General features: G+C 44.5%; 3 protein-coding genes across 7 annotated transcripts; 1 reads left to right on the forward strand and 2 right to left on the reverse strand.

The window, feature by feature from the left end:
- Positions 1 to 39,326: 39,326 nt before the first annotated feature.
- FASLG (Fas ligand) lies at positions 39,327 to 47,164 on the reverse strand. Its single transcript, XM_054981747.1, has 4 exons — positions 46,874 to 47,164; positions 46,649 to 46,685; positions 43,596 to 43,649; positions 39,327 to 39,721 (listed from the first exon to the last, which is right to left on the reverse strand). Exons 1-4 carry the CDS (start codon positions 47,162 to 47,164, stop codon positions 39,327 to 39,329), a joined length of 777 nt encoding a protein of 258 aa, XP_054837722.1.
- A 10,828-nt stretch (positions 47,165 to 57,992) lies between these two features.
- SUCO (SUN domain containing ossification factor) lies at positions 57,993 to 99,466 on the reverse strand. 3 transcript variants are annotated; one of them, XM_054980267.1, is made up of 24 exons: positions 99,123 to 99,466; positions 89,429 to 89,537; positions 84,795 to 84,902; positions 83,118 to 83,263; positions 82,773 to 82,913; positions 81,465 to 81,606; positions 80,208 to 80,319; positions 78,572 to 78,696; positions 78,186 to 78,253; positions 77,889 to 77,996; positions 76,931 to 77,036; positions 74,275 to 74,295; positions 74,001 to 74,056; positions 73,534 to 73,625; positions 72,294 to 72,359; positions 71,489 to 71,563; positions 68,360 to 68,444; positions 66,269 to 67,402; positions 65,515 to 65,602; positions 64,305 to 64,409; positions 61,333 to 61,487; positions 60,859 to 60,950; positions 60,103 to 60,158; positions 57,993 to 59,856 (listed from the first exon to the last, which is right to left on the reverse strand). In XM_054980267.1, the coding sequence occupies exons 1-24, from the start codon at positions 99,188 to 99,190 to the stop codon at positions 59,413 to 59,415; spliced, it is 3,702 nt and encodes a 1,233-aa protein (XP_054836242.1). In that variant the 5' UTR covers positions 99,191 to 99,466; the 3' UTR covers positions 57,993 to 59,412. The 3 variants fall into 3 exon arrangements, with proteins under 3 accessions (XP_054836242.1, XP_054836241.1, XP_054836246.1); XM_054980266.1 differs by having other exon boundaries at positions 57,993 to 59,859; XM_054980271.1 differs by lacking the exon at positions 74,275 to 74,295 and having other exon boundaries at positions 57,993 to 59,859.
- A 187-nt stretch (positions 99,467 to 99,653) lies between these two features.
- On the forward strand, positions 99,654 to 116,693 carry PIGC (phosphatidylinositol glycan anchor biosynthesis class C). Of its 3 annotated transcripts, XM_054980696.1 has the most exons (3): positions 99,654 to 99,697; positions 108,845 to 108,995; positions 114,231 to 116,693. In XM_054980696.1, the coding sequence occupies exon 3, from the start codon at positions 114,338 to 114,340 to the stop codon at positions 115,229 to 115,231; it is 894 nt and encodes a 297-aa protein (XP_054836671.1). In that variant the 5' UTR covers positions 99,654 to 99,697; positions 108,845 to 108,995; positions 114,231 to 114,337; the 3' UTR covers positions 115,232 to 116,693. The 3 variants fall into 3 exon arrangements, with proteins under 3 accessions (XP_054836671.1, XP_054836673.1, XP_054836672.1); XM_054980698.1 differs by lacking the exons at positions 99,654 to 99,697; positions 108,845 to 108,995 and adding an exon at positions 113,313 to 113,366; XM_054980697.1 differs by lacking the exons at positions 99,654 to 99,697; positions 108,845 to 108,995 and adding an exon at positions 113,483 to 113,822.
- Positions 116,694 to 144,179: the final 27,486 nt, after the last annotated feature.

The raw sequence follows: 144,179 nt of genomic DNA on the forward strand, positions 1-144,179 counted from the left end.
CAATCATGGATTCGGTCAATATTGAGACTCTCGCTAATAAGTTTGCCCATGTCACGACTAGCATCTCCGACTTAGGTAAACCGGTGGTGCAGTCCCTAAATTCCATCTCAAATGGGCAACACGAGATCAGCTTCATTTTAGTTAACTGGGAGAGTCAAATTGAAAGAGACTTTTCTCTGCTGCTCAAAGGAACACAGTCTTTTGAACGCAACGTGTCAATAGCCATGGCATGTATGCAAGCCCAACAATTAAATCAGGCTGTGGCCATGGGGCTAATTCGGCAAGCCACGGACAGGCACTTGCCCCTGGAAATTAAAAGATTGATTATGCCCAAATTGTCACCCATTGAACTGGAGCTTGAATCCTGGTGGTCTCTTGTAAATTCCTCATTCTCACCGACCACCCAGGAACTTAAATTATTTTTGTTAACGGCCAGTGCGCACGAGTCATTCCATGTGTATCCAGTCGTGCCTCTGGGACTCCAAGTCAGCGACACCGAAGTTCTCTATGCCCGACACCCCGACCATTGGGCCCGCTTCACTCCGACCGGATGGCAGCTCGTCAGCCTCCAAGGGTGCCAGCATCGAGACCAGACCGGCTTCATCTGCCAAGACCAAGCCTTTGCACCTCATCACCCCTGTGTAGCCCCGCAAGTCGACGCCCTCAACGAGTGCTCCTTTGAGGTCGTCCGGGAGAACAGCTCCGCTGTGGTCTACCTTGGGAAAGGATGTGCCTGCGTGCGAACGGCCTGCGACTTTGTGATCCTGAACTCGTTCCAGCTCAAGCCCGTGATCCCGGGAGTCAACCGCTGCTTCTGCAACCTGTCTTCGGTGGCAGCCTGCGACTTCACCTACACGGTACCGGTCTGGACCCAAGAAGAGATCCTGGTGGCACCCTCCATCTATCTTTATGTGAAGCCCATCTCCCTTGGCATCGGTCTGGAGCTGATCCACGAGCTCCTGACCCACCCGCAGCTCCACCGCACCTTCCAGAGCATCCAGAGGGATGGGGATACCACTGCTTTGGTTGTGTCCCACAACGGAAAGGAGATCCTGGACCTGGTCCAACGAATCAAGACCACCGGTGAGCATTCATGGTGGGAGACCCTGTTTGGCTGGAGCCCCACTGCCACTGGAATTTACAATTTGGCTTTGCACCCGATCGTTGTTATTTTGGCCTTTCAAGTTTTGTTATGTGCCTCACTACTTTATTTGGGCTGTTGGAGCCGCCGACAGCTCCAGCAACTCCAGCTGTCTTACCGCTTGGATCACTATAACCCCGACCTTCTTCTGCCTTAATGGTTGTTCTTGGCGCCCTATTTTTATCCCTTGCTTATTTTATTGCTTATGTTATTACGAACTATGCTTGTGCATTTATGTGTAAGAACTCTGCACCGGCCCCATGGACGCTTTGCTGCCGAATTCCGCTCCGAGGCCCTCTTGTGGACTAGGGGGGGACGCATTTCTCTGCCTCCCAGCCCACGACCCGTCTCCAAACGACCGCCAGCGCCACCTCCATGAGGACTAGAACTGTGTGCCTGAAGCCCTTCTTGCCGCCCTGCTCTGCGGATTGACGCAGACAGCAAGGGGGGGTGGAAGTGTGTTTTGGAACACATGGACTAAGTTTGCTTGTTCCTGTATATATGTAACCCAGTCCAGCAGCTGTACTGCGGACTGAGCCGTCTGTGATCTTTGCCACTCCATTGTTTTAAGTCTCTATGAATTTCTTTCCATTGCCTTCCATGAATTTCACCCCTATGAATTTAACCCCGAAGTACTCCCTCACTCTATCTATTGCAAGTGCGCCCATGATCTTCCCATGAACTGGGATCTTTTAATCGTCCCCTATCAATTTCTCTTTCCTATGAATTTGTTTTTAACCTTATGAATTGCCTTTTTAACCTGACTCCCCCCGCCGAAGTGATTTTAGCCTATTTATCATCTTATGAATTTGGTTTTAACTGAGACCCCTCCGGAATGGTCTCTTTTAAAGGTTATTTAATTACTGATTTTAAACTTTATGGATTTGGTTTTAATCTGGCCGTATGAGTTGGTCTTTTAATTGCGAAGTTTATTTTTCTGACCCCCTATGAGCCCTTCCGCCGCTTACCCTCATGAATTGTTTCTCCGCACTTGCTTTTATTGCTGCTATCTCTATGAATTGGTTTTAACTCCCTAGATCATTGCTTTTATCCTATGTAGATACCCGTATTTATGTTTTTAATCACCTATGAATTGTTCCACCCTCGATGAATTGGTCTATGCCTCGCTTGCACATTTCACTTTTATCTTGTATGAACTGCTTTTAATCCTGCATTCATGAATTGACCCATGAATTGCCTTTGCTTTTAATCTTATGCCTATGAATTAATCCATGTATATGAATTGCTCCTGGTTTTTAGTGCTTTTAATCCACCATGAATTACGTATGAATTACCCCCATCCATGAGTTGATCAATGTACACAAATATGAATTATTGCTATTTATATGCATGAATTGCTCATTGCTGCCTATGAATTGCTGTTTATGTTGACTGTAGCACTTAGCACACCCCCTGGTGTGAACCCAGAGACCTGCAGCCCATTGGCTGATCTAAATTGCACTTATTCGGGTAGGTGGTTCTCCAAACTAAATTTTTGAGTGACGCTTCCCCCTCCTTCCCTTCCCACTCCTTCTTCGCTTGAAGCTCGACCACTGGACATTGCCGACCACCTCGCCTTTGAAGTCAAGTTCGGGGACCGCCGGGCCTGACGTCCCGGAGTCCCCGAGGGGGGGAATTGTTGCCAAGTAGCCCCCCTCTCCTCCTTTAAAGGCCTGCCATGAACTGTGTTAAAGTTTCCTGCATTACTGTTTCACTGCTGCTACACAAAGACTGCTTTGCACGTGTGTGTTCTGATACACGTGTCAGTTTCCTGCCTGCTGTTTAATTACCTTGCTGCTGCAATAGACTGTGTAGTTCACTGACTCCATGTTTGGTTAACTGCACAAAGGACTCTTTTTCTGGGCAGCCCTGCCCTGACCTGTATCTGGACTTCCCAGTGTGTGTTTGGAATGTGTTACAAGTGTGCCCCGTGCCTGCATTGCCATCTGCCACGGACCGTGCCTGTTCCCGGCTTTGGACTGTGTTTTATGTGCTGTTTCCCCCTGCCTCCATGGAAGCCTGCCTCATATGGGCCCAAGCCGCTGCTAGCAGCCAGGCGCCTGCCGGGGAAACCTCCAGCGAGCCTGGCTAGGCGCTCCCTGGTCAGTTCCCGTCTGGAGCCTCCCGCAAGCCGGTCGCCGAGCTTGCCCTCGCTACCGGGCAGCCTGCTAACCAGCCCCAGCTATGCCCAGCCGGCATCCATGTTCTCAGACAGCCAGAAGACCCAGAGGAAAAGACTGCTTTGGGAAGCCATTTCGGCGAAGCGGGCACACCACGTCCGCAGCGAGAGCCCCTCGCCCCGCTCTGCATATCTTAGGAGCCGCCCCGGAGAAGAACTAAGTGCCAACCATCCCAAGCACTTAGAGAATGCATCTCAAAGAAACCTCCACATTCCAGAGCTGATGACATCAGGACAAGCCCTGTCCGCTGGAACATCCTTTCAGCCCACTTGGATTTCCCCCTCCCTCTTTTGTCCCCTCTTCCTGAGGTGTCACTTATCACAATCTGATTACCAAAGTGGCCCATCTAAGCCATTCAGTAGCCCATTAGAACCTTTGTTTTAATCTGTGAGAACCACCAAGTACAGCACCAGCCCCAGGGTACGTTTTGGGGTATTTAAGCTGGTCTCTCAGACCACTCGGTGCCTCGGCCATTCCCTATCCAGAATTCCTTGCTGTCCGTCTGTGGTCCCAGTGCTGGCATTGGGCCACCCTCGCTGCCGTGTCTCTGCTTCGCTCCAGGATTGTGAGTATTTCCCTTATCATCGTTGGGAACCAGCTAATGCGAACGTCTCTGTATTTCCTACTCTGTATTTCTTAGGTCTTGTATGTTCTTTGTATGCTTGTGCAAGTTCAGGCTTACGCCACACTGAATACACGTGTTTGGAACCTATTTGTAGTCTGCCTCTTTTTCACTAGAGTGTCTGGGATCGGGACCTCCGTAGACATAGGTTAAGATCCGCGCTAATTTTAAGTTACAGACTGCTACAGCTAATTCCCCATTATAATAAAGAGCAGTTCTGGTAACATGGCATACCCGCATCTCTGCCTAGAAACTTTACCTTAGGCAATGCTGCTTCTACTTCTTTGCTGGTTGGCCTAACTGGGAGAGGAGGCTGCCAGAGAGTAGAGCATGTACAATGGCTGTTTTCACACTTCTTACCAGCCACGGAACATCGCACAAAGCTCCCGGAACAACAGCATCTTCCTTGCGCGATTGCCTGTCATAACTCCAGTTCTCATGCAAAATCACGCTAGGAAGATGCTGTCATTCCAGGAGCTTTGCTCGATGTTCCACAGCTGGTAAGAAGTGTTAAAACAGCCAATATTACAGTCTTGCCCTTGTAGGCAAAGTTCAGGCAGAGCGTTTTACTTCTGCCAGCAAATTCTCTTCCCAGAGAGAAATTATTTTCGCATCCCTCTCTACTGGTGGCAGTGCATACTTGAAAAAAGTATTGATGAGATTGTTAAAATTATAGCTGTAGTTTCTAGAGGTTGGGAGGTGGATGTAACAGAACTGTGCATCAGGAAATCAGTTTCCATCAGTTGGCATGCACTGCTGGGACCCCCAAGAGTCTGGCCTTTGGGTGTGTGTGTAGAGTGCCTTCAAGTCATAGCTGACTTATGGTGACCCCAGGTGGAGTTTTCATGACAAGAGACTAACAAAGGTAGTTTGCCATTGCCTGCCTTTGCAGCCCTGGTCTTCGTTGCTCTCCCATCCAATTATCAACCAAGCCTGACCCTGCTTAGCTTCTGGGATCTGATGAGATCAGACTCACCTGGGCCTTTGAGACATTTGAAGAAAATGGATGCTCAAGGACCTGGATGATAAAAAGCAAATCTGTTGCTTGTTGGTTTTGTTTTAAAATTTTGAGCCCACTTTTCTTCCCTATGGGAACCCAAAGCAGCTTATTTCATCATCCTCCCTTTCTCCACTCTATCCGTGCAACAACAACCCTGTGAGGTAGGTTAGACTGAGAGACAAGCTTCCATGGCAGAGTGAAGATCCTCATTCAACACTTTGGCTTCTCCACCACATGGGCTCTGACATGTTTTGGACTCTCCAGTTAGCACTTTAAACGCTTGGATTGAATGAAATTTGAACCATTGCTCCTAGATAGAGTTCTACTTTTTGTAAAGTCGCTATAGCCTTGGCGTGGAGCTAGGAGGGGGAACAAGGGAGGTGTCAGGCCTGCCAGTCTACTAAATTGACCCTCTCAGGCAGGTCCAGCACCAGGGTTTCTGGTGCCTGAGGCCGGGGGGGAGGGGGGGCAGCTTGAGGTCTGCTCCTGGCCCCTCATGCTCCTGGCCCCGCTTGCCTCAATGGAGGCACCAGCCCTGCTCTCAGGACTAATTAAGAATCACATTAGACATTCCACTGTTTTCCAACCAGGGTCCTAAGGATCCCTTGGGGTCTGTTGGACATCTCCAGTGGTTCTGCAAGAAATTGTGGTATAAATAAATATAAATTTTGAAATACCACAGAAAATTCCCAGTATCTGAATCTTGCCAACAATTCAACATTTGTGCAAAAATAAACAAGTCCATATATCGCATTGAAAGTAAACATTGTGTTGACTCTGGATATGAACCTTATTGGGATTTGATATTTTGATATTAGGGGGAAAAAGATTAGGCAATACAAAAAAAGACAGGAAAAATGCTTCAGTTTTTTCTCGCAATGGGGAAGGCAATGGCAAACCACCCCGTAACAAAAGTCTGCCAAGAAACATCGTAATGCGACATCCCCCCCATGGGTCAGTAATGACTCGGTGCTTGCACAGGGGACTACCTTTACCTTAGCTTACATATATGTGTGTGTATATATTTGTGTGTGTGTGTGAGAGAGTTTACATCATATATTCTATCTGTATAGTAGCTCTTTATAAATAAATTTTCTTGAAAATAATTTAGCAATAATTGTATTATACTCCTTGCCATCAACTTTTTCTGACGTGTAAACGTTTTCATAGGTAGAGGTTCCTCAGGATTTGAAAAATTAATTTAGGAGTTCCTCGTGGAAAAAAGGTTGGGAAACACTGTGTTAGACTGTAATAAAAGTGATACCTTGGCCATTCCCACACAGCTTACCTGAACCCGGAACGCTGCGCAGCATGCCGAACAAAACGCGGAAGATCGCATTTTCTCGCGCAAGTTTTGCGTGATGTTGCGCAACATCGTGCAAAACTCACGAGAGAAAACATGATCTTCCGCGGTTTTTTTGGCATGCTGCGCAGCCTTCCGGGTTGAGGTAAGCCGTGTGGGAATGGCCCTTGGCTTCCCGAGATGGTAGGGCTCCACCTCATGGTTTCCTTCACAAATCATTCTGCATTCTAACAAACAGTCTGACTTTTCCCAGCTCCCAGACTGCAGTGGGTTTTTTTTTAGAACATCCATGTCATCCTCCTCCAATTCTCCTTCTGCCGTCCCCCCTCCTTAGCTGCACTATTTCTGGAAACACTAGAGTCAAAGTAGGGTAGCCCGCAGGTGGGCAGAAAGGCTCATTTCCGAACCTCCCCCACCAATGCCGAGCTCTATTTCCCCTTCTCTTCCCCTTTCACCCACTCTGCCTCCCCGCTAAAGAAGCACAGCCATCCCCTTTTGATGAGTGACAGCTTGCCCTCCTCCCTCCATTGTGGTGAGAAGCCACTGACTGCCCACTTGCCCCCACACCAGGGCAAGAAGCTGCCACCCATCCTCCTTGCCCTTCCATGGTGAAGCAAAAGGCAGCAGGAAGGGGAGGCAGCACCCAGTCTCCTTGTCCCATGGCAGGGTGGTGAGCTGAGGCAAGATGGAGGGAAGGAGGAAGAGGGCGAGGTCCTCCCAATAGAAGGGGGGAAGAGCAGGCTCCCTGGGGCAGGCCACTGGGGTGGGTCCCAAGGCTGCTGCTTCCTACGGCAGACCTGGACACCACTGGTAGGGATAGGGCAATAGGGCTTGCTGGCACCGCTCTGCCTCTGGCACCCTAGCAATTACCTAGGCACACCTAGTGGATGGACAAGCTCTGACCAGAGGTCTTTTCCCCAGCTTCTTTTTTTTTTAATTGCAGTTAAGAATTTTGCTATAGCACTATATAACACTATATCCAATACCCTGTGTGGATGCTTCATTGCTCAATTGCTGCTGCGTGGAATGTGCCTAGACATTTCACTGTTACAGTCATATTGTAGTTGAGTGCTATTGTTTCTGCAGGGGGGGGGCATGCAAATTAGTCATTGGGATACAAGGTTTGGTAATGAAATGGAACATTGGGGGCAGATTGACTAGGCCCATACAGAAGCAATCCGGTTTTTCTTCGGACACATTTCATTCCTTGAACAAAAACACATTAATATGAAAGTGACCTGTAGCTGGTGGTTTTTTGGTTCAGTGGTTTTCTTGATTGCTCTGTGCAGGTTTTGACTCATTTTAGTGATTCACTCCCTGTCCTTGGAACGAAATTTCCTAATGCATTCTGGTCTGTAAAATGGGGCTTTCCCCCCTCATAAAACAGGCTTGAAAAATTTGCCTATTTTGCAAGTCCTTGGTAATATACCACATATATTTATCTTACTAGGCTGTCGATGATATCGTATGTTTGAGTTATCAGCTCTGCACCCATTTCTAGTTCTTGCTTTGTGCTTAAGGTACATGGTAATACTGTGGATTATGGTATATTGACACATTGGAGGTCTCATATCATTTATGGGGTGGGTGTATTTTTCTTGACTTATAAATACACACATGGGCATGATGGATTTTTTTTTGTAGCGTTAAGTTTTTTAAAAGACTGTCACTCTTTTTAGAACAGGGGTCCCCAACCTTTGTTGAACCTATGGGTACTTTTATATATTTTTTAAGCATGCTACAACAAAATGGCTGCTGGAGGAGGGTTCTAATCAGAAAACATCGTGGGAAGAGACAACAAAATATTAAGAGGTTGCAAGCCAAGCATCTGTCTATGATGGAAGCAGCTGTTTCCATCGCAGGTACTTTTCACACATGTACTTTACAGTGTATCCATACCTGTTTTGCAGAGGTTTCACACTTGCAAGCTAGTCATGGGACGCAGTGCCGCTCATAGTCTGTGGTATCCCCAGGTTTTCCCCCTGCAGACATACCGCAATTTTAATTTTGAAGCCGCTGCTGACTCACGGTTGACTCAGTTAATGCCAGTGTGAATACTTTTGTCCCCTTTTCGTATGTTATCGTTTTTTTGAGTTATCAGCTCTGCACCCATTTCTAGTTCTTGCTTTGTGCTTAAGGTACATGGTAATACTGTGGATTATGGTATATTGACACATTGGAGGTCTCATATCATTTATGGGGTGGGTGTATTTTTCTTGACTTATAAATACACACATGGGCATGATGGATTTTTTTTTGTAGCGTTAAGTTTTTTAAAAGACTGTCACTCTTTTTAGAACAGGGGTCCCCAACCTTTGTTGAACCTATGGGTACTTTTATATATTTTTTAAACATGCTACGACAAAATGGCTGCTGGAGGAGGGTTCTAATCACAAAACATTGTGGGAAGAGACAACAAAATATTAAGAGGTTGCAAGCCAAGCATCTGTCTATGATGGAAGCAGCTGTTTCCATCGCAGGTACTTTTCACACATGTACTTTACAGTGTATCCATACCTGTTTTGCAGAGGTTTCACACTTGCAAGCTAGTCATGGGACGCAGTGCCGCTCATAGTCTGTGGTATCCCCAGGTTTTCCCCCTGCAGACATACCGCAATTTTAATTTTGAAGCCGCTGCTGACTCACGGTTGACTCAATTAATGCCAGTGTGAATACTTTTGTCCCCTTTTCGTATGTTATCGTTTTTTTGAGTTATCAGCTCTGCACCCATTTCTAGTTCTTGCTTTGTGCTTAAGGTACATGGTAATACTGTGGATTATGGTATATTGACACATTGGAGGTCTCATATCATTTATGGGGTGGGTGTATTTTTCTTGACTTATAAATACACACATGGGCATGATGGATTTTTTTTTGTAGCGTTAAGTTTTTTAAAAGACTGTCACTCTTTTTAGAACAGGGGTCCCCAACCTTTGTTGAACCTATGGGTACTTTTATATATTTTTTAAACATGCTACAACAAAATGGCTGCTGGAGGAGGGTTCTAATCACAAAACATTGTGGGAAGAGACAACAAAATATTAAGAGGTTGCAAGCCAAGCATCTATCTATGATGGAAGCAGCTGTTTCCATCGCAGGTACTTTTCACACATGTACTTTACAGTGTATCCATACCTGTTTTGCAGAGGTTTCACACTTGCAAGCTAGTCATGGGACGCAGTGCCGCTCATAGTCTGTGGTATCCCCAGGTTTTCCCCCTGCAGACATACCGCAATTTTAATTTTGAAGCCGCTGCTGACTCACGGTTGACTCAATTAATGCCAGTGTGAATACTTTTGTCCCCTTTTTGCTTCTCCCCCCCTTCTCCTTTTCCTTGGGAGCTGATTGGGCTGTGCATGGATCTGACCACACCCACTCTCCTCAGCTCCCCGACCTCTTTGTTCGACCCTTTTTTAAACATTTCAGCGTTTGGTGGAGGTGCTGCCAAGTGTCCCTGGCCCGCCTGGCTGGCTGGCAGCAGGGAGCCGGGCACCCACTTGGCCTGGCCTGAGTGGGGAAAGCAGAGCACACAGCGGAAGGGAGGCAGGCAGGGCTGGGGTTGCAGGGTGCAAGAGTCTGTGCTCGCCTTCTGTCCGAGCAACACCCCCAAAGAACTTGAGCTTGGCTTAGCAGGCAGCTCCAGCAGGGGGGGAGAGGGCTTCGGCTGTGCGGCACTAGAGGTGTGAGGTCTGGGGCTGAGCCGACTTTATCTTAGCTCATCTGCCTCTTGCCCTTGCCAAATCCCGGCAATGACCTTGGGATTATCTGCAGCCTAGAGCGAAGGAGGGTGGAAGGCTGGGAATGAGCAAGGGCACGGGGGACTCTCCCTTGGGCAAGGCCTCCGCTCAGCCTCTCCTCTCTTCTGGCTCCCATCCTTGCACCCCCCTCCGCTCCTGATGCTGTGGCTTCCTTTTAAGCATCTTCATCACATTTGAGCTGTTTGCTCCTCTACACCGCCTTCTCCTTTTCCTTGAGCTGATTAGTCTGAGTGGATCTAATAAAACCCACCATCCTCAGCACCCCGTCCGCTTTTTCTGTAATTTTTTTTTTTGTATTTCTAAAGGACAGTAATGTTTCAGCGTTGTGCATCTTTTTTTTTTAATCAATTGATAAGAAGCAACGCTCTTACGTTACTGCTGTTTGGGGAAAAGGTGCTGCGGAAAATCACCACCGGTAGATATGCTTTCTGGCTCTGCAAAGAACCACTTCAAGTTCATTGAATGTTGGACACATTTCCTTTTCGATTTTTAATGCTCAATATAAATGATAATGACGGCCTTAAAAATGGTGTTTGAACAAGCATAGGGAGTCTACATTTTCTCCAAAAAGATCACCACACCCCACCCATTCAGGGTTCACGTGATCGTGTGAGGCCAATGGGCAGGGACAATCAGCTCTCAACACCCCTCGGCGCTATTTTCAAATGTGAAAAGTTAGCGTGCAAAAATGGTCGCACAGAGATGCGGTATTGATGTGCAGAAGGAGGGGTGGGGTTTCAAGAGGTAATGTCACAACATTACAATGCATACGCAAACTTTTTTTTTTTAAAAAAAAGAATGATGTGAATTCCAAAGCCCACAAAGCCTGCAACGAAGCTGGGTCTTCAAAGGGAGAGTGAAACAAAATGCAGGACACCCATTCGAAACTTCTCGGACAGGGTGAAATGCATGGGTGCTGAGCTGAATCTGTTGCGATCATGGCAACTCCTTCTGTGGATTATGGTAGTTGGGGTGAAAAGTTAGGGTGTGAAAATGGTCACACAGAGATGCAGTATTAATGTGCATAGGGAAGGGTGGGGTTTCAAGTGGCAACGTCACAACATTACAACGCGTGCGCAAACTTTTTTCTTTTTTTTTTAAAGAGTAACATGAATTCCAAAGCCCACATCAAAACCAGGGCTTTGAAGGGAGTGTGAAACAAAACACAGGATGGCAATTCAAAACTTCTCAGACAGTGTGAAGTGCACGGGTGCCGAGATGAATCTGTTGTGATCACGGCAACTCCTCAAAAATGGCGCATTAACCCGTGAGTGCGAAAAGTACCTCAGTCTTTCACTGCAGACACAAAGGCAATGATGTCTCCTGCTGACTTCTGAGGTGGCTGAAAGTCAAGATTGCCTCTTTGGTTTGGAGAAGTGACACATGACACATGTGGCTTTCCAGGAAATACATTAGCAGACACTATTCCAGACCATAATTTCATAAATCTCCATTATGTCCTTCATTAGTTATTTTTCCTTCAGGTTAACAGCTGCAACTCCTTTAAGGCTTCATCATAAGGAATATGTTCCTCCGGGAATAATTTTACGTGTTCTTTGATATCTAAACACGACTGCATCAAAACTTTATATTACAGATTTACAATCAAGCATGATCACTCATGATATGCAGATCAGTAAAAGTAGATGTGTCTGTATAGTCAAAAGCCACAGTGTCCCGTCCTTGTTTTTCTGGAGTTCTCTGTAAACAGCCTTGATATTTGAGAAAGTCATTAACAGTATAGACACTCATGTAACCACAAAACCACATCACTGCAACTCATTTCCCTTGTCAGAAATGAAAAGCAGCTCATACCTAATAGATAGGGGGAAATTTTAGTTAAGGTCCCTTTTGTTCAGAGTGAAGAATAGAATCGAGAGTATTATCTTAACTGTCCTTTTTACGGGCACTTCTGCTTTCTGACATCTCTGCTCCACCTTAGGGCACTTTGCTTTCCCCGGTTGTGACCTTAGGGACTTACACAGAAACAGGTACATGGACCAAAAGTTTTCCTTCCTCCTCTCATGAGTTTGGGACATTGAAGTTCTGTAGCCAAAAAAGGCTCCTCTTTCAAGTCAGAAGCCATGACATGTATGCAAACCACACTGCTTCTCATGTCCCCTATTGCAATTGCTCCAGGACAAAACAAAAATCCCCTAAATCTGCAGAGGGAAGAATTAAGTCTTGTTATACATAAACACCCATAAATAATCTCCTCTTTGGAGAGGTTGCTTTATTAATGCTTGGAACGTCAAAGGGGTCAACGTTCCTCTTCATTTTCTCCTATATCTAGCAGGAAATATACGCATACTGCTCCCATGACCTCATTTTAGTTTTCCCATTATCGGCTAAGTAACAGTGCAATCCAAAACAGAGTTACATCTTTCCAAGCCCATTGATTATAATGAACCATGAAGAATATGACTGAGGATTGCTCTACAAATGCCTGAAGCATTACAAAAGAGCATAAGACCATCAATGGTTCATCTAGTCCAGCATCCTGTCCCACACAGGAGTCCATCAGTTGTCCCAGATGGCCAACTAACAGAGCACAGAGACAAAGCCCTTCTTTGAAGTTGCCTCCTGGAATTTAGAGGTTTACTTTATGGAGGTTCCCTTTACTCACCATGGCTAGTAGCCATAGACCTATCCTCCAAGAATCTGTCTTAACTCCCTTTTAATGCCATCCAGGGCTTTTTTTCAGCAGGAACGCGGTGGAACGGAGTTCTGGCATCTCTTGAAAATGGTCACATGAGCAGTGGCCCCGCCCCCTGATCTCCAGACAGAGGGGAGTTTAGATTGCCCTCCGCGCCACGCCACGCCACGTGACCATTTTCACTGAGGGCGATTTAACTTTAAAAAACTCCCTCCTTGTTCCAGCTGACCCAAAGTGACGTCATTGTGCGGTCCTGAGTTCCACCATCTTTTCCCCCAGAAAAAAAGCCCTGATGCCATCTATGTTTTGGCCATCATAACATCCATTGGCATAGAATTACGCAATTGAATTATTCGTTAAGTAAAGAAGTCTTTTGTTCGGTCTGTCCTGTACCTATTACCCATCAATTTCTTTTTTTTTTTATAAATTTTTTTATTTTTCATAACTACAAAACACTACACCAGACTATCACAAGGAAAGGGAAGAGGGAAGGGACAAAGGGGAGTGGAAAAAGAAAAAGGGGGGGGAATGAACTACAAACACTAAACACTACACTTCAATGTTTCCCTTCATACTGTCATAATACAAAAATAGCTCCATAGAATAATGATGGAGTGGTTAATCATACAGAGAATAAACGTTTCAAATTCTGGTTAAACTTTCCTCCCCCTTCTGGGTCCCGGACGCAATTCTCTCTGTGCAACTGCTGTTGCAATGCTCTCCTCTTCCCCCCCCCCCTCCGGCTCCTCCTTTTCTTCGTTCTTGGTGCAGCAGAATTCTGGGTTTTTATTCTCAAAATCCTTTAGTTGATCTTCTGATAATATCTTATAGGCCTGATCTTTATATCTAAACCATATTCCTTCCGGGAATAACCATTTGTACTTTATTCCATGGTCCCTCAGAAGAGCTGCAAACTTTTTATATTTAAAACGCCGTTTCCGGACTAGAAATGGAACATCCTTCAAAATCTTGACTTTCAAACCCATAAAGTCCAAATCCGCATTGTATGAGTTATATAGGATGGTGTCCCGAATCTTTTTAGTTGAAAAGTCAATAATGATCTCACGAGGCAACTGTCGCTTTGTTGCATATTTTGAAGAAGCCCGACGGACCTCCAAAATGGCGCTTTTAACCTCTTCTTTAGTCGTCCTCGCGGGTGTCGCCAGTAGTTCCGAGACCAAATCCCACAGATCCTCATTTTCCTCCTCTTTCACGTTTTGGAGACGCAAAATTGTCTGCGTTCGTTCCACTTGTAGCCCGATCAGTTGGTTCTCCACCAACTTCAACTCCTTTTTTGTAGCCTTCACAAGTGACGCACTTTCCAGAGCAGACTTTTCTGCCCCCCCCGCTGCTGCCTTAATGGTTTTCACCTCGCTTTCAATTAAGCCCACCCTTTGATCAGTTTCGTTCAGCTTGTCAACAAAGGGTTTTATAGCTTCCACCACCGCCCTGCGCACCAATTCTTCGAGCGACTCCCCTTTCTGCAAGGTGGCCGAGATTGACTTACCGAGAGCGGGACTTTGCTTCTTTGCTGCCATTTTGGGGGGGGGGCGCCAACAAAATTCTGGAACTCCACGAAGGGGAAGAGCGAGTCTTCTTCAGATCAACCTCTCCTTCACAAACGCTTGTAGAACAGAAGGGATTCGCTTGTTTACAGGCTTCCGCCTGTTTCTTTTACTTGCCGTTTCTCGTTGCCCGGCGGCACTCGAGGCGCCGCGCACATCTGCCGGCCTCCATAGGGACAAACGGGCAATTCCCTCCCCGCATTGATTTCGGGGAGTTCTTCCCGCCGCGTCCCGGACCCTGGCTCCCTCCCTGGGAGTCCTGGGGGCTAATCCTTGCAGATCAGCCGCCCGGTCAGGGTGCCCGGTCGTTTCCTCCCGGACCAGCCGAGAGGAGCGTCCGGCATGGCTGAGAAAACGAAACCGACTCCATTACCCATCAATTTCATTGGGTGCCCTGAATTTCTAGTATTTGTGGAAAAGGAGAAGAGACTGGAAAAAGTACGAAAGTTGTGCTCTTCTGTACATTTTCCAGTTCCGTAATGTTCTTTTGGAGATGAAGTAACTAGAACTGTATGCAGCATTACAAATGTGGGCACACTATTGCTCTATACTGACTGTTTTATTCTCAGTCCCTTTCCTAATAATCCACAGTGTAGAGTTTGCCTTTTTCACCGCTGCTGTACACAGGATCAAGATTTTCATCAGGCTATCCACAGCAACTCCAAGATCTCTTTCAGTCTTGGTCTTAGCCAGTTTGGAATCCATCAGCATATTTTAAACTTGGATTTTTTTTGTTCCCATATGCATAACCGTGCCCCTGTTCATATTGAACTTCATTTGCCACAAGGTTGCCCACTCACCCAGTTTAGAGAGAGCCTCCTGTAACTCTTCACCATCAACGTTTGCATTTCATCATCCTGAATAATTCAGTATCATCTGAAACCAGTTTGGTGTAGTGGTTAAGAGCGCGGGACTCTAATCTGGAGAGCCAGGTTTGATTTCCCACTCCTCCACTTGAAACCAGCTGGGTGGCCTTGGGTCAGTCACAGCTCTCTCAGAGCTCTCTCAGCCCCACCCACCTCACAGGGTGTTTTGTTGTAGGGATAATAATAACATATTGTCGAAGGCTTTCACGGCCGGAGAACGATGGTTGTTGTGGGTTTTCCGGGCTGTATTGCCGTGGTCTTGGCATGGTAGTTCCTGACGTTTCGCCAGCAGCTGTGGCTGGCATCTTCTGAAGATGCCAGCCACAGCTGCTGGCGAAACGTTAGAAACTACAATGCCAAGACCACGGCAATACAGCCCAGAAAACCCACAACAACCAATAATAACATACTTTGTAAACTGCTCTGAGTGGGCGTTATGTTGTCCTGAAGGGCGGTATATAAATCGAATGTTATTATTTATTATTATTATTAACCTTGGCCGCTGCACTGCTCACTCCCAGTTCCAAGTCATTTCTGAAAAAAATTTAATTGATCCTTGTGAGACCCCTCTGTTCACTTCCCTCCATTGTGAGAACTGTCCATTATTTCTGCTTTCTGCTTCCTGTTGTTTAACCCCTGTTGGGGTTCAAATCCCCACTCTGCCACGGAAATATTGTGGGTGAACTTGGGCCAGTCACACACTCTCAGCCTGACATACCTCACATGGTTGTGAAGGTAAAATGGAGGAGATGAAAGTGAAGTACTACTTTGGGTTTACATTGGGGAGAAAGGGGGGGTATAAATGAAGTAAATAATAAGCAAAAGGACCTGCCCTTTATTTCATGACTGCTAAGTTTACTCAGTTGTCCTTGGTGAGCTAGCTTTTCAAAAGCTTTTTGGAAGTCCAAGTGCAAGTATATAATAACATCTAACAGCCACTCTTATTCATATGTTTCATAGCCAACTCAAAGAAAATGTTGGTCAAGCAGGACTTCTTTTTGCAGAAGCCACGCTGATTTTCTCTCAGCGGCCTTTGTTCCTTTGCTATAATTCTGTCTTAAATAGCAGTTTCTACTAATTGACCGGGAGCAGACTTAGGGTAGCCAAGCCGCCCCCCCCCCCCACCATGGGGCAGGGGATTCCCTACCCCCAGCTTCTGTTCCTCACAGCCACTCTGAGTGAAACTGGGAGGAAATTTTTTAAAAGGCCAGCAGCCCAATGGCACAATGTCAGTTCCAGGGAAAACCAGAAGTGCTATCAGTCCTCTCTAGGAATTGCCAGAAATTTTATGGCCTGCTGAGGGAAACAAAGCTTGCCCCATGTCTCTGAGTGCGTGCCATCTGGACTTTATAAATGTTCAGTTTGCTTAGTAGTTCTAGAACTTCATTTCTTGTCTCAGTTTGACTCGATTCTTCAGATACCCTTTCTGAAAATACTAGTTCCAGTATGGGCATGTACATGCCCCACCCTTTCCACAGTGAAGATGGAAACAAAGAATTCATTCAGTTATAGGCCACAAAATTGTGACCAGACCAGAGACCCTGGTATATTTCCTGTTGGCAAGAATAAGAAACAGTAATGAGACAGAAAAGACATGGATTAGAAATGAAAAATGAAACATTTGTACATTACAGAATTGTATGAATTGTGCAAAAAAAATTGACATAGAAATAAAAAGATAGATTGTGTAGTCTCATAAAAAACTCTGCTTTTCAGAAGTCCCCTTAGAGGGAAAACTATAGGCTTGGTTTCCAGCTATTTAAAAAGCTAGATGAAATTATTCATGACGTGCAAAACTCGCGCGAGGAAACGTGATATTTCACATTTTCCCCGTGGCGATCCAGAAGAGGGCGGCATGAAACGCCTTAAGGTTAGTCATCTGGAATCGGCCAATATTAAAGAATGAGAAATTAAACATAAAAAGCAGATTTTAAAATGCTTAGAAAACTCATGAAGGAAAGGCATACACTGGGTACTCCAGAGATCTATAAAATAACTTTTAAGAAACACTTTGCTAGAGCAATATCTCATACAGTCAACATGGTTTTCTGTGAGGTTTTTAACAATGAGTCTCTTAACACGAGACGTCTTCCACGAGAATGCTAAAGTGCAGAGAAAGACACCGTTAGCCAGGGAGCGGGAGAAGTGAAGAGTTCCAACTCTTTTTGAGCTTCTTCCGGGACTTAAAAGGCAACAGTTAAGTCACCACCACCACCACCATCTTGTGTTCTCTTCTAATATATTTCCGTACTCTGGAAATAAGCCTCCTTCCCCTTTGTGGAAGGGGAGTGACCTGATTCTCCTGAAAACACAGGGGATGGGAGTTTCAGTCTCTGAAAGGAAATTCGTGGGTCAGATGACGTCTCCGGGCAAAGGAAATGCAGGAGAAACTAACATTTATTGCAAGAGACCCTGCTGGGAGAGCCACAAGGGCAGAGGTGTTGATTCCAGCGGAACATTTTACACTCCCTTTTCAAAGCTCCACTTCAGGAAACTTCTTTCAGAGCAGAGCTATGGTGGTTGTCATTTCAGTGGGATGTGACATCAGCATCAGGGTGTGGAGAGACTCCTATATGGTCTTCCTAAGTCAGCTGCCTCAGAGTTGGGCAGAAAAGTGCCATCGAGTACAGGGAAGAACTCCCTTCATAGGTGCCCACCATTTTTTGTAAAGAAATGCCCTCCATCTTCCCTTCTGTAAGAAGTTTCCTGAAGCAGAGCTTTGAAAAAGGAGAGTAAAACGTTCAGCCAGAATCAACACCTCTACCCTCACAGTTCTTCCAGCAAGGTCTCTTGCAATAAACGTAAGTTCTTCCACATCTACTTTGCCCAGAGACTTTATCCAATCCACAGATTTCCTTCCAGTTACTGAAACTCCCATCCCCTGTGTTTTCAGGGAGAATGGGCTGCTTCCCTTCCAAAAAAATGGAAGGAGGCTTATTTCCAGAGTGTGTAAATATATTACAAGAGAACACAAGCGATGCTGGCGCCAGTGCCGGTGGTGATCAAAAAGAGTCGGAACTCTTTCCTTCTTCCGAAGAGGAGGTGAAATTGACAGAGCCTTTGGCTCTGTCTTTTTAAACTACGATTCCCAGCTAACATTGCATCTCCCTACACTTGAGTGTTCTTGTATAAGATGTCTCATGTAGAGAGACTCAGGGCCAAACTACAAGTGACGAATGACACAGGTTGGACACTTGTCAGCTTCCCTCAAGTTTTGATGGGAAATGTAGGCAGCTTGGCGGAATGTTGGACAAGTGACAGTTGAAAAGTCCATTGGACAGCAGTCGGAGAGTCAAGCTGCAAGACCAGGATGCCTACATTTCCCATCAAAACTTGAGGGAAGCTGACAAGTGTCCAACCTGTGTCAGGCATCACTTGTAGCTTGGCCCTCAGTGTTATAGAGATTAATCACAGGTGAAATATTTTACTTGACTATACATAACACAGACACCCTGTATCTAACGTCTGTGTTATCTATAAACCCTTATACCAAAAGGACTTCCTTGGGCATTATGCTATGTGACTAGATTCCCAAACGGAGACCGCACTGAAGACTTGCAGGGTGAATTGTGAATACCCAGTCCCACAACTCCCTGGAGAACACTGGCTTTCCTTATACTTGAAAACGGATGGACGTGGCAAGTTCTTTGACTCTTACGGACACCTCCAAACAGCCCTGTTTCCCCAAACCCTGTTTGAGAAGAAATGCCAGCAAGGCTGTATTCCAAGATCCAACCCAGGCAAATGACAAGCTTCCAATTCTGTGTCCTGTGGATATCACTGCATGTATTTTTTTTTCTTCTGGAGCTGCGCAGTAAGGGGCTTTCTTTTGAGCAGATTCCAGAGTTGTATTCTGATGATTTAGCACAAAATGATGTTATGGCAAAACAATTTATAAAAAACAAGAAGGGCAGGCCCAAACTTGCCCCAAGCTTCTTTGTGCAAGTCTAGCCACGTGTATCTTGCGGGGAGTTCCACAACAACAACCTTCTATTTCAATAAAAGGCCCCCTTGTGGGATTAAAATGTGCTTTTTTGGGGTCTTTTTTAAAAAACAGACACATTTAATTTTTAATTTAATTTACAGAATTACAAGTTTATCCAGGCGGGCGGTATGTTAGCTGGTTGCTTTTTAGAAGCTCTTCGCCAAAGGGCAAGTATCGCTATAATGGAGGATGGGTTATTCCCAGTGCTCCAAAGCTTGGTGATGAGTCAAGTTTCCCAAAACAAAAGATGGAACGTTCAGTTCCGCAATGGCCTTCATGAACACACGCAATGGTTAGGAAGGTCCTGGGTTTAGTAATCCCCTTCACCAAGTCTAACATATTAGAACCTTGAATATTTTCTCCTCTGTGTACTTTTCCCAGGAAGAAACGCTTTCATTTTGCCTCCGTTTTGTTTAACAGGACCTTTGCGTGGCTCTTCTATCTAGCAGGTAAGGTGTCCAGTATTTCTTGGAAGACTGCATCAGAATTTGTAGGGATTTCTACAGTCTGGATGAGTCAGAAACAGGCTCAGTTTAGATTTTCCACTTTCCCCCTGTTTCACATGAGTTAAACTTTTTTTTTTTTCAAACAGGGCATCATAAAAGCTTGGCCTTCTATCCTATTAAGTAACACATTTGGAGAATCCCCTTCATGTCATTTCAAAGGAATGTGTTGTAGAGTTCTGATCTTTTCCTCCTTAGAGAGGAGAGGAGCCCTTAATTTTTACAACTTGTGGTTAGGAATCAAGTACATTTTTGCGCAAATTCCATTAATGGCTTGTTAAAAGCTTGGTTAAGATGGCGATCGCAAAACTTAACAGAGGTGCAATACCACCCTCCCAATTGTTTCACCTGTGGCTGCTTCCTTTTTAGAAATACTCTTTTGTTACTCAGGATTTTAAACAAAGTTTCACCCGTTTCTCAGTACGTACACCTGACAAGACAATAGGGGATTTAAAGTATTGAGAGCAATTTCTGAGACAGCCAAAATCAAATCATCCGAAGTTGAACATAGAATGGCTTTCCTCTGGTGCGTGGAACCCGCGATAAGTAGTTTCAAGAGACCCAAATTTCTCTTTAGGTGGCCGGACATGTTGTTCTTTGGAAGATGCAGAGGTGGCAGAAGTTTTTGGTACGAGTGTGTAATCCGTGTCTGGGATTTGGGGGGAAAGCCAGATTTTTGCCACTCTGGCTAAATCCGTCTTTCCAGAACAAAATCCTGAATCCTGTCCAGGAACCCAGATCCAGACCCCAGATAATCAGGGTTAATCCAGATTCCTCTGCGAAATGTTGCTTCAGCCTCAGGCTGGGTCCTTCCTGGGCTTCTTATGCGTTTTTTTCTAAGAGGGGAGGAGGAGGAGGGAGGGGGAGTGGCCAGTCTGTGCAAGAGCTCTCCTGTCCGTCTGGCTTCTGGTTCACTTGGGCTAAGTTCATAGAACCATCAGATCATAGAATCATAGGATTGGAAGGTAACTTCAGGGTCAACCCCCTGCACAGTGCAGGAAATTCACAACTCCCCCCCCCCACACACACACAACTGCAACAGTGTCCCTTGCTTCAATTTGGTTTGGGTGGAATTCTCTGTTTTGACATGATTCCCTGGTTTGATGTTGGTCTTGTTTTGCTTTGGTTCAGGGAGGGGGGGATGCCATTCCATTCCATTCCCTTGCTTCAGTGTGGCTCTGTTGGGCTTTCTGTGTGTTGAGCTTGCATTTGGCAGCCTTGCCCCAGTGTGTTTCCACAGTGGGAGTCCACTTTGACTTTTTTCCACTAGAAAACAATGGATTGACAGGGGGCACTTTCATTGAGGGCCCATAAAATCAGACCCTGAAGTCCAATCTTCCTGACACTTGAGGGGGTCTTAAGAGGACAGGCAGGTTCCCTGAAAATTGGATGGATTTTTCTTCATACATGACACACACACCCCCAACCCCTTGGATTGCCCCCAGATACATTTCTCCATAGAAAATAATAACCGAATAAATTTGGGATTCTCTAATCTTACCCAGATTTCATGGAACCCAGGTTTTTTTGTTTTCCTGAAACTAGGATCTGAATTTCCTGGATTTGGGGGGGGGAAGGGGGGAGAACAGGTATACACCCTTAGTTTTAGGCTGCATATTGTTTCCTTTTGTACCCTGCAACCACTTCTCTTGTTTTTAAGATATACGCAATAGGCCATTCGGGTGGGGAAAGCCCAGTTCTTAAACTATAAGAATCTGGCATAGAGGCATTTAAATGCACAACCTCATGAGGTTTTTGTGTGGCATCCTCAATGGCTCCAGAAAGAATTGCATCTTCCCAGGGTACATTTGGTGGGCTAATGCAGCAATCTGTAACTTGGCCCTAGGGTTTTTAACCAGCACTAGATCTTTGGTATTTAAACTGATGGCTCTGTTGCTTCTTCCCCATATTCTGAACAATATAAGATGCTCAGATTTCAATGATGCGTGTATTTAGTAAAGGCTTTCACAATTTCACCGTTTTCCCAAGCAGAGCACATCAAATTTAAAAATAATTTTGCAATTTGACCCTTGGTAAGGTTCACAACTATGTGTTTGGGGTGCAATTAAACACCTTCCTTCTCTAGATCATCCCGAATGTATTTTACCTTTTCCCTCTTTTCTGTACACTAGCCAGAGTAGCCAAAAGCTTCTTTGTTTCTGGTGGAGGTGAATTTAAATGTATTCTGAAAACAGATCTTTGCTAATAGGTATAACCCTGCAGACCCTTTCTAGAGCCTTCATCTACTCCACAGTACACCAGGGCCATTTCCACACACGTTGAATAATGCACTTTCAATGCACTTTCGCAATCCTTTAGAAGTGGATTTTTTGTTCCACACATGGAAAAGCAGTTTCAAAGGTTCACTAAAGAGTATTGAAAGTGGATTATCCAACGTGTGTGGAAGCAGCCCAGATCCCTTCCAGGGCCTTTTCCTCAGCTGAATTAGTACAGCACACTCCTAGTTTACCCTCTGTGCATATATGGCACAGTGGGAACAGAAGTTGCCGTCACCTAGGACACCAAAAACCCTTTGACCAGCCCTGTTGTGGGATTCTTCTTGAGCCAAAAAGGCATCTTGGAAGAGTTTATTTAGATTAAAAATGCTCCTGCACAGTATGTAATGATGTATTGAGGGAGGCAAGGCTGAGCTCCAAAGATCAGTACATGATCCTTATTTGGAATAAGTAAACTCAGGGATTTTTTTCTGGGAAAAGAGGAGGCGGAACTCTCGAGAGAGAAATGATAAAGAAACACATGGGATTCTTTGAAATAATATTATTTCACGCACTATAGCTGAGTATTTTCAAGAGGTGCCGGAGCTCCGTTCCCCCGCATTCCCGCTGAAAAAAAACCCTGAGTGAACGTCTCCATATGACCAGCTGAGGTAAGGGTGCCATAAATCCGAGATTCAAATGGCCTAACTGGCCCACTGCTGCCATCTGGTGGTTTTATCTGGAACTCCAATGCGTTTCTTTATCTCTATGTACATATCCAGAAACCAGTAGGAGAACACTTCAATCTACCAGGACATTCCACCAAGGACTTAATGATCACCATAGTTCAACAGAAACATTTCAAAAGCAAAATCCAATGGGAAGCTGCTGAACTGGAATTTATATGTAAATTTGACTCAATCAGGCTTGGATTGAATAGAGACTTTGGATGGTTATCTCATTATCAGAAGTAACTGCCTTTCAGGCATTCCATTCAGATTCAGCAATGGAGGGGAGGGGTCACACCCAGCCTGGATTGTGCACTCCACCTCTTTCATGACTTTTGCATCTGATTTGCATTGACACTCCTTCAACTTCTCCCCACTCCCCTCACCACCTATATATCTCTGGCCAGTTTCTTCATACTCTCCTTGCATCTGACAAAGAGAGTTGTAGTTCTCGAAAGCTTATGCCTCAATAAAGTTGGTTAGTCTTAAAGGGGCTACTGGACTTTTTACTGTTTCGCAACTACAGAGTAACATGGCTAACGCCTTTGGATCTTGGTCTCTATGAACACAATCCATTTAATACACTATTTTTTATTGTGTTGTGTGTGCATGTGCATGTAAAGTGCTATCAAGTTGCAACTGGCTTATGGTGACCCCTGGTCATTCAGAGGTGACATTCAGAGGTGGTTTGCCATTGCCTGCCTCTGCATGCTAACAAAGATCTTCTCCTCTGACAAAGGGAGTTTTGACTCTCAAAAACTCATATCGTGGAAATCTGGTTGGTCTTTAAGGAGCTGCTGGACCCAAGTCTTGCTCTTCTACTGCAGACCAACATGGCTACCCACATGAAACTGGTCGTCTTTGGTGGTCTTCCAACCAGTGCCAATCCAGTTAGCTTCCAAGATTTGATGAGATCAAGCTAGCCTGGGTCATAGGAGCAACTAAATGACACATAATAGTGCATGAGCTTTTGCGTTGTCCAGAACTCTTCTTCAGGCTAGATGTTAACCCCACCACCCAAATGACAAGGGTTTTGTGGGGAGATGCTCCTTACACACTATTCTGCATCATTTGGTGGGTCATAATAAAAGGTATTATGTGAATTGTGGTTTTGGTTTTGGATTTTGCTGTTGGACCAGCACGGCCGTCAACAACTTCTTTCTACTTTCTTGATCGCCAGACTTTCATCAGTCTCACGTTTACTGCTGCCTGGAAAAAGGAAGCCAGGCTTCCTAAGGGCCGCACTACAAGTGACGAATGACACTTGCCTGGCAAGTGAACAGACTCACGTGTATTCCTCCCTGTTCACTTGCCATTCACTTGCGCTCCATTTGATCAAGTGGAGAGCAAGTGAATGGCAAGTGAACAGGGAGGAATACATGTGAGTCTGTTTACTTGCCAGGCAAGTGTCATTCGTCACTTGTAGTGTGACCCTAAGGCACAGAGGACGGCTTCCGGGAAACTCTCATTTCATATACTATGTATTTGTGATGTGTGTGGTATTGATATTACCAGAGAGACATTTCCTTCACTAATTTTGTTTATTCACCAAGCCTATGCTACTATTTTAAAATGGTGGAATTTGTGTCTTTTTTTAAAATGAAGCTGGTTTGTAATGACTGAGACCTTATCTGGAAGTGGAAAGTGAATGAAACTCCATAGCCTGCTTGCCACTGTGTTGTTAGGCTGGGGTGCCTGCAAGGAAGAAAAGAACACCAGGTTGTATTGAAAGACTCTTCCACTGACAATGAAACTGCCTGTTTGAGGGGGATTTTTTGTTCCACACACAAAAAAATCCGTTCCAAATGATCTATAAAGAGGGTTGGAAGTGCATTATCCAACATGTGCAGAATCACTCCAGGTGTCAGTGACAGAGATGATTTCAGGTGGGTACCTGTGTTGGTCTGTAATAGAAGAGCAAGATTGGTTGAGATGGGATATGAACTAACGTGGTTCTGTAAATTAAGCTCAAGGAGAGGAGGAACCCCAAAGATATCATGATAAAAACTGAAAATTCTCTAGAGGGACTGAACATTGAGGGTACCTCAGAGTCAAAAGGGAGGGAATGGATTAACCTTGTCAGGTCCCTAAGAGACAATATGGGAGGAAGGATCTTGGGAAGGTAGGATGTCCATTTGCCTTAAAAACACACACACACAATTCCTCATGGATCCCCATCTTCGGCCATCTTATAGTAAAGTGGCTGATCTATCATTGTGATCACAAAGGCAGTACAACAGTTCAGAAAGAGGGAGATTTTCTGCATAGCAGAGGGAAACACCAGTGCTCGAGACATCAGGAAGTGAAGAAATTCAGTGGTCTAGAGATATTGGTTTAAATTAAAGCACTATATAATTAACTTGGGGTTTTCTTTTGCTTTATTTTCTTTCCCTTCCTTTTAACACCCCCACCCCACCCCCCAGCTACCATTTGGCATTTTCTAAATAATGTGTTACTATCTACAAACTTGGCTACCTTGCTGTTTCATTTTATTTCCAAGATCATTTCCAAAACAAACAATTAGCAGTATTCACAGAACAAATACTTGGACCCTCTCATAATTACTTCCCTCATTTGTGAAAATTACCATAGAAACCTCCCTTCTACCACTTGATCAATAACCAGTCTCCAGTCTAAGACAGCTCTATTCATCCTTCTGTCCTAAAAATGAGAAATGTATCATCTTTCATAACTCAGAGAATTGAAACTTGAGGTGTCGGAGTTTTCCAGATGGGCTACATTTCGGCTGAAAAACAGGTGCCCCGCTTCAGGGTGCTGTTAGATAGATGTCAAGACAACTCTTAGAGCCAAGCTACAAGTGATGCCTTACACAGGTTGGACACTTGTCAGCTTACCTCAAGTTTTGATGGGAAATGTAGGCATCCTGGTTTTACAGCTTGGCTCTCCATTACAGCTGCAAGACCAGGATGCCTACATTTCCCATCAAAACTTGAGGGAAGCTGACAAGTGTCCAGCCTGTGTCAGCCATCACTTGTAGTTTGGCTCTGAGATCCTCCAGTCACCTAGAGCCATTCACAAGTAGAACTTAAAATACAAGTTGGGTTTAATTCAAGAAGGAAGGATAGGAAAATCAAAGCAGGACACACATAATTCACCAGCCTCAGCTGGTTCACCAGTTGCAACCCTTCTTAGAGAGGCAGGATTTCGCCGTGGGTGACCCTGGAACCATCACATCCAGATTAGATTACTGCAATGTACTCTCTGCAGTTTTGGAAGATGGTTTGGAAACTACAGTTGGTACAGAATGCCATGGCAAGATTGTCGGTCAATTTACACGCAACCCAGGTGTGGCATTTAATATGAAAAAGCGACAGAAGAGCCAGGTCCAGTAGTATGTTTTCTATGGAAGGAGGTCCCCGTCTGAAATGAACAAGGGAAAACTCTTCTTTCACTTTATACCCTTCAGAACACATATGCAAAAATAAAATATAAAAATAAATGTTGCATTCATTCATTCATTCATTATTGGACTTATGGTCTTGTTCTCCCTGCCAAGCAGGCTCAGAGCAGATCACATCAATTTAAAATACATAAAAACAAAAACCAGTAGCATGAAAGGAACAAATAGTTTCACACGTCCACTTTCAGCAGCGCACATTGCACAATCTCAGGGCTTTTTTTCAGCTGGAACGCGGTAGAACGGAGTTCCAGAACCTCTTGAAAATGGTCACATGGCTGGTGGCCCCGCCCCCTGATCTCCAGACAGAGGGGAGTTTAGAATACCCTCTGCGCCGCTGGAACGGCGTGGAAGGCAATCTAAACTTTCCTCTGTCTGGAGATCAGAGGTGTGGCCACCAGCTATGTGACCATTTTTGCCGAGGGCAATTCAAACTTTTAAAAACTCCCCCCACCCCCATTCCAGCTTACTCAAAGTGGTGTCATTGGCCCTGGGAGCATGTGTGTATTTTGCACGCGCACATGTGGTACCAGGGGCACCACCTCCCGCCAAGTGTTGCCCCCTGTGCTGGCAACTCACTGAGTTCCACCTCCTCTTTTCCCAGAAAAAAAGCCCTGCACAATCCCATATACGGACATTTTGGGCCTGCAGGGGCCAGGAACAGTCAACAGATGAGAAAGCAAAGACCAGGGGTGGAACGTGCACACACGTGCGTGCGCACGCGCACATGCCATCTTCTGGTAGGAGGCAGAATAGGAGACCCGCTGTATATAAAATATATTAAAAATATATTAAAATATAATAATGTCATATATAATAGAGGAAAGGCAGCATGGTACATCCCAGTCCTGTTAGATCTCGAAAGCTAAACAGGGTCAGAACTTGGATGGGAGACCACCAAGGAAGACTCTGCAGAGGAAGGCACCGGCAAAACCCCACTGCTTCTTGCTTGCCTTGAAAGCCCCTTGGTGGGCTCGCCGTAAGTCGATTGTGACTTGATGGCACACACACAGAGACACACATATATACTAACTATTATTAATAAACCTGTGAAAAGCAAATACATTAAGTATTTGCAAATGCATTAAATATCCTAGCGTGTCAGACTAGGATCTGGAAGACCCAGGTTTGAATCGCTAATCTGCCATGGAAAGTTGTTGGGTAGCCTACAGCCAGTCACACGCTCTCCGTCTAACCTACCTCACAGGGTTGTTGTGAGGATAAGATGAGGTTAGGGGAACTATGTAAGCTGCTTTGGGTCCCCATTGGGGGGAAAAAGGGGTATAAAGGAAGTAAATAAATACATTAATTAAAATTTAATAAAGATAGTGGAGAATGAGAATAGTTTGAGGTAGTGGAGAATGAGAATAATTGCAAATTCCAGGTATTGAAAGTATTCGGGAGGTGCCAGGCAAGGGGGAGAGCATTCCAAAGGTGAGGAGGCACCCCTGGAAATGCCCTGTTTCTAGTCATCTGGGATCGAACCTGGAGCTCTTTGCATGCAAAGCCAATGCCCCACCACTGAACCATGCCCCTCTTCCCTATTGCTCTGAGGAAGAGCTCAGGTAGGCAGGACCTTCATTGGACTTAGGAGTTTTCCATATTAATGACAATTTCAAACATGCTTTAGGTTTCCTTTTCTTTGTTCGTATACCACCCTCTTTGTTCTGCTTTTCAAAACTAGGGACAGGTCACTGGATTGCAGGTACTTCTCTGTATCCAGTGTCAGGTACGTTGAGCATCATGTGTCTGGAGATGATTAACCAGGAAGTCCTGTTTGCTTCATTAGATACTGGATTTTTAAAATTTTATTTCATCTGAAATACACTAAATGTATTTTATTTCATTTGAAAAAACATAATTTTAAAAACGAGACATTGAAGCAAGAAGAGGCAGTTTGCTCTGAACGCCACACTGGATGTTTTGTTTTTGCAACTGACCCTTCTGTTTTGATTCTCTGTTGTATAACCAGTTTGGTGTAGTAATTAAGAGTGGCAGGACTCTAATCTGGAGAGCCAGATTTGATTCCCCACTCCTCCACTGGAAGCCAGCTGGGTGACCTTGGGTTAGTCACAACTCTCTCGGAGCTCTCTCAGACCCACCCACCTCACAGGGTGTTTTGTTGTGGGGATAATAATGACATACTTTGTAAACTGCTCTGTGTGTGGCATCAAGTTGTCCTGAAGGGCAGTATATAAATTGAATGATGTTGTTGTTGTTGTTGTTGTTGTAAATCAACTCTCTGATTTGCTACAGATAGCAGTTTCTGGTTTTACGGTTCTTTGTACAAGGGTACATATTGATATTCTGGGCTCTCATAACTTCTATAGTGTCTTCCTAAATGGAGTGACACACTTTGAGTCCACTCAGAGGCACTGTGGTATCCCAAATGCCATTTACTGAGTGGTTTGCGAGAGGATAGGATTGTGTGCACCACCAGATTTTGGGCAATACACTGTCAAACATAAGTGGCAGAGGCCAGAAGGTTACCATGGAGTGGGAAGACGAAGGATCTAAATACTCCTAAAAATGGAGGGGGGGCAGGGTATTGTCCCACTCTGTGGCAGCCTTCATAACTCCACCGCTCCTGTTTAGAAATGTCCCGCCGGGCATAATAAATTTAAGCCATTACCAGATCTCATCAAGCAACTAGTTTGGGCCTAATAGGAGCACCTTTCATAGCACGCAGAGACAGTGTGATGTAGTACTTGGAGTGCCAGACTAGGTTCTGGGAGACTCAAGTTCAAATCCACACTCTGGGTTTCTCTAAATGGTATCTTTCCGTATGGACAGGCACTGGTTTTAACTTGCTCCCTGCCATCACATGTCTGTTTCTTTTTTTAAAAGGAGAGCTCAAACAAGTTCAGAACAGCACTACAGAGGGAGGAAATAATAACATTCGATTTATATACCACCCTTCAGGATGACTTAACACCCACTCAGAGCGCTTTACAAAGTGTGTTATCATTATTCCCACAACAGCAATCACCCTTTGAGGTGGGTGGGGCTGAGAGAGCTCCAAGAAGCTGTGACTGACCCAAGGTCACCCAGCTGGCTACAAGTGGAGGAGTGAGGAATCAAACGCAGTTCTCCAGATGAGTCCCTGTCTTAACCACTGCACCAAACTGGCTCTCAAACTGGAAAGGCGCCTGCCCTCCCCCAATGCCATTTTCTGCATGTAAATTGTGTGCGAAAGGAATTATTTCACTGATTTTGCAGCTCCACATGGAGAATCTGTGCACAGATTCTCCATGAGAAACAGCAAAGCCAGAAAAATAACTCCCCCCCCCCACTCACACACACATTCTGTTTGTGTGCAGGAAAATGGCTTGGGGGGAGGTAGGAGTGCTTCCTCCTCTTGGGGAGCTGTTCTGAGCTTCTTTAAGTTCTTTCTTTTTTTAAAGAAGCAGTTTCCCTCAGCTGACATGTGACTGCAGGGAGTACATTAAAACCAGTGCATGCCCATGCAGAAATGTATTGTCTGGAGACAGCCTCCGTCACGGAAGTATCCTGGGTGACTTTGGGCCAGTCGCACACTTTCAGCCTCACCTACTTCACAGGATTGTTGTGAGGATAAAATGGAGTAGGGGAGAATTTTGTAAGCCACTTTGGATCCCCAGGGGGGAGAAAAGTGGAACAGAAACAAAGTAAACAAAAATAAGCAAATTCCAATCTGTATCTGACGGCTTTTGAACTAACTTGCCGAGCTCACACATGAAAGCAAGAACACCTTCCCACATTGTGCGCACAACGGGACCTGTTTGATGTGGCAGTTTCCTATCAACGGGAGGGTGTGAAGAGTGTCACAAACCACAGAGCTCCCTCCAGCTTCTATTGCGCTTCACAGCCATGACTTGACTGCCGAGGGTGTAAGACTAATTTCCTACAACGTGAGATGTAGCACCCTTGCGGCTGCTGAGACAGCTCCCCAATATGCTGACGCTGCTCTGGGCGACCCTTTTCCTCTCTGCTCAGAGGGTTTCATGGGCCCCGAAAAAGGCAAGGGGTAAATTTTGCCCAAGGAAGGGTGGGCTTTGTTTCTCGCCAAGTGTGTGAGGTCCCAGGTTCTCAGCAGACCCTCCTTAGACACTACACAGATCAGGAGTAGCCATATAATGAATGCACAGGATTTGTCCTGGCAAGTTTCTAGAGTGGAAGATCATGAATTTGTGACAGTAAAACAAATAAACAAACAAAAGGAGTCTTTTAGTCATCCTAAAAGACTGACACACTTGTTGTGGCATAGACTTTCGGATCCATAAAATTATGCCACTGGTTCTTTTTCTCTCACCTCACCCTCCTGCCATTTTGGGCAGCTCCTTCTTGCATCCTCTCAGCATCCCCCCAGGGCTTGAACTGAGGGGTGGAGACACCATTAGCACCCAGGCAGCTAAGACAGCTGGTTTCTCACAAGTTTGTGACCAACCCACACTTTCTCGTAGCTGCAGCTTATGACATTCACATCTTTCCCCCTTCACCCTGTCCATTTGCTTTCCCTTTGGCCTCTTGGGGCTGGTTTTTGTATTCAGGGAACCCACCACCCTCTTTCTCCATCTATTAAATTTCATCCCTGTTCATTCGCCTGTTGTTATTGCTGAAAAAAATCTACCCTCCATCCATGATAAAACTGTCCAACCCACCAGCTTCTTGTGCTCACCAAATCCTGGCTGGCTCTCCTACCCTGACACAGATGCCCACCCTTTCTTTTAAATCTGTCCTCTTTTCTCCAGGTTGAGAAATTCTTGAAGATTTTGTGAGTGGAGCCTGGAGAGGGCCAGGTTGGAGGAGCGGGAGGGATCTCAGTGGGGTATAATACCATAGAGTCCATCCTCTAGAGCAACCATTTTCTCCAGGGGAACTGATCTCTGTGGCCTAGAGATCAGTTGTAATTCCAGGAGATCTCCAGCCACCACCCTGAGGTTGGCAACCCTAGCTAGGCAACCAGTGGGAGGTGGAGGTGGGGAGTACTTATTTACCCATCTTCCTCATGCGCCCATGTGCCAGCATGCCCCCACAGTGTGACCTGGAGGTGATGGCATCACACCAGAAGTGATATCAACCAGGCACATGTCCATTTCCCAGGCCTGCCTCCTCCTGCCAATCAGCTGATGATTGGCAGGCAGAAGCATGAATCGCTGGCATCTCTAGTTCCATCCCAGAATTCTCAAAGAGCCATTCCTCGGCCCATGTTCCCCCTCCAGCCATGGCCCACTTCCCCATTTATCTTTTGCCTCCAAGCTCCTAGAACTTACTTCTGCTGTCCTGATTTTCGCCTTCTCTCTTAACTGAGTTACAAACGGACTTCTGCCTTTTTTTTTCTCCCCTGAGATCACCTTCTCCAAAATTTCCAGTTAGGATTGCCAACTCTGGGTTGGGAAATTCCTGGAGATTTTGAGGGTGGAGTCTGTGGATGGCCGGATTTGGAGCGGGGCAGGACATCAGCCACGGAGCCCACTCTCCAAAGCAGCCATTTTCTCCAGCTCTACTTTTTCTCACCTCTACCTTCCTCATGGGGGCTGCAGAGCCAGATCCAGATGGCTGCTCCACCTGTAGCCACCCCACACTTTCCTTTTTACTTCAGAGAAAACAAGGCTTATATTGACTCTGGAAAAAGAAAGGAGAGAATAGGAGGCAGGAAGATCAAGCCCAGATCACAGACAACAGCATCTGGATGTCCCCCTTTACTGGGGGGGATTCCCTGCTATTCATGTGGGGAAACATCCCATATGAAAGAAGCCTGACAGACAGGATTGATCCTACAACCTGCTAAATATAGTTATCTTATTTAATTCTTAATTAAGGATTATTTCTTCACCAAATCTTACACGCAAGGTCTACAAACTTCCACACAGTCTCTCCCTCATATTTGTGTGGGGTACCTTTTCTGAGCATTCTAAAAAGCCAAAACCAGAAAAGAACTATTTAATCTAGGCCAATAGTTTAACCATCTCATATTCCTGGCAATCCGCTTTTGAGTGAAGAGTTACCTCCAGCCTTGACCTTTTTGAGGCGGGCTATCAAGTAGCTCTTTATTTCCCATTCGGGCTTAACGCTGTTAAACCACACAGACCCATCCAGTGAGAAACAGATAATTCTACAGTGTGGTGCTGAGTCAACAGATGAAGAACAGAAGCTAACTTCTCCTGACTCTGAGGCCCACCACTTAGCAAGAAACCACGTCTAGGTTTCCATCCCCCCAGCTGAAGCAGAACAAGGCAGGGTTTTTTTTTCTCAAGCTGAGGTCACAAACTGGTCCATCTCTGTTTCTCTTTCAGAGAAATACATTTCCTAGAAACAAAGAGCATGCAACTTGTACCTCGGAGGCACTCGCTGCCCATTTGTGAGCCAAACCCGTCACTTTAATCGGACAGGCCTGTTCACCCTCTCCCATTTTTCAAAGCATTCATGATCAAGTGTTAGGAGTTAAGAGATACTCTTACGCTTGAAGGAAAACTGAAAAACTTTGCGGCTTAAAGAATCATAGAATCATAGGGTTGGAAGGGCCTCTAGGGTCATCTAGTCCAACCCCAGCACAACACAGGAAATTCACAACTACCTCCTCCCCACACACACACCCAGTGACCCTTACTCCATGTCCAGAAGATGGCAAAACACCGTCAGGATCCCTAGCCAAACTGGCCTAAGAAAAATTGCTACCCGATCCCTGAATGTCTATTCTAGTTTAGCCTATTTTGCCTCATTAACTCAATCTTCATTGAGTTAATGAGGCTGCTGTGTGGTTTTGGGGGACCTAAGTTGAGTCTGGGGAACCTACGCCCAACTCCTTAAAAACCTGCATGTCTAGTCTGACCCTTTGTTTCCTGGCTCATCTCAGACTTGCTCGGGAGAAGAGGTGGGGAAGTTAATCTCTCTCTCTAGGGCAATGACTCCCAGTCCCAACCCAATTTTTTGGACGTGCCAATCATTTCCAGGGATATCACATTCTCAAAATATTCTCAGAACCAAATGAATTTCAATTCACCTTAATTTTATAAAGAACATAAGCCTTTCCGATTTTTCCAGGTACCTTCCCCCCACCCCCTAATCCCAGCCTCGAAATTTGCTACAAATGTTCCTCCCCTCATTATACCTGCTGTGTATTGGCTCAACACCTCAACAGTTGCTAGGAGTGCCCCTCGCACAGGGTAAGTATATACAGTGCAGAAAGTGGAACTCCCCTTGGAGATTCACTGACAGAACACCACCACAGCATTGGAGGATGTTCTTGGTTTCATCCCACATATGGGAGAGAGAGGAACAGCACAACCACCTTTCGAGGGGTGACTTGCAGCAACCATTGCTATTGCTCATGACATCTTTTGCCTGGCAGGATCACAATCCCTTCATGAAGCAGCCCTGGCAGAAAGTCCAGTTGGAGTTGCAATGCATGCCCTACAAGGTACAGCTCTGGCCCCATGACCACACTATTGAGAAATCCCTCCAGGAGATGTATGAACTGGGAGAACATCCAGGTGATGCTTGGGTGAGAGTTCAAGGGTTCCACCTGCCGCAGAGGCTAAGGGCTGGCAAACAGGATGTGGGTGCTCTTGGTTCTGTCTGAATAGAAGAAGGCACTTGATTATCAAGAATTTTCCTTCCCTGTTAGATTTCTGAGGTCAATGTTACATCAGTGGCTCGCTATGATCCCACGATCACTCTAGTTTACCCCTGCAGCTTCCCTCTAGAGTTGCATCTTTTCTTTTTTAGAGGTCCCACCACCAAAAGAGAGAGAGGGGAAGTGAGAATGAGCAAAAAAGAAATTCAAGCAGAGTTTCTTCTTTAGAGGGACAGCTTTTGCATGTACTAACAACGTGCCCAGTTGCTCTCAAAAGTAATCTCACAGCCAAAACATTGCAAGACTTTTCAGACACAGCTGTTTCCAAATCCAGCCCAATCAGTGATACAAAATCTTTGTCGTGTCACCATCGCTGGGGATGCTTTCCTTTCATCATAATGGAACGAATTCTACATGCATACTTTGTACAGGACCCTGTAGAAACCGAGTGGGCGGCATTGCTTATGCAGACCATTAAGAAAGCTAAAATGAAGGGGAGTCCACTGATAGCATAGGACCCAGCCTCAAAAGACTTAAGAGATGGCTGTCAACCTCTTTATAACTGAAATAGAAGATAAAGAATTCCATCCAAAGTGTAAAAGATGTAATTATATATGAGGTTTTGTGACCATTTGGTCTTGAAGTGTTTTATCTCACATTGTGTGGACTGTTCAGTCCTTGCTCTGGTCCAAAGGAGATTAAACTGGTACCTACAACAGCTTGGTGAGTCTGGTATTCACCCAGAAGACAAATCTCGCAAAGTGCAAGTTGGGTAAGCCCAGCTGTATTGTGGGCCTAGCAACATTGACTTTATTCATCATTCTGAGTGGCCGCTAATCTGTCCAGAAGAGCAGTATACAAATTTGTTGTTGTTGTTGTTAAGAAGGGTAGATTACAGAGTAAGCCCTGACCTTGATAGCCCAGTAAGCCTGATCTCGTCAGATCTCAGAAGCTAAGCAGGGTTCCCCTTGGTTCGTAATTGGATGGGAGCCCTCCAACGAAGACTAGGGATTCAGAGGCAGGCAACGGCAAACCACCTCTGTTATTCTCTTGCCATGAAAATCCTGCCAGGGGCCGCCCGAAGTCAGCTATGACTTGAAGGCACTTTCCACCAACAGATTACAGAGTATCTTTGGTCAAGGTTGACAGAATCGTATGAAATTGGCCTCGCTGTCATGTCTGTGCCCCATCCATGCCACTACTTAATGCTGACCTGTTGTTTCTGAACCAATGTTTCATGCTATAATTTGACGTCATATTGCCAATGCCATAACTGTTTCCTTTCACTGTTTCCTTTTTGAAGCTTCAGGTGCCTTATCTAACGGAGTGTAGAAACTTTCAGTGCTTTTGACCTTGTATACTGCTCACTCCCATGCACTGCTGTGTCTCAACTTTGATCTCTTGCTTTCTCAGTGTCTCTACTTGATAGTACAAATATGTGAGACGTTCTCAGGACGAGTTCGCGCCAAAAGTCCTGTTTTACTGTTGGGAGGGGGGAGGATCAAACGTGTGTGTTAAGAGGAAGGATTTTCCCACATGTTACCATTCCTGTCAACCTGTTCTTACTGCTTAGATGCTTTACCTTGCTTCTGAGTAATCTTATGGACATATCTGTGGAAATAGTCTGATTTCTGAATAAAGCCATTTAACCAAGAGCCTGGATTTCTTGATGCAATGGTACAGGGATCTATCTACTACAGCATGTCACCCATCGCCTGACACTCATGTCAGAGAACACACTACTTTCAAAGCACTGTTTTCCCCCACCATAGTCAATACCTCTAACAGGAGTTAACAATGATGATACGCCTCCACCATCAAGACTTCAGTTTAAAAATATGTATGTGAAGATAAATGCACAGCTGTATGAGCCAATTTTGAAAACATCCTGCCAAGTTGGACACTTTACACAAAACACTCTATGGGCAGTAGCTGCATTATGGAACAGAAGAGATTTTTCCCTCGCTTAGTTTTACTTCTCAGGAGAAACAACAAGTGATGCAAAGAGTGAGAACCTCCTACCCTTGTTCAGGTAAACAGAGTAGGGGCAGCAGGTGTGAAGGGGGCAAGAAGTTGTTTATCTGAATCTATAAAATAAGCAGTGCTTTTTTTCCTGGGGGTACACAGAGGGTACGCATACCCCTAAACATTTTGTGAATCTAACAGGAGAAAGTAAAAAATTTAAAATGTTAGAATTCCCGCTAAACCAACTCCAAACGTATTATGGATATTTATGTGATTTGTTAAGTTTTATGTAGCGTATGTTGGCAACAAAGATGTTTAGTTATATTTAAACTCACTAGGAGCACTGTTTGTCTTACAAAAAATGGAACGTCTTTGAGCATCGAACACGCCACCGAGATCGCTGGCATAATCGGTGATCGTTAGAGTGCAGACAAATACAAACAAGTCTTCTCTAAGCCACTTGGAGCTCTCGTAGTTGGAATCTAGCATGGTGATTGGTCAGTCTTGTTGCTACCCCCGATGGTGGTGACCAATTTGTGTACGTTTTGCGCAAAGAGTTCAAAGAGTTTGTCTATACCAAAACTCTTTGGTTGTGTGCACATGTCACTATAGAGGGGCTTGGTTGGCACATTGATACCAATAATTCTCATCACCAACAGTCTTCTGACGTCATTTCCTTTCACAATGTTTCCTCAGATGGAAGCGAGTGTTTAATCTGTGAAGTAGTGTGGTGTTTTACGGATGAAAGTTATTGTGAGCTGTGTAATATGAGGTCATGCATGTTCTTGGTAATTTTGTCCATTGACTGCATTTATTTTTTCCGATTTGAACTATAAAATGGTGATTTTTCTTGAGTCAAACTGAGAGTACCCCTAAACATTTTTTTAGGAAAAAAGCACTGAAAATAAGCATGGAAGGGAAGGAGGAGAAGGGAAGCATAGAGGAGGGAACACATCTCAAGACCACAACAATTTGGTTGAACTATGAAAAGATGGGAAGTAAAGATTGCTGGATTAGTTCAAGGAGCAAAGCTGAATGGAAGTCAGTTTAGAAATCCTTCTCCCTCCAGTATATTTATTGAAACATTTTTCCCCACAACTCTTCATGGTTTACAAAGCAGCTTCCAATAAACATTCATTTAAAAAAATTAATACCCAACAGTTAAAAAATCATATTGTTACAAACGCAACAATTAAGGGTTAAAAAAAAAGTTAAGTTGCCATAAATAGAATGAAGTGAACTGTATAAATAATGAATAAAATCAGGGATGGGGAAGATAGGGACTCAACTAAAAGCCTGGGGGGGGAAGTTATTTTCACCCAGGGAGAAAACTAGTTAGACTCAGAGCCAAGCTACAAGTGATGCCTGACACAGGTGGGACACTTGTCAGCTTCCCTCAAGTTTTGGTGGGAAATGTAGGCATCCTGGTCTTGCAGCTGTAATGGAGAGTCAAGCTGTAAAACCAGGACGCCTACATTTCCCATCAAAACTTGAGGGAAGCTGACAAGTGTCCAACCTGTGTAAGGCGTCACTTGTAGCTTGGCTCTAAGAGACAGGTGAATCTCTGAGGAGAGAATCCAAAGATGGAGTATCCCAGAAGAAGGACCTTTTTCTGATATCTGTTGTCATTCAAATGTAGGGCAAATACAGAAAGCTTTAACTGTTGGGCTGATATACATATCTCTCTCTCTAAATTTCCAGCACTCTGAACTGAAGCACGCTGGTCATCCTCCAGGAATGATAACTTTGTCTTAATTCTTGCTTCTAAACTTCATATCTGGACCATTTTAAAGCTCCCAGGTTTTAAAGCCTTGATACCTGTCAGCTGGGTGGCGGAGTTAAAGAGCCATCGTCAAGAATGCAAACAGAACATTTGCAAAATGGATGAATTAAAACAAACCTGTGAGCCTTCTAACAACCTGAAAGCAAAAGTGCAAAACTGAAACAGTTTCCTTTTTTTTTCTCAGAAATTAAACATGAAGTCACGAGTTGGAGCAGCACAGACAAACTTAAGGTATAAATATAAGACGCGAAGAGAATGTTCACATTTTCACATTCTCAGAAATTACAAATATTATTTCCCTTAACCTCTCAACTGCTGCACAATCCAGACTACGGGTCTGGAATGTAAGATTGTTCAATGTGGGCAGCTTCTTCTTATGCCACAACACCCTTTCCCACTCCTAAACAGCAGTGTGGCATGCTTTGGTCTACACCCCTCTTAGAAGATATGAGAGGCACAAGGAATGCTGGGTAATTAGTAAAGGCTGCAATCTTACCCAATCAGGTGGTGGCTTTGTGTAGCCCTATAAGGGCAGCTCTGCCTCCTTAGCCAGTTCTTTTGCATAGCATTACTCTCCAATGCCCTGACTTGGATAGCCCAGGCAAGGCTGATCTGGTCAGGTCTCGGAAATTAAGTAGGGTCAGCCTTGGTTAGTAATTGGATGGGAGACCTCCAACAAAGACCAAGGTTGCAGAAGCAGGCAATGGCAAACCCCCTCTGTTAGTCTTGTGCCATGAATACCCACTAGGGTTTGCCAGAAATCAGCTATGACTTGACAGCTCTCTCTACCCTCCAATGCACCCATGAACTGACAGTATGGGATGAGCTGGTAACTTTAGGGCTGAGCAGGAATTTGGGGGGCTGTTTCCATTAGATTCACTTCCCTAATACTGCTAGTCTTTTTGGGGGAGGGGAGCTTAAACTGTAGCTTAAACTGGCTTGGTTCTGGGCAGCACTTTCTTTCTGGGAAAAGAGGTGGCAGTACTCCCAAGAAGGAAATGAGGGAGAAACATATGCCCCCCCCCTTACAAAACAGTCATTTCCTCCAGGGGAACTGATCTCTATCTGGAGATTGGGGGGCGGGGCCACCAGACACGAGGTGTGCTGGAACTCCGTTCCACTGCATTCCCGCTGAAAAAAAGCCCTGGTTCCAGGACAGGTGAGCTCCTAATCATGTGTATAAAGTGCCATCAAGTCACAGCCAACTTATGGCGACCCCTGATGGGGTTTTCAAGGCGAGAGATGTTCAGAGGTTGTTTTCCATTCCCTGCTTCTGCATAGCAGCCCCAGACTTCCTTGGTAGTCTCCCATCCAAGAATTCACTAGGGAAAATCCTGCTTTGCTTCCTTTATCTGATGAGATCGAGGTAGCCTGGACTGTCCAGGTCGGGGCGAGGCCCTAATTAGGTTGGCAGACATGTGAGGGTTAATATGAGATAGGCAGGGAAAGTTGGCAAGCACCCTGAGGAATCTATTGATGAAGGGAGTTCACCCAGGCCAGCCACTTATTAGGTGTACAGCTGGGGAGGGGCATGCGGAAGGAAGCAGGCCAGCATTCAAATGATCCACGGAGTTGCTGTATGGAGGTTGGTGAGACTCAGTGGTTCTTAGCTCAGTTCTGCACAGGCGATGCAAAACAGAGCACAACCACATTAGATACTCTGCGCTTGGAGCCAGGGTGGGGTTGTCCCTACTCAAGCGGCCTTTAGGGACTGCTTCTAGCTAACCCGCACAAAATTCGGGTGCTAGAAGTAAAACAGTATTTAGCCGCAGATCAGCTTTAATTAATAAAAAACCAGTTTAACCCATTTGTATCTGTGTCTCGTGTCTTCATTCCGGGGAGTGCGGGCAGTGCCTGGAGCAAAAGGTTTTATGAGGCTCCATCTGTAGGGCAAGTCATGTGAAGTTTTGGCCAGTTTGGGCCTGGCAAAGGTGCATTTCAGATCTGCTTTGGCGGCTTCCATATCAGGAGTTGTCCTGGGATGTCCTGGGCTTCCTACAGAAGGAGCCGCTGATAGTCTATCTTATCCTACATTCACGTATCTCAGAATGTCCACATTACCTATGTGATGATCTCTAATTTTTAAAGCATATATAAACCAAAGAAAGTTTTCGACTCCTCAGGATTCACCAGTGTGACCTGAGACACATTCACATACACACTGTCTTGCCTGGAAAGGTTGAACAAGGCACCAAGATAGCTGCTTGTGCTCCAAATGCCCTTTGTCGAGCAGTAGTTCATTTTCCTGTCCTCCATCAGCACTTGGGGACGAGGATAACCTTTGCTTTTTTTGAAAACCACGTGGTCGAGGGGCTGGTTGATGCAGTCCTGATCTCGGAAGAACACTTTCGAGTACACAAAGTAGAGGCCAGCTTCATCAATCACCAGGCCCTTGTTTTCATATCGAACCCCGGAAACGAAAGCATGTCCGTAGGTATTATCCCATTCTAGTGGCAGGGACTTCTGGTTGGCTTTACCTAAGAAGATTAAATGATTAAATGTCACTGTGAAAATAATCTGACGAAGTAGGGGTGCCAGACCCCCGGTAGGGGTGGGGGATCCCCCGCCTTCCCCCCCACACCCTGCCCCCACTTACCTGGCCAGCGGGGGGGGGTGCGCACCCTCTGTGTGCACTCCCCTGTGGAGCTGCGCGCTCCTGCGGATCGGCCCCTTTTGAGGCGCTGCAGAGCGCCTCAAAACGGGCCCATTTTGGCACGGATCGGGCCCATTTTGGGGTGTTGCAGCGCGCAGGAGTGCTCCTGTGCACTGCAGCACCCCAAAACAGGCCCGATCTGCACCAAAACGGCTACGGATTGGGCCCATTTTGGCATGGATTGGGCCCATTTTGGGATGCTATGGCGTGCAGGAGCGCTCCTGCGCGCCACAGCACTCCAAAACAGGTCCACTCCAGGCCAAAACAGGCCCATTTTGAGGCACTGCAAGCACTCCTGCGCTCCGCAGCGCCTCAAAACAGGCCCAATCCTCGGGCGCGTTTTGGGCCACTGTGGAGTGCAGGAGCATTCCTGCGCTCCACAGCAGCCCCCAATGTGAGCCCCCGCAGAGCGTGGGCACACTGGGGGGGCATGCTGCAGGATGATGTCACTTCCCAGAAGTGGCGTCATCGCGCTTTGCAGGAGCGCCATCACAACCGAGGTAAGAGCCAGCTCCCAATTCCCCGCTGGGAGATTGAGGGGGCCTGGCAACCCTATGATGAAGTGAAGTTTGACTCATGAAAGTTTATACGGTGGGAAATTTTGTTGCCACTGGCCTCTAATTTTGTTCTGCTACTCCAGACTAACATGGCTATGCACCTGAATATATGAAACTAAAAAGTGGAAATACACGTCACTAAGTACCTAGGGATCAAGTGAACCTCATTTCACATGTTCCCCCTCCAACTTTCCATGCACTTGCTCACACAGTGACACTTCAATTTGCTCCATGTGAATACATCCACACGTTTGATATCAGTTCCTCTTCAACTGCAAAAAGTATCCCAGTTCCCACCCCCCCATCCATTCATTGATATCAGATCTTAACACTTTCTCTATACCTTAAAGAAATGCAAATTGGCAAGTCAGAGGAGCCTACGGTACTTGTTCTTGCAGCGAAAACAGAACTGAATTGGCGCTTTGCCCTCCGTAATCACTTGCAGATGTGATCATACAAAGGGAGCTCCTGTGAAAGCGGCATTCATGTGCACCAAAGCAAGGACAGCCTGCACGTGAATTGAGGACTACACATACAATCCTGCTCTTGAGCGTCCCTAGGTACCGAGTGACATGTATTTCCACCCTAAAACTCAGGAGTTTGTTCAAATATTTCAAGGCGTCTGAATGTTTCCAGGACAACAGATTTTTTTGAAATATAACCTGTGAAATACCTAAGGTTGCCAACGTCATTTTCTAGATCCGCCTTGACAGGGGTCACTGCTGAACTGAGATCCTTAAGAACATCAGAAGAGCCCTGTTGGATCAGACCAGCAGCCCCTCTATTCCTGCATCCTGTTTCACACAGCAGCCAACCAGTTGGCTTGGAAGGCAAACAGAACACCCAGGCCACGGCTTCCCCTTGATGCTGCCTCCCAGAACTGGTATTCAGAGGTTGACTGCCTCTTGATCTGGAGGTTCCTCATTAGTGACCATGGCTAGTAGGTCATTGCTGGACCTCTTTTCTTCCATTAATCTGTCTAATCCTCTTTTAAAGCCACCTGTGCTAGCAGCCATCATCACCATGTAGAGAGAATGATACTCCTTCCAAAACAAAGCTCAGGGCTTAGGCCTGTGGAACTCATGCCAGCACGTCTGCCAGTCATAGGGAAGTCTTGGCTGCCCCTTTCCCTTGCCAACTCTGGTCAAGGAGCTGCCATACCTTGCCCAGCCAAGAGGGAAGTTCTTGGGTTCATATCTAATAATATCTGAGCTGAGCTTCCATTTCCCTGCTGATTTGCAGGTCATTGAACCCTGGGTGTGGCCAGAGTAGGGTTGCCAGCCTCCAGGTAGTTGCTGGAGATCTCCCGGAATTACAACTGTTCTCCAGGCCACAGAGATCAGTTCCCCTGGAGAAAATGGCTACTTTGGGAGGTGCACTCTATGGAATTATACCGTGCCAAGGTCCTTTCCCTCCCCAAAACCTCTTTCTCCAGGTTCCCCCCCCCCCAGATCTCCAGGAATTTCCCAACTTGGAGCCAGCAACGCTAGTGGGGTCAGGGAGTGGAGAGGGGAAAAGAAATCTTGGGCGAGAGAAAATAGACTTAGAGTGCAATCCTGTGCATGCATACGGAAATCCAACCACATTCGGTGGCATTGGAACTGAAGGACTATACAATGTTTCTTGGTACCACCAAGCACACCAGTACTCCAGAGGGAGCAGTAGAGTTAGGAAAATGGACAGGTCAGATTCCTCTGTATCCTTCCTCTTGTCTGTTCTTTTTATTTACCCAGATTGCTACTCTCAGGGACTTCCTTCCTTCTGGCTAACGCTTTCTCTTCCTGCTTCTTTGCTCCATAAAGTCAAGATGCATTCTCAGCAGGCCTGCCATTCTCCTGCCACTAGCAAATGCTTCCTACCACTGGATGGGTAGGAAATGGATCGAGGAACATCAGCAGTGTTCTGATGTGCTGACATCACTCATGTGCCCAGAAATGACATCTATGCACTCCCAGGGGATGCTCTGGTATTTGGGCAAAATTCCATGGTTTAACCATAGAATACTAGAGTGTTCCCAGAGATGCATTGACATCATTTCCTGCCACACAGGGAGTGAGGTCAAAGTGTTGCCGGCAATATAATGATGTTGCCGGTGAGCTCCTCCCCCTCATGTGTGACCCAGTAAGTTCTCCCACCGCAGCTGGTTGCCGAGGGCAGGGCCTAGCCAACTCTAGCCCTCAGAATCTCCTGTCTGAGAGCGGAACTACAAGTGACAAAAGGCACAGGTTGGACACTTGTCAGCTTCCCTCAAGTTTTGATGGGAAATGTAGGCATCCTAGTCTTGCAGCTTGGCTCTCCGACTGCTGTCCAATGGACTTTTCAACTGTCACTTGTCCAACATTCCGCCAAGCTGCCTACATTTCCCATCAAAACTTGAGGGAAGCTGACAAGTGTCCAACCTGTGCCTTTTGTCACTTGTAGTTCCGCTCTTAGATAGCTAGAATGCTCATTCCTCTTTTCCTATCCTAGTATGGTGTCAATAATGAGGGTTGCCACCTCCGAGTTGGGAAATTACTGGCATTTGGACACAGTGTCTGGGGAGGGTGGAGTTTGGGAAGGGGAGGGAGCTCTGCAAAGGCGATTCCATAGAGTTCACCTTCCAAAGCTGCCATTTTCTCCAGAGGAACTGGTCTCTGTTCAAATATCTGAGACAAGCTTTTGTTCCAAGGATTCATGAATCTCTTCCTCCTCAATGTGAGTTTGTGTTCTGCCTTCCAATGTGAAGGGGAGAATCTTTTTCCAGAGCCCATGGCAACTCACAAAATCCCTGTATGAAACCATCTGGGAAGATGACTGTAGAGGACAGCAGATGGGGGAAAGTGAAGCACTCCTCAGCCATATGTTTCGGCTCTCTTCCCTTCTGCCACTTTTTTGGGAGGTGACAGCAAACCATCTAGGGGTCAAACCACACGAGACAAAGTACACTTGAATTACACTAAAATGTAATCTAATTACAAAATACACTCGAATTACCTGTGTAATTCGAGTGTATTTTGTCTTGTGTGGTGAAACCCTAGTTTGGCCCTTTCCTCATACCGGCAAGAGCATCAAGACAGCCAGCACAATATTTCCCCCCGGTTCATTCTCTTTTCTTATACGATCACTGATCCCAGGATGACTTGGTATCCTTTTGCCACACACCTGTTACGTGCGCTCTCCTCTTGATCATCTTTTCCGTTGTTTTGTTCAGGAAACCTACATTGTAGTAAAGAAGGGTGGGATAGCATTAGAGAGAACCCTGTCACACCATTCCAAGCTAACTCTGAAGCTCGACTATAGAACTATCCACAGTCAATCGTAGGAGAAAGAAAAGTTAAAAATGGTGGTGGGAATAAACTGAATGACCCCATTTTAGGTGGACCTTACACATTCCTGGTAGATGCTTTGGAGATCTATGAATTGCAGGTTTTTACGTGGCCATAAAGTGTTGCCGAATTGCATATTCTTTTGAAAGTGTGTGATTATATCAGAAGTGAAGGGCAGAAACACAGAATTACAAGATCTCTAGATAAGGAGATTAATTTATAGGATTAATTTAAGCAAGTGCATCATAAAACTGGAAATGGTCTGGAAATGCTCCTTATTTATTTTCTTACTTCATTTTCAGTGCTATACTAAGCAAAGCTATACCCTTCAAAGCTTCCTGTGGACTTAAAACAGTGTAACTTTGCTTAGGATGGCACTAGATCAAGATGGGTAGCTGTGTTTATCTATAGCAGTAGAAAAGAGCAAGAGTACAATAGATCCTATAAGACTAACAAGATTTGTGGTAGGGTGTGAGCTTTCATAAGTCACAGCTCACGAAAGTTCATACCCTTCCACAAATTTGGTATCTGAAGAAGTGAGCTGTGCCTCATGAAAGCTCACATCCTACCACAAATTTTGTTAGTCTTACAGGTGCTACTGGACTCTTGCTCTTTTTGAAAGCTGGAAGAGTTTGCAAAGAGACTTATATGGACAAATATTAGACCTGCAAGTAGGAATAAAAACAGGCGACATTTTTTCCATAGCAGGGACTCAACAAGATGTGCCGCTCAAGGCCCATCCCCTTCCCATCTTTACCTTTCTCCTCTCCTTTCCCAAATCTTGCAAGAGTCTAAGAAGCCTGGCTGGGCACGCACAGCTTACTGTGCTGTTTTTAAAGACCCCTTGGGAAGAGAGAAGGAAGGAATGTTGGTTGTCCTGGATCCAGGGCAGGGACAGAGGGATGGTGGCGGTCATGGCTGGGGCAGAGAGCTAATGGCCTCAGCTGATCCCTTTCCCAAGTTTGCCAACTGAAGTCACTGCCTTTTTCTGGTTTCCCCCTCCCGCTCACTGAGAATTGTAGATATGATCAACGCTACCATTTCCTGTTCACTAACACACATTTTCAGTGTTCTGCTCTTAAGGTTCATTCAGGTAAATCAGTAAAGACCTGCAATATCTGTGAACAGAGGATCACAAGAGGAAGGGGAACATCCTACTCTCTGTGCCTTTGCCCTTCCCTGTGTGGCCGAAACGCTAGCTGGGGGGGAAATGGTATGTGCTAGCTGTGAAAATTCTGCCCAAGATGATACAAATCGCACTAGCAGTGAAAGAAAGGAAGGGGAAAACTCTGCTCAGCTCTGGAAAAAAAACTGTAGGTGTGATCCAGGCAAATCTGTAGGTTGCGTTTATTTCAGTGGGGGGTCAGATGCCAAAGTGTATGGTGTTTTTGAATGTGAAATCCTTGTGTAATTGCAATTCATTTCTGTAAGCAGCCCAGTCCTCCAGAAAAGATTCTGGTTTCCCCAACGTCACCCTGGGACTCTAGGACTGATCTAGCACAGCGTTTTTTAAACTTTTTGATCTTGGATTCTCCCTTCTGACATTAGCCCAGCACCAACCATCCGTTTCGCCAGCGCCAGATCTAGGGTTGCCCGCGCCCGGGGCAACGCTTGGCCGGCCACCTCACGCTGCATGATGACGTCACTTCGGTGACGTCATCATGCAGGGCAGAATGGAGGCAGCATGCGGGGCTGGGAAGCCGCCCGCGCTGCTTTCGCCTGCCCCGCAGGACAGGGGGTGGCTGGCTTGCCGCGCACCCCTTGCCCTGCAGGGCAGGCAAAAGGCGGCGCGGCCACCCGCACCATTCGCCTTCCCCGCAGGACAGGCGAATGGCGCAGGCGGCCCCGCAGCTCCCTGCACTGCCTTTTGCCTGCCCTGCAGGACAGGGGGTGCGCGGCAAGCCGGCCGTCCCCTGTCCTGCGGGGCAGGCGAAAGGCAGCGCAGGGGGCTGCGAGGCTGTCCGTGCTGCTGCCTGCGCCCTCTGGCAGCTGCTCCCGGTGCCCCCTCCCTGGTGGTGCCGGGGGCAGACTACCCCCCCTGCCCCCCCTCGAGCCGGCCCTGCGTTTCGCACCACTTACAATTGTTTGCCTCAAAGAGGGCTACAATGGGACATCTTCAGTCTCTCCAAACGCCTCACACAAAGCACTAGCGACAGAACAAAGGTGGATTCTTCCCTAGAGAACAGCCCAGGTCTGATATGGATCACAGAGAGTCTTCTGAGGCGCATTATCTCCCCCTCAGTGCTTAGTTTGAGTTAGGAAGGCTTTCCCGCTTGCTGAAACTTAACGTCACCCCTCCAAGTATCCTTCTCTGGCTGGGTGGGCATCACAACCTACAGTGTGAAAACTTCACAGCTAGAATCGAAACCCAAGGTGGCTGGGTCCGCTACTGCCTTCACTACACCATCAGTAGTGGTTTTTCATTAGCCATTTTCAAGTGGAAATGCTTGGGCTAAAAACCTTTTAAACTGTAATAGGTATTTCTGTAGTTTTCAGAATGACATTTTTTGTCACTCGGGAAAAGAAATGAGAGTCTAGCTAATTATGTTCGACAAAGAACCCCTCCCCCTAAAACGGTGCTGATATGAAATAGGAGATGAAACCCTTCCTCAACATTCCACATTTCCACCAAAATAGCACACATTTAAGGCTTCAGTTAAGACAGACGGGAGACGAGAAGAAGTTAAAACTGTGATCGTTGTCTTTGACTAAGCATTGGCTGATAAATTATATCTGGCTGTTCTTTGAGGATTTCATCCAACAGATGGTTTCTTTTAGTTAGAGGTCAGGGCTAGAAGAAGTCCCAGAAACACACCATTTCAGGGAGAGAGAGAAAAAAACCCTGAAGTATTGCATTAGGCCCCCCTTCCCTAGACAAAAACGCCTCACCTTTGTGCATCTCTGGCGATTGAGGCATATGTCCACTCTGGGAAAGCTGTTGAGGCAAGAGGCATACATTCATATGTGGGAAAACACAAGACACCCCCATACTGTTTTAAATGAAAGCCCTGGTCCTCAGGAGATGCGAATCCAGGAAGGCTTCTGGGGCTCCCCAGATGAGGAGGCATCCAAAGCAGCTCCTCCCAGCCTCCTCTGTGCCTGCATTAAGGGAACAGAAGTTACCTCCAACTCCTTCTGCAGACGGAAGATCCGAAACATGGCTAATCCAACCCCGGTGAGGGCCAGTAAAATCAGCAGAAAAGCTGCCAAGAAACAGAGGCACGTCCCGTCCTTAGAGTTCGATCTCTGCCTTGCCCTCTGTGGCACAGGCCAAGAGGAGCAATTGTCCTGAGGGGGCCCCGCCCCAGTGGGGTACAATCCCAGCGGGCCACAACTGGAGCTCGAAACGGCACTGCTGCTTGTCCAGAAGACCTGGGGATAAAGAGGAGGAGGACTCCGCTGCATGGCACGAGGGCACCAACCGGGAGGCCCGTCTCGGGAGTCTCGACACGCTGCCGCTGGGCTCGGCTCAGACGCTGTGTCAGAGAAGTGTTCTCTTCTCGCACTGCATCCCCCACAGTGCACCTGCACCCACCGCTATAAAGCTTTTTTGGTTGACAGCAGAAAACCTCAGAGAATTTCCACCCACTGCTCTGATGCAAGATAACTTCGCCCTGCCTGCACAAACACAGTGAGGAGCATGAGCAGGGCTCAGAAGAAGTTTTACAAGCGATCATTATCCAAGCAAGCTGCCCCGGCAGACCCAAGTGCGACAAAAATCAGAACGACGTGCCATTTTAGAGCATCTCTGTGTCTTGCTGCAGTGATGTTTTGTTGTCTGTTCGAAATCCTCTTGCCTGCTCTATCCACTTAGCCTATAGCTTCTATCTGGCTGCCGCTCTGAAATATTGTTCAGGACTAATTTAAATGGCTCTTCTAGTCTCTCTCTACACTCCTCATGTTCTTAATGCTTCCCACCTGCTTCTCCTCTTCCAGAAGCCTCCAGTCTATTGCTTCATCCCTCTATTGAGTCTTACTGATTTATGTCATTTATAGTCCACCTTTCCTACTGAGACGCAAGGCGAATGACATAATGTGAGATTATTACAGTCAATTTCAGAGATATTTCAATAAACAGTGCAATAGGGTATATAAACCCTGACCTGGATAGCCCAGGTGAGCCTGATCTCGTCAGATCTCAGAAGCTAAGCAAGGTCAGCTTCTGTAATTGGAAGAGAGATCTCTTACGAAGACCAGGGCTGCAGAGGCAAGCAATGGCAAATCACCTCTGTTAGTCTCTTGCCATGAAAACCCCACCTGGGCTCGCCATAATTCAGCTAAGACTTAAAAGCACTCTCCACCACAGGGTACATAAAAGCAAATTTGCAAAGAAATAACATCAGCAGAAATCCAATACAGAGTTGAAGAAAAGCTGAAAGAGAGCATAAGCAATTCTAAGACTGGGCGGATGTGGAACAAACTTCCCACTGTTATAAGAACAGCTTCCCTAAACTTATTTTTAAAGAACTCTCTAAAGACATTTTTTTGCCTTTTTCTCTTCCTTCTTAGTATATGCGCAAACATGACATTGTCTTATACTGAATTAGACCTGGTGTCTATCAAAGCCAGTATAGCAACACTCTTATTACCTTATTCTTTTAACTGGAGAGGAGAGCTAGTTTGGTGTAGTGGTTAAGAGCGCAGGACTCTAATCTGGAGAACCGGGTTTGATTCCCCCCTCCTGCACTTGAAGCCAGCCGGGTGACTTTGTGTCAGTCACAGCTTCTAGGAGCTCTCTCAGCCCCACCCACCTCACAGAGTTGTAGGGGTAATCTTCTTACTATATAATTGAGTAAGCGTGTTTCAGACAACTCACTTTATACCCTGGTGCACCACCAGAGGGTGCTGCTGCAGAGGAAAGCCCAGGTAACTCACCATATGGCTCCAGAAAACATGCTGTGGTGGGAAGCCCAGGCAGGGAACAGGAGCGGAGCAGGTGGCAATACCCTCCCCGTGCCTTAACCCAGCTGGTATTAAGTGCAGAGCAGGTGGCAATGCCCATCCCCACCTTAACCCAGGTGGTATTAGGAGTGGAGCAGGTGGCAATGCCCGCCCCCCCTTCAGCCAGCTGGGATCAGGAGCAAAGGAGGTGGTAATGCCTGCCCCTGCCTTAACCCAGCTGGTATTAGGAGCGGAGAAGGTGGCAATGTCCGCCCCCCCCCCTTCAGCCAGCTGGGATCAGGAGCGGAGGAGGTGGTAATGCCTGCCCCCTGCCTTAACCCAACTGGTATTAGGAGCAAAGTAGGTGGCAATGCCCACCCTCGCCTTATCATAACTGGCAGTAGTGTGCAGCAGGTGGCAATGCCCATCCCCCCCTTAACCCAGCTGGTATTAGAAGCAGAGCAGGTGGCACCCCCCCCCCTTCACCTAGCTGGGATCAGGAGCAGAGCAGGTGGCAATGCCTGCCCCCTTCACCCAGCTCGGATCAGGAGTGGAGTAGGTGCCAATGCCTGCCCAGTGCCTTCACCTGGGTGGGATCAGGTACAGAGCAGGAGGCAATTCCCTTCATCCCTTCCCCCAGCCGGGACAAGAATTGGAGCAGGTCATAATCTCGCCTCCTTCAACCTTCTGGAATAAGGCACGATGCAGGTGGCAATGCCTCCCCATCTTCACTCTGTTGGAATCAGGCACCAAGCAGGCAGCAATCTCTGCCCTCCTTCAACCGGCCGGAATCAGGAGCAGAGAAGGTGGCAATGCCTGCACCCCCTTCACCCAGTTGGAATCATGAGCGGAGCATGCCCATCTCCTGCCTTCGCCTGTTGGAATCAGGCAAGAAGCAGGAGGTAGCGCTCACGCCTCCCTTCACCCAGCAGGGTACAGATGGCAATGCCCACCCCCTTTCACCCAGCTGGGATCAGGAGCAGGCAGCAATTCCTGCCCCCCTTCACCCAGCCATAATCAGGCGCAGAGCAGAAGGCAATGCCCATTTTCCCTTCACCCGGCTGGGATCAGGAGTGGAGCAGGTGGCAATACCTACCCCCCCTTTACCCAGACTGTATCATATGTGCAGCAGGTAGCAAAGCCCACCACCCCTTCATGTTGCTGAGATCAGGTCTGGATCAGGTGGCAATGCCCACCCCCCTCCTTCACCAACCAGGATCAGTGATGGAGGAGGAGGGAATGCCTGCCTGCCCGCTCTCCCCTTTCTAGAGCCCGTTGTATTTTTCCCCACAACAGGCTTTGTTTCTAGTTTTAAATAAAATCCCTTTTCTGATTGAACATCTGCCTGCTTATTGAAATGGTTCTCTGGAGGAAGAGATCCTCATATACAGTACATAGGCACAAATATCCTAGTTACTCCCCTCTTGCAAGCTTCTCCTTGTTGCTAATTCCCCCTACTCACAAGGAGACCTGCTGTTTGGCTAACACATGGTCTCAGGTGGAGGTTTTTCACATCACTTCCTATCTGGTCCTTTTAACTGGATTGCACCCGGGGACCTTTGGTATGCCAATCAGATGTTCTACCAGTGTGCTACAGTCCTTCCCTAAACTGTTTTAGCAGAAGGCAAAAATAGGATGGGAATATACACCATGAGTAGTAACCCCTTTGTTCAATCTGCCTCCACCTCTCTGAAAAAGCCTCTCTCAAACCAAACCTGACAGGAAAACACCTTCACTACAAAGGGAATTACTCAACACCAACGCTGATGCCAACTCTCTCAAGCCAAGTAAGAAGAATGCGTCCCGTCTGGAAACATTGATTCATCTGCCCACAGCAGTTTGTGGTCTGGCCTGTGCACTTCAAGGGTTCCACACGCTCTGGAACAATTTGGCCATTGACATTTATTCAATTGTTCCATACCATTCTGCTTTGCATCTTGTGTGTACTGCCAGAAGTTCATGGCACCGTGTAACTGACACAAACACACAAAGAGATGTTCCATCTCATTGGACTCATATTACCCTTTAAACTCACTGTTTAAGATAAAACACAGTGGACATCATCACTACCATTCGTAATCAGAAGACTGTGAGAATTATCTTGTCTCTCTGCTCCCTCTCCCATTTCTATTGCAGAGCACCAACAAAGACCTACGGTAGTTTGGGAAAATACTTAGTCCTGTGCTATTTTTCCCAGGGCCTCCCCATACCCCTGTTGAGCCCAAAGGAAATACTTTCCAAGGCTGTTTTTTCCAGCTGTGCATCTTCTAGATTTGTACATGTTCCTTCCAGAAGATGTCGGACTATATCTCCAACAGTGTGCCAACTGAAGTAGAATAAGTTGGGAACCTTAAACACAGAAACGAAGAGAAAATTCTTGACCAAACTGAATCTTTGGGTCACCCAAAGGTTAAAACATAGTCAGTGTGACTTGGGAACTGAGTTCAGACTGTGCACATTAGATTATGCCATAAAGAAGAGATTGACATCATAGGAGTCCTCTTCTACCATTTGTAGCGTCCAGAAGGGCAGCACCACACTCGAGAAGTGTGATAGGGCAAGAGTCCTTCAGAACATGAATTTATCATAAGAAAATCCCTCTTTTCTTCTAAGTAGGCAAGAAGTCATTTATTAACCTTTGGGATACGTCTGAGCAGTACCTAATTTTGGTGGGAACTCCAGTGAGGGAAGATGGTTGAACTCAGAGCCAAGCTACAAGTGATGCCTGACACAGGTTGGACACTTGTCAGCTTCCCTCAAGTTTTGATGGGAAATGTAGGCATCTTGGTCTTGCAGCTGTAAAGGAGAGCCAAGCTGTAAAACCAGGATGCCTACATTTTCTATCAAAACTTGAGGTAAGCTGTTAAGTGTCCAACCAGGCTAAGGTGTCACTTGTAGCTTGGCTCACAGTTAACACCCCCTACAAAAACATGCTTCCCAAAGGCACCATTGATTAAAACACGGGAATCTCTTCTTATAACAATAGGTTGCTGGGAGTCATGTTGGTTCAAAGCAAACTCCAAACACCGAAATCACGTAAAACCCTTTATTAAGGTCAATTTTAAAAAGCCAACAGAACTGTGGGCAATTGCAGTTTCTCCAGATCTCTTTATTAGCCTGGCATTTTTTTTTAGAAAAGAGGGAGCGAGAATGAAGATGTTTTAGATATTGTTCTTAAGGTTGGTGGGGGTTTTTTTTTGTGGTAAGCATCCTGTGTAGAATGCCAAGCAAATTTCCTTAGATAAAAGTTGCTGGGTGGAGCAGGTGTCAGGTTAGACTTTCACTTTAGGAAGACGCTGCAAAAATTTTAAGTATTTGTGGAGAAGACGCATAAAACCCAGTAGCTAAAAGCCCAGTAGTTAATCAAATGTCTACCGCCAAATTGGACACACCAAACCCTCAAAAAACTGACAACATAGGAAGGGAGGTCATATTAATAACTGGAGATTAATTTTTAGTTGATGGACTAGGTCAGAGGAAGCCGATATGGGCAATATTACCTAATGGCTGGATTATGAGCTTGTCTCGAAAGGGAAGGAGCTCTCTCTGGAGGTCTCATGTGAAAATATGCTTTGTGTCACGCTCATGCACCAGGCAAGTTGATAATTTCAGGACTAGCCCTCTGACTAAGGTTTATCAAAGCCAGGATCTGCTTCCCCTGTCCTGTGACGGGGACATCCTGAAACTCACAAAGATGAACTTGATAATCTGTGGCAGTCTCTGAGCTTTTATTCAAGTTTATGACAGAGCCATGCCACGGCAGACTTTCCCTGGGGAGCCTGATAGGCACTGAGGGCCTAACTTTACAGCTTAAACAAAGTCAGGATATTGAATAAATGATACAGAAAAGCTCCCTGCAGTTTCATGGGGGGCTACAAAAGAAACCAGAAATTTGGTAAAGAACTTGAGTGCTGTGGTGAGATCAAAAGGGTTTACTCTGCATTGGAAATATCTGTGAGTGTAGGTGAACCGCAGGTATTTCCTGCGTGCTGCTCTAATTGGAACATAAAGATAAGTATTGCCTAGATCAACAGGCAACAGAAAATCCTCTCTTGAGCTAAAACAATTGTTTGGATGCTGTCCATCTTAAATGGTTTCTTTGATGTGGTATCTGTTCAGTCTCTTCAAATCCAGGATTCCCTCATGTCATTTTTCTTGGAGACCAGGGAGGGAAGGGAGAGAGTCATCCCTAGAGTCACGCATCTGTCCTTGAAAGGCTGGCTGTATAGTTTTGATATCCAGCAGGTGCTAGATAGCTTTGCAGCACGATGTGGTCTTTTGCAAAGTTCTGCCACTTCCGTGAAGGTATGAAATCCCTTAGGCTTTTGGCTAACTCCAGGGCACATTCATTACACCACCTCCCTCACCCATTCATTTGTGGCAATATGATGTCACCAGTTGAGTAGGGGTCATAAGGTTATATGGTGTGAGTTGTGGTGCTTCTTGCGACCCTCTGAGGAAGACAAGCTGCTCATCTGGAAGGGCATTCTGCCACCTATCTCCTGACACAGCTGCTTGTGCTTCAGACTAGGAGTGTGCGGTTCGGTTCCAGGATTTGGAAAAGAAGCCACATTTTTACCGATTCAGCAAAATTCAGCTTTTTTTCCAGGTCACAGTAGAGAACAGCAAATCAGATTTGGAATTCTGAATTCAAACTACCACATTAATTCAGTTTAATTCAGTCTTATTTGTAAAATCAGGCTTGGCTGTTCCTTTGTGTTCCCCTGCAAAGGAATACCAGAGAAACGCAGTTCCTCCTCCCCCTTTTTTTTTTACAAGGGTGGGTGTCATTTTTCAACTAAACTCTACCAAATTTGCAGGGAATCTACTCCTGATGGTCCTCTAAAGACGCTGCAAGTTTCATGAAGATTGGAGCCTGGGGTTCAGTTCTATGGCCCCCCAAAGAAGGCACCCCCAGCCACTCTCTATTATTCCCTACGGGGAAAACTCTCTGGGGGATACCCAGGGGGCCTTGTGCATCATTTGCAGCTGTGCAGGCAGCTGTTGACTGCCATGGCCCTTGTACCTAGTGGGACAGTCAACAGAGAAGTCCACCAAGGAGCCCACAGACAGGGAAATCTTCAGCCCATTCTTTAGCAGCTGGGGCAAATTTTGACTCCCAGGAGAGTTTCTCAGCCCATAAATATGCCACTCTGGCAAACACATTGTTGGTATTTGAGGTGTGGGAATGGCAGCTATCACTCTTAAGTTCCTCATTGCTGTCTCTAATTTTTTTGGTTTTGGCATCCTTCATTTCGGATTGCCTCATCACAGGGTTTTCAAGGCAAGAGATTAGCAGAAGTGGTTTACCATTGCCGCCTTCTGCTTTGCAGAACTAACCAGGGTTAGCTGAAGTGACACCGCCATTGTCTGTGAAAGATCCTCCGCCAGTGTCACCTTCCACTACTGCTGCTGCCCAGTAGCTAACCTTCAGGAACTCCTCCACTCCTGTCCCCATCGGAACATTCAGTTCTCTTCTGCTGATGTGACCGTTGAGTCCTGAAGGGGGTGGATGCATCTTAGTCTGGTGTTTCAGCTTTGACCATTCCGCCTTGAGTGACTCTTCCAGGAATTTACACTCTTGACCAAGCCTGTGCTCCTGACAGTGTTGCTCTCAGCTTCACTGACACAACCCCCTCACTGCGTTAAGGTGTGTAACCAAGAGGGATACACACACGAGATGGCTTGACTCAATCAAAGAAGCCACGTCCTCCAGTTTGCAGGATCTGAGCAAGTCTGTTAATGATAGGACATTTCGGAAGTCTTTCATTCATAGGGTCGCCATAGGTTGGACACACACACACTGGAATCCTGAACCTGCCTCCCCTCCAACAAAGAACTGTGAAGGATAATATTTTCACTAAGGCATCCAACAAAAGGGAGTTTCAGCCTGATGTCCTATGGGAGAGAATTTGGCTTCTTTACTAGCAGATGAGCAGTCTGGCCTCTGGCTGGGCTGCCCACTCCATCCTGGAGAACCCCATCAAAGAACTGTGGGAATACCGTGAGTTCACTGGTTCCTATGGGAAAATTATCTTCTTCCGTCAATGGATCCCATGCCTGTCCTGAGAAGGGCAAAGGGGAATGCTGCCTTGGGCATTCCTTTGAAAAATAGTTAAAATAATCCCCCTAGAGCTGGCTTGGGCAGGAGTAAGCAGCTCAGCAATGTAAGGGGGTAGAACAAAGGCCTCCAAACTGCCTTCATTGCAGGTAGGTTGGGCCACAGAGGCTGCTGGTGGCCAATCTTTCTTTGGCATGTAACGTCACCAGTGGATAGGTTGCAGTAACATCTGGTTGTAGAAGGGGAAAGGTGGACTTCTAGGCATTGAGACAGTTCAGCATTCTCCCTGTTGGTCTCAGACCCAGAACGGGATGCAGGGCTAAGAGCGCTCCTAGCAAGACAACAGTAATCAAGGATTCTAGCCAAGGTTGCGTTCCAATACCCAGAGAGTGGCTGAGGCTGAAAAGTTGGGCCTAGCTGGATTCCTTGAGCCTGTCTGCAGGTCCAGTCTAAAAGAAGAACCTCAGGCCTCCTTGAGGAAAAGATTTCTGCTCCAGAGCCAGAAACACAGAAAAGGACCCAAAGCTGCCTCACCCTTCTAGAAGCTTTAAAATGAAATCACACGGCTTTAACCCAAGCTCTAACTGAAGGCAGAAACTGGCAGGCCTACTTTGCCGTTCAGTTAGGTCTTGACAATTATCAGATGAGCGCTTATCTTTCCTGGCAGCTTTCTCAGGTCCTGTGGAGCCTGAGCTTTCCATTCTACCTCATAAGGGCTCCCTGCTGATGATGCCTGCTCCACGTCGGCCCCACAGAAACTTTGCCCAGTACCCTACGGGCTCTTGAGCATTTCTTCCACTTACAATCTCCTGAAGCACTCTGACTCCCAAGGCTGTCCCTGCTGCTCTTTGTCCAAGAGTGGATTTCCCATGATGGTCAAGCCCAGGAGATTACTGCTGCCCCATTGGAAGATGGCACTACTCTACCCAATTGACCCTCCCCAGATTCTTTGGAACTTTCTTAATAAAAGTCATTCATTACTCATATTGCTAATTTACATTTACTTAGCATATTATATCCTTTCCTCTTATAAAGATCACCCAGGACCACTTACACACTCAAATTAAAAATCACAAGAACCCCCATGCAACACAGAATGAGATAAAAACTGAAAGAGTTGAGAAGAATGCAAGTATCTGTAACTGAAACCGAAATGGCTTCACATATTCTATTTAAAAACACACGCATGCAGTCACAGCTAGCTTAGAAGAATCAGGAAACCACACAGCAGCAATTAAAATCAAAGTCTTGTTTTAAAAGAATAGATTTAAGTCTTGTTTTAAAATAAAGTCCTCTTGTTTTAAAAAGAATATATAAAGTCTTTTAAAAATAATAGATTTAACACAGTTCCTGAAGCTCTTGGGCTGAACAAACATATGGGGAGGCTTCATAATCTTATGACAGCTCACTTACCAAACATTCAAAATATAGTGGAGAATCAAAGCAAGTGTTTATATATGCCTGTCTGCTTATCTGCCATGAGCATAGTCTGTGTTATGTACTGGTCCTCTGAGGGCATGAGAAGTTTCTTATTGATGTTACGGCAGTAGGTTATCTCACAAGTATTTACTTTCTCTTTCCCCGCTGCCTCCAGCAAGTGTCCTTGAAGGCTGGCTGTGGCCAGCTCGAAATGTATCTTTCTTGGGAACTGAGATGATTTCATTCTTTGTTCTGTCTAGCCTAAACCTAGCTTCTCCCTGACAACCCCCTGGCTCTTTCATTCCCATAAACTTTAACGGCTCTTATCCTGATGGTGGGAACGTTCCCTATAACTAACATCACCAACCCCAGCTACGTCACTTCTGCCAATGCACTTGTCTGAGCACCCTGAACTTGCTGGATCTCTAATAAAGTTATTTCAACCAATACACCTGCGTGTTTGCTGTGGAGAACTTGGGGATTCTACCTGCCACGGACTGACACAAAGCCTTTCTTGTTGACTTCCATGCTCAAAGAAGTTTGCACCAGAGAGGGAGATCCTAAATCATTTAAGGGCTTTAAATGGAAACAAATGAGAAACCAGGGGAACTGAATGAAGAATGTTTCTCAAAAGGTTCGTTCTCCTTAACTGAAGTTTCCAAGATAATCCTTTAAAGTCAGATGTTGATCCACCACAGAAACAGTTGCTATGGCTCTGCTGTTTTCCCCAAGGCAGCTTCGCGTGTTTCCCTTTGCTCTCCTGGCATGGCCAGAAGCAAAAAGAGCGGGAGAAACTATCAACCATCATGGCAGATCACAGCTTTTAGCCTCCAAGCAAAGCCACATGACCTCCCTCTTACTCAGTAGAACAGTGGATCTTGCTGGCCTCTTATGAAACCCTCTATATACAGCACTACGTGGACGTTTCATTACCTAAACTCGTTTCAAGTGGACATACACTCAAGAGGGCACAGCTATGGAAATTCCAGCAGCATCTGGCAAACAAGGGTGGGACCAACACAACCCAGACTCTAATGTGCCCAAAGCAGAAAGCAGGAACTAAAATTGCATGCAGAAAGATGGTTCCAGATGACCAAAGCAGTGAAGCAACTGTTATAATTAGCAAATATTCAGTTAAAAAAAAACATTTAGAGAACAGTGATCCCATTTCAAGGCTGAACAGCAATAATTAGTTCATGATCAATGAATCCAGGGCAAAGATTTTTGAAGCCAGGGAGTTTGTTTCCAATACCACGGCTAAGTCTTAGAATAGGAAAGAAAAAACACCTCAGAAGTCTCTTCCACAAGGTGAACTTTACATCGGGCTTCTTGCATATTCAGTCCATGAGGACCGGGCCAACATTATTAAATCGGTTCTGGCCCCATACTGCTTTGATTCTTTAATTCTACACTTTGAGTGAATTGAACTGAAGTGGGATCTGTTTTTCATTTCTGAAAAAAATGCCCCAATCCTGTTGTGGGCTTCGACAACTTGCCAGTTTCCTCAGTTGATTTCTGGGGAAACTTACAAAAGGCGCTTTTCTTCTTTTGGTCTTTTTTTATGGCACCTGAGAGACACACAACACTGAGCAGGCAAGCAGATGGCACAACAGTGCCCTAAACAAGTGAAGCGGAAAAGCCACCGCCTCCTCCTCACAGTGGTATTACAATGGTGTTATTCACCTGTACAGCCAAAAAATATAAAGGTTTGAAGAGGCTTGGATGGATACAGCTATGTGACACAGCAATGCCATTTGCCTTGCAATTATCAAAAGAGCAAAGTGTCGCTCCCCCACCCAAGTTGAAACTTGACTTGACTCCAGAACGGCCCACCAAGGAAGCTTACCGAGTAACGTGTGAACAAAAAACATGTTTAAAGACAAGTGTTCAGATTTATTTGGAAATTCACAGTTTCTACTGGCACTACAAATCTGTAGTCATGTATTACAAGTTCCTTGTGCCACAACTTTGTACGCATCCACTCAAATAGTAAAACCCTTCCAATTTCCATTCTAGTTTGGACCCCCTCCCCCCTGTCAATCCACAATCTTTAAAAAAAATTAGGTCCATATGCTTTGACTGGTTAGCTGTGCAGGCTCTAAAGTACATCACCGTAAAAATGTATTCTGAAACTAACATGAAAGCAGCAAAACAAAATCTTTAAATAAATCACATTACATATAATGCCCAGGAAAAGGCATTAGCTGTTTTTTTTTTTAAAAAAGAAAACCACAAAGAGGTGTGACTAAAAGTGCTCAATAAGTTATATCTTATTCAACATGAACCTTGAACCTCTCACACATGAACCTTTTGTCCCATTCATTCAGATGTATTCATACAATCCAACTCTGTAACAAAACCTCAAATAAGGAAAGTACAAAACTCAACACACAGACACACTTGCACAAATGTTAGCCAATTTTAAAAAAAACAAACATTATGGACAAACCTTTGGAACAGAACAACTTGGAGCTTGACAGACTTTCTGCATTTCTGTTTATGGCCTCCATTGCAACCAGAACTGATATAAAACAGTTCTTCCTCCCAATTTCTTAGTACAGGAAGGCAACCACAGATCACAATGCTGATTAAACAAGAGCTAATCAAGCAAGTCTGGCCAACGAAAGGCAGGTTTAACGTCACATCCTGCAGGGGTACTGTACCATCAGAGAACGTTAGCTGCTACATCAGATGTATGTGGTATTGGCCCCAATTGCCTTTGCAAAACAAAGATCAAATGAGAAAGACTACCCTGGCAATATATTTCTATGGTACCCAAATCACATGACTGAATCCCACTGGAGGACAAGATATTCTCCTAGAGCATGGTAGTGTTGCATTTTCAGAAGACCTAAACGTACAAATAAAATGCTTCCTCTCTTCCAGTGGCATTATAAATAGACAAAAGGCACATAAATATGGGAAGGTGCAAGAAATAGGAACACAGCAAAATGGGAAAAGGTTATGCTTTAACTCTGTTCCACCCAAACCGAGTTTCAAGATCTCAGTATCAGCATTTGTGAAAAAAAACACTGTATAAAATAAGCCGTGTCTTTCCCCACCCAACCCCATCCTGGGCAATCTTCCTCCCTCCAGCTACCCATATTGGAAATCAGCTTTCAGAAAGCTGAAGCTTATAACCAAGGTTGGTTGTTGATACGGTCCTTAAGAAAAGAGCCATCGTATAAATTTCTGGGCAGTTTGCAACTGGCCAACCTTTTTCTTCCCTGTCACCCCAATACTACAAGATTTGTCATACAAAAGCTCCCCACTATGAAGAGTTCAGTTCATTTTAAAGGTGCCCAGAAACAGCTGTGACACCAAGTGTTCCCACGGTTAGATCCTTGTTTCCTTTGATGATATCATGCAGGCTTGGCAAGGACCCGGTCTTAGTCTGTATTAAAGTTTTTATGAGCTTGCCTTGCTCTGGGGCTTTAGACCGTCTTCGTTTGAGGGCCCTCTTCTCAGTTTTTGTCTTTTGGATTTGTCCGTTGCACAAACTTGTGCATGCTGAAATGCCACAGAAATAGGACTCTTCAGACTGTGAGGAAGTTTCCGAGCTTCCTTCTGATGGGGGACCTTTGTACGAAGAGTGGTACACATCACCGATATTGGAGAAGTCTCTTTGATTTGTAAAGGGCTTCTTGCTTTTTATTTCCCCATTAGCTACTGGATGCACAGGCTCCACGGCTGGTTTGACGGTTTCAATTTTTTCACTTTTGTATTTGCAGCGTTTCTTCTGAAAAAAGGAGGAGAGATTAGAAAGCTGAATACAAGCAAGCGTTGCTCAGAGGGAGGATTCTGTCACCACTTTCACAACCTTCTGCAAATTCTATGCAAGCAGAGATCACAAAGAGCAACAATGCCCTGCGCCATTTAATTAGAACAGGCCACATTTTTAAAGCCAACAATTAAGCTAAAGAGCCCAAACTTGGCAAATATATTTGTACTCTTGACTGAAATTTCATTTAGAGCAAAGTACCTTTTTCTCTGGTGAAAACTTCAACGGCTCTACAATGTACAAATCACCTGGGTCCACTAAAAGGAAAGAAAAGGAGTTTTTCATGATGCTGCAGTCTTATCCCTCAAGCGTGATCAAGTAACATCCACTAGCTTAGGTAGAGTGGAAACATCGGCACAGTGTTCAACACAACAGTCAGCTTGCTTTCTCCCTGGAAACCGCATCTCCCCGTTTCAGAATATGTATTTAATGTAAGTCCCACTTTTTCTCCCCAATGGGGACACAAAACGGGCTTGTAACTTTTCCTTTCTTCATTTTATTCTAACAACCCTATGGCAAGATTACACGGCGTGTGTGTGATTGGCTCAAGGTCACCCAGCAAGCTTCTATGGCAGAGTGGGGGTTTCAAACCTGGCTCTCCCAAAACTTAAACCAATACTCTAAACCACTATACCCCGCAGGCCTTCGAACAGGCTGGGCAGTCTCTCTCTCGGAAAGCATGCTGCTAAGGCTGCAACACAAAATCCTTTGGGTGAAAGCCTGTGATGAGACTGTTTGGGTGAGAGAGAACTTGGCAGAGGTCACTCTATTAGTCCACTGTCCAATTTATGCCGGCTCCCGAAAACGTGGAGGCTTAATGGCGGCATCCAGCTGACTAACCTCATATGAATTTTATCCTGAACCAAACCAATACAACTGAATTCTTAAGCTACAATGAAATAAAGACTTTCCGCAACAAAACGCTCTAGAGACAGCTTGAATCACTGACATTCCCACCTTCTTTGCTGTTCAGCTGAAAAGACTGAGACCTGGTGAGTGGAAAGGAGGTTCTTCTTTTCAAATTCATATCATCATAGGAAGAAAAACATCTGTAAGCAACAACACACAAATTTAATCTCCTCATGGACAAATAGTGCTTAATCTTTAAGAAACAGTAAGATTTCCCTGCCTTACCCGGAACCAAAAACTTTCCCTACAATAAGGATTAGGAGAAATCCCCCAGGGTTGGTCATTTTATCTCTTGCAGACTTTTAGGAAGTGGGAAGGTCAAATTAATCTCAAAACCTTGGGGGAATTAATATAGTAAATGCTGCACTTTTCTGTATTTCTCCCATATACTGCTGCTTCCAATATCCTGGCTGTACAGAAAAAGGGAATATTTTGTAACAAATACTGAAAGATGGGCTAGATCGATACAAATATAAACAACTGGAAAAAATACCAAATTTGAAACAAGTTGGAATGTGTTACCTTTTCGGGCTGGGATAGTGATTACTTTTGAGAACTTCTGAGCAGTAGTTGTCATTCAACTCTGACCTATTTTTGCAGCGCTGTACACAAAGCATCAAGCCGAGAATGGAACAGAGCACCAAGCAAATGACAAGATAGCTCTGGCGATCAGAAACCTAAAGGGGGAAAATGGTACATTTTAAATCAAATGTTGTTCATGCAAGCAAGCAGCTGTGACACAGTAGGCAGCCTCTTCAACCATACAGGGCCAAAGGTCCATCAGTTAAAGTATTTTGCATCCTCATTTCTGACGCAAGAGCCTGCAGGTCTCGAATCTACCTTCTGCAAACAATTCTCAAGTCAGAACCAACAGCAAGACTTTCACAGTAGGGAAATTAAAGTTTTCACATAATCCATCTGTGCTACCTGGTGTGTTATACCATCCCTAACAGACAAGGTTTGCCATTACTCTGTACTTCTGGATCAGGCACTTCTTGGAATTCAGGTAATTACTGTGATAAGCATTACCTTACTTTAGCTTAGAGTAATATCAGTTGCAATCCTTTCCAGGGAACGGTGACCTGGATACAGCCTTGGTATCCTCCAGATCAAACTATCATAATGCAGTCTATGTCAAGCTACCTTTGAAAGAGTTCTTCAGAACTACAACTTGACTGAAATACAGCTGCTCAACTGTAGATGGTCTGCTCCAAGAGAGATTTGGGCCAATGATCATATGCTAAAAGTGCCTGTTGGTGATGGCACCAATGCTTTGGAAATCCCTTCTTCAGGAAACCTAATTGGTACTGTCCCTTTTAACTTTAAGGCTGAACGTCTGTTCTCTTTTGAGAGGTTTTTGAGCACGCGATGGAAATATTTTTTTACATTGTTTTGCTTTTTTCCAATGTAGGATTTTTGGTTGGTATGTTGCTCTATTGGTTATTTTTGATCTTACCTGCTAGAGAAAGCAGTTACCTCCACCCCAAACCAAGATAGGAATGTTTAAGCACATACAAATGTAACCCTTTCTTGATTACCACTTATAGTTCACCAGAGTCAAGCTCGAATGACATGTTGCACTCCATGGCTACAGTGCAATGCGCTTTGGAGTTTCCATCCCACCCAACTGACACTTTTCACAGAGAAAAAACATTGAGGGCCAATAGGGAGTGATGAATTTTGAGGCAAAAGCTATGACGGCAAGGTGCAATCTGCCATAATTCTTTACAGTTTTGTTTTACAAAGACAAATAACAGCTTGCCATTGCTCAGGCAGTTATAAGCGTAGGAATCCTAGATCCAGTCCCAAATCAACAGCAGAATGGTGGACACATTTTATTTAAGCTCTTCATGCTGATCTAGTGACAAACAATCCATGCAAGGAATGATATTTCTGCTGCAGATTGCTCTGCTGTGCATGAGGGCATGCTGTGCGGGAAAAGGCTCTGCTGAATCCAGCCGCCCAAGTTACACATTTCGATACATAGACGAGAAGCAAGACGCAGCCCTTTCCCTGCACAGGCACCACCGCTCCTATTTGACAGATATTTTAATACTGAGGCTGTCCCACAGTGTTAATTGTACATGTGAATATGGGACAAATGTATGGGCTAATCCAATTTCTGTTCAGATTCTTCTGGCTTCCTGAGCTGAAGGGCAGTATGCATTTGAGTTGCATACATACTATGAGCTCAATGGCTCCCAGCCACAGACAGGATAAAGTAAAGCTTTTTCTATTTGTGCCCAGTGTTTTGCTTGTGCTATTCAAAATGGCCATATGAAAGGTCCTTAAATTAGGGAGTCCGACCTCTTTTTTCAGGGTTAGGGTTAGTAATTTTATGTAGGTAATTTTGAGTTTGATGAACCCTCCCAATAAAGTTTTGAAAAAATTGAGTCAATTATTTTGAGAAATAATTTTGGGGGAATACACATAGATGGGTAAGCCTTTAATTATATAGATTAGCTTGTGGGCAATGCTCAATGTTTATTGGCTGCGAATCAGGACTCTACTGGTTTGAATCCAACTACTGCCATGAGCTTAGTAGGTGGCCTTGGGTAAGCCACTCCTCTCAGCCCCAGCTCCCCAGCTGTATTGTGGGGATAATAATGACACTAACTTGTTCACCGCTCCGGGTCAGGCACTAATCTGTCTAGAAGAGCAGTATATAAGCGCAATTGAGAGGGCTTGGATAGTTCACAGTACACTCTAACACCTCCCCCCCATGTTAAACAGTGACTTCTTAACAGTTTGAGTCTGGCAGTCGGAGAAAAACAAGTAGTCCTATGTGCATCCTCCTTGGTAAACAAAGCTGCCCAGCTGAAGCGGCACCCGAAGTTCACCTCTAAAAGTAGCTCTCTCTTCTCAAAAATCAAGAGCGGGGGGGGGGAGGGCTAGAAGGGAGACTGCAATGTCTTCTATGCAGGCATCTTGGTAGGGAACTCTATAAACACAAAGCAATCCTGCAATGGCAGCAACAAGAGGGACATACTTCCCCCTAAAGTCAAATTTTAACTTGCTGAAGATAGACCTGTTAACTGGCTGTTTCCCTTTCAACCGCTCCTTAGAAACACTGTGGATCAAAGGGCTTATTAACATCACAGAATGGCTGCCAAGGTGAGCATGTTCTGTGCAGATCTAGTTTGTACAAAGTCAGGCTCCAAAATGACTGACAGCGACATGAAATGTCCTTTGCACAGAAAAATTTCAGAAGTGTAACGTAACTGTATAGTCCTCTGGAGGATGAGCAAATGCGTTCGTATGTTTTGAGACTATTTCCATTTGATTGCCAGTTTTTGCCCGTGAGTCATATGGCTCAATCTGAACGGAGTCTATATTCTGCTTATGGCACCAGCCCCTTTCTCCCCAAACTTAAGAACTGTACAATAAACATAGAAGTATTTGTACTGCAAAAAAAAAAAGGCAGGAATTCCAAGTTTGGTATCTCATTATGAAAATAAAATACTTCTCTCTTCCTCTTGATCAGGTTTTTTTACCTCTCTTTTTAGTTCAGCCACAGTTGATGACAGATTGGAAACTAGCTGTGTCATATTGGTCAGCTGTGCCTGCAGAAGTTGAATGGCTTCTGTCTGCTTCAAATCCTAGGTGAAGAAAATAAAATAAATATCCTCCCCTTTTCAATTTAGGTTGCAGGACACTTTCCATATAGAGCAGGAATGATGTCCTTATCCTCAAGGGTGGACCATCAGCAACGAGAGGCACAAGGCTTGTGCCAAGGTGAGGGAGGAATTAAAGTATAGCTCGGAAAAAGAGAATAAAATGAAGTAGAGGCAACTTCTCAGGTGGCCTTTAACAGCAACCGACGAAAAGCTCTTGCTTGCTATAGAGCTACCATGAAAAGAACTGAACTGCCCTTAAGGTTTTGCTACAAGAAGCAAGACTCGCAAGACCGCACTTGGAAAAGTATTCAAAATCCGAATTCTATTGCCTCCTCTCGCCACCCTGCCAAAGTTTCCAATTCGTAGGTATCTATGACAAAACTTATGGCCATGTCTAGCTTTGAAATCTCGGGGTGGATAGGACAGAGTTCCACAAGTCCAGCAGAGAAAACTTAAATAACTCTTTTCTCAATGGCCAGCAAAGGAAAAAATTGTATGTGCCTCATTTATGTCAGGGTTCAGAGAAGTGTTTCAGTTCTCAATAGGCTGCTGAGGTGTGGACTGTGCTCAAAAATCTACAGGATACTGCAGCAGAGGTGGTCGCAACCTGTTTGACCTGGAAAAGACAAGTCCTTTCTTTTTTCAACTTAATAAATTATACCAAAGGAAACTACAGCACATCTGTCACACTGGAAAAGCTTTTTAAAAAACTGTCTCCTCTGTTTTGCTTAGGACAGGGCAACACTGTATGAACCAAGCTGTAACCTTGTTTTTGATCAAAGAGAGATCCACTAACTAGTAAGGAAAAAAGCACCTGCAACTACAGATGCAGCAGAAATGTTCTTCAGAAGCAAAAGAAAAGAAAAATCTGTAGCTCACATCCAACACTTAAAATTACAGAAGCCATGAACACAGTCCAAATAAAACATGCGTTGCTGATAAACCTGCGTGAACTCAAAGCAGCAACTTAGCAGAAATTTTCACCTTGCAGGTTTGACTTAATTTTGCGGCCATGCGACTCCCTTCATTCTTGTGATGTTAAGCGGACTCTAACCAGAGAAACAGAACGGAAGACAGTAAAACATACCTGTTGTTCTGCCAGGAGTGATGTATTCTGAAGCTTTATTATTGTTTTATTAAAAGCCTTCTGCATTTCATCCATTTGCTTGCGGTATCTACAAAGTGAGTCACATACAAATCTCAGACAGCACCATCACTCTATTACCAATCCAGCTCCTTCATCCCCCTTGAGTGGAAGGGCAAGAACAGGGTCTCTTAAGTGGATGACCTTTTGACTACCTTCCATGTCTCAGCATCCCTCCCCCTGCCCCTTAAAGCAATTGACGGAAAACAACCTTAAAGGCGGGGGGGAAATACAACTATAAAAGGGAAACTCCAAGTAAATCCAGAATACATTATTTCTCTTAACACAGAGACACTTCATGCTACGAAGTAAGATTCAGCAGCTTGGGGTATATGCAGAAGAAAACTGCCTGACACACCAGCAAAGATTCTGAGCCTTCAAACTTCCATAAGCATGTCTGACTTACCTTATAGTTAATTATGTACACTCAAATTTTTACCACGCTGAATACATCAAATCTTCTCAAGCCTCCTCCTGGGGCCACATCTATTCTACATACCAGCTTAAAGAACCACAGGTATGCAAATGTTCATTCTATGTACAACAGGGCCCGGAGACCCATTTCCTTCTAGAAGTGTTGCAGAACTCACATTCAGATGGAAGAGATGCTTAAACTAGTTTCACGTAGATCATGTTCTCAATCAGCTTTTCGCATGGACTAGAACTGAGAACGGAACGTTTCTGCTATGATGCCTACCTTTGGCTAAGTTCTTCCAAATAGCGGCTGCTGAGAGACATGTTTACTTCCAGGGCTTTAATGCGATTGTTGAGTCTCATAAAGACAGACTCTTTCTGGTTTGATCCATGAACAAGATTCCCATTAGCATAACTCAAGTCTGTAGAATTCTGTAATTCAGCATAGAAATCTGTAGCAGTCCGTGGTAATCCACCAGAAACAGGAACGGGGAGAAATGGTTCCTCAGCCACCGGGTCATCATCTTTTATTTCCAATGAAGATGACTCTATAACAGGCGATACCTCCTGCTTTTCTGTTTCCAAGGAATTTGCCTTGGTTTCTCCATTGCTGCTTTCTACTGCTATAGTACATTCTGACTGTGTAACAGGCTCTGTTGGCTTGGAGACAATTTCAATAGAGATCCTCTCTTCTACAGGCTCTTTGACTTCAGTTACAACACTGGTTCCAGCCTCTTTCTCTGTAACAGATCCAAGGACTTCATCTTTTTCAGCAGAAATTTCCTCCTGGGGAGGAGCCTCTGGGGTTTCAGACACAGCTTCATGTTTTGTGGGCTCAGAGGACACATCCATTACAGACAGTGACTTGGCTCCTGCTGTGACATCCAAGAGGATAGACTGAGATACTGTCTGTGGACGACTGGGTTCCAGTTCAAAAGTGCCCTCAGTCTGATTAATCACAGGCTCAGTCCACACACTACTTAAGATGCCTACAACAGTTTCAGGTGGCTCTGGAACAAGGATGTCCAATTTGTCCGGAAGAGGTTCATGTATTGAAATATGCAAAGATTTGGTTGAAATTAGATGGGGGTGGAAAATAGCAGAATAGGATTTCCCCCAACTGGTGTCTTTTTTGCTGTGGTAGCGGTGAAGTGCTATAATTGCCGAACACTGCTTGTATAGATATTCCGAAAAAGTGGAAATACAGCACACTGTCACCAACTCATAGCAATAGATTTGTGTTTCTGATTCAAACCACGACATTTCTTCCTCTTGTTCATCACTGGGTAGTAGGGTCACAGTTGATCGACTTGCTTCCTCTTCGTATTCTTGGACTAGCTGAACGATTGGGCTGTCTTTGGTCACATCTAAGATTAACGACTCCTTCTCAGTTTGTGGTATCTCTGAAGCAACAAGCCTACAAACAGGTCAAAAATAAGAATCAATATCCTTGACTTGGCCAACTCTGTGGTCACTATGGGTTCTGAGATGCTCAGGAGAAAGTTGGGCATATAAATATTTTAAAATAAACAAACCAACCATGATTCCCATCTTATGCATGCAGACCCTCGGTTCAGAAACTTGTCTTGCATGCTTATGAACTACCAGGAATTTGAAGCCAGGTCTTGAATAGAGATGGGCACAAACCAAAATACGAACCAAAATTCATGACAACTCAGCCGGTTTGTTAGATCCCATTTCTGATGAACCACCACGAACTTTAGACTGGTTCGTTTTTTGGTTCATCACTGCAGACAGCCTGGTGCCGATCAATCAGTTTCCTAGGCAACAGGGGATGAACTTCCTGCAGACCTTCTGCTGGCCCAGAAGTGACAATTTTCTGACCAGGATGTGACACTTTCACGAACCAAACAAACCAGTTCGCGAAATGGGTGGCAGGTTCATGAAAGTTCGTTGTTCGTGAAATCTGACGAACCACGAACCACAGGGTTCGTTTTTTTTCTGGTTCGCACCCATTTCTAGTCTGAACCCAAATGGACTGCTGAGGACTGTATTTTAAAGTGGCTGGGATTGCTTTCATAAGCAGTTTGAAGGATGGGGAATGAATGGGTTCAGGACAAGTGAATCAAACTGACAGAACAAGGTTTTATATTGTTCTAAGAACTTTAAGGTTGGACTACTAGGGAACAGACTCAATGATTTGTTTAGGAACCAGAGAAACTGAGCTCAAGTTTAAAGATATGGAAGATATGAGACAGAAAAAACAGGTAAAGGGGCTGAGATATGGATCACTTTTTTGAAGTTTTAATACTAGTTTCTATCGCACTGAAATGTCCTATAATCCATTCAGCCTCTTAAAGAGGGAAAAGTAAAAATTCCAAATACATAATTACACATACAAAGAATTACTTACTCTAAGGAAGGAGTGGTAGTTGGCTCCAGCAGATTTGGTACCATCCTGGAAGTGGTAGTTGTATTTTCAGGGACACTTTCATTTCCTATTTTAAAAAAGACAGCACTGTTAACTTGGAATATGCTAACAGTTTTAAAAACACCTCACAATGAAAGGACTATGAAATGACACTGAGACAGAGACCTGTAACAGTGTTTTTAAGTACATTTGTCACATTATGGAATCTCAGGGATAGCTCTGTAAGTTATGGCACATCAGCTGAACAACATTCTACTGTTGCTGCAACTGAAAGTGTTATTCACTGTAATATCTAGGCAAATCTGAAATATGGCACAGAAAATCTACTAGTAAGAGATCTACTCTGATCACATTTTTGACAACTTCGTTATGAAGTGATAGCTAGCATCACCTGCCACTTGTTCATCCTTCAGATCTGAACCCCTTTCCTTGTGGCAAACTGGAACTAGCAAGACAACAACACAACATTCAGTTTATATACCGCCCTTCAGGACAACTTAACACCCACTCAAAGTGGTTTACAAAGTGTGTTATTATTATTTTCACGATAATCACCCTGTAAGGTGGGTGAGGCTGAGAGCTGGGACTGACCCAAGGTAACCCAGCTGGCTTCATGCAGAGGAGTGGAGAATCAAACCTGGTTTTCCAGGTTAGAGTCCTGCTGCTCTTAACCACTACACCAAACTGGTTCTCGGAGAAGTAGGACAGGGCAGTTACCCCAGTCTTTTTGCCATGGCATGCTTCTCTTGGGTACTAAACTTGCCTCAGACCCCAGGCCTTCTGTGGTACCAAGATGCAATAGGATACTAATTTCCCCAAACCTTTTTGTGCCTTATGTATCATAATTATACTGGCTTCTAACCAGGTCTTAGGAAAAAGATCATGATCTAATTTATGAGAAAACAGCTCCTTCAATATAGGAAGAAATTCTTCAATAAAAGTCTTGTAAACTTAAAGCCATCTCTGCCTGACAATGTTAATCTTTGGTTCAGGTGCAGTCTGTTTGATTTCTTTCTGATGAACCAGTAAATAATATTGTTCCCGATGTTCTTCAGATAACTGTCGTATCTACAAATAAGCTAAAAGATTTAATTCAGGGGACCCCCACCTTTTTGGATCCTGCAGGAAACTTAGGAATTCTTACACAGGGTGGTAGGTGCAACTACAAAACAATGCTGGGAGTGAAGTCACTCCTAACTCTAATAATAGCTTGAACATTTCAGACAGAAGCTCTATTTAACAGGATGCCTTTTAAAATGAATATGTTGTTTAAAAATATTTTCTTCCATATATCTTTGGTCTTTGGGCTCTGGTGGCAGCTGATGCTGAAGCAATTTTTTTGAATCTGCACTGTCAATCAGCTCTCCAATGGCCAATCAAAAGCCCTGCTGGGCAAGAGCCCCATCTGGCCCCACCCACTTTCTAAAAATATTTGGCAAGTGCCAGGAAAGTTGTTGACAGCCACCATGGCACCTACTGGCACCACGTTAGGGAGCTCTGCTCTACCTCCTCTACTCTGATCATTTTATTTTGTATAAATCTTCTAAACAGCACCAAATGCCACCTAGACCTCCTGTAAGGTTTTCAAAAATCTTTTGTCTTTAGCTTTCATATAGTCTAGGAATTGGCTCTTCAAAAAATATTGTTTTAATTCCGTATTGGGGGGAAAATGGGATAGGCATAATCGTTTTATAATATTTTGGGAATGTTATTGTATTGGGAGTCGCTTTAATAAATATCAGAAAATTCATTTGAGTGAAAAAATAATTAAGCCATTTTAAAAAATAATTTGTTCTTCCCCGATCCCAGATCAGCAGGAAAAGGGAGGAAGAGAGAACCAGCTGGTTCACCCCTTCAAAAGGGCCATTACTGACTACAAAAAAGACCTGGCCTCCATTCTACTGACCACTGAAAATAATGGCCCCTTAACAGGACAAAGCACTGCAGACCAGCTGCAGGCACTGAAAATAATGAGCAATGGACTAGCCTCTGAAGACCCGGTCTTCCCATAGAAAATAATGGCACCTTAAAGAGCAGAAGCATCACAAATTGTGTGGGGCATGGGAGGAGCATCTCCCTCCTCCTTAGCCACTCCTACTGCCTCCCCACCTATTCTCAATGTTATCAAGAACCGAAATATTGAATCAGAAGTAGGTGGAGGGAGCAGGTCTTTCTGCAACAGGATATTGATGATCTGATTCAGTACCAGAATATTGGGCATTTTTTGGGTTGGTAGCTTGTATTATGGGTGCGATTTGCTTACCTTGTTACCATACTAAAAAGATTTCCTTTAAGAACAGATTTTGCCAGTGAAAAAGTCAGTCAACTTCCATTTTTGTTGCCATATGTAATAACTGTTTAATCTCAGAAGACTTGTATCTATTGTGCTTACCCTGCCTCTGCACAGAGGGAAAAATTATGCACAATTCTAACATTAAAAATAGTAATTTTCAGAGACTAGTAAGGTAAGATTTCAACTTCCTTAAATAACTGTGGAGAGCTAAGTCACAATTCTTCAGCAAAAGAATTTCAAAGGGAGAATCCCATGTGAAACTGCTGAACTGGAATGTCTCAAGGTTCCACATTATCTCTCCTGCATTTTGGTGTCGTATGTTAGCAAATCTGCTCTTTGTTCTTTTTAAAAATAACTTGTTTTGAAACAAAATTTACTCATTTGTTTTCATAACAACAACATTCAATTTATATACTGCCCTTCAGGACAACTTAACGCCCACTCAGAGCAGTTTACAAAGTATGTTATTATTATCCCTACAACAAACACACTGAGAGGTGGGTGGGGCTGAGAGAGCTCCAGAGAGCTGTGACTAGCCTAAGGTCACCCAGCTGGCTTCAAGCTAGCTCTCCAGATTAGAGTCCCGCACTCTTAACCAGTACACTAAATTGGCTCATAATTAGCACAAGTATCAAATATAAAACTGGCTGATGATTAAAGTACATTTCTATTGTTATTGGTTTAAGAATACTTTGCCCAATCTTTTGCTTGATCAGATGGATAAACTTAAAATGGAGAAGCAAAGAGAAATCCTCGATAATAGGAGCAAAGTAACCATCACCCTCTTTAAAATGTCAGCACTCTCAACACATAGTTACCTTGATCTGTAGAATGCTCTTCTGATTTTGCTCCCAGTATGTTAGCAGCAATATTCACCATATTTAAAATGGCATCTAAAAAAGGGGGGAAATGCCATCAAGGAATTATCTATCTCCCTCGAAAATCAAGAACTTGCACTGGTACTTCCCAAAATTGCCAGCTCCAACTGGTGTTCTTGCCCTGCAACTCCACAGATCCTTTGAATGAGAAAATCATATACATACATAGCAAGACTGCAAGGGTAAAATAAGCAACATGGGTGGAGCAAAGGCATGGTTATCCTCATTGGAATAGAAATGGTTAGGTGGATAAACACTCTGCCTCTAATACCAAACTGAGATATAAGAATGGGCCAGCAGGATTCAGGCTATAGCGTATTGCCTATTTTCTAATTACTTCCTAATCAATCAACCATTGGCCAATATTGCTTAGACTTAAGACTTCTCTTCATAAAATCAAATTGCTTCCTGCAGTGAAACACGCCCAAAGCAGAACAGAGCTCTACCCCACTCCTACCCAAGAAAATTGACTCAGGCGGTTCACTAATAATATACACAGACCACTCCGCCAAAGACGGTGTGTGCCTGTTCCAACCCCAGAGAGAGGGAGAAACTTCTTGCAATATATTTCCAAAGAAATCAGTGGAGTAGTAAAAGTAGGAATGTGAAGGATTGGAGTGGGGTCGAGAAAACAGGATACCATCACCACTCACCCAGTGGAAAAAAAGAGAAAAAAACGTTTTAAGAAGTATTTTTAAAATTGGGTGCCTTTTTAAGGCATGGCACTAATAACTACTGTACTCACTTGTAGCAGAACCAATAAGATTCTTTGAAGATTTCTCTTCACCCACGTTGTAGTCCAAATGATAATCTGTTTAAAATAGAAGATGCTCTTAGTAGCAAACAACAAGGCTCCTTTGGCACTTCAAAAATGGTCCAAAATGGATCTAAGCACATCTGCTTAGAATCACAGTTAATCGGAGTTGTTGCTGGACCAAGACCATGCATATTTTTGACTATACGCAAGACACCTTTCCATTTGATTTATTTGTTTTATTTATAGTCCGCTCTCCCTGCAAGCAGGCTCAGAGCGGATTCACAACATATAAATACACACAATAAAACATGGGCAGCAATCAAATAATACTGCACTAAAAGCATTCAAGTAGGCTCCCATTAACAAATCCAAGGCAGTAGTGAACAGTTCCACACTACAAGACAAATGTTGGAGTTGATGGCCACAGTAGGCTGTGACCTCAGGCCAGACAGGTGTCTGTTCCGTCTCTCTTCCAACAGTCACACTTCGAAGAAAAGCTACACTTAGAGGTGTAAGGAAGGAAACTCGGTGCCACTGCTGCAACCCACAAGGGCCTGCAGGGCATTGTGCACAGCTGAGGGAGTCCACGTGGCACAGCCTAGCCCACAGTTTCTCTCTAGAGGGGATACGGCTGGGGAGTTCAACTCAAAATCGTTCACTGGGTTATTTCCTCCCTGTTTCAGTGCCTCTTGGGCCTCACCGTGCCACATCTTGATCTTGGCGCAGAACTACAAAGATAAGCTTGGATCCAGAGATGCACGTGAGGAAACAAACTTAGCGTAGTTTTGCTTGCCCAAGACTCTCCTCCTTATATATAACAATGCCAGGAAATTCGCTGCCGCAAATCTTGCCCAAGTGGAAACGTGGGGATACAGTAATTCCGACTTCGTGCAAGTGGCTATTGTAGTGTCTTTCTTGCATTTCTGTTTGTGCAAGAGCTACAACTGAAAAATGTGCTTGGGATCCTACTCATAAAGTCCTCCTGAGCATGTACTCTAGACCACATAGTTCTGCAGTTTCAATCCCATCTCACCACTGTAGACTTTCCTCAGGTCCTCATCTTTCACCCCTACTGCCTACCCAACTCTGCCATGCTTCTTTTGGCTACATCAGAATTCTGCCTTATTCCATTATTTTAAATTAAAAACCCATCTCAAAGAACGTGCAGCTCTTCTTGACAAGAGTTAGCAATTAACTAACTTGAGTTGTGAGCCACTGGCTTACATACCATAATCTTCATCGAACAGCTCTTGTCTTTCAGACTGGTACTGAGAATCAGCTATTTCTTCATATTCTTCAACCATACTCGTGCCAAAAACCCTGGGGGAGAAAACACCACAATTTGAATTAAGTGGCATAAAGCTGCAACAAATCATAGCTGTTTTTGTATTCACTTAAAAAGTGTAGCTGGGGGAGCTATAAGCTAACACATCTGGCCCCACAATAATACAAGATTTAGCCGCCTACAAATGTTTGTCTTGTTTCCACATTATATTTTATATTCAAAACTTTCTAGAGAAAGCCAGTAAATCCTCAAGTCTTCTGCTACTGAAATAAACAATGAAACAAATGTATGATAAATACTCTCCGTTTCAAGAGTCCAATTATCTGATTTCAGTTCAGCACTAGAGGACTATGTTTTGAGGGCCTGGACAGAACTAACAAGCTTTCCTTCAGCATTTCATTGAAAATTACCTTATGAGACTTAAAGGGCAGAAATGTTCTGATCCAAAATGCGACACCAACTCCACCTAAAGAACAGAAGAATGTTAATAAAATACCTCAAAAAGCACTAAAGCAGCTCCTATTCAAAATGAATTTTAAAAAATCAAATCTGAAAATGAAGTTTACATAATCCCTGAGATCAGCAAAGATTCTCACAAGGCTGAACTCTTGAGCCATGCACTAGTGAGTTCAGCCACAGAATGCACCCCAGCCTGGGCAATCAATGTTATTAAAGGTTGCTAACCTTTATGTACTTGATGAACATCTGAAGCAAGAGAGGAAAAAAGAAAAAGGTGTCAGTAGACTGTATGCATGCCACAAGCAACAGTAATTAGCTACTTGCACAACTAAAGTCTATAAAAGATGGCCATTCCCCTCCAGCTCCCCACTAGCCCCTCCCAAGCCCCCCAAGCTACAAAGGATGAAGTTGGAGAAAGGTACATATTAAGGCCTACAGCAACATGCAAAGTCAAACTACTCCAGCTTCTCATTACAGCATCAAGGACTGACATGCTTCATAATTATACACCAAAAGAGACTTAAAAAATGCATACCCCCAAATCATTGGCATTAATTTCAGATGAATAATAAGGAATTTATTGTCGAAGGCTTTCACGGCCGGAGAACGATGGTTGTTGTGGATTTTCAGGGCTGTATCGCCGTGGTCTTGGCATTGTAATTCCTGACGTTTCGCCAGCAGCTGTGACTGGCATCTTCAAAGGTGAAGCACCGAAAGATCTCTCAGTGTCAAACTACAATGCCAAGACGACGGCGATACAGCCCCGAAAATCCACAACAACCAATAAGGAATTTGTTTCTACAACCACTTAAGCATCTAACAACAATCCCTAAGCACAGTGACACTCTACTAAGCCTACTGATTTTCAGTAGATAATATATGGTGTAACTCTGCTTAGGATTCGCACAAACGCTGCAGTAAACTGAAGAAATAAGCAAGCACAACAGGAAGGCTTTTGGATGAGAAAACAAACCATATGTGACTATTTACTTCATTTATGCCTCTCCTTTCTCCCCAATGGGGATTCCAAGTAAATTACATCATTACTCCCTCCCTCTATTTAATCCTCACAACAACCCTGCAAGGCAGGTTAGGCTCAGAGACTGTGACTGACCCAAGGTCACCCAAGAAGCTTCCATGGTGGAGTAGAGATTCAGCCCTGGATCTCCCAGATCCCATTCTGACTACTAGACTGTGCTGTTTCTCACTATTACTACCTATAGGCTGGCCCCTACGTAAACGGCAAGCAGCAGAACCAGGGCACCCATAGAAGTTAGTGGTTTCTTAAATACTTAAGGGAAGGAATTCAGAAAAAAACAACTCTACATTAATCAGAAAGAAAAACAGCTTGATGAGGACTGAACCTGGAGGTACTGGGAGATGTGGTGGGATTTCCAAATTATTGTATGTACATCTCTTACCTACAAGCAAGATTCCTTACAGACCCACTTCTGATGCCCATTTATCTATGCCAATTAGCTGGGCATTGAAAAAGGATAATTCACAAAGACAGAACTTCCACAATATGCAAAAAAGTTCAGCTAAGTTGTTTCCTCCCTGTTAGCACATTTAATCCAATATATTTTAATTTATGGACGTTACATCCTGATAAAAATCTAAATTAGCCAATAATTAGAATGTTAAATTCATTTAAAGTACCTGACAACTCACTGTTACCAGATATAAAGCTTAAAACTTTGTTTCCCATTTTACACATCTCAGTTTTTTTGAATAGCTATTGCCAATGTTTCTATTATAATTATTATGAATAATACGGACACCCTTGCCACTTTCACAGCCATTGAGAATAATCTTAAGACTGGGATTCCTGTACTTTTCTTTAAATCCAGCATACAAAGACTTTTTTGAGAATAAGTATGCAATATATTTACTATAATTGTTCAACATGATTTAACTATCAAGGCTTGTTGACTTAAGATTTGCACGTAATACCCAAGATCCATTTAAACTTTAACCCTCCTTTCCATCTAAACAGCATTAATTTTTTTATATGCGCCAAAAAGCTGGTAAATATTTCAGATCCTTGGTTTAACAGAGAGGTTGACCCATATGACTCTGGTAGCAACAGGTCTTATCCTGCTTTTGGAATAAGTACAATCCTTGCGCGCGCACACCGCCACCCAAAAGATTCAGGCAGTGAATATGTGCCAAAACGTAAGAACATTCTGACAATGGTATACTTCTTTGAAATTTCTCCTTATATTTTGTCATGTATCCATCCAGGTCAGGAGCGTTACCATTTTTAATTTTAATATTCTTCTTCTAAAGTTGAAAAAAATCCCCCTTTCTAGGAGCAAGCCCCCTTTCCATCTGCAGACTCCCATATGTCCCAACACTGTTTCCTGGGTTTCCCAAACCCTGCAGCAGCATTTCGTGGACAGCCACAAGAAGTTCCATTTTATGAATGGACCTCCATTCACCATTGGTTAGATGCAACATATTGTCTGAAGATTGATTACTAGGGTTCACAAGTTCCTTAAAACATTGTTCCCAAAAAAGCAAAGTCTTAGTTAACAGCTTGCTATTCTTGCTGCATGACCCCACTGCATGCGCAACGTATGTGATAGCATATATTCCCAAACAGTTTGACCTTTTTTTGAGAGGGACATATTTCACATTCACACATGCACCATCTGCATCATACATTACATAGGGGTAGGACACACTGGCTTACTGCAAACACTGGGGGGCAGGGAGTCCGGTAGATAGGAATAGGCCTTGCTATAGTTAACATGAGTCTTCTTATGATGGAAGAAATTTTGTCTTTAAGTCACTAATGGACAGAGCAAGCCATTGGATATTGTCAATCCACTTTGTCCATCCAGGCATTAATGTTACAATCACTGCAAATAGAAATTACCTTTACATATTTTGCATACATCTGTTCATCCAGAGGAAAACTCTGGACATTCCTCTCATCTCGAGCATGAAAAGTGCCTAGCTTGACCCATTTATTTGTTGGGTATCTAGAAAATAAAAATATATTTGTAAAAACAAAAGGAAGTGTCACCTTAGTTTAACTAGTTCAAAGAAACACTGCATTCCATTCAATGTAATGTGATCTAAGTGGACCAAGCTTAGATCAGTTAAATCCTCAAGTCTGGACTGATTAATGAGGAAAGGAGATATTCTAAATGCCACACACTCCGGATGGATCTAAAGAACTGCAAGCATTCTTTGCAGAATGGATCTTTCCAACCTCAGCCTTTTGTAGCCCCTTTGCCACTCCTGAGGACTGGGGCAAAACAATACGAAACACAGTATTGGGGAGGCAGTTCAAGAAGGAAAACTACAGAAACTGATTTATTAGTTGTACAACCTAAAGTACCTGGGACCTGTGCAAACTCTGTATTAGATCCAACCACGTTGCTTTAAAATAGCCTCGTCGGCCCCCCACCCCCACTGTCTGCCTTCTGGCTCTGCTCACTTGGCCACCAGGGGGAAGGCATAGGAGGAAGAAACACACATGCATGCTCATGCACTTGGTATATGCACAGAGAGTAAGTATGCCGCTGCACCCTGCTCTGGCCCCTGGGGGACCTGGCAACCATACTTTAAAATCAGCAATTTCAGTGTTATGAGTTCTAAGGCTAAATACTACATACCTATTTAAATATATTTTTGGCTAGGAAAAGTGTACCTCAGAATGATACATTAAATAAGAAATTACTCAACCCACTGCAACATATTGTTTGACACTAAAGCAGGATACTGGATAGGTGTATAGAGGGTACAGAAGCTATGACATTACTATCATTACTGCAGAAGAGATTTTTTGGTCTTTGTGAAGACAAACCAAATTCAGGTAAGTACCATACCTGTCACTGATAGACACTAAAAAGTCCTTGGGAGTAGATGAGAATAATTCATGGTTGGCAATGTCTAGCTGCTTCACCTGAATTGGTTCGCACAGCTCCACAACGAACCTTCAAGACAATTAAGGAAAATGAGCATAAAGGCAAGGAGCAATTTCCAGCTCATACATCTTCTGCACTGCATCCTCAACATGGAAATGTACTTCATGAAGTCTGAGGTCAAGTGCTTTCCTTAACAGTTACCCACACAAAGTCAGATGCCCTACATATTTACTCCAGTCCAGAAGTTTGTAAACTTACCATATTTTAGTACTGCATGGATTCAGCATGTAGAGGTCCATGTTCTCCATTAGTATAGCTGATGTACTCTATGTAAAGAGTGAAAGCACATTCTATGTCATTATTAGCTGCAGCAAGTATCTTCCCTTTCTAGTACCTTTTGTGCTGTATCACTGCTGCATTCAGAAATCTCAACACAGACACGATCTAAGAAATAGAGCATCTGTATGCCACCTTTTGGTTAAAAATGCACGACAGCTGTTTATAAGGTGTATAAACACCACAAAAAGTGCAACTGACATAGAACATTTGCGCTCCCAAAGCTGCTCCAAGTTAAACAAGGCAAACGAATACATTTTAGAAAGATCTGACCATGTTCCAGAGTGGTTTTGAATAGCACGACTCACCTTTGCTTCTGGATTTGCTGCCAATATTTTGGCTCCACACTCTACTGAAGCATAATTATTTCTGTTTTTCTGGACTTTTTTGGTAGGATGTTGACCTCCATTGGAGGACGGATGCATTGCTTGACCTGCATACAAGAGAAAACATAGTGGGAAATTCTTTGGAATCATTTACTAAGGGAGTACACGCACTACGTTTTAACTGAAAGCAGTATGTATAAAAGACAGCTGCATGCTTCAACAAAAACAAGACAAGTTGCGCTGACTCTAAGAGAACCTTTCTATTGGGATTTCTAATCACAGGTACTGGAAATTTACCGTCACATTGTAGAAATTGGTAGAAGCATCTCCTGGTAGTCTTAGGCTCTAAATTTACCAAGGGAACCACGTGGGCACCCCTTAAACTAAAATTATCACAAATGCCCGTTCAGAAAGTAGACAAACCTTGATACATGAACATACCTGGGATATTCTCTGACTTAAGTGCACCCTCCTCCCTTCACATCTAACCAACAAATGAATGGTCTTGACCTAAGAAGCCTTTCCACAGGCAACTGTGAAAGGCAGATCCAGAAGGTATTTCAGTTTGTGAAAAACATGAATGGGGATCTTTTTCTGATCTCCTCCATCCCTAAAGCTTCCTCATCAGACCCCATGGTGTTTCTAAGCATCCACAGACCCATCACAACATTATACTGAATGACCCAAATGACTGCAGCAGGAGAGGGAAAGGTAGGAAAGTTACTGCTTATGCTGAAAAGCTTCACTCATGTTGCACAGGATCCAAGCCATAGTTTTGGGGAGGGGCTGTGGCTCAGTGGTAAAGTGTCTGCTTTGCAAGCAGAAAATCCCAGGTTCAGTCCCCAGCACCTCCAGTTAAAAGGATAAGGTAGTGGGTGATGTGAAAGGCCTCCAGCTGAGAGGGCTGCTACCACTCTGAGTAGACAATACTGACCTCGACAGAGCAATGGTCTGATTCAGTATAGGCAATTTCATGTGCTGTTAATAACATCTGATCTACAAGCAATAACTCCTTCTCTTCAAAGCAGGATTCCAAACTTTGGTGTAAATACAGCTTAAAACCCTGGTTTGGACAGAACAGAACAAACCAGAGTTCTGAAGAAACCAGCTATGGCTTGTTGAGAAACGGAGCATTTAATAATTCAACTGATTACAAGAGGAAGGAGCATGTGAACTCAAGGATCTTCTAGGCCTATTCACAGAACCTCTAAATCAACTCACTGTGATGAATCCAAACCCTGTGAATGGCGTGAGATCATGAAAGTAGATCTTTCCCACCTTCCCTTCTCCCACTCTTCTGTCCATGCAAGAATAAGGGAAATGAGATTTGCTACAGTTCCCCCAATACCTTATGGGTCAGTGTTCCCTGACACTCTCCTTCTTAACTGTTTGGAGAAAGGGCGTGGAGGGAGCTGATGGAGCAGAGGAAGATGAAAAGGAACTCTCCCACAAACTCACTGATTCACGTCTAAGTAGTATGGATCCTACCCAAAGATCTTTCTTTAGGGGGAACTTATGGGGACCCTTATTGAAGTCAGAACACACAGTCAATATTAAATTATCAGACATAGCAAGGAAAGATCTGTTTGACATTTGAATGGAACATGAATGAGCTCACTCTTTTCTTTTTCTACTTCCATGACTTGCTTCTTCCATTCATCAAATGTGGGAATATCTCCTGGGTCCTTCGGAGTTATCACAGAAGTTGGGTCAATTTCTCCCACTTTTCTCTGTGCAAAAAGGCAAAGTAGCAAGGATTAGGACTTGGTATTAACAGAAGATAGAAATGGTACGTAATCAAAATCATAAGCACCAAATGGTTTGTTTATTTTTGATTTTTATTCCGCCCTCCCCACATTTCCAGCAGGCTCAGGGTGGATTGTGTAAAGTCCTCTTCTCTATAAAAGCAAATGTAGCATATCATACATGGGGCCAATGGTAGACTGGCAATTCTTTTGCAGTTACGTTTGCATTGTAGTTTATAAAACATTTCTGTTTTTAAGCAATTTGAAAATTATCTATTTCTGTTGACTAAACAGACACAAAAATCAAAACACTCGTTCTGTCATAGACCCATATTTTCTGAACATCTACAGTAGTTAAGTTTCTCACTTGTTGTCTACCATGGAAGCAATAATCCTGTGACCAACAATGTCACAGATTTGAAAACAGGTACGGTCAGTATCAAATTTTCAGAGTATGGAATGGTTCACTCTATTTGCAATGCAAATTATTTTGTTCTTTTAAATGGTAAAGGCAAATCAGGTTTCCTAGCCAACATGAAGATGTCCTGCATTTGAAATACCAGCATCTTCTCTCAGTGGCTTTGATAAAACTGGAATATAGCAAGTGAAAGGGAGAAATGACAGATGTAACACATTCCCTGTCCTACCACCCCCTACGCTTCCTTCCAAGAACAGGGTTGATGTCTGCATTCACAGGATCTATTTAAACTAACAGAAAGGTGGGCCATGGGCCAGAATGAGGAGGGGGAAGGGGGCAAGCTTGTCTTCTCTCTTCTGAAAGTGCTACTTTGGTGACAGAAGTGAAAGCATGAGACAATTTTGCACCCTCCTGACCTGCATGGCTATACGCATATGTAGGTTCCTGAAACCCCAGGAATCAACTCTCTGGGGGCTGGAAAGAACTGCGGGGGGAAGGAGGACATGGCAAAAATCTGCATCCACCAGTGCTTCCCACTGATGGGTCACTGGCTCCAACCCGTCGATGGTCCTCATTGTTTAAGTTTAAAATTGCCATCATTCACTCCACAGAAAGAAAAAGCGATCACCGAAAATGTATGAAGAGTCAAACGTGATTGGCAATGTACTGTTAATTCCTTTGCAAACTGGATGTTTTTGATTATAGTACTTACATCCCCTCTTAAGTTACCCGAAGCATTCAATGCAGACTTTGGATCCGTCTTCTGCTCAGCAGCAGCAAGCTTCGGTTTAAATTCTGATTTAGTCATTTTCCCCTTAGTGTGTGAGATGTTTTCTATATGTTGACCTACAAGGCTGAAAACATGTCAACATTAAAAGCTCTCCTTGATACACATCCTGAAATATCCTTAGAAGATTAATGTAGACTTAGAATAGGGGTGTGCAATCCAGATCTAAGAAAAAAATCTGGATTTTTGCCAATTCAGCTAAATCTGGCTTTCCCAAATCAAATCAGAGAGTCCCAGATCAAATCTGGGGCGAAGGCAGATCCAAACCCTTGGATAAATCTGAATAAATGCAGGAAACTTGGCTTCAGCCTCTGGCTTCAGGAGGGAGGGGGAGTGAGGCAGGGAGAGTGAGTGGCCAACCCGTGCAGGAGCTCTGCTTGTGTGCCTGGCTCTGTGAGTGACACTGATTCAGTTGCAATGGTGTTCCTTGCTTCTGTTTGGTCTGGGTGGAATTCTCAGTTTGAACATGTTGGTCTCGTCGGTCTCCTTGATTCACTTCGTTCTGGGGAGATTACATCCATTCTCTTGCTTCAGTTTGGTTCTGTTGGGCATCTTCTTACAAATGGAAGGATGCCTTGGGCCGTTGGCAGTTTTGCCCCCGTGTGCTTCTGCCTGAAAGCTTGCTTGAAAATGTTTCTCCCGTAGGAAACAATGGAGAGTGGCTGGGCAGTTTATCCAGGGGGCACTTGGGTTTGGGAGAGGACTTCAGTTTAGTTCCGTTTGACTTTCTCTGGGTTGAGGTTGCATTTGGGAGTGTGCCTCTGGGCCCTGGCAGTCTTGCCCCTGTGTGCTTTTCCCCCCCGTGAGGAATAATGGAGAGTGGCTGGCAGCACCGTTTTCAAGGGTCCATCAAACTGGACCCCAGAGACAAATCTTCCTGAAAATTGGAGGGGGGGGGTGTCTCTAGAGGACAGGCAAGAGTAGGTTCCCTGAAGATTTGGCGGAGTTTGCTTGAAAAATGCCCTCCCTGCAGCCTCCCAGATAGTTTTCCCCATAGAAAATAATGGCCAAATAAATCCAGGAATCTCTGATCTGTCTTAACCAGATCAGAGAATCTTTCCTTGATTTCAGGAATCCTAGATTTTTGGGGATCTCTGAAACCTCAATCTGGATTTCCCGGATTTTTTTTTATGCACACACCTACCTGACACATAGAATACAGAGTACAACACTGGGTGTCAAAGGGTTAGAAAAGCGAACCAACGACTGCTCTTTAGGTATTTCAATACTCACCTCTCCGGTGAAGTGACAAGAGAGGAAGGCTCACTCTGAGGTTCAGCCTCAAGTGCCCCACCAATATCGCAGTTGGGTTCTGATGGTTCAGCTTCAGCAGAGGTGACTACAGGGATATCAGCACTGGAATTTTCTATTGCACTGAAGAAAAACAAACGCGTCTTTACCCCTCTGGAATTGCTAGTAAAGAGATACCACACCCTGAATTTCCCATAAAGCATAGAAACACAGTATACCAAGAACTCAAGCCACACCATGCAGTCTGTACTGCTTCCAGCATGCATTCAGAGCAGACACAACAAAAGGCACTGCAGTTTGAATTCCAGGACAACTGAACTGGCTTACCTGGGCTGAGAGACTGGCAAGCTCTCTGAGGTAGGTGGGATAGAAGTCTTCTCAGGGATAGCAGATACGCTAAAAGAAGCTTCATCTAAATCCACTGAAGGCAGAGTCTCATCTTCTGGAGTTTTTAATTCCCCCTCTTCCATGGTCTATTTTTGTAAAAAGTGACATGCTTTAGAACCTGTTCCAGCATTGGAGAAATTTAAAAAATCTTCTCGGGTTGGATACAAAGCCTTGTGTTTACTGAGCTATTTTCTGCTGTGGGGGCAGTCCTCCACTGAAGGGCACATTCCTTCAATGGCAGCAGCTTCTGCTCATGCAAGACTAGCAGCTTGAATCCAATGAAGCATTTCCATGGACAGAAGGAATGCCACCTGTTGAGGACAACTTTCTTGCTTCTCCCCTCCTGGTGCAACCCACAAAATGCAGCTCTTAAATCACACTCCATGGGCAAAGTTCCTTCCACCCAAGGAAATGCCCTGTTGGATCCAAGACAGGATCTTTCAATGAGCCAAAAAGCACCTAGTGCCACATAAAACCACCATGCAGCAGAGGACCAACTCTTCAACAGAAACAAGGCTTACAAACCGAGCCCTCGGTATTTGGTGACAATCAGGGAAATGAATCATCATACCTAGACTATTCAATGTAATGCACAATTTTAAATGTGACATACAGAGGGTTGAAATCTTAATATAGACATTCTTAAGTCTTACATAAAAATCTTTATAGTACAGTATTTGCTAGAGCTAATTTCTTCGCATGCTGTAGGCAAAACCTATTACAAAGATGCTTATTTAAATAAGACTAATTTTTGTTCATAATCAATATATTATAATTAGTTATTGAAGATTTTTTTGTCATTATAAACACTAAATCCAAATATGCTGCTAGTCCTATTCTGAAAGTGTGAGACCAGTTCTGTCCAAATCACACTCTTGTTCATTGCTTAATTTGTTTTTTCCATTTCCAGCTCTTATTTTTTCCTATGTCTCAGGTGGCAAAGACTGACATTTGTGGTTAAGGTAGTACAGGGTGCAGCAGTCACACTTTAATATTTAAGTATATTCAAAATTGTGTTTGAGGGAAATTCAGGCATTAAGTTTCATAAATAATTCTATTTATGTTGCTAAAGCAGCAAAATGAGTTTAGGATTATGAGAAAGGATTGTGTGAATCTCAGTTTTTCTGAAACTCTGGTTTTTCCCCCTAAAAGTTTCCCAGAAACTTTATATTATTAAAACTTTTAAATCATCCCAGAAAATACTGACTTTTCTACCTAAGGTACATTTTAAACTACAGTACCTAATCAACGCATAAACAAGAACACCTGCCAAAAAAAAATGGTGGAGGGTAGGCTTGCTATGACATTTGCCAAGTTCCCATTCCCACTGTAAATCCCACACCTCACTGCACTCTGTTCTGTTTTATCTATCGTGGCAGAAGGGAGAGGTGGAAGCATTCTTTCCACTAGTGGAGCTCAACTTATGATCCTCTGGATCTATGAATTTAACAAATGGAGCAACCTTCATGAAATCCTGGGTTCTACATCTAGAACCCAACACCACTAGCTCTACTTTTACAGAGCTGCACTTAGCTCCGTAAGATGACTTCCAGGCTCTGCAACCCACAAAGTTCCTGCTAAATGCACCCTGAACAAAAGCCAAGTTCAAAGGCTTGCCTGTTTTTGCTTTGTGCAGTCAACTGAACATTCTTCTTCTGGTTCATCTTTCATAATGGATTCATCCTTTTCTAAATGCAGCATTCCAATGTATCCATCCATCTCCTCCTAATTGACAGATACAAAAACACTACCTTTAAAGAAATGATTTGGCAAACTTTGACCTTTTTTTCTTTGACACACCGGGTCGGAGTGATCATTATTAATCCTGAAACTAATATTGCACAAGTCAATCGACTTGTCAAAAAAATTATTTTTTACAAATAAAAATGCAAAAACCTTAAAAAATAATCTCTGAAGAACAACTGGTGTCAGCATGACAAGACTGAGATATTCCTTTCCAGAATTACAGAGTTATGTAATGCTTTCTATTCCATAATCAAAACCAAACTCTGTATGGGGCTGCTTTTCAAAATACCTTGGAAATTCGCAATTAGTACAATTTATGCCTATAGTAAAAGAGCTGTAGCTGCTGATTCATTTCCAGGCAAAATTCAATGTACAGAGGTTGACTTTAACACCTTATAAGGATGGAGATAATGGAACATTAATGAACTCCTCCTTTCCTACAGGTGCCTTGGGCACAGAAATGTTCTAGTGGAGGCTTGTTCCAGCAACCTCCTCTGGCTGAAATGAACGCCCAAGGAGCAAGGCCTTTTGGTGACTGCGTGCCAGCCGTGAAATGATTTCCTGTAACACAGAAGCGGGTAAACCACTTCTTCCTGGTTTTTCAAAACCAGATAAAGATCTGTGTTCTGCCAGGTCTTTTGCTGATCTTCCGAACATGGGGATATTTCAGAACTATATTATATGGGTTTTATTTTAGTTAAGACTTGCAGATCTATGGGATGAAAAGACAGGCTACAAATAAACCAAACCACTTTAAGTGCTTGCTAAGCTCTTTACCAACATGGCAATCCTCAGATTTACAAAGTATGCTCCAAAAGCAGATTCAGCCAGAACAGAAATCAGGCTGATGAAATGAGAACAGAAAGCAGCACTTTAACCTTTTTGCTTGAGGACACTGTAGGAGGAAAGCCCCATTCCTTTAAAATAGTGAGAAATAGGAACGTTTGGAAGTTATTTGTTGACAGTGATGGTTGAACAAATGTAAAACTAACACCACTAATAAATAAGAGGCTGGAGTGTTAATTTCGCCTCTGTTCAACAATCACTGTCAACAAATAAATTTCATTTATACCCACCCTATCTTTCTCTCCAAAGAGGACCCAAAGCAGCTTACATGGTTATCCTCTCCACCCTTTTATCCTCATAACAACTCTGTGTGATTGCTTAGGTTGGGAGCATATGACTGACCCAAAATCATCCAACAAGCTTCCATGGCAGAGGGGGGATTTGAGCTTGGATCTCCTAGATCCTAGCCTGACACTTTAACTACTAAATCAAACTGGCTCTTGTGGAAATGTTTATATCTGACAGCCCCTACTTGGCTTTTACCCTAGCTGTCTAATTTTGTCCATTTTCCAGATTGGTAACTTAAGGCACCACACTGTGAATCTGAACTGTCGTTCCTATCAAAGCTTCTTCTGTATGTATCCAGCAGACATTTTGCTCGAATAATTCCAGTAGTATTACCAGATCAAAAGGTAACCTTTCCCTCTTCTCTAATTATCAGTCATTTCCTCTACAAATAATTTCTACTCTTGTAATCTTACAGCATTATACAGGAGATTGCCACAAGACATTTCATTCATTTTCTCTGAAAATAACTGCTAAAGTTCAGAATAATTCCACAGTAGCCACATAACTTTTTGTAGTGTAGCTGTTATTTTAACTCCAGTGCACTTTAAACTGTTTTTGTGTAAATTGGATTGATCTTTCCTATCAAAATAAGAAGGAAGCAGCAGGTAGTTTAAATGCTTTCTTGCTGTGTTCTAAAACAAACGTGAATAAGGTACCAGTTTTGTACCCAATAGAATTTAGCTATAAGGCAATTATTTCTCTAAAATATCAAATGAAAAAAGCTTCTTCCTACAAAGTAGGAAGTACATGAAGAACTAGATTTCATGGGTGTCAATCGTAAGGTAGTATGTGTAGAAACTGTGGTAAAAAAGTATTCTGGTAAGTGACTTAGCACCAACAAGGCACAAACACACTCAAATTTCTACAAAATAAGACCATTCCTGTGAGACTTCACGGTGTGTTGGATCTAGCCAGCTTTTTCAACCAATCTCATGCATTTCTCCTTCTCTCATCACAGCCTGCCCCCCACCCCCCACATATTCGTGCAAGTCCCAGAATATCCTTTGTTGGTAGTCTAGGGGATCCTTCCCATGTTCTTTTTTCACCAGCAAAAAATCTGGTGGGATCCAAGCAAAAGTATGCACTGTTCACCATCAAGTTCACATAGAAGCCTGTAAGGCTCACAGAAATCCACTCATGGTTCTGACAGCATCTAATGAATTACTTCTTTTTAATCCAACATTTGTCATCATTTTCAGGGAAGACAAGTGACTGGGCATTTCCCTAGATTTCACATGAGTATCATACTGCACCATCTAAAAGTTCTTCTCACTTCCTTGTTTCAACTTAAGAATTGTTCTAAGCATAGCTCTTTCATCTTGCCAGTTCTTTTCCTCCTCACTTTCTGCTGCATTCTTACCCACTATCGGAACAGACACCCACTACTTTAAAAAAAAAATATGAACAGAAATGTATTTGTATTTTGGGTTCAATCTTTTTCAGGGCACAGGAAATTATTCCTTGAGGTAAGGGAAGGGGAGTGGTACAGAGAGCATTCCGTAATAGGGGTGTGCCGGAAAAAAAAAAAAAAAAAGTGGGAAAAAATTCGTAAATAAGGGAATCGCTTATTTAACCCGCTTCAGTGTGCTCTGTAAAGATTTAGAGCACACCAACAAACTTCCCCGCCCAGCTGCTTATTTCACCTGATGGGAGGGGGGAGGAGATTCTCTCCTCCCCCTCCCATTGGGAGAAATAAGCGGCAGGCATGTGTAGTTTCAATCCCACCAGCTTCAGATGGCTGGCAGGGAACTCCCTGCTAGACAGCTGATTTGGGGGTTAAAATGCCGTTTCCGTGCCGCTACGCAGCACCACGGAAAGGGGCATTTTAACCCCAAAATCAGCTGCTTGGCTGGGAGTTCCGCACCAGTTGGCTGTGCAGCGCCACGGAAAGGGGCATTTAAACCTCTTGACCTGATGCTTCTCAAAGTGATACAAATTGCTTCGGGAATCTTTGATTCGGGGTTTCTGAAACAGACCCGGCACACTGGGGCCGATTCAGAAATCTGAATCGCACACCCCTATTCAGTACACAGAGATGACTTTTGAAACTCTGGATGAATTTGCCTCTTCAGTCTAGTTAGGGAAAACCAGATGATTCAAGAAGGGCATACATTATCAATTTTACTTAAGGTTTTCTCCAGACTGCACCCGTAACCTGCTCCCTAATATAACAATTAGGCTATTTTCATCCTACTTTGTCAGAACTTTGAACTGATACATGCGCTGTTACATTTCATTAAAATGAGGTTCTCTCCTGATGTTTATTCTAAGATTTCATCCATTTCTTTTATCTAGTTTTTCTATTTTTTTTTAAACACAGATAGGATATCTGTACTGTAAGGAAATGGTTCAGAAAGATGCATTAATAAGGGGACAGGGACTGTGTATAGTCTGTTGCTGCAAGTTCCGCATTTGTTTGTTATGTCAGATTTAATGGATTATGCGGAGTTTCAGCTCCATATTGGATTTCTGTCGGTTTCCAAATCTTTGCAAATGTGCATTTGCATACCCTATTGCATTGTTTATTGAATGTCCCAGGTGCTGATGGACTTACACTGTGTAATCCACCTTCAGTCTCAGTGAGAAAGATAGACTATAAATAATGCAAATAAATAATCAGTAGCCTGTCACTAGACTCTCCCTTCAAAACTTTTCTGCTGAAGCACTGCAGCTTTTAAGCCGGTTACTAAATGTCCAGGAAAGGTGAAATGTTCTCCCTCTGGTTTCTACATGTTTCTGCTTTTAATATCTGATCCATGACCTTTCATTCCCTTGTTTAAAAGCTGCCTAATTTGGCTAATGTAAATTGCAGAAAAGCAGTACAGGCACATGATAGCACATAGTGTCAAGAAAGTATAGATAAATGGGCCCTTGATGTTATGGCTGATGTCACTGGGTACTGTAATGGTGACACTTGCGTTTGAAAGAGAAACTCCTGCAATCTTTATCTACTGAACCTTTACTTCCTGCATATATTGAAGTGAGCTCTGGCTCACAAATCTTATGCCACAATAAAGTCATATTTTAAAAGGTGCTACCATATAATCCTTACAATGAAAGGGAGTATATTTCCATGAATACACCTGCTTCACTGCCTTGAAAAAGTTATAAAATTGTTTAAGAAAATGATTGTTAACCATTTTAATAACTTTGTTTCCATGAACTGAAAGTATAGGAAAAAGACAGACACCAGGGAAAGATATTTCTGTGCTTAAATTCTGAAGCTGCCTCAGCCTTTGTAAAGAATTGTAAAGCCTTTGTAAAGAATTCATAGGTTAACATTCTGTCTTGACAGTATTACAGCTGCATGTAGTTCTCCAAGGAAGCCAATCCATTTGCTCTAAGTGCAATGATACATTTATAGTCATTACCTTTTCCTGGATGTTTTCTTCCATGTTTGCCAAGGGATAGTTCTCATTTGGTGAATACATAGATGCAGATGAAGGGCTCTCTTTACAAAAGACATGCCAGCAGGGAAGCCTATTGAACAAAAACGTAAGAGCCACATTGAACATTACGAACTGAAAATTGCACAGGGCTATGGGGCAAGAGGCACGCACTTAGGGGGAAAAACAATTACTTCCCTCCAACTGCCTGTGCTGTTCTCCAGAGTGAACGAACACAAATTACTCAATCATGCTAAAATAGCAGCACAGCAAAAGACCACCACTGAGATGAGGAAAGTAACAGAACTGCACCAACTGCATATATACAATGGCGCTCTCTGCACCATTTCTCGAACATGCACAACACAGTCTGCCTTTAAAGTAATTTTTGCTAATTTTGACCTACATGCCCAGAGGAACACCTACCTCTTATATTAGGTTTGCTCTACACTAAACATATACTTTGCTCCTTCATTAACCTGCTATACAATAACTTCAGAATAGGTCATAAGCATTTGGGGTCTCTGAACTCAGATATGGTTTTATTGGACCAGAGTATGACAATACATTTTTAAAACATTTTTATTGCCAATTACTTCAAGCATTTAGTAATAGACAACAGTAAATAAGTTTCATGAACATGAAACAAATTGGCAAAGTTACATATAGAAAGGAGTGTAGGAAGTACAGACGGTGGACAAGTCAGAGATAATACACAGGCTAAGGAAACCACAAACAAATTTTGGAAACGTTGCAGGTTAATTGCGTTAAATAACAGTTACAAGCTCTAAACCCTATTAAAACCTCTTGCATGTTCTACAGGATATATCAGCAGATTTACAGGCAAACAGACCCAGCCAGTCTTTTCACTCAATCTTGCCCAATTGCTCTCCTTTCTACAGCTCCCTTTCCACGTGGCTTTTGTCCATGTAGATCCCATGACTCCCAGAGTAGGCTTTGGGAGTAGTTAAAGGCAATCTCTCCTTCATTTTTCACCTGTAGAAAAGCTAGCTGGAGCCAACTCTCTGCATTTGCATTCAGAGCAGTCTTCTCTGGATGAACCCAACTATGTTCATAAAGTCAGCCATACTTGCAAGAGACATAGATGGGCTGCAAACTGGGAAATTCCAAATAAACTCTGGGTTATGAAGAGGGGAGAGAGAATTGTAGTAGCAAAAATCTTAAATCTGGAAAACATGACATGACAAGAGTTTTCCATCCATCCACCCAATAAGTAGCTTGTTAAAGGATGATAAGTAGTTAGAAATGTACTTTGACCTTGCATTTTGGACCTACTAGCATGTATTCAAGCATACATAACAGTTTTCCTTCAGGGCCTCTGACTTTATCAGCTATACACATCTTAAAGCATTAATACACAATGAAAGAAAAGAGGCATTCTGTTTAAAGAATATGAAGTTCCACTTAGAAAGAACTGTACCAGATTTTTACATCAATCCTGATCAACAGACCAAAGTAAATAAAAAGTTACAACCCAAAAGGTCAACACTCCCACTTGAACAATTTATTCAACACGGAAAGTACCCACAGTAGTATGACAAAGCATAACATTGAACTGAACACAAAACACACAGTTATTCCAAAACGTAAGCATGGTGCAGAAGTTAGAGTGGTGCGCTAATGATGGGGGGCCCAGGTTTGAATCTTCATTCTGCCATGGCGGCTTGCTGGGTGATCCTGGGCCAGTCACACCCTCTCAGCCTAGCCAACCTCACAAGGTTGTGGTGAGGATAAAATAAGAGGAAAGGAGAACAATGTAAGTTGCTTTAGATGCCAATTGGAGACAAAGGAGTACACCTTACATGCACCCATCATGGTATTCTGAGCAGGGTATCACTGGCGGATTGTGAGACAGGAGACTATAGGTAAGTCAATGCCCAAATTATCAAGAACTTTAAAGACCAAAGCTAGCTACAGGAACTGAGCCCAGAAATACACAGGTAACCAATGAAGTTGTGGAAGCACAGGTATTATGAGCTCGCTGCTGTGCGTAAGTAACAAAAGCAGAGTGGTAGTGTTTTGAATCTATTTAGAAGCACTGCAGGGACCAATTCTGGCTGGGACCACTTCACAGAGGAAAGAGGGGCTCCTGCCTTACGCTGATGTTTTCCTCACTTGAAACAGTGTTGTTTTGGGTCAGGAAAATGGTGTGTGGAAAGGAGCAAAACCTCTTTCCTGCAGCCAGAATCAGGTCCCTGCAGCACTGGTAAATAGATCTCTTCTGGGAAGCTTGCAGCTTACATCCTGTTGCAAGTCCCGTGGTGACCGCATGGCCAACATAATGTGTTGTCTGACTGTCACTTCATCAGAGGAATCTCATGGAGAGGAACAATCCTCTCCCAGCACCACCAACGGAATCAGGAAAACGAACAGGGTCGCACTTCCTATCAATTTGGCTAATAATTCCACAAGGGCTAGTACACTAGACAGGACTTACATTTAAAGGATAACTGAGCCATAGCTGCTAATCTCAATGCAACTCACTGCCTTTTAGAACTTTCTAGAGTTCAGCTGACCCTCACTGACTCAGTTTAGAGTCTGGAGATCATATCTGACCCAGCATTATTGCCAGAGTATTTAATACACCTATGAAAAATGCCTTATTTCATCACTTTTTAAGCCTAGAGAATGACTCACTACCTTCACCCAGTTGATCTGGCCACATGGATCCATACCACAGTAAACCTGAGGCTGATGCATTTGAAGGCAGAAACTCCAACTGGTACAGGATGTTGTGGCTCATTTACAATTGGGTGCTAGAGAGACCGTGCATATTATTCTTAATCTGCAGTAGCTACATTGATTATTCATTCATTTCCACGTTCAATCCAAGTAGTGGTTACTACCTACAAAGCTCTTGATAGCTTAGGGCCCCTATATCTGCAGGACTACTTCTTCTGATATATTCAGGTAAAGCAGCTTTGGTCATCTGCACAAAGCTTTGCGAAGATACCACCCCGCAAATGGGTAAAACCGACAACTGCCAATAACCCAGCATAACTCGCTGAAGATCACTATTCCTGAAAGCCACATCAACCACAACGATACTGATTGCATAACGCCTTAGAAAAAGGAATGCAGATGTTCAAGTTGTCACTTTACAAATGCCTTCCACCACTGCAGAGTTGAACATTGCCAATACAGTTTACAGAAGAATTAATTCCATTAGGTACCTTTTCTCTCTGAGCCTCATAAGCAACGAAGATGCATTTGAGTAGCCACCTAGTAAATGATGCCTTAGATATTGTCTTGTACCTCATAGTCACATAAAAAGGTATTAACAAGTAACCAGACTTCCTGAAACGGGCCATTCTGCAGACATACAAATGTAAAGCTCCCTGGAGATCCAGCGTCAGGACTTCTCCCTCTGCTGAAAAGGCTTTGGGAAGGACAGATAGACAATCTCTTGCAATCTATGGGGAAATGGTATTGACCTTTGACATACGCAGGGGATCCAATTACCCAATTCTCATGTACAATCCGCAGCAAAAAGGGCTAAATATCCTCACTGCTGAAGTCTCGGACAGCCATAATAGTATTTTCAGGATCGATATCTTTAATGGTTCTTCTCAAAGGGATCTGAAAGTACTTCATGCAGTCTCCATGATGGGAACTGGTGCACAAAAAAGTGGGATCTTAACTGATGTATTCTGTAGGAAACAGTTCACATATAGATGCCTGGACAGGACTATGCCATCTTTGAACAGTAGATCCGTCAATTACACAGCTGCCAGCCTATGCAAAGTATTTAGATGCAGTCATGTTCTAGACCAGCTTATACGAAGGACGGACTTATATGAAGGAAGGAGGCACCATCCACGGCAGCCACCTGTTCTCTGGCACCCTCTCATGTGCTTGCCACGTGGTATAAACTTCTAGACATCATTAACTGGGTCACCAGTTAGGAAGGCTGGTCTCTCAATTGCCACTTGGTTAAACTGAGCCATCTTAGTTTTGAATGGGAAAGAAATTCCAGCTTCAGCATACCTGAGTCACAGAAACGTGTCAAAGATCCTGTACTAAGGGTTCCACTAGGTCCAGCCCTTTCCATCTCAACTTTACCTTTAACTCCAGCCAACTTATACAGTGACTGTTCTCCTCCTAGTTCCAGATACCCTGGCCATGAGCACCCAGGCCCTGGAGACTGGCATCTGTCATGATTTGCATGACTTCTCTTTGGATGAAATGTCCATCGCTTGCCACACAAGGGCTGAGACGATTATCCAAAGATTCTGGCGTGGAGATGGTTTTTTAGAGCAGCAGCAACATCTACTGTAGGATTGTCCTTCTCAGTCAATGAACCAAGTCTAAGCAAGATATTACTGTTTACTTAAGGTGAGCTAGGATCATCAGTTCTCCTGTTCTGCAGGACACTACTGATTTTGCTGTTGCCGTCCTTCCAGTCCTGGGGTACAAAAAAACTTTCCACTGATTAGACAGGTAACTCAAGGTGCTGAATTCATCCAGTGGAAATTAGCAGATCTTTTCCAGAACAGAGATCACAGCTTCATCAAAGGATTGCACTATCAGTGAGATATCCTTGACCCTGGATGATGACCACAGACAAATGTAGCCTAAACAAGAGTGCATATGCATGCCTTGAATCCCTAGATTTGTCATCATTGCTACCATCTTACCCTTGGCATAGTAGGGCCTTGAACTGGAAAAGCCTTTCACGGTATGCAAACACAAGAAATCTGATGAGGTGGGAAGATCAGGACACATAGGTAAGCTTCTATCAAATCTTGCAGGGTTTCTGGCATAGATTGAGATTTCCATCCTTGATTTCTGGTATCTCACAAATGCATTAATGTATTTGAGGCTTAATATTGTTTTTGAATCCCTGTCCTTTGGCAGGATGATTAAAAAATACTGAATATACATCAGATGACCTTTCCTACAATGGCTCTATATGATGGTAAAAAGATGGAAGTGCTGTGAGGAACCTGTTGAAAGGAAACAAAAGATAAATATAATTGATTAATCTCTAGTCACCACTTTTTATGCCCAACAACCTAAACATGGGGTTAAATCAGGCTTGATGAAATATTTGCAATCCTTCCCCTACAGCACCTTGGTCACACAATTATACAAATTTTACTTTCCCCCTGCCTTGGGGTTTCTGCCAGAAATTACCATGAAGTTTAAGACAAGATGATGATTTGGCAGCAGGTTTAGGTCTGGGTCATATAGTTTTTCTGCAGTAGTTTCTAAACTTCTAAATTCATCTTTGATGCTAAAAAACAGTAAATTAATATCAAGATCTTTTTTTGGAGGAAAACTGGGCTCTTTGTCTCTTTAGTTTCTATGTCATCTAAGATATCTGCAAGAGAGTTTCCCTCCAGGAAGAGGGATGCAACCAGACTGGTAATTCAGTCTGCAATGAAAATGAAACTTTTCAGCTATAAGTCTCACAGCAAACCTCCCCATCCTTCAAAACCACTGCCTCGGATATTAGACTGGCATCAAATAATGCAATCTTAATCTGGTCAAGAACAAAAAATGTTCTTTTCGTGTAGTCAGTTTTAAATTTGTGAGCTAATGGACAGGTCTGCCCTTTTAAGTTCCTCCTCAAAAAATTCTGCGAAGAATTAACTCCCTTTGGGGAAAGCCACTTGTGCCCCTAGGGTTCTCACTCAGTAATTCTCCTCTGGATTATCAAAGAATTCCAGAATCTTCACTGTCTTAATAATTAGAAAAAAGATATTCTTGAGGGAAAGGACATCTAGGTTATTATGTCCTCTCCAGACAGCTCTTCTCTACCTGACAGATACTCAGAACAGATACTTCAACAACCATATATCCATTCTTGGATATGAACATCAATTTAGAACCAGAGATCGTCCTAGCAGACCACGTTGTAAATCTTGGCTGCCACTATGTTCGTTGAGAGGCACAGACACTGTTACTGAGTTTTAGAGAACCTAAGGAGCTCAAAAAGTTTTTTGTGGCCCCTGGGTGAATTCTCCTTAAGGGGAGAAAAAGGAGGCAAATCCTGCCTGTGACACTTCAACACTCTTCTTTGCTATGGATAAGTGCTGTTGGCAAGCTCTTGAGGCATGGATCGATGTACTCGCTCCACTTAAGAAATGGCAAGGGATGCTTTAATGTTTTGAGCAGAAGGGAGGGGACATCATGGACACAAAGACTTACCTGATTCTCCTGTCCTGTTTGTTGTTGCCTGCTGCAGATTTGGGCATACTGGCTGTTCGGCTCCACCATCATTTTGGCCTCGTAACTCGCACTCGATGTGTTTCTCTTCTGCCTCAAAATCACAACTGCAGCCCCACTTTGCTGCTCTTTATCAACTGACTGACTGGTATGGCAAAGTGTTTATAGACTTCACACTAGATAAGATGTGAAGGTGCTCTCCACAAAAACTGCCAGTCACAAAGTACTTTTCAGAGAACAGTACTCAAACCTCTTTGACTAAGGCAGCAAAATTAAACATGTCTCAAGAAAGTTTTTTTATAACACATACGCGGTAAAAAAGAAAAGAAATGGTAGTGGGAAAAGGAGGCTAAAAATGGAAATAAAGTCAGAGAAAAAATTAAAACCCAAGCCTACCACCGCTGCAGATTCAGAGCTCTCACCCATAGGCAATTCTTTCTCACCACAGCCAAGGGTCTGCATGCAAGTCTGCACTTAGCTACTCCCCCCAAACGATCTCTCTTTCTGATAGGCTGAGAGCATAACAGACTCACACACAGAAGCAAGCAAAATGGATAATGCTTGTTTATTTTTAACTGGCAAATACACAATATACAGAACAGAATTGGACAGTTAAAGTTTGGGGAATACTATGACTTTAATTAACAGCACAGGAGGCTTTTTGTGCAGATTCTTTTACTGATTCCAAACACTCGGACACTTATCGGCTGCATTCACAAAAGTTCATCTGCATGCACTCTTCACTGCAGATGGACCATACGAAATGTTCCACCCCACACACCTCCCCAAACCAGGTTAACAACTAGAGCTAAGTACTTGGGGTTTAAGAAAGAAAGCGGCAACAATATACACTACCCAAAGCTTAGTGAAAATGGACGTGCAATCAACAGTAAGAAGTTTGGTTTCTTCATCTTAACTCCTGCATCACCATAATAAAATACTACATTAAGAATAGCCTCAACTTTATTATAAAGCATATATTGGAATCATCTAGACTACTAGTACCTGAAGAACGGAGCTTTGAGTTTCTTCTATTTGATTCATGTCTAATATGAATCCTTTTTTTGTTTTCCCAAATCAACACACATGGGGGTGGGGAAGGAAGCAGCACTGAGCCAATACAGAAAAGCAAATGCTCCAGGAAAACACAGCATGAAGAGCAACAAGACAAGGAAAATGCTTCATGCACACCGAGAATGCTGAACAGGAGACTTCCTCTCTTACCTCTTAAGCTATTGCTTAGGAGGAAATGGAGAGGGGGGGAGGACTACACCACATTTCATATTCAATTAAAGGGTACTTATGCGTCATTTATTACTAGTAAACCAAGGTACAGGGCAGATAGGGACAAAATGAATGTTTCTGCCCACGTCAAGGATAACAATGACCTATAACATCCATTAATCTTCTGAAAATCAGAAGCCTTCTGGAGCGCAACTCTGCCTCAAGGCAACCTTTGTCTAATAGGAGGAACTGTCCCTTCCATAGCTTGAAGGCCACAAAAGTTTCTGATAGGGAAGGCAAACTTAAAAGCAAAATGTTCCCTCATCCAGGTAAGCACAGAAAGCAAACGGGCAAAGGGCTGAAACGAAAGCCTCTGTTCAGCAACAGGGAGCCTTAAGACAAAAGATGCAGCTAACACCTTGTGTGAATATGAATAATCCTTACATGCATCGTTGTTTTCATTTGCTGTAGTTTTTTTCATGTGAACTACACTGAGCAGGCCTCTGGAGAGGTAGCAAGCGACTTAAAAAGACAGGGAACAGCATGAGTGACCAGAGGTGTTAACGGTTTTGGTAAGAGGGCAGGGTCCCCCCCCTGCTTCTTTTTCTGTTAAGAGGCCTGTCCTTTGAGACATCAAGGTTCAACGTCTATTTATTGAAAGCAGCTGAAGCAACTACAGGCGCTCAATTCCCAAGCAGCAGCAGGGGCATCAGAGCTATAAAATATAACCAAGCTAAATCCAAGAGAATGAACGGGAAGGGCCTTGAGAAGCTCCCACTTTCGCCTCTCAGAACCTGATTAGCAGAAAGCACCAGCACATGGGAAAGATGTGTTTCTATCCAAACCACAATTTCAGAAAGGCACCTGTGGGGGTCAGCAGTAAAACAGCAGGATTTAAGTCCAGTGGCCCCTCAGAAGCCAAGACGACTCCGAAGTATAAGCCTAGAGAATCATTTTTCAGATACAAGTAGAAGTCAATGCAGGTCAAGCAGGAGTCAGTACAGGACCTTGGCGTGTGCACACACATCTGGGTGATCCGGATCCAGTTTTCAGGGTTTTTAAAAAAAAAAATCTAGGATTCGTCAAATTTGAGTTATATGCTCTGCTCTGGGTTAGAGAATCTCAGATTTAAGTTCCATTATTCCTTATGGGGAATGTTTGGGGGCTGTGGGGGCATTTTTTTTAGCTAGCTAAATATGAGAGAAACCTCATCTCAACTGCCCCCCAAAGGACCCCCCCCCAATTTCAAGGAAATTGGACCCAATGGTCCAATTTTACAGGCACCTGAACAAGTTGCACTAACCACTTCCCATCATTTCCTATGGTAACAACTAAGATTGAAGAATCCGTAGCTTGCTTCCAAGCCATGAAGTTTAAAGGGCGCCTAGCAGCAGCAAGCTAAGGCTCTTTTGGACCTTGGGAGGGGGAAGGCAGAATGAGATGGGAATCCACTCTGCTTGCTGTTCTCCCCTGCCCTGCCAGCCCAGCACTGCTTACCTGCAGCAGCAGTGTGAGTCTTAGTACAGCTCCATGTCTGCCTATCTGCTCACTCCTTGTTGAGGCTTCCTGTGGCAGCTCCCTGCTACAGTTGGATAATCCAGCCCAACAGAGTTCTGCCTCAATATCTGATCGGGGGTTCAATCTGGGGAATTGACAAAGACGGATTATGCCAAATTGGCATGAATCTGGATTTAAAAACGGGCTCCTGGAACCAGGTCACACACACGTAACAGGGACTCTCCCATCTGTACCTGAAGAAGAGAGCTTTGACTTTCAAAAGATTATACTCTGAAAGTCTTGTAGGACTCTATGGTACTAACAAACTCAACTCCTGCTATTCACATCAGGAATTACAGCAGGATTTAAGCCCAGGAGCACCCTAGAGACCAAAAAGATTTTCAGGATGTAAGCTTCTGAGAATGTGAACTCCCTTCTTCAGACTCCAATAGGCATGGAGATACCTGAGCCTTTATAGCCCGCTAAAGGTGAGTCGGATGTTACAAAGGAGGGCATCAGAATGTGAAAATCTTGTTGGTCTCTTAAGGTACCCCTGGACTCAAATCGTGCTGTTCTACTGCAGACCAACACAGCTACCCACCTGAAACTATGTGTCAACTGGCATGTATGAAAGACACTGACCTCGGGCAAGCTCTAGGCAAGTCCTGCCCCTTCATCTGTTGTCAACCTACACGAATTACTCGCTAGAGATAGGACGCGCCCCGCTCCCCATGCATCAGCCACCCCACCCCCTTCCTCAACTCACCCGAGCAGGCAGCCGAGCACCAAGCAGGAGGAGGCCCAGAACAGAAGCCGTCGAGACGGCTCCTTCATCGTCTTCCCCGTCTACCTCTTCGGGCCAGGGGGCGGCGGCGCATCCTCCCGGCGACTGTTGTTGCCGCTGTGGCCAGGGGGGCGGGGCGGAGCCGAGAGGCGGCTGGCCTTCGGGTCGTGTTAGGGATGGTCGTCGCCAGCGGCGGCTTCGACGCCTCGCCCGGCCACCCCCTTCCTTCCGGCCTGCCTTTCTCCCCTGCCCCGCTTCCCTCAGCTACCGCCGCTCCGGCTCAAGTCTTGACGCGCTGAGGTGGAATGTGACGCGTCAGCCGCCCGGGGAGCGGAGAAAACGGACCGCGCCTGCGCAGTTCGACTCCTACCTGACACCCTCCCCAACCGACCTCAACAGCCGTTGGTCCAACCGATGCTTCCCACCCAGCCAATGGCCGCGCGGACTCACCAGAGGCGATTGCTGATTGGATAAAACTTTTTTTAATCTTGCCCTTCCTCCCGGTGAGCCTCGGGGCGCTTTGCCTTGCCCCTCTTCTTTGGTGACGACGTGAAAAGGTAGGCGGAAAGTGTTATCAACGGAATTTTTGCTCCTGTAAGAAAGTATGAAGCTTTAAAATATATGTATATATATGGAATTGAGAGTTCATATACACATACGTTAGTGTAACAAAACGGGCACTGTTAAAGGCAACCGAGGCCCTTTCAGCAAGTTTGAGGCCCCAGCGGCGGTAAAAGGAGCAGAAAGGGGAAACGCCTCTTTTTCACGGCATTCTGGGAAATGTAGTTTTCCAAAGTAGAAACTTACCTGCAGGCGTGGAAGATGTTGCATGTATGTTGAGCAAGTCGGCTGAAATGCGTCTGTGCCCGGACAGATTCTGAAAGCTTAGCTTTTTGTTGTTTAAAGTAAATTGGCTTGTTCGATGGGGTTTTGATCTCTAGCTACAATAAAAGAATAAAATATGCACAATATTCAGTAGAATAGTCTTAACTTTTTTCAGAGATTAATAAAGTGATACCAGATAGAGTTACTCTAGTCTAAAACCATTGATTTCAATGGGCTTAGATTGGAGTAACTCTGCACTGGAGTAACTCTGTAAATCTACAATCTATCATGTCTGTCTGTCTATGGTTTGTTTCACTTTTTCCCCAGCTATATATTAGATTTCTGCTTGTTTTCAAATTTCTATTGTATTGTTTATTGAATGTCCCTGCAGTGGGTCATACTGATTTACAGTGTATAATCTGCGTTGAGTCCCAGAGAGAAAGGGGGACTATAAATAAATAAATAAGCCATAAAGGCTTCTACTACCTAGGGCTGTCAACTTTCAGGTGGTGCCTAGAGATCTCCTAGAATTACAAGAGATCTCCAGCTGACAGAGAAGTGTTTCCATGGAAACAGCTACTTTGGAGAATGGACTTTATTGCATTATACCTGCTGAGTTCTGTTCCCTAACCAAACCCCATCCTCTCTAGGCTCCACCCCCTAAACATCCAGGAACTTCCCACTCTAGGGTTGGCAACCCTACCAGTACCCCCGTTAGCCTTTATAGTAGCACAACATTCATTTTTTCTCTCTGATCAAGTGTTCATAACTGCAGCCTGTATGTCTTGGCTTGCCAGTTTTGCAGGTTCTGTGTATCTTTTTCCACACTGTCTTGGCAGACAAACCTTTATTTCTTAAATGGTTAAATAAATATCAGGTGTTTTACATTATCCTCTTTAAATATGTCCTTGTCGTGGTTTGAAAGAATGGAATGTTGAGTAATCTTGTAACATCTCAAACAAATATTTGCAGATTTACTGGTTATTAAATAAAATAGAACAAGACATGATACTCTATGGAAATGGCAACCTAATCCATATGAACACGTGGGCTGGGTGATGTTGGAAGTAATTTACAAAAATACATTTTTCAAATAGCCCCTCCCTGTCCCCTGTTGTGGATGACCTCTCCCAATCACAAAAATAAAAATGCAACAAGTGCCCCCCCCCAATGAGCTGCTATAGATAAGTAAGTTTTTCACCAAAGGCAGTGCCAGTAGCACCCTTCAGGAATAAGTCTAATAACATGAACTGAAGACAGGAACAGTATGGATTGCACAAATCATGCTGATGTAAGAACCATTCTGAATTATGCATCCCCAAAATAACATTCCACCAATCAGTAGCAGCCAACAGACTACCAGTGATGGTCACTTTTCTTTTCTTTTTTTGCATTATTCTTTTCTGTGAAATTCCTCTTGCTGGCAGAAATAGACTTTGGGGAAGTGGGAAAAAACGGAATTTGCAAGCTGTGATGAATCCTCACTTTTAATTCTGAGCTGCCTTCAGAATTCCTTGCACATCTTGATTCCTGATTTAGGAAACCGGCTTGCTTGCTCAGAAGGAAATTCACAGAGTGATCCTAGGGAGAGCTACTCCAGTCTAAGATCATTGTTTTAAATGGGCTAAGATAGGAGCAACTCTGTATCGGACTGCGCTGTTAGGTGAACATTTGGCTATTAAACCAAACATTAGTGCAGGCTTTGACAAATTGACTCTAGGAGCCAGCCCAAATGTTTAGGAGCCAAACTCATTTTTTCAGCCTTCAGCATTTCATATTACTAACATAATCCTAACCTCTTCACAGTTATTCATAATTTTGTTGTAGATATGACAAAAATATTGTACTAGGTAAATAACAGCACAGCCTTGAGACCTGCCATATCACTGGCACCCATGTCCCTGTGGTGTGGTTTGTCTGCTCCCTAAAAACCTTTGAGGGAGAGCTACACCAGCAACCAAGCCCAACAAGGCACAGTGAGGCTGCAGCAGGAGGTGCATGCCCTACCGGTCCCCTGAAAACCCCACCAGCATCTCCCAATGGCCATGCTGACCCCATGACAGGCCTGTGAGTGGCAAGCAAAGGGGAAGCCAATGTGCAGGCTGAGGTCCCGCCCACCACTCACAGGAAAGCAAGCAGCCAGGGACCACAAGCCCCCCTGTCATGGCACACGCATCAAGGTACCTTGCTGAGGGTAAACCATCTGGGGGGGAGCTCCAGTGCCACGGGGTGTCCCCTGTCACTAATCAGGCAGGCCACAGGCCCATGTTCCCCCCGGGCACTACTGAGTGCACCAAGCCATCCAACAGGGCTCCGCTTGCTGGACCATCCCTGCATGGGTGGGAGCCGTCTCCCTGGCCATGTTGCCCACGGCCTCGCGACGCTCTCCCATGCTGGCATCACATGACCCACTGGATTTGGTCCATCTCCTGCACCTGGCCACACATAAGTACTGGATGGCCCACTCCCTGACCCTGACCCCCCTGTTGCCACAAAGGATCTCTCTATGCAGACAGGGGGGCGTCCTGGCAAAAACTGCTCTTGGGTGTCCCCGCCGGGGAGGTGCTCATGAGGATCTCGCTCTGGTTGTTGCCACAGCCGCACCATGTCATTCCACAGCTGCTGGCTGGCCTCTCCACTCCGATGTGAGAGGGCTGCTCGCCGTGACCCAAAGGACCCTCTGGAGGTGGTGGGCAGGGAGACCGGGAGTGGGAGGCTCATCCAGCTCAGTAAGCCCTAGGGCTACCCGGGCCGGTCCGATTGGGACTGTTAACCCAGCAAGTACTACAAGAGAGCTGACACATGCTTGCACTGCCACGCGCATGCTCTGATCTCCCTGGACTGGTATTCCACATGGAAGCACCAATCCAGGGAGTGCCATGGCCCTCTTCCGCTGCTTCTTCGATAGTCTCTGGGTTAATGGTCCCAGTTGGAACAGGGGAGTAACAGGCAACCACCAGTACAGACCCCCACTGTCAGTGGTGAAAAGAAGCCCGCAATGACCTCACCTGAGGGGCCACCCAGGGACAGGGAGGTTCCTCTCCAGCACATGTGTGCATGCAGCATGGGGACCACCCCTCCGATCATCCTCATCCCCTGGATGCAACGACTATCTGCCTGGTTTCTCTGGCCCCAGTGGCCTGGGTGGAGGGCGGACAGCCCTCCCCTCCCCACACGGGCGAGACTGCATGTCCCACCCCATTTGCTGTGCCACTGTATGGGGGGCAGGTGGGACAGAGGCAGCATGCAGCAGTGGCTCCCATGGGATCAACAGATCCCTGCTCCATTTAGTGACTGAACCATCCTCTGGGGCAGAGGCACCTAGTGGATCCTCAGGGCGGCTGCTTCTCTGGCAGCCCAGGGCCAGGGACCATCCCTAGGAATGTGGCTTGGGGCTACCCGAGAGGGAGAGTGGGAGGTGGGGTGGAGCTACTGTCAGCCACGAGTGAGCAAAGAGGCAGGGAGGGAGTCGTTGTTTGATATAGACTTTATTGAACTGCCAAAACTAAAGAGGATGTCTGGCTGCATGTTGCCAACTTCCCTCAGCCGGGACAGGAGCTGCGCCTGTTTCTGCAGCAGTTGGAGCTACAAGAGCCAGTCCTCATGCTGCCTTCTCAGGTGCAGGGTTGAGTTACAGGCTCACCGGTGAACACCTCTGTGGACTGGGCTCAGATGGCAGCCAAGAAGATCAGCAGGGGCTGAAACAGCCATGCTCTTTGGCCTCCCTGATGGATCATGATGACCTGCCTGAAAGGGAAACCAACACATATATGCCGAGGGGCTGGGCCTCACGCGAGCCACAACCAGGTCTGTCACATCCTGGGAGGGTGCCCATGGCCAGGGGCAGCAGTGGCGGATCCATCATCACAAGTGCCCTAAGCATCTAGATGATGGATGCCCCTCTGACGGGAGAGGGCCCCTCATCTGCATCTGGCTGTTCTGCTCCCATGGCTGTTTAGAGTTCTGATCCGGTGAGGAAGACAGTCTAGGGATCATGCGCCTGCCATCACGGGGGAGTTGCCAGAATGAGTACCAAGTCACCCCGGCCTGAGGCTGCGCTGGCTCTTCTGCCAGAGGGGGGCTGGCGGGGAGCAGCCAAGGGAATCTGAGTGGAGCCCTGGAATGGGCTGCTAGAAGCCCTCCCCCCAAACAGCAGTGTCAAGCACGGTTCCATGGGTGACTGCCTCTTTGGCAGGCATGGGCCACACACCACCACCACCAGCGAGCCTCAGCCATAGAGGTCACCATTGGGAGGGCACTGGTGAGAAGAGAGGATAGGCTGCTGTGGACACGCAATCCAAGGCAGCCTACTCCTCACCTCCTTCTTACCTTCCAGTGCACCCTTGCCTCTCCCCAAGTCAGGATTCAGGAGCTGAGTAACCTGTAAAGCAACTTAGCTGGCGCTTCTTAGTCAGACATTCTGGCCTTAGTTCTCCGTCCATGTGTGAGTGCAAGGAACACCCCATTTTTCGCAAAGTTCGCCAAGCGCGCTCTGCCCAACCGCCATGTGCACTCTCGCCTGCCTTGCACTTTAAGTCCCCACAGCAGAGGGGTCTTGGGCAGAGCCTCCAGCTGAGTCCCTACTTACCTGGGTTCATGGGTGCCCCGCCAGAAGTTATGTAGGGTGGGCAGGGGGGCTGACTGGCTGCTGGGGAGGGGGCTCAGATGCCATGGGGACACAAGTGGATTGGTTGCCATGGTAGTCGGCATTCTATGCTCCACTGGGTTGTTTGGGCAGGGCTGGGCAGAGGGGAGAGGCAAATTTGCCCCTACAGTGGGTGCCTATGAGCTGTGCCATCATTTTTTGTGGTGTTACTTTCCACTGCTGCAGAGGGCTTAGGGAGCAGACTAACTTGCGCCCCACCCTCCAGCATGCACACCAGGGCAGGGACTTATGCTCCGGCTATGCTTGTGCCGAGCTGCCATGGCCGGATTCCGGTGGAGGGCCCAAGGGTGCTGCTGCTGGGCTGCTGCACTGTTGTAAGGGGTTACAACAGCGTAAGTCCAGGATATGCCAATGTATGTCCTAGTTGGCTTCCAGGGAGCTCCCCCCCCCCAATTGCTCTGCCCATATAAGGGTCAAAAGCAAGCAGGATATATTGTTTACTGTATGTATTATCCTGCTGTCACTGCTTTATTTTCTACGGATGTAATATTGTTTCTCTGCACTGTATCTAATGGTGTAATACCGTTTCTCTGCATTGTGTCTGCATTCTGAATCCTGTCTAATATTCTGTGCATATTTCTGTAATCCTAGTCCTAGTACACTGCTTATTAAATGTCTCGTCCTGATCGCATCAACTTACACAACGTACAGTGCAATCCTAAGCAGAGTTACTACAGTCTCAGCCCACTGATTTTTTCGTAATTTCATTATAATTTTGAAAGCTCTGTTTAATTAAATATTTGAGCCAGTATAGAAAGCAACTGATTAAAAAATGAATTTATCCACCACCAGGGAATGGTGCTAACATATAAAAAAGCAGTGACAAGAACTTTATGCACACATGTGAAATGACGTGAAATGCTTTAGGATGAATTTCTCCATCTTTTTTGCGCAATCCCAGCCAGTTCCCCCCCTTATTACAGGCTGTGTTCCACGTGGCTTTTGTCTGTGCAGGTCCCATGATCCCAAACGTATCAGTTTTGCTTCCTTTTTCACTAGTGAAAAATCCGGTTGGATCCAACCCTTAGTATTTCCACTGAAAACTGCTGAGACATACTGCAGTAGAATCACTGCTGAAAATACTAGGGGCAATAAAATTTCAAGGCATTATGGTGGTCGGGCACCTGGGATTTGTCAAGCCACCCATAAGTATTTATTTATTTATTTATTTATGTCATTTATAGTCCGCCTTTCTCACTGAGACTCAAGGCGGATTACACAGTATGAGATTAGTACAATCCGTATCAGACACATTTCAATACAGTATCAAGGACATTTCCATAAACAATGCCATAGGGTAAATAGATGCAAATTTAAAAGACAGCGTATTAGCAAGAATCCAATACAGAGTAGGAAAAATACTGAAGCAGAACATAATCAATTCTAGGACTAACATTAGACAACATGGAGCACTGGTGGTACATAGGTGTACCTATTTAAAGCAGCAGGTAATAATATGTAAGGCAATATAGCGATAAAGTCTATGGTCCCTAACTGATTAGCGAAGCATCTGGGACCCCATCCCTACAATGCAGCCCTCCCATTTGAGTAAAAAGCCTTTTTGAATAGTTCGGTTTTGCATCGTTTAAGAAAAGCAAGGAGAGTGGGGGCTCTTCTGACTTCCTCAGGCAGGTCATTCCACAGGATAGGGGCCACCACAGAGAAAGCCCGTGTACAGGCTGCTGCTGCCTTCACCCATGTGCAGTCTGGCACCTGCAGGAGACCCTGTTCAGATGAGCAAAGCTGCCGTGGAGGAACATAGGGAAGGAGGCAGTCCCATACGTATGCTGGACCAAAGTATTATGTACTTTGTATGTATAACTAATACCTTGAACTGAGCACGGTAACTGATAGGTAGCCAGTGGAGTGACTGTAGGAAGGGAGTAATGTTCATGTCTCACTCGCTCCTGTTAACCGTCAAGCGGCAGTATTTTGCACTAATTGGAGCCTCCTAGTTAACTTAGATGGGAGACCTATGTATAGAGCATTACAATAGTCAAGCCTTGATGTTACCATAGCATGGATCCAAGTGGCGAGGTCAGCCATGTCAAGATAAGAAGCCATCTTCCAAGCTAGAGTGAGGTTGTAGAAAGCATTTTTTGCCGCTGCCTTAACTTGTTTTTCTAGTAATAATGCTGGATCCAGTATAACCCCTAGGCTCTTAACCGAGTCTGCAAGGGTCAGACGAACTCCATCGAAAGTGGGGAGTACAATGCCCTTCAAGAACTCTGCCTTCCTAACAAGCATCACTTCAGTCTTGTCTGGGTTCAATTTCAATTTTTTGTTTTTCAACCATTTCACCACAGCTGTCAGGCAGCGAACTAAGATCTCTACTGCATCCTGTGGGGACTTGGATAGTGAGATACATAGTTGGGTGTCATCTGTGTATTGATGACATCCAACTCCGTAGCTGCGAATGAGTTCTCCTAAAGGCTTTACGTAGAGGTTGAATAACATGGGAAATAAGATTGCAGCCTGTGGAACCCTGCAAGATAGTTCCCATTCTGGAGACAGCTGATCTCCAATGGCAACCCTTTGAGTCCGCTCAAAGAGAAAGGATTTAAACCAGTCCAGGGCACATCCTTTGATGCCCACTTCTGTTTAATTGCCTTCGGCCTTCACTGTCTCCATTTTTCCCCCTCTTGGCCCATGTATATTTGTCAACCAAGAATGTCAACTGCATTCAGTGGAAATGGACTCTAGCTCACAATGTATCTCTTAATCTTTTAGGTATCACAGACCTCCTTTTATTCATAATATGACTGCCCTTCTGGAATTAAATTCCATGCAGATATGCATAGATTAAGACTGCATGCTGTCAAACATTGGATATTGGCTTCAGGTTATAGCACATTCATTGCCTCTAGGTTTGCCAGAAAACAAGATTCAATCTGTCTAACACTATAAGAGGAATCCATGAAAAAGACAGCAAAACTGAACATCTGCTATTTTTAAATGAACAGAGTAATACAATGTCTAACAACACTCAAGTATTTTAAAATAGACATTACTAACTCAAAAGCTCCAGCTGTGGAATGGATGTTTTCCAATGAAACAGCATGGGCTTAGCACCTGTGCATTTGATAGGAGAGAATTAGCCACATTGGAGTTTGAGACCCCTTTATTAGTACATCTTTGGAGAAGAAGGCCTTTCACCAATCTTGGGGGCACCTAGCTTCATTACAGCCACAGATGACAAAATGTCCCGCCAGCGCAGGACTATATCTCATAAAGTTTGCACAAAGCAGTTATTAAGCTGAGGCTGTGTTACTTACTAAGTTCATGAGATCAGAGGGCAAATGTGTTGTGATAACCTGACCCAGTAAGTTTGCCTACCAAAGCAAACGGACTTTGACAGCTCTGTCATCAGATGGCCTGTGTACCTATGAGGTGTCGAACAGTATGTCAGCTTTTAGGTGTGCATTTTGTCCCTTTTTAGAAGTGATGTCACATGAACTACTGGCACTGCAACCAGTGATTCCAAGGTATTTCTTGGTGCCAATTTTGTAAGCGAAGTCAAATTCAAAACAGATTGATCCCCAGTAACCGTACAGCACAGGAAAAGAAACAAACAGTTACATAAAACCGGCATTGTTGAATGGAGATGTTGTCAGACCCCTGAGAGGGGCAGGGGAGTTGTAGAAGGGGCTTCCCAAGGAACCCAGCAATGTGCTGTGAGATTTCAACCTGGCCTTTCAGAGATTTCACCGGCATGATCCTGGTTGAATGATGAAGTGGCCTTCCCAAATGCACAGGCAAGAAAATAAGAAAAAAGTTAATCGTTTGATACGAAAAATTAAAATCACAGATTTTCAAGTACTGCTCTCCCCTCCTGACAGAACTATTACATACTCTTATCTGAAATAAACAGAGATTTTGTGGAACCTGAAAGACTTAAGTTTTTATTCTTGACGAAGCTTTCATAAACTAGAGACCATTTTGTCAGATATAGGAAGTGGATCCACTCTCAGCAGACTTGCATATAGAAGGTTAAAGGGGAAGACCTCTGTAAACAGCAGGGGACCAAAGCGAGTTCCTCAGAGGTCAATGGGACTCACTTGGTATTGCATATGCTTAGGATTGCAGCGTTACTAGCAAGGGTGTCTGGGCAAAGATCCCTCTGGTGACTGTGAGAACAGCCACTGGGCAATCTGGTTTTGAATGAATCATAGACATCCGGCTGCCTTTATTCCTTCTCTATTATTTTTTTCAGCGAGAAGCAACAAATCCATTCCATTCTCAAGAGAAAGCCAGGGGTAAAGTCAATACTGGGAAATTTGAGTGGTGCCATCCTCCGTCCCAGACACCGGAGTGGTGCCAGCATTGCCTGCCAGTGTCTTATGCTGATGCTGTTGCTATGCCCGGTAAGTGCCCCTATAACTACCACCTTCCTAGTGTTCAAAACCCCTATAGTAAACATACTGTTTTTGATAGGCTGGCATGCAGCGAAAGTAGTACGGACAGCCCAACCAAATCACTCAGGCGCCTCCACCGGTCACTCCCCACGTGGAAAGTCTCCCACACAAAAGTTCAGGTCCCCGAGAGAAAAACTGTCCCAAGGACCAGCTTTTTGGAAGGGGGACATTTTGGCTCAAGTGCTGGAGGCAAAAGCAACGTCTGCCTGCGAAGATGGTGACGTGCTACCAAACATAATAGGGTGGGTGGGATGAGGTCAGGCACAACTGGAGCAAGCCAAAATCCAGTGGCACTGCCAGCATCTCAGAGATTCACCTTGGTCTCAGCTGGTGCATGTGCAGGAGGCAACAGTGGCCATAATAAGCCATGCCATGCGTGCTCACGGTCACCTGCTTCTGCACTAGGAGACCTCCGGTTTCTACATTCAGCGCCCACACAAGATTTTTTTAAAAAATGCTATACTACTTATGGCTGCCCCATATGCACCAGGTAACCTGGCAGAAGTACTCCCCCTGCCCCGGGGATTGCTGTACCACTCCGAGAACTGACGTGCATTAACGTTTTGGATTTTATATTTTCGGTCAGATGGCTTCCCTTTCTTGCTCCTTCTTCCCAGAATTTCGTATGTGCCTCCTAATACTAACCACCCTGTGCCCACTGAAGTTAGCTAAGCATTCACTCCAGATGCAGACAAGGATATCATGACCTGGAAGATCTTTTTTCCCCATCACCTGTTTTTTTCCCCCCTAACATTTGCTTGATGAGCTCGGGAGAACTCAAGTTTGCACATGGTGTTCTTTTGCCTCAATAAAAAGTAACATGTGGCGTTTGTTTTTTGATTGTGTTATTTACTAATGCAGCTACCTACGACATTTTGCCAGCGCTCAAAGTGCCGTGTTATTTGGTTGCTAGGGAAATGAGATATTTTTCCCCAGCGAGCAAACACAATACTATTCAGAGGGGTGTGTGAAACGTGGCAGCATGAGTGATCCAGGCGCCTACTCTACAGCGCCTCTGACATTGTTCATTGTGAATAATAATGCAGTTCCTCCCCAACACTCCAGTAACTGGTAACTTGAATTCTTAAAAATAAGGCAGGTGTCCCATGTGCTAATTCAAGAAACCATGCCACCTTCATCAGGTGCACCAGCCCCAATGGAGAGTTTCTCCCCTATTGCCACGTTTGCCCATGCAGGCTAAAAGTGGTGGCAGCCACTGGGACCTAATCCTGGGCCTGTTTACTGAGAATGAGTGCCGCTACTCTCAAGTAGAATCAGTGTGGCTAGAGTGTTGGACTAGGATCTCAGAGAACCAGATTCAAATCCCCACTCTGCCATGGAAGCTTGCTGGGTGATCCTGGGCCACTCACACACACCCAGTCTAACCTACCTCACAGGATAGCAAGATTTGTGCCCATTAGTACCTTAAAGACCAATATGATTTTCAGGGTATAAGCTTTTGAGAGTCAAAGCTCCCTTCATCAGATACTTTGTTGGTATCTTGTTGGTCTTTAAGGTGCTATTGAACTCGAATCTTGCTGTTCTACTGCAGACCAATATGGCTGCCCACCCAAAACTATCTCACAGGGTTGTGGTGAAGATAAAATGGAGAGGAAAATTACGATATGGCTCCCAGTGCAATTCCAGATTAGGTTCTAACCTATAAAGCCTTTAGCAGACTGGGCCAGTATATCTGCGGGACCGTCTTTCACCATATGTTCCCCGGAGTGTGCTCTGTTCAGCCAACAAACACCAACTGGTGGTCCCTGACCTTGTCCAGCGCCAGGGCCTTTTCAGTCCTAGCATCAACCTGGTGGAACTCTCTGAAACAAGGGCCCAGCAGGATTTACTATTTTTCCACCAGGCCTGTGAGACGGAGATGTTCTACCAGGCATATGGCCGAGGGTAAGGTACAGGCCAACTTCTGTGCTGGTCTCCTGTTGTGGGAGTGGCCGTCAAGAAAAAACCTCACCCTGGTTTCCACTGAAATATTAGTATGTTCTGCTCATTCACACCTCATGGAATGTTTTTGGTTGGGGGTTGAGCAACTTGGGTTGTGTCCAAATGTATTATTGTATTTTATTATTTTAATGCTGTTTTATTGTAGTTTATTTATGTTGTAATCCACTGTTAGTCCGTTTATGGGGAGAGCGGATAATAAATCCAATAATATTAAGTCCTCATTGGGAAGAAAGTAGGGTATTAATGAAATAAATAAAAATAATAAAAAGTAGGCACAGGCTTCAGTCCGTGTCTCAAAACTTATAGCTTGCCTTCCTCGCTGAGAGTAGATGATATAGACAATTCAATCAGACATTGTTCAATCCCATGAACAATGCACTAGGGCAAGGATTACGAACATTAGAAAACAATCCAAACAACAATGTCTAAGGCATGACATACCATAACGCAGAAAGTGCCTTCTAAAGGTAGGAAGACAATGCAATCTAAAGAAAAAGGCTTTGCCAGTTTTTTTGGAGGGTGCAGATCCCAGCAAGGGCCAGTTCTCAGCACAAGCGGCACAAGTATCTGCTTGGTGTTCCAGGACCATGGGGTGGGGGGACACTTTCACCCTGGTGGCCCATGGCTTGCTTGGCTGTTCTGTCCCCTCCTGTCAGGCTTTTCTCCTCCTGGGCCTGGCTGTAATTAAAAGGGCCTCTGATTGTTAGGGGCAGCAGTGATGTTTGCTGAAGATATCTAAGTATAGAGGGAGGGGGAGGGAAAGGAGGGAAGCTCTGAGCAAGCTAGAGAACTTTCATCCTTTGCATGCTTGGCAGTTCTCCCCTTTTGTCGTCTCCCCAGCAGTTACAGTTGAGCAGCACGAGATATGAGACACCTTCCTTCAGGATAACAGCCAGCCCACTTGGGGGATGCTGAGGGGGCTCAAGACATTGGGAGACAGTAGGGAGAAGGCCAGGTAACAGCAATGTGCAGGCATTGTATGCAGGGGAAAGGAACTCACTTTCCTGTGGCTGTAATTGTATGCAGGCTACTTCAGAGTAAACTACACTGCGTGGGGGGGAGGGGACGTGAGCATTGGTATTAAAAGGTCATAATGTGCAAGCATTGTGTGTGACATTTCTAGGCAAAACCTCAAAAGCACAGTGGCTATTCACAACCACCATACTGGTCTCATTTTAAGCCCTCCCTAATGCAGTTTAAGCTATTGTTAAACCCTAATTCAGCAAATTATTTATTCAGCAGTTATCTACACTACAATAAACGCGTGGGGAGGAGGGTTTGGTGCCAAAATACTCCTTTTTGTTTTCTCAGTAAGACAGAAGAGCAACTATGACACCCATTTAAATACATTTTGCCATGTTGCTATGGTCTCTTGCAGTGAATTAATATGATGGCCCCCATCTAGTTATCCCTGCACAAAATTTTCTCTGCTTTACTACTTCTGCAACTCCTTCTGACCCCCAGAAATATTATGCCCAGGGTCATGGGACCCTTGTGGGTCAGAAGAGGTACAAGGAGATGAAATACCCCCCCCCCTTTCAGCTATAGCTATGCTTGCAATAGAGGGAAGATATGTCACCCCTTCCTCATGCCAGCCCCTCAACCTGTTTTCCCACACCCAAGGAATGTTATTTTCGGGGACTGGGAGGGGCTGCAGGAACAGAGAGGAACAGGGTTGCCAGCCCAAGTTTGGGAAATTCCTGGAGATTTGGGGAGCCTGGAGAAGGTAGGGTTTGGGGAAGGGAGAGATCTCATCGGGATTTGAGGAATGCAGGAAAACTCCCTGTGCCTCCCAATATAATTAACATTAAAGAAATTTAAAATAAAATTATAATCCAGGAAAATGAAGTTCATTTTCAGCAACCCAACCCCTATTATTCTATTTACCTGTATTTACCTAAACCTGTGTCTGTGTGGTCTTTCTGCTTTTTGTCACGCTAAAGTGCGACAAACAGAAGGAACCAATAATCTGGCTCTTAAGATTTTTTTTTTTAAAAAAATAAGGATTTGGGAGTATCCTTCATGAAAAGTGAGGGACTGGATTCTTCCAAACCTACCAGCAATCTGTTGACATGAAAAATTGGTCTGTGGAAATACACCTTATGCTCCCTCCCCTAAAGTTACTTTTTTTTATTAGTACCAACCCAAACGCCATAAAAGAATACACAAGCTTTCGAGTTCTCCAGAACTCTTCTTCAGGGTTAGATGTTTTCTAAAAAGAGAGGAGAAAAAAATAGACGTTTCAGATGCTGTGGTCGTTTTAAGATTTTCTGCGGTGCTGTTTCGGAGTTAAAAGCAGCAAAACTGTACTCTGAACGGAGAAAAGACACAGCAACCATTTCGCAGGTTTACTCAGAAGTAAGCCCCATTTTATTCACCCTCAGGAAAGAGTGATCTTAGGATTGTCCTGAAACTATCTTCTGTCGACTCAGCCGGCCTCCCTCTACCCGCAGAGAGGCTTCCCCAGCAGATGGCAGCCGTCCGGGCACTTTCCGCTCTGAAGAACCAGGGGAGGCCGAGGCTCCCGCGCTTGAGTGCGGGCCTCCGCTCCTCTGCTAGGCGCGACCGGCTCCGGCTGAGGGCGGTCTTGCTCTGAGGGCCGTCAGCTGCCTTCAGGAGAGCGCGGGCCAGGAGAGAGGCCGCCCGCCGGCTTTTGTGTGGGGCAAGCCGCGAAGGGCCTCCGAGGGAGGGCGCCTCGGCCTGGCTTGGTTTTCCTAACTCGTTTCATCGGCCTGTTGCCGGGACCGATGGGAAATGTAGTTCGGCAAAGGGGCTGACGGCTGCGCGGCCTTCCTGAGAGGGGAAATCGCACAGGTAAAGCTGATGCGGCTTTTTCTCGGCGCTTCGGAGAACTTGCTTGCAGTCTGAGGGCAAATGGAGTTATTCACACGAGCAGTATGCCCTATGCTTCTGTTCGGGGTATTTTTTCCCTTTGGGATGCGGTGTGTGTGTGACTGCAAAGCTCTTGGTTTGAACCACAAATTTTGAGTCCGGTGGCTCCCCAAGATTTTCAGAGTATGAGCTTTGGAGAGTCAAAGCTCCCTTCTTCAGATACAAGTAGGATTTCTTATATGGACTTTGACTCTTGTAGCTGAACAAGGGAGACTGCCCAAAACTCATACCTTGAAAAACCTTATTTAACGTGCCACTGAACTCGAATCTTACTGTTCTATTGCAGACTAACCCAGCTACTTACCTGAAACAATTTTTTTGTCCTTTTAGCTGCAAGTTGGAGGGTTTGTGACAAGAAAGGTGAAATTAAACAGGAATTCTGATGGCGCCTTGATCCAAATTGGTTCATCCTCGAGGTAGCGGCTTGGCCAGGAAGCATGCCTTCTGTCCAGCTGGATCAGACCCCAAGGCAGCGCTGGCAGAAGGTGCTGTACAAGAAGCAGCCGTTTGCCGACAACTATGTGGACCAGAGCTTCCTGGAGAAACTCCGCAAGAACGTCCATGCGCGCAAGTACCTGTACTGGGCTGTGGTGTTTGAGTCCGGAGTGATGATACAGCAACTGTGCAGCGTCTGCGTTTTTGTCGTCATCTGGTGGTACATGGACATGGGGCTGCTGGCTCCTCAGTGGTTATTTGGGGCTGGCCTGGTCTCCTCCCTCATTGGCTATGTCTTCTTCGATGCCATTGACTCAGGTGCAGGGAGGAATGAGAGTGGGCGGACACGGTGGGCGGATCTGAAGAGCTCGGTGGTTTTCGTGGCCTTCACCTATGGCTTCTCCCCAGTACTGAAGACGTTAACGGAGTCCATCAGCACAGACACCATTTATGCTATGTCTGCCTTCATGCTCCTCGGACACCTGATCTTTTACGACTATGGGGCCAATGCCGCCATTGTGTCCAGCACCCTCTCTCTCAACATGGCCATCTTTGCCTCTGTCTGTCTGGCTTCCAGGCTGCCCCGGTCCCTGCATGCCTTTGTCATGGTGACATTTGCAATCCAGATCTTTGCCCTCTGGCCCATGCTGCAAAAGAAGCTCAAAGCCCAGACTCCCCACTGCTACGTGGTCATCACTTTCCTTTCTGCAGTGTCTGCCCTGGTGGGCCTGTTGACCATATCTAGTGTCGGCGCTGTTCTCTTTGCCCTTCTGCTGGTCTCCATCTCCTGCCTGTGCCCTTACTGCCTCATCAGGTTGCAGCTCTTCAAAAATAATATCCATGGGCCTTGGGATGAAGCTGAAATCAAAGAAGATCTTTCCAAATTCCTCATGTAGACCATGAATCATGTAGGAAGTGCTGCCATCGCTAGTGCCAACATAAAAACATCTGTTCTTGGAGAAGGGGATGATAAAAGACCATTCATTTAAAGTGTGAGACACTGCCTCAAGGCCTTCTGCTCTGGGATATTGTGTTTTCCTAAATACTTTGCCTGCTGTTTGGGGTCACTCCAATTATGGTAGCTGCCGTCTATGAACGGGCAGTGGTTGCAATATTGTAAAAACAAGTACTGGGATGTGGAAAATGTTTAACGGGAACGCTTGGAATGTTTTTTCTGTTGAAAAGGGCTGGTTAAACATCTCTGTAACACACTATATGGAAGAATCCAAGGGGTCATTATGGATTTGGGTCATCGCAGTGTCGGTGTCTATTTTGTTTGGAACTAAAAGTTAACGAAGCAGGAACTGCTGGGACAGCAGACAATAAACATTTTAAAGCATTTTACATTGCAAGCACTTAGTTCGTCACTGCAGTTTTTGGGAACAATGTTAAGAGCGGTTGAAGAAAAACAAGGCGAACGTTTCAGCAGCTGAGCTGCCAAATCCCATTAGAATGCCTTTCAGGAATTCAGCTGCTCAACAAGTTAATTGAGATAAATAATTGAAAAATATTTCAAGGGGGGAACTCCAGATCAGCAAATTAGAATACATAAAAAGATCAGACCAGGAAATGAGATGCTCTTGTGCCAATGTGCGAGCCCATTCAGAGTCCATGCCGCGGAATAGAACTTCTGCTCTGGTTTAGGGTTAACGCTAGCAATATTTAGCCCTGTACTGGGGTCTTAAGGCCATATGAGATTGAATATAATTTATTTTTTTAAAAAAACAGAATCTGGACTACCCTCTTGAGGTCATAGTATTTCCCAGAAAGCAAAAGAAGGAATCTTTAGCATGTGTAATAGAGGTCATTGTGCAGATTAAGGAGGGAAATACCAAAGCTAGTCTGTTTCTTTTGAAAATGGCTTCCTTTTGTCTCTCCCCTCTCCCCCCCATTCTTTAAAAAAGTAGCACACACTTATTCTCCTGGAATCAAGAAAATATTTAGCGAACACCTATTTCTGGGATAATTTTCGAGGTGAGAAAATCTGACACAACACAGCCAGTTGCTGACTTCCATGCATTGTTTGTTTGTTTATTTTGCATCCTGCCTTTCATATACTCAGAGTGTCAAAGGAAAACCTAAATTGCATCAATACAAAATAGCAACGTTCAACCACAAGCACTGTCAAATGGCGCTGCAGTCAAGATGGCCAAGCGAAGGACTGCTGTTAGCCTTCCCGCTGCTGCGGTGGTTGGTATCCTCTCTGCCAACAGCAGGGCTGGCAAGTGTTTGTTTAAATATTGTGTGTTTTTTTAAAAAACGTATTTTAAAAAAAAACCTTACTAGCTGTTTGTACTGTACTGTGACAGTTTCTTAGGAGATTATTCAGAAGAGAACAATAAAATAGTTCTTGCTTGACTTGCCCTCTTGGTATCGTTCAAGTTTGACCAGTTCTGTTCATGGCTGTTGGCTGTTATAAAATCCTAGGATCACTTCAAGCGGAGAAATGTTTTTGGCAATGCAACAAATTGCTGGGGGTTTTGTCCCATGGCACTTAAAGAGCCTGCATCAGCAACATTTCCTGGCACATTCTGAAATACTTGTTTATTTATGGTGTGTGTGTGTGTGTGTGAGAGAGAGAGAGAGAGAGAGAGAGATGCCATCATCAAATCACAGCCAGCATATGGAAACCCCCACAGAGTTTTCAAGGCAAGAGACAAGCAGCAGTGGTTTTCCATTGCCTGCCTTTATGTGCTGACTGCCCCTGTTCTTCCTTGGTGATCTCCCATCCAAATGCTAACCAGGGCATACCCTGCGTAGCTTCCAAGATCTGATAAGATTGGACTAGTCTGGGCCATTAAAGAGAGAGAGAGACTCACCTACGGGGACCCAAAATGACTTGCATCGTTCTCTCATCCTCCATTTTATCCTCACGACAACAACCCTGTCAGGTAGATGAGACTGAGAAAGTGTGACTGACCCAAATTCAGTCAGTGAGCTTCTTTGCCAGAGTGGGGATTCAAACCTCGATCTCTCAGATCCTAGACCAACATTCTAATCTCAACAGCACCCTGACTCCTGCTTTTCTCCCATGGATCACAAGGCAATATAAAATAGGGTTTTCAGGAGGTCTCGTCAAAGCATGGAGAAGTTTCAGACCTGCAAAATTGCTCGGTCGTGCATTTTACAGGCATAGCCGTGTAGTCCACATCTAGAACTTGAGCATATAACAAACTGTATAGGATTCTTTTTAGCATGATGTGGTTAAACATGATTATGCATGACCATCTTGTTTTGCGGGGGGGCGGTTAGATGGGCCCCTTCCTTCAAATACTGGATCCTTGCTAATACTATATCTTTGTAAACTTACATTCTTTTACCCCATGACATTGTTTATGGAAATGTTCTCGACACTGTATGGAATCCCTGCCCTTGTCCTTGCCACTAATTGTACTAATCTCACACTATGTAATCCGCCTTGAGTCTCAGTGAGAAAGGCGGAATATAAATAACATAAATAAAATAAATACCAATGAGTTAGAGATAACAGCAGGGGGAGCTCCGATCTCAATCTTTTTGGATAACCTTATATTTTTGGTTGGGTATTTTACCCTTTTTTGTGGTTTTGGAATTTCAATCTGCTCCAATGTCTACCGGGTTGAAAAAGGAGGAAAAAATGTCAGTGAACTATGTGTTCTTTGCCAGCCATCACCAGCATAAGACACGCCTAAGCCTGATCAAAAGAAAAAGGAGACAGCACAGAATTCTACATCTTTGGATTTCTTACACCTGTAAACTGGAAAATTGCTTTAGTGTTCAGCAAACTTCCGGGCTCATCCAGAATCAGAGAGGAGCTCTTTGTACGAAGACAGCCACATCCAGGGGGCTATGTTGGATTGTTACCCCCAAAGCCAGATCTTTGAGCAGGTTTTCAATTCCTGTGATAATTTCCTGCTTCCTCTGCTTGAGGAAGGAATACAAGGTTAAGCCCCCACAACCTTAAGTTTATTAAATGACTCCTGCAGGAACCATGCTTCACAATCTGGGATCTTGTTTTGGGAGCATCCACGTCAAGCATTAACCATGATGTCTGCTGAGGCTATGGCCACACACTCAACTCTTTGCAAGACTTTGGCCTCCTTTCCTTCTGTAGCTCTTTCCAATGCAAGTTAACAATATCCCTGTATTCACTTCAGTAGGTTTGCTATGTCTGTCCCGGACCACACCCTAGACTCTTACATACACCTGCAGATTGTAAAAAACACCCATGGAATCGCAAGCCAAATGGTTCAAGCGAGTTCTTGGACAGTTTACAGATGGCACTCTGAATCTAAGATACAGTGTATGCATTGTGGCTCCTGTCCTTCAGGCTTTGCCTACTCAGCCAACAAGAAGTTGGAGCCTCTACTCTAGTCACTTGTATCTGTACCTATGTACTCTCTTAGTACTTCCACAGCTTGAGCATCCGTTACAGTTTTAATGGCCGCTCCACTGAGGTCATAACCTCAGAGTCAGACTAAACAAGATGAATTACTCGTGGATATGCAAGTGTCTGCAATCATGTCTCTTCTTACCTTCTCGTGTGCAGTTCTCCTCTGGTGAGTATGTGTCCTGTACCCTTACTCTGTACACTTGCAGGGTTGATGTTGTGGTCGCGGCTGTGAGTGTCCGTGATGAACACCACTGCAATCTTCTGCTTACCTCTAGTCTTTTCCAAGCAGAATCCCTGGATGTTGTCCTCCCAGGCTTCCTTGATTTGTTCACCTCTCTCCTGGGGAAACCAGATGCCATTAATCCCCACTCCCTTTATTCTAAACCTTTTGTTGATTTATAGCAATCAAGTTTTATTCACTACTCAGTGTTCAGTTCCCTTGTAATCCGCTCCACCAACAGTGAAATTCTAAGCAGAGTTACTCCAGTCTAAGCCCATTGGTTTCAGTGGACTTAGATTGAAGTAACTCTGCTTAGGATTTCACTGCAAAGCAGCTGAGTCGCACACTTTTTTACAGTACCTCATTATTGTCAATTTAACTGGCTATACCAGGACACTGAAGAAAGTTCACCATATGTTTAGGAGAACTCCCAAGGAAGTCTCTGGTACAATGAGCTGCTGACTCTCATAGAACAAAGTCATGCCCTTGAAGCTTTGGTGGTTGACCTGCAAAAGTTGGAAGTTCTCTCCAAACTAGGTGAACAGGAAGTAAAATGACAAATGAGATTCAGGGCAATTCATGGTGAAGTGGTGCACGTTGGGAGAAGAAATCATAAAAAACATAAGAAGAGCCCTGCTAGATCAGGCCAGAAGTCCATCCAGCCCAACACCAGGGCATAGAGGCTAAGGCCTTCTCCCAATGTTGCCTTCTAGCACTGGTATCCAGAGGTCTGCTGCCTCTGAACATAGAGATCATCATGGCTAGTAGCCACTGGTGGACCTATCCTCCATAATTTTGTCCAATCTCCTTATAAATTCATCTAAGCTTATGGCCACCACTATGTCCTCTGATAGCGAATTCCACATTTTAATTATACATTGAGTAAAGTAGTATTTCCTTTGTCTGCCCTGAATCTATCGCCTGCAATCTTCACTGGGTACCCCTGAGTTCTAGTATTTTGAGGGAGAAAAACTTTTCTCTATTCACTCCCTCTGCCCTATGTATAATTCTCCCCCCACTTCCTCCTTGATGGATTTACGTTGATGGGGTCTGAGCTGGCAGTGACTGATTAGGAATGAGATCTTGGATTTGTGTGAATACCTCTAAAAAAAATTAATCTGGGTGTGTGGCACTGGTGAAAAAGGCAAATTTCATGCGGCTGAATCTGGAATTGTCTGTGGAGTTCTGTTCTCCCCATCTCAAAATGAGTTGGAATTATAGAAAGAAGCAACCTAAATTATTATGGGGTTGGAACCATGCTGGAACTTTGCAGGTTAGTAAAAAGACAAAAAGGTGGGGGGAAGACAGTGTTTATTCAATATAGTCAAGAGTCTAGTCGCACCTTTAAGACTAGCCAACTTTATTATAGCATAAGCTTTCGAGAACCACAGCTCTTTTCATCAGATGCAACCTGACTTAAAGGTGCTACTGGACTCTTTAGTATTTTGCAACTACAGTATAACACGGCTAACTCCTCTGGATCAGTGTTTATACAGTTATGCCTGGCGAGGAGGGTATGGACAGAGAGAACTTCTTTTCCCTCTCCCCATAGTAGAATTTGAGTTCACCCAGTGTCGTTGATAGGCAATGGATTCAGACTGGCTACATACAATACGTAATTAATTTAGATGATTCGCTGCCACAGAATTGAGGCATAGCCATCAGTTTAGATGGCTTTAAAAGCCAATTAGTTAAATCAATGGAGAATAGCAAAAATGCAGCAACCTGTATGTTTGGAGGCAGAGCACACCAACTCTGAACACCAGTTGCCTGGGAGGTCACAGAAAGGGAAACCTGTTGGTGTCCGTCCCTGCCTGCGGTCTTCCTGGGGGCATTTATTGATTTCGATATTAATGTCCAGATCTTCTCCCCAATGCAGACCCAACGTAGCTTAACGGCATTGTTCTCCTCTCCTTCATTTTACACACACAACCACAATCCTGTGAAAAAACTCCAGCTGAGAAAGTGATTGACCCAAGGTCAAGAGTGAGGATTCGAACCTGGATCTCCCAGACTCTAGTCTGACACTCTAACCACAGCTGCACGATAGGTCAGGTTGACCACTGTGGAAAACAGGATGCTGAACCAGATAGACTTATGAATATGTTCCAGAAGGCTTTTCTTCTGTTTTTAATGTTCTAAAATGTGATTATCTCAGGACTTTTCTCCATCAAGTAGCAAGAGACCACAGGGAGAGTAACTGCCGAAAGTGCATGGCAGAAAGGAAACTACCGACCACAATTTTCAGATGTTTAGTACTTGCTAATATCGTCTCCCCCCCCCCCCCGACCGCCCCTTCGACTAAAAGAAAAACACCCAGAACAAAAGCCACACCACCTGGGAAATGTATTGCCACATTCAGACAGTTCTGTAGAAGTAAATGTTTAAAGAAATAAGGAAAAAATCAGTTTCGGAATGAGTGGGAGATAAGATGACCATGTTCCAATTTCAACCGACTAAAGGAAAGTTTATATAAAAACAACCATTTGGTTAGTGACTCATGGGGAAAGAATTTCTCCTTTTTCTTCAGGAAAGCCCTTGGAAACAACATGAGTAAGGAGGGAGAGCTGAAGTTGTCTAACCGGCTCCATAATAAAACATGGCAACTGCAACCTCTTAAAATGTCATCATTGCAAGGATTGTGACAGGCATCATGGGTGATAAAAGCCCAGGCGCCAATGAGTAAATCAGATGTTAAAGGCATATTACATTCAAACGTGTGTGACAGATCCCTGATGCCATTTTTAAAAAGAAAACAAAACAGCATTGTGAGGGGGAATTTAGGCTAAAGAAATTCAGTGAGGCTCTTGACTCCCACCTGATGCTTCTGTGCTCCCAAACTATATGCATAAACCACAGCGTGTTTGGAACTTGACAAGAAAAAAATAGCTGGGGGTGAGGCAATTTGGAGCAGAAGAATAACGGGTAGGGGAAGGGTTACGCACGCTCCACTCTAATTTTCCCCCACCCCAAAGCTGCTTTTCCTATAACCGTGGAGTTTGGTTTCTGTTACGCTCATGCGCAGGGCTTTTTTTCTGGGAAAAGAGGTGTTGGAACTCAGTGGGTTGCCCTCGGAGAAAATGGTCACATGGCTGGTGGCCCCGCCCCCTGATCTCCAGACAGAGGGGAGTTTAGATTGCCCTCCGCGCCATGGCTTCTGTCTGGAGATCAGGGGGCGGGGCCACCAGCCATGTGACCATTTTCAAGATATTCTGGAACTCTGTTCCACTGCGTTCCAGCTGAAAAAAAGCCCTGCTCTTGTGTGTAATTGATAGTTAGTCAACATCAATCTCTGTGCACTTTTGGGACTAGTTTGTGTAACCCCAAATGCTGTGCCTTCCTGGAAGCTCTTCTTGCTTCTTTGAGCCTCTGAATTTCATGGAAAGCAAGAGTCAGGACAAGTGGAAGGTTGACCTGTCTAACCAACATAAGCACATTTGGCCTGTTGTTTTAATATCCCTGCCCTCCCTTTAAAGTTGCAATTGACTTTGGAAAGTACAGCTTATGGTGTGCAAGTAGTATGTAAGAGTAGTATGTGTTTTCCCTTGTGAATCACATATACCCAGACTCGGGGCCACAACCAGTCTTCCCTGAAAGTTGGGGAAGGCTGCCATATTTCCATGTGGAGCTTCAATGAATAGAAAGGAATGTCAAGGATTCCCACAGAACTAACCAAGTCATAAAAACCTGCTGTCAAGCCAAAATGTCTTTCATCATCATCATCATCATCATCATCATCTATAATCTGCATTTCTCACCGAGAACCAAGGCAGATTACAGTGCAAGTGGAAATACAATGTAATCAACAGCTGGGACATTCACTGAGCAAAGTACAATAACAAACAATAATTAGGACATTCGGAGAAACATTGTTAGCGTCAGCCGCAAGAATCGAGGCATAATACCTTTTTATTAGGACCAAACAAAATATCACAAAGTAGCCTGTTTCACAAAGCAGGAAGCATCACTGAAAGGGAATGGGTTCAGTGAATTCCAAACAGGCAGCTCCAGGTGGGAGAATGGCTAAAGAGAAGCTGGCCCAGCGAATGCATTTGGCACACAGGAACACAGATGGTCCTTCAGATAATGCGGTCATGGTGGCCTTTAAATATAATTGTTGGAAGTGAAGGACTCTGCTGTGTCCCTTTGTACCATGCACACCAGTACAAAGGGGGCAGTATAGTAAGGTATAAGGTAAAGGTAGTCCCCTGTGCGAGCACCGAGTCATTACTGACCCATGGGGGACGTCGTATCACGACGTTTTCTTGGCAGACTTTTTACGGGGTGGTTTGCCATTGCCTTCCCCAGTCATCTACACTTTACCCCCAGGAAACTGGGTACTCATTTTACCAACCTCGGAAGGACGGAAGGCTGAGTGAACCTTGAGCCGGCTACCTGAACCTCACGGAGCACGGAGAATCTTTGCAGGAGGATATTCTTACAACCTTTCAGTGTTCCGCTGGGTCATAGAGACTCTGCCCCTTCGGATGCTGGGGGATTAATCATCACCTTGCATGGTGTATTAGATGATAAGTCATTTGAAGGATTGCATTTGTGAATTAGAGTGAAAGATAAAATCATTATTTTTGCATTAATCCTTGCATTTAGAATTAATCATTAAATGAAAAAGTTTTTAAAAAATATCATTTCCCTTGTGTGGGTTCCATGTGGTTTGCTATTGGCTACCTAAACCCGGCTTCCGCCGGGATCGAACTCAGGTTGTGAGCAGAGCTTGGACTGCAGTACTGCAGCTTACCCCTTTGCACCACAGGGCAGAATGTGCAGGTCCAATTGCTCTATATCCTTCCTCTTGTCTGATTCTTTGTTTACCCAGATCGATGTTCTCAGGGAACTTCCTTCCTTCTGGCTGCTTCATACTCTTCCAGGTTTGGGGTTCTCTCCCTCTGTCTCTCACCTCCATGAATACGATCTGCATTCCTTGCATCTCTCTCCAGTTTGGCTTAGATAGATAGCTAGAATGCCTTTCGTCTTACAGTAGGGATTTCTTTATTCATAAAGAACATCCGTTTCTTTTCTAAAGCAACAAGCCTTGTGTAGACTTTATTCTAAAAGCAGTCACCTTCTTTAACTAGTGCACAGCCAGATCCTGCAAACAGGTCATGAGCCCAGCACACTTTCCCTATACCTCTCTCCTAACAATAATAAGCACTTTTAACCTAACCTGGAAGCGAAGCGGTAACCAATGTAGCTGTCTTAAGACAGGCAAGATGTATTCCCTTGGCCTAGTAATAACCAGGGTGCTGTTATGCCTCAACTAGTAAAAGCAAAAAGATTTAACTAGATCATCAGGCACAGAGGGAGGATACCCCAGGTTTGTTCATGCAGTGACAAACCAGTTTGCTAATACCTTTTCTTCCTTTCCGAAACAGATACCACCAGTGGAACTTCATGCGCTTAAAAATGATCACCACTCATACTCCAGTGTTCTGCCAAAGCATTCCTGCTTTGATTCAATCAACTGCTGCGTGTGCTGATTGAACCAGCCCTTGTATATTATCCGTCTACAAATTGCAATACAGAAACCAGACGCTGCAGAGGGATTCAATCTGGGTTTTGGGAGGTGCGGGGGAATCATTCTGCCTGCAGAGTGTTCACTCATATTCAGTTTAAGAGATGCTAGAAAGAAATATAATGATTGGGGAAGAGGGAGGAAAGTGACAATGGTCTAAAGATCCCTCATAGAAAAAAACATTAACTCCAACCATCATACTATAGAATTGTTCAGCTATATATCAAAGCTTGTACTAATGGATGGTTATAAAACCCAGCACTGAAAGCTTCAATAAGATGTGCCAACATTGTAGGCACCGCTGATTTAGATCGGACTCCGGGCTTTGAAGGTGCATTAAACGAGATGGCAGGGAGGGCGGGAACAACATTTGTCTTGGCTCCTGCACCCTTTATAGGTTCCAGCTGGACAGCACAAAAACGGTGTGGGCAGAAGAGGGGGAGAACCACAGTACGCCTTGAAAGGTTTGTGAGACTTTTCGTGAAGCAGCACACACAAAAGGACCTTTACCAATGCGGGGCTTGATAAAGTCACACGGTGTGTTTGTGCCAGCCAGGAGCCATTGGGCTTCAGATCCTTCTGGGAATCTAGAGCGCTTTTGGCCTTCGCAAAGAGCGCCGTTACAGCATCTCCGCCCTCTCCGACTGCAACGGAGCAGAAACCGACAACTCAGGAAGCCCAACCAGTCTCCGGGCTCTCTTTCAGCTCCGCAGTATTTTCGTGTACTTTTGCTCTTTTTTTTACACTTTATTTTGAGAGGGTTTTGAACCTACTGCTGACAAGCAACAACAGTTTATTATACGGTCAACAGACCTTTCAGTAAGGCAATCGTTAAAGCAAAACATAGCAATTGTGCGTGTTTGATTAACAGCATTCTTTCAAAATCCAGGATCTTAATGACTACAGTGAAAAAGAGAGACACTTCTTCAATGAGACATACATTCGACCCAGCAAGAAAAGCTAGTTGGTACCATAGCCAAGAGGATACCAACTAGTTGGTACCATAGCCAAGAGGTGAGCAATCATATCACCGTTGGCTTAATGAGAAGGAAAGGGTCTCAGTGGAGAAGCAAAGAGTTCCAGATAAGTCTCTCAATCCGCTTTGCAAAAAATGTGGTAGCTTTTCACAGTGCGTGGACAAAGTTGGGTTGCAGGACGGTTTTACCCCACCTTATGATCCAGGAAAAATCTAGCGGAACACAGATCATTTTTACACTCACACCAATGCTTGGATCCTTAACAATGGCTCCCCCAGGTGTTCTCCTTTACCCTTCTGGTCCTCCGTTTATTCTGTTTTAAAATCCTGCAAATCACTGTGGAACTACAGTAGTCTGTGGATCAGGAAAATATCTAGGGCTAAAAGCAGAATCTGGGATCGTGTTCATTCGGCATCATGGGACGGTCAGGTTCACAGGCCTTTAATGAGATGCCAGGTGCACAACTGTACAAGCACCTGCGGACAGGGAATTCCCTTTCAGCGTATGCCTTCATTCTGTGCTTCTGGAAAACAGAGCTTTTGCAAGGGAAGCCATTCACTTGGAAATCAGCTCCAGTTTTCCCTTCCTACAGAGCTGTTTCATACAAGACACACCCTGTGCAAAGATCTAGGATGCTCATATTCATACACATTGAAATCACAGCTCTGTTGTGTCGTGGATGTTGCAGAGATTAGAGTCCCTATTGGACAATATGGCTGTGATTAAATGCGTGTGTGCACAAGAGACCAACAGTGAAATCCTAAGCAGAGACTGGAGTAACTCTGTTTAGGATTTCACTACAATGGGACTACAGCCTCCATAGTGTGAATCAGGGTCTCCTCTGGAGGACCGCTCCACAAAAAGGGCCCAATATATCCTGCGTGGATTGTAGCCTGTACAGAGACCACTAGCAAAAGCAAGTGGGGAGGGAAGGGTTAAACCCCGCTGTCCCTTCCCTGCATGGCTCCAAGGCAAACTGAGGCTGCACAAGCCTACAGTTTGTATGCTATAGTAAGCATAGCATGTGTGATCTTTGTATCCACAACAGAAAGCACAGTTTGATACTGCTTTTGCCTCACAGATCAAAGAATCTCTGGAAATGTCATATGAGAAAAAGAACTGGAGGAACTCATTAGCAGAACTCATTAGCATATGCCACACCCCTTGACACCACCAGAACTGTGTCATTAGCATAACTGATTTGCATATGCCACACCCCCTGACATCACCTATCCTGGCTGTTTTGGACCCAATCCTGGCCATTCAGGGCCAAAATTGGGCCCAAAATGGCAAAAAGGGACTGAAAATGGCCGAAAAGGGGCCCAAAATGGTCAGGATCAGGCTGCTGCTGAGTGGGAGAGTGATCCACCACCCGTCAGAGGCTCGATCTGTGCCATTTCAGCCCCAATCCATGCTGAAACAGGCCCAAAATGGCTGAGAGTAGGGTGGGCGGGGCCACTTGACATGTGACCTCTTTGGGGAACTGCTGGAACTGCGTACCTGTGCATCCCCCCTCAAAATGAGCCCTGGTCTAGCATGTATTGCTGTTAGCCTGCACCTAGGAAACCTGGGTCTCATTTACACATCAAGTGTTACTTTCCGCTCACACGTGTTGATACTGGGAAATAAATATATTTAATTAAAAGAGGTCAAGCTAGCACAGAAAAGGCAAGATGTTAATATTTCCAAAGTTTACAGCAGAGGTCACAGTGTTACAGCTGCCGCAGGAGTAGTTTTGGTGGGTCTGAAAGTGTTGCTTGGCAAACAATAGGTTCCTTGTATACAGTTCCTGGAGATTTGAGGGGTAGAGCCTGGGGATGACATCTTTGCCTCCTGGAGGCTCTGTCAATTTCACCTCCCATTCTAGGAGGTGAAGAAGAAATTAACAAACTCTCTGAGCAGCTATCTCCCTGGTTCTGTAGAGAGGGGAAATTGACAAAGCCTTCTGATCTCTTTTAAAACTCAGCTTCCCGGCTAACATTGCGACTCCCTTGACGTGCAGTCCTCGTGTAATTCGTGTAATTTGTCATTTGTAGCTTGGCTCTCAGTCACAATGATTAATGCAAACGCTTTAGCTTTACGAGTTACATGGCCCTTGTTATAAAGCAAACAATTTCATGCCACTCAATGACTGAATTTATGGCACCATTTTCCATTTTCCCTGCCGTGCCACTTTCTGCCACTGGATGGCTGCAATGTATATTATTTCTCCAAACTTTACATTAGAGAAAGACTTTGAAAATTAGGGGTGGGATTCAGAAATAACGAGTTAATTGTCATTTGAAACCAAATTGGTTTGGATCTTAACTCAGAGTTTAAGAAACTGAGCCCATTCAAAGTTGCCCTTGAACTTGGAAGTTCAGTCCCTGGTATCGCCGGGTAAAATGTCTGGAACTGAGTATATTTTTTTTCATACATTCTCAAGCTTTTACTAGACCCTAAAACTTAACCTGTAGGAGCTTCCCAGAACAAAAACCCTTGAGAACTGTAGTCTGCCAGGGCACTGGGGTCTTATTTTACTAGGCTGGTTTATAAGTATAACCATACCAATTTTGAAAGAAGGTTATAACCCATTACAACAATAGATGTGTCGAAACTGTGTCATAAAACCCTAAAAACAGATAAAACATCCAAAGACCAAAAAATTACAATTCATAATGTAAAATACCGCAACATAGTTATAATAGCAGCCACAGACCAACTGGCAAAATTTCAGTCTTTGATCAACCTCAGCATTCACTATTTAAAGCCTGGTGAAATAGAGTGTTCATAGGACACGGCCAGTGACGGAGGAAGATTAACATCCTGGGGAATATTATTCCATAGAATAGGGCAACCACAGAAAAGGCCCTGCTCTTCATAGATACCAATCATGCATCTTTCAAAGATGCTACCTTCGCAGGGCTTTATTAGCTGATTGAGGAAGTGAGGTAGAATCTGGAACATATTGGACTTTGTTTTTTCCTGCCTTTCCCTTACTTTACAAAGTCATGTTTTTCTGCACATCCAGGAAGTCCTCCAAGTAGGTAAAGACCAGCCTGGTTTTGCTGCTTTCATAATCTGCATGGGATGGGGAGCAAGATCCCCTCCTCCCCTGCAATCCTTAAGAGTTGAATAAACATGTATATTCTTCAGGTGTTTTTAAAAGCAGACACCTCCATCAGGTGAGCGGGGTGGAGTGGGGGGTACTTCATTTATATCCCACTTTTCTCCCCAATGGGAACCCAAAGTGGCTTACATCATTCTCTTTTCCTCCATTTCCCCCTCACAACAGCCCTGTGGGGCAGGTCAGGCTGAAAGTATGTGACTGGCCCAAGGACACCCGGTGAGCTTCCATGGCAGAGCAAGGAATCGAACCTGGGTCTCCCAGGTCCTAGTCAGGCACTCAAACCACTATACCACACTGACTCTCTAAATGTTGTGATATCCATTGTTCGCTGCCTTGTGGACCCTAGCTTGGGTGGGAAAGTGGCATATAAATGTTTTAAATAAATAAATACCTGAGGTCATCTCACTGGTCTGGAGCTTTTGGATCCATTCTGATAGAGATGGTTTCTTCCCCGGACACAAGGCACTCTCCCTTGACACAAGAGCCCTGCGCCAGGACAGGATTCTTGGCTTGCACTGGGGGAAAATGCTACTTCTGTCATCACACATCCATGGGATCCAACCCATTTCCCCTCTCTCAAATTCCAAACACAAAACTGCTTGCATGCATGCATCTTTGCAATGAATGGAAATTGCTCCTGAGCAACCAGACTCCCCTCCACATCCAAATTTAAGAAGCAGCCCTTAAGCTTGGGCTTCTCAGAAAATTTGGTTCTCAGAAGAAAGGCTGATTTTATTTTTTTAATTTAGCAAGCAAGAGTGACAAGAACATTTTTTGCTGCACCTTAGTTATTTTCTGAGTCCCATCACCTAGGATTCAACTGAATGCTGCCCAGCACCAAGCAAGAGCCTTCTCCATGTTTCCAGGATCCCACCCATTCCTTGCCTGAAATTTTTGCACAACTTTCCTGCTAATATTCTGCACCAGCTTCAAGTGTCTAGTCCTCATTTTCATGCTCTTTAGCTCTCAGCTGCTGAATTTCTCCCCCCCCCACTCCAGTTCCTACTCAACATGATCTCATCTGCTTTTATCTGCCGTTGCCGTGCTTAGGAGGGTCTGAAAGAGTGCAGATGCCACTTTGACATGTGACAGCATACGCTTCTGCTGAACATGAAGGAACCATCTAATGTGTCTTTGTTGCTTTGTACATAGCTGGCATGCACAGGGGTTAGAGTGTTGGACAAGGACCTGAGACAGCTGGGTATGAATCCCTGCTATGGACCCTGGGCCCATCTGAAACCCCTTCTGCACAGGCCAATTTCACCGGTTCAGTTCCCATACTATATACCCCAACTTTAAAAAAATAAATCTGTTTTCCAGTCTGCTGTTTCCCCGTGCACATCCTTTATCCAGTCTTTAAGTCTTCCACCCTCTTCTGTCCCCCTCTGCCAGCCCATTTCATTGCAATTGGCTACTGTTGTCTAGCCAGCCACTCCCTCCCCCTCCTTTCCATTCCTTTCCCCTCCCCTCTTTCCACTCCATTTTCCTTTCCACTCATTTTCTAATTTTTTAAAAAATCCAATGTAGAATCAATATACTGATTATTATTATTATTATTATTATTATTATTATTATTTACATTTCTAACCTGCCCTTCCTGCAAGTGGGCTCAGGGCGAGATACAGCAGTTATAAAAAGATAATACAAATATTAAAAACAATTCATAAAACAACAGTTCATAAAATCAACAATCAGATAATAACTGTCCCAAGATGGGGTCATTTCCAGATTCCTGCCCATCAACATACAGGAGGAGGGAAGCGGACAGATAATGTACTGCAACCCATACGTGGGTCAGCAAACAAATGGGCACTACATAGCCCCGTGCTGTACCCATATGTTGGGCAGCCGGGCAGTGGACACTGTATAACCCCATACTTAGTGGGAAGCTGTTGGGAGGCTCAGTGAGGATCTCATGCTGGCCTCAACCATACGCCTGGTGGAACATCTCCATCTTACAGGCCCATTGAAATGATAGAAGATCCTGACGGGCCCGGGTGTCCTCAGACAGAGAGTTCCACCAGGTTGGGGCCAGGACCAAAAAGGCCCTGGCCCTGGTTGAGGCCAACCAAGCCTCCCTGGGGCCAGAGGCCACCAGCAGATGTTTTCCAGCTGATTCAAGCATTCTCTGGGGCACATACGGGGAGAGGCGGTCCCTTAGGTATGCTGGTTCCAGTCCGTTTAGGGCTTTATAGGTCAAAACCAGCACCTTGAACCAAATCCGGAATTCCACGGGAATCCAGTGGAGCTGCTGCAGAATTGGTGTAGTATGTGTCCTATAAGGAACACCTGTCAAAACACATGCAGCAGCATTCTGGACCCGCTGTAGTCTCTGGATCATACCCAAGGGCAGCCCTGCATAGAGCGAGTTACAGTAATCCAACCTGGAGGTGACCGTTGCATGAGTTGAGATGAGTTGATAAATTGAGAAGGAGAAATCCAGGAAACAGTTTGATCCAGCGTTCCAGTGATGCATCAATTCATTGCATGTGCAAAAGAAAAAAGCAAAAAAGGAAAGGGCTGGTGCTGTGCCATTGACATTGGTGATGAAAGCACCAGCACTCATCAATCTCGATGCATTTTGACACGGTGCAGGTTAAAAAGAATAGTACAACACTGACCAAACATGAGAGATGCGAAAGGGCTAAGACAAGCCAATTCCATGCCTTTTGGCTTGACTTCTGGGATAGTGAGAAATTATGTCCCCGGTGCAGATGGGGCTACAATCGCTCAGCCTAATCTACATTACAAGGTTGTTGCTGCGATGATAAAGTGGAGGAGGGGAGAACAATATGAAAAATAGCTTTGGACCAATCAGAGAGAAAAGCTCTAAATAAATAAAATAACTGGCTTCTGATAATGGCCCCTAAAGGACATAAAAGTCTTTTTGGAAGGTGGTAGGGTTAAGGACATAGGTAATTTTCATACTTATGATTGAAAGATCTGGGCAACAATAAGTATTTGTTGTTATTGCCCCTCCCCACCCAGCAAAATATACCTTACATACATCCTGCGCTTTGGCCTTCACTTCTGGGGTCATATAGGTTATTCTATGTAGTTTTCCCAGCCATATTCCTATTGATCAGGCATATCAACAGCAAATTTCCACCAATCATTTACTTCCAGTACCTAAAACTCTAGCAAAAATAAGATCTGAATGGATCTTTAAGACTACTCCTTTCACAACTTTCTCAGTTTCCTTCTTATGACCAACTTTATTTCATCTCAGACAGTTTTCACGGGTGAACCATTTTGGCAATAAAAAGTGCTGTGAGGATTTTTTTTGTTTTGTTTTGAGAGAGAGAGAGACTGACATTTACTCTAAAAGACATCCCCAAAGTTTACCTTTTCCACGTGTCTGCAGCCCCCACTCAGCAGCTGCTTTAGGCCTAATGCTTTGAAAACAGCATTCTTCATCTTGTGGGCGACTTGATCCACCCAGTCCAGCATTCAAGGATCACATAGCCAACATACTGATGTCATGCTGTCACACAGCCAATCAGAAACTGGCCTGGTGGGCATAATCCAGTTCCATTGCCCGCTGCTGTTTTCTTGGGCCAGCTGCCACTCAAAGATGAGGAAACTGCTAATCCCACCCAGAAGGAATCATTTGTCAGGCTCTTACCTGGGGGGCCCTTGCCAGCTTCTATGGGGCACTGAAAGGAAACAGCTGCGGCTGCCAAAAACTTGTGACACTGTTGGGATAGCCTGCCGTTGCCACTGGAGCTGGCCCACTGTGCATCAGAGTGGAAACAGAACTAGGAAAAGTGGTCGGGAGCAGGGCAGCCAGAAGGGGTGGAGGGAGTCCATGCCATCAGTGGAAAATTTCTTAGCATCGAAAACACAGAGTCTCTCTCTACACAAGACATCTTACACAAGTAGAATCAAGTGAAAGATCTTACACTTGTTCTCCCATTGTGGATACACATGCACTGCTAGGGAGACAGAATACACTTGAATATAAGAGCGTCCCTGTGTAAGAGTCTCTCTACACAAGACAGCTTACATGAGAATGCTCAAGCGTAGGGAGATACAATGTTAGCTGAGAAGCATAGTTTAAAAAGAGGAGAGCCAAAGGCTCTGTCAATTTCACCTCTCTACCTAGCAAGGAAAGAGAGCTCCTGAGAGGGTTTGTTAATTTCCTCTTCACCTCCTCAAAGGCTCTGTCAGGTGAAAAGAAAATTAACAAACCCTCTGAGAAGCAATCTTTGCCAGCTCTGTAGAGAAGTGAAATTGACAGAGCCTTACACTTGAGCATTCTTGTGTAAGATGCCTCATATAAAGAGACTCTGAGATGTCTTGTCTAGGTAATAACGTACTTTGTCTAGGTATTAACATACTTTGTAAACCACTCTGCATGGGCATTAAGTTGCCCTGAAGGGCAGTATATAAATCTAATGTTCTAATGTTAGGGAGACTCACAGTGGAAAGGGAAGACACTTAAAAGCAAAGTAACAACAACAACAACAAACATTTCATATAGTTCAGGTAAGGCGGGCTATAAGTATGATGAAAAACTTTTCAGTTAATATCTTTTTTTAAGTCCAACCAAAACAATATAGAAACACAGAAAACTCTTAAAAACAGCAGAAATCAAGCTTTGTAAAATCTAAAACAGTTCTTGCCCATCCACTTTCTAAACTAAGCTGAATGCTTGGGCATTTCCAGGACTCATTTTGAGGGGGAATGCACAGGAACGCAGTTCTGGCAGTTCCACAAAGAGGTCACATGACAGGTGGCCCCACCCACCTGACTTTCAGCCATTTGGGGCCTGTTTTGCCCTGGATTGGGGCTGGAATGACCCGTATTGGGCCTCTGATGGATGGTGGATCACTCTCCCGCTCAGCAGTGGCTTGATCCTGACCATTTTGGGCCCCTTTTTGGCCATTTTCAGCCCCTTTTTGCCATTTTGGGCCCAATTTTGGCCCTGAATGGCCAGGATTGGGTCCAAAACAGCCAGGACAGGTGATGTCAGAGGGTGTGGCATATGAAAATCAGCTAGGCTAATGACACACTTCCGGTGATGTCAAGGGGTGTAGCATATGCTAATGATTTATGCTAATGAGTTCCTCCAGCTCTCTTTCTACAAAATAACCCCTGGGCATTTCTTTACTTACTTCCTTTATATCCCACCCATTCTCCTCTATGGGGACCCGAAGTGGCTTACATCCTTCTCATCTCTTCTATATCTACTACCACCACCCTTCCAACCCGCCTAATTGTTAAATTAAGCTAAGCCTACTATATCACATGAAGTTACCAATAATACTTATCTACCTGTTTCAGGTTCATTTGATGTTCCAATTTGGGACTCTGCAGTCAATATGACTTTAGGCAAGAAGGTTATTGAGGGAAAAAATAGCAGGGATCCCAAAACTTTTTGAGACTGCAGGCACCTTTGGAATTCTGACAGGGTGTGGTGGGCACAGCCACAAAATGGCTGCCAGAAAATACCTGCTGCAGGAGGCGGAATTAGCCACAAAATGGCTGCCATGGCTTACATTAGTCACACAGCAAAGATCCTTGTGCTGTGGTGGCAGCTTCTGCCAAAGCAACATTTAAAAAAATATCTGCACAGCCAATCAAATCTCTAATGGCCAGTCGGAAGCCTTGCTGGGCAAAAGCCCAACCTGACCCATCCACTTTATAAAAATACTTGGAGGGTACCATGAAAGGTGTCAGTGGGCACCATGGCACCCAGAGGCATACTAGGGACCCTTGAAAATAGCAATAGCAAGAAAGAGAAGGAAGAAGATAGAAACAAATAAGCAGGAAAGAAAACCATGTTGTGAAAGCATTTAGAAGTTCCTTTTGAAGGACAGAAGTCTTCCATTTTTACAATGAGAGTCAAAGAGTTTTAAAAAACGGGTGCTGTTCTAGACCAAGGATTAAAAGCAGAGGCCATATAGCCTAACAGAGGACATGCTATAAATCTTCGGAGGGGAGGCATTCATGACTTTTGGTCCTCAAATGGAGTCATTCAGTACTTCAGGGTTTTAGGTGGCCTCTTCTAGCAACTTTGCAATGCCTTCCAAAAGCAGGCACGGGTTTTATACCTACATTCACCCAGCACTGAGGACAATTTTTTTTCCCTGCACCGCAATGCTGTGTGGAAGCATTCGTGCCTCTCCCAAGATTCCACCCAGCTTTCCTCAGATCTTCCGCAAACCTGTTTTGCCACAAACGTTTGGGAAAGATCACAGCAAAGCCTGGGTGGCCACCAGGGTCTGTCTTAGGGATTCTGGGGCTCTGGGCAAAATCCAAGGATAAGGCCCCAGAATCTCATTGGCACTGAAAAGTCAAAGGTCCACCTTTGCATATATGCAGATTTCTGCAACAAAAGGGACTCGAATTTTTTTTTTAATGAAAGCTGGGAATTCAGAGAGCCTGATACGCATATTGTTACATTGTTGTAACCATATTCAACTACTGATTTGTACTTTTTTTTATAACCTGAAAAAGCCTTGATGGCGGGGCAGGGGGAGATGGCCCCTGCCAGGGGACTGAAGAAATTGCACAGATAGTAAAAAACTGCTTGGAAACCATGTGGAAGCCTATTGCCACTGCATAAGGTTGCCAAGCCACAGCAGCAAAATCCTGGGGGAGGAACTGAGGTTCAGGACCTGGCATGCCGGCATCATGCCAGTACACTGATGTCACTTCTGGAAAAAAATGGACTTCACATAGTAGACAATCTAGCATTTTGTAAAAACTCTACAACCATGGAGTTTCTGCAAAATGCTAGAGCAACCACTGTGTCATGTCTAGTTTTTACTGGAAGTGACATATGAGGGTCAGCCTGAAGTTGGCAAATGTTCGTTTCCCCCCATTTTCTCCTACTGATGCACAATGTACTGGCAGGTGACAAGAGCGAATGAACCATTGAGCTGGATCAGCAATGAGAAAACTACACAAATCTCTCTTCCCCTCTATTCTCCTGAATAGCAGAATTCCTCAGGGCACTTGTTCTCGCCTGAGTTCACACAGCATCTCTGAAGTGGCTGCTTTCCCTCAGGCAGAGAGCTTCTCTTTATTGCAGGTGAATCTGCGTTAAGCCAACATTCAGATCTTTTTCAGGGGAGTATAACAGGCCTTTTCTAGATGCCAGAGTCGCCTTATTCAAGGTTCAACAGAACCAGATTAACAGAAGAGGGGCAGCTCTATGGTTTGATATTATACCTTATCAAGTTAGTGAACTTTAGGGCTGCTCTAGCAACCAAGTGGCTCTGTGAAACATAGATTCATTTGTTGACCTTTGAAATTCATGGGAGGGGCCCAAGTTACCACAGAATGCCCTGATCTAAAGAAAAATGGAAATGGCAGGATCGTTTTATCTCCAGTTTATGGGGGGGTGGCACCTCGGAGTGTGAGCCATTTGAAGTTGAACCTCTTAATACCATTTTCAGATAGATGGGCTTGTGGAACATCAGATTTGGACAGCTAGGACCATGTTCTTTTTAAAAATCTGCCAGACTGTCATCTGGGCAGATCTTTTACTAACCATCTTTTTAGCCCTCTGTTAGATGCTTCAAGCTTCACTTGATGGTATTTGAATTACTTTTGGGGCCATTACTTTGAAGCCCCCTGCTGACTGAAAAGAGAAGTGACATTGATTATAATGGGCCACCCTCTTACCCGCTCTGCATCCAGACCTTCCAGATCCAGTTATATAATTGCTTCCTTAGGGCAGCCTGTTGCCTAAAAATCCTGGGAGAACTGGTTGGTACTTCACCTGATGGATCTCCACTGTCTGTCAAGGGGGCTGAAACAGAGCAGTTGCAGCAGTCTCAAGCTCATGACACTAATAAGTTGGCCAACAATGGCCACTTCTGTGCTTCATATTTGAAGAAGTGAGCTGCGACTCACAAAAGCTCATACCCTACCACAAATTTTGTTAGCTTTATAGGTGCTACTGGACTCTTGCTCTTTTCTACTGCTGTTTCATGGCACAGTGGAAATACTGGGGTGGAATCAGGGCAGAAGGGTGAAGCTAAGCCCCACAGATAAATAAGCATTCTGCCTCCCCTAGAGGAGGAAAGCAAAGAAGATCTGCAGCCACATCTCCAAAAACATTCCAGGGCTACTCCTGAAAGATTAGGGGATAGGTGGTTTCCATGGGACTGCAGAGCTCATAAGAAAGAACCCCCATGTAAGCCTGTGGAGAATTGAATTGGTCCCAGTTGCAGTTAACTTGGGGCCATTATTTTTTTTCTTTTATGTGGGAAAAGCCAGTGCCTCACAGACATACGCCCCTGTGTGCCAGCTCTGGTCTTCAGGTTGCCACCTGCGAATAGTCTCCATGCTTAGGCTAGCCTGCTTGATATCAGCTAGAGCCTATGCCTCTTCCATTATAACTCCCACCATGCAAAGCGCTATGTAAGGTGGTGGAGGTGGGGGGGGGTGCTATCTCTAAAAATGCTTAAGAGACACTGGCCAGGGTTTTTTGATAGAATTAACAAGGAAAGATTACAAGGAAAGATTACAAGACCGTCTAACAAAATCACCACTTCAAAAGAATTTTATCGTAACAATTGCCATTCAATTAATTGTAGTTTCTATTTAAATACATATATTATTTTATACAGTCCTCTTCTCATAGACCCATAAAGTGCTGGTGCAATGCAAAGATGTAAACAATGTCCACAACCAATACTATTCAGTACAACTCCACAATATACAGTTTGTTGGTCATATGGTTGTGGATTCAAGATAGGTCCAGTAGCATGCAGATGAAAACAAGCATCTGACGGGATGGTTGATGTCCCGTTTCCAGAGTCTTTTTCAAAGATGGAAGATAATCTGGCATGATTTTCGATATTTATAGACTTCCATTCAGTTCACCAATAACATAACGCCGGGTGCTGCTCCAAGAGAAGGCTGCATAGTTATTGACTTGTTAGGTTTTTTGATAGGGCAGATCTTTTAGGGTGAGGAGGAGTTTTATTGGAGGGCTGTGTTTTATTCTGTATGTTTTAAATTGATTTGTAAGCCACCTTCAGCCACAAGGAAAGGCAGGATATAAGTATTTGAATAAATGAATATGCAACTGCTCGGTCTACAAACATGCATGTCCTGAAAATACACCCAATTCTCTTCACTCTCAGATCTACCACTTTCTACCACCCTAAGGATTGCATATGCTTCAACTGTTCCTGTTCCCTATGGATACTCCCTGTTTTCTACAATCTGTCCCGAGTAAATCCCTGTCTCTTTTTTTTGCGGGGCGGGGGAAGCCTTGTTAATATTTTGCATGAGGGAGTTATTCTCATCTCTGAGGGTTAAGTTCCATTCCTTGTTCCCTAGGAGCAGGAATTTTGTGTCAAGCATACTCCCGTATAAATGCTTGCGCATGAACATTAATGCGCTATGTAGCATACAGTCCACTGTTTGACATCCAGCAGCGGCCAAGATAGATCTGGAATTGTTGGTAAGACATTGTAAGGTAATTTCATTTTCCTTTAACGAAATGAACAACCACCTTCTTGGCTTTTAAAGCAGTGGAGAGACTAGTGCGGCCAACAGAGTAGAGCTTTCAGAAATGTGTACTGGTGGGGATGGTAGAGAGGACTTGGGAAGATTATGCTGTCTCTATGACCACTGCATGCCCCATAGGTTGCCCTGTGTGGTGTGTTAGCTTTTTAAAAAGCTCTCAGACAATAATCAATTTTATTGTGACAGAGATTACTGCAAAATGCATTAGGAATTTGATTACTGTGGCAGTGGTCACTGAAAAATATTTTGGAAAGGATCCCAGATGAATAAGACCTTTTCCAGATGTACGAGAGAAACTCTGGTATGAGCAACTCCTTGCTTCAATTTCTTTTTAATTGCAAAACTGTTTGAAGAGTATATTTCATCCAGTCCTTTCCCTCTTGGCCTGCCATTATGACTGGCTGGGTCACACACGGCTTATGGCGGAGAGACACCCGTCGGGAGGACAAAGACACATGGGAACCTCAGGTTTGTAACATATTTATAGGGGTGCACATAGAAAAGGCACGGGTATCGTCTTTCCGATCTGAGGATTTCTATGCACAAATGTTATTGGAGTTTCTACTAAATGCTACAAATAAGCTTGAGTTTAAAAAGACTAGGATGTTTCTGCCTGAAGTGAATGGTAGTGCTTAAGGACATAAAGGAATCATGCAGCACCTTGAAGACTAAACAGGTTTATTGAAGCACAAGCTTTCAATAAATCTGTTAGGTGTTGATACGTGCCCCAAGATCCCTTTTTAAGTTTTTCTGCAACGGGGGCTAACACATAAACATCACAAAAAGTTGCTTAAGGACCTGAGTATTATCAGGGCTTTTTTTCTGGGAAAAGAGGTGGTGGAACTCAGTGGGTTGCCCTCGGAGAAAATGGTCACATGGCTGGTGGCCCTGCCCCCTGATCTCCAGACAGAGGGGAGTTTAGATAGCCGTGGCACAGAGGGCAATCTAAACTCCCCTCTGTCTGGAGATCAGGGGGCGGGGCCACCAGCCATGTGACCATTTTCAAGAGGTTCTGGAACTCCGTTCCACCGCGTTCCAGCTGAAAAAAAGCCCTGAATATTATAATTTTTTTAAACCCTACAACCCGTAGCTAAAAGCTCTTGCGGTGGCTTACAGCAGTTAAAACAATGAATGAACACTAGCAGGATATAATTGGCAACACAGAACAATAAAAAGCCAAAGCACAAAAAGCTTCCATCACACTCTCCCATGGTAGAAGCCGAGCGCAGACAACTATCCAGGTGTCAACTCACGGCACAGGGAGGAAGAGCAGGGGTGAGTGTGCTGCACCCCTCCCCAGGTCCAGGGCCCTCATGCCTGCTCTCCCATCCCACGTCTTGAGTCAGCATGCTATAAGGTTGCCAACTCTGGGTTGGGAAATTCCTGGAGATTTGGGCAGTGGAGCCTGGGAAGAGTGGGTTTTTGGGAGGGGAGGGACCACAGCTGAGTATAATGTCATGGCTTTCACACTCTAAAGTTACCATATCCTCCAATGGCACTGATCTCTGTTGTCTGGAGATCAGCTGAAATTCTGGGAGATCTCCAGGTCCCACCTGGAGGTTGGCAAGCCTCTGCAGATGGGTCGGCTGCCCAGGAACACTCTTCCTTTTCTTCAATGACTTCTTCAAGGGTCAGACAAACTGACAGAAAATGATATGCTCCCTATTCTATTCACTTTACCGAAAGAGTTAAGAAGACCAAAAAGAGAGTGCCAATAGATTCTCTGTTCCCCACCCCTGCAATTTTGCACAGCCACCACCAGCTTCTCCCAATTGCCCTGTTTTAGTCTGTTTTTTTGAAAAACAAAATTCTTTCTTCAGCAGCCAGAAGAGGAGCCTTTTGAGCAATGATTTACACATGTCTATCTGGATTAGGTACTGAGTCCCCCCATTACAACTGATTTCCAGCTGACAGACATCAGTTCCCCTAGAGAAAATGGCTGCTTTGGAGGGTGGACTCTATGGCATTATGCTCTGCTCTTCCCTCCCCAAACCCTACCCTCTCCAGACATCACCCCCCAAATCTCCAGGTATTTCCCAAGCATGAGTTGGCAACACTCCCCACCTTTCCTCATTCTTGTATTTTCATTTTATTTCACATTCTGGCATTCATAAATATGTAGAGTTGATGGTGTGCTTTTCTGCCATACGGGAACCAAGCTCTGGTCTAGAATCAGCACTTGAAGGAACTGGAGAACTCAGCGACGTGTTTACATTCATCATTCCAGATGGGGAACTCTGTCAGTTGTGGCAACAAAACAAAACAGGAGTCTGGTGGCACCTTAAAGATGAGTAATACCGATTCCAGCACTAGCTTTCGCAAGTCGCCTGCCTCTGATGAAGTGAGCTCTGACTCATGGAAAGTTCATAGCAGAATAAAGATTTGCTAATTGTTCAAGGTGCCACTGGAACTCCTGTTTCATTTATACTTATATAATGGACAGGAACGGCCATCATCCTTCTTTATAAGTCAAAACAGGCAGCTTCACCCCATGTAAACTGAGTCATAGTATCAGTCCTTGGCAGGTTGATTCCCCAAGTTCTCCACAGCAAACACGCAGGTGTATTGGTTGAAGTAACTTTATTAGAGATCCAGCAAGTTCAGGGTGCTCAGACAAGTGCATTGGCAGAAGTGACGTAGCTGGGGTTGGTGATGTTAGTTATAGGGAACGTTCCCACCATCAGGATAAGGGCCGTTAAAGTTTTTGGGCGCGAAAGAGCCAGCGGGTTGTCAGGGAGAAGCTAGGTTTAGGCTAGACAGAACAAAGAATGAAATCATCTCAGTTCCCAAGAAAGATACATTTCGAGCTGGCCACAGCCAGCCTTCAAGGACACTTGCTGGAGGCAGCGGGGAAAGAGAAAGTAAATACTTGTGAGATAACCTACTGCCCTAACATCAATAAGAAACTTCTCATGCCCTCAGAGGACCAGTACATAACACAGAATACATTCATGGCAGATATGCAGACAGGCATGTATGACACACAGCTTGGGGAGGGTTTTTTATTTATATTTATACCCTGCTTTTTATTTAATTATTTATTTATTTTTGATTTTTATTCTGCCCTCTCCACATTTCCAGGGAAACGCCCGGATAGTAAGAACGCAAGCAAACAACGATTCCGGGAATCAACAGTTAATAATAATTCATTTTCATTTTATAGTGCAAAAGTGCCAATGTGCAAAGTGCAAAAATGCAAAGCAATAAATATAATAAATACAATGAGATCTTATGTTACTCGTGTCCAATCAATCATGGAGTAATGATGTCCAAGAAGGGAATAACATGGAAACCCACACAGGGGCTGAACATAGAGTCACAATATGGGATAAGAGATGGCCCCAGTCCAAATTGGAGTAAAATCCAAGCGTGCCGATGGGATTATGCGAGCATCTTATACAATTCCCGTTTCGTATAGATGATACTTCTTCCTGGGCACAGTTAATTCTGGATCACTGGTCACCATATAAATAAATACACCGATGTGACAGTACATATGTTCATCCCAACTTCAATACTTCAATACATCACAACAATGAGCAGTAACATGGACATGTATTGAAGTATTGAAGTTGGGATGAACATATGTACTGTCACATCGGTGTATTTATTTATATGGTGACCAGTGATCCAGAATTAACTGTGCCCAGGAAGAAGTATCATCTATACGAAACGGGAATTGTATAAGATGCTCGCATAATCCCGTCGGCACGCTTGGATTTTACTCCAATTTGGACTGGGGCCATCTCTTATCCCATATTGTGACTCTATGTTCAGCCCCTGTGTGGGTTTCCATGTTATTCCCTTCTTGGACATCATTTCTCATTGTATTTATTATATTTATTGCTTTGCATTTTTGCACTTTGCACATTGGCACTTTTGCACTATAAAATGAAAATGAATTATTATTAACTGTTGATTCCCGGAATCGTTGTTTGCTTGCTCTCCACATTTCCAGCAGGCTCAGGGCGGATTACAAATTACATAAAGGTTAAAATATATAAAACAGTTATTATAGTTGACAATTCTAAAAACATCCAATTTACACAGTTAAAATACAATTATAAATATCAACAGAGCAGCACAGAATTCCACTGATCAAATTTAAAACAACTTCAGAGCACCTCTGCATTAAACAGTTTTTAAAAATGGGGGTATTGGTGGTGGGGAGGCCCCAATCCCTAATCAACCGGCCAGTGGGGCTCCGCCTAGCACCGCCCATATGCCTGGTGGAACAGCTCCTTCTTGCAGGCCCGGCGAAAGGATAACAAATCTTACCGGGCCTTAGTCTTTTCAGACAGAGCAGTCCACCAGGCTGGGGCCAGGACCGAAAAGGCCCTGGGCCTGCTCAATGCCAGGCGGGCCTCCCTGGGATCAGGGATCTTTAACAGATGTTTCTCACTAGAATGGAGAGTCCTCTGGGGTTCATATGGGGAGAGGGACCAAAAGCAGTTTAAAACATCATTTTCCTTCCTCCATTTTATCCTCACAACAACACTCCTGCAAAGTAGGTTCAGCTGAGAAAGCGTGACCCAAAGTCACCTAGCGAGGTTCCATGGCTGACGGGATTTGAACACGAGTCTCCCAGATCATAGTCCAACACTCATGCTGGTGTTTATGGTACAAAAGCAAAAAGAGGAAGAGCAAAGGATCCATCTCAAAGGAGAGTAAGACAAGCAAAAGAAAGCAAGGAGAGGTCATATCTTATTTATTAGTGTATTAGAAATAATCTCTGGCAGAATTACCAAGCCATAAAAACAGACTGTCCACTCATTGTCACCTTTATGCCCACCAATCCAAAGTCATCTGTAGAATTTGTAAAACATGTTACATGAATAAAACAAAGTAAGTTTTGCCCTGTCTGGGGTTGCCAGGTCTCTCGCTGTGGTGGGAGACCTCCCACTGACAACTCCCTTTTCTTGCCACTGCTCTGAGTGGCAAGGGAGACATTTTTTTTTCAAAACAATGCCATTGAGCTGACATCAGTTCTCTCTAGGAATCACCAGAAACTCTGTGGTTTGACCATAATGTTTCTGGCTATTCCTAGAGGAGCGTGATGTCACTTCCAGGATTTTCTCAGATGTGACATCACACCTTCTAGACTCCTGCTGCTTGCCAGGCCGTGACTGGCAATCTTAGCATTAACAAAAACTCTTACATGCTTCTAGCATGATACCAAAGATTTGGGTTCTGGGGTACTTAACAGTAACAGAGAGGTCCCTTTTAGTGAATTTATTTATAGATTTTCCAAGTTGCTTTTTCCAAGTTTGAACAAGGATTGAAAGCAACATAAAGGAAGCATGCAGTAAAAACAATTTACAATTAAAAACACAATCCAGACAAAGCAGCAGACGATCAGCACTAGCCGAATAAATAAGGCTAAAAGAGTCAGCAAAAAAATAAGAAAGAAAGAAAAGAAAAGCTTTGAATGTCAAAGATAATAAGGAAACATTGAAATGGTAGTGGAAAGTATACCTCTGACAGAAAGGCAACCATTTGGATTCAAAATAAACATGAAAATGAGAAATTATTCATTGGTTTCTGTGAACAAAGGAGCTGAATTTCACCTGAAAGGGCTGAAGTCTGATAGAACAAATGCCATGTAAATTCAGTCTTGAGCCCTGCACAGCTTAGCAGACGTGGCTAATTTCGTCTGTCGGGTCTAGCAGGATCTGGACCTGACCCCAACTTGTAGTGAAAAGGATTGTTCCTCTCTGCTTCTGAACAAATAAATCTGGAATTCTCAGACCAGGTCTGGTAGAGCCTTACAATAGGGGAGGAGCTGTGGCTCAATGGCAGAACATTAACTTGGTATGTACAAGACCTTGGGATCAATCCCCCTCATCTTCAATTAAAGCAATCAGGCAGCAGACCTGCAACTGAGCTCCTGCTGAACGCATGCAACATGAAACTCACAGCATGTGAGAGAGCTGACCTGGATTACTTACTGTTAAGATGTTGTCCGTGCCCTTATTTTGGTGACAGTCTATATCCCTCCTATCTCTAATAAAGTCCTTTTAAATCAGGCTTGGTCTCACTTAGAGAATCTGATAGATAGACTAACCATTCTCCACCCTAGAGCAAAGATTTTGATGGCAGGGGATTTAAATGCCCATATTGGAAAGAATGATGAGTTATGGCTGG

The sequence above is a fragment of the Eublepharis macularius genome, chromosome 5, assembly GCF_028583425.1.
Source record: "Eublepharis macularius isolate TG4126 chromosome 5, MPM_Emac_v1.0, whole genome shotgun sequence".
NCBI lineage: Eukaryota > Metazoa > Chordata > Lepidosauria > Squamata > Eublepharidae > Eublepharis > Eublepharis macularius.

Coding starts and splice junctions, on each gene's coding strand:
- FASLG (XM_054981747.1), bottom strand. CDS start 47,164: ATGCAGCGGAGTCCTCCTCCTCTTTATCCCCAGGTCTTCTGGACAAGC. Junction 46,686..46,873: donor AGGAGTTGGAGGTAACTTCT/GTTCCCTTAATG, acceptor CAGCTTTCCCAG/AGTGGACATATGCCTCAATC. Junction 43,650..46,648: donor ATCGCCAGAGATGCACAAAG/GTGAGGCGTTTT, acceptor ACTACAATGTAG/GTTTCCTGAACAAAACAACG.
- SUCO (XM_054980266.1), bottom strand. CDS start 99,190: ATGAAGGAGCCGTCTCGACGGCTTCTGTTCTGGGCCTCCTCCTGCTTG. Junction 72,360..73,533: donor GCTGTTCGATGAAGATTATG/GTATGTAAGCCA, acceptor TATTTTAAACAG/ATTATCATTTGGACTACAAC. Junction 64,410..65,514: donor CACTCCTGGCAGAACAACAG/GTATGTTTTACT, acceptor TTCTTCACCTAG/GATTTGAAGCAGACAGAAGC.
- PIGC (XM_054980696.1), top strand. CDS start 114,338: ATGCCTTCTGTCCAGCTGGATCAGACCCCAAGGCAGCGCTGGCAGAAG.